Here is a 125,321-nt window from a genome sequence, read left to right as displayed (position 1 = left end):
AAGAACATCTCACTGGATCGCACATTGAGAGGCAGACGCATGAGCAGGGTCGCTCCAGGATCATGGAAGTATGAACACCATCAGCTTCAACAGAACCCACAATCAGGCCCTAATCGTTTGACTCTGATCGTTAAAGTGCGTAATTAACCCTCAGATGTCCCGACACGCCCAGTCCAGTTTGACGAGTAGGCGGCTGTGGTCTGGCGGGAGCTAACAAGCTAGCGTTAGCTCGCCATCTCCGAATGCTCAAGTCTTGTTTTAGCGGGAGTGCGTTAAGTCTGGTCCCGTAACGACTGCGAAGCCTGCTGCCATTTTACCACGGCGGCGCCTACAGAGGCTCCTGCTGCTGGCGACGCTGATGGAATCAGTGCTCCAGGTGTTTTAGGGATTTGTTGGACGTAAAGGAGACTCCTCAACGAACACTTCAGCGTTTGCATCCATGCAGACATGCCAGTGACAGCCAGAAGGCTAGTTTTCACCAAACGCTCCATAAAACAACAGGTCCTTCCACATCATGACCCGTCGCTCTGAAGGTCTGAGCCAGGAGGAAACATGGCACAGTACAAAACCAGACAGTAATGCGAAATCTATTAGCAAATGAAATATGTAGCAGGATAATGTGAGTATGAGGCGCTAGCTCATGCAGCAAGGCTCTCTGTGACGCATTCACGTGCTCTTTTCTGCGTAGTACAGGTTTAGCTAGTTTGGATGTGAAGTTGCCTTTAAATTTCATCCTAAATGGATGAAACTGAACTTGATGAACATCCAGAGTTGAACGTGTGAAATGGGAGGGACGGTGGATGGATGGATGGATGGATGGATGGATGGAGTGACGACAGCGCTCTCTCTCCTTGTCCCCACGTGTGGCTCCAGGAACCATCGGCGACTGGAAGAATCACTTCACTGTGGCCCAGAATGAGACGTTTGACAAGGTCTTCCAGACGGAGATGAAGGACTTTCCTCTGTCCTTTATCTGGGACTGAGACCATCCCGTGATCAGCAGTCCGTCTCATGACCACAAAAAAGAAGGAGCTACACAAAGAAGAACACACATACACACACGTACATATCAATGTATATATGTGTGTGTGTGTGTGTGTGTGTGTGTGTGTGTGTGTGTGTGGCTGGAGCTTCTCAAACACTTTGCTATACTGAAAATATATGATGTTCTTGGCCAAACACAATATTTGTATGTTTTAATGTCTCACTTCATGAAACTAGAATTGTCCAAAGCAGCTTTCTGCAGATTTTTAGGCCTTGCAGGCATCTTTGGCTTCCAGTCGTTTCACTTTATTATTTCTATTCTTGTCTATGCAAAGCTGCCCAGAGATCCTGCTTCTGGTTTTGCAAGGAAGTATGTTAGCATCTTGACGTAGCTGTAAGGATCCTCCTTTTCTTCTCATTTAGTCTCTTTCAGCGTTCATGTCAGACGTAACTGTAGCCCAGGCTCCACCGGTTTTCGCAACATTTCGTGTTCTTCACCTCCGGGTGGACTCAGTCAGCCGCCGACCCTCATCGGAGAGGCTGCTTGCTGAACAGGGACCTTCTGGGTGGAGGCCTTCAGGTTGAGGCTCCACATGCCGTACACAAGCCTTGGAACAGAAAAGGTCTCTCTCTGTTTTCTGTTGTCTGGCAAAGGTATTTTTCTTTCTGCCACCTCACCAAACGCTTTGATGAAATGTATTGTCAGCAAATCTCTACATTTGTCACTTATTTCCCCACATATTCATTCGATTTATGACAGTGAAGAACAATGACACTCGTTTGACTGCAAATGACCAAAATGATGCCTGTGGAGGTCAGATCAGTGATGCTGGGACTTCCTGGAGGGACATGAAAAGCTTCTGTTTATGATGTCCATGTTTTCGCTCTCATCAACCCTCCAGACTCACCACGTGTGCTTAGTGAGAGCGTGTTGTCGGCGTCAAACTGCAGAGGGACACACCTCCGCTGTTGACGTGAGATCACGTCCACTCCTCAGCCGAACTCCAACTGGGACTTATGATTCCTCTCACACTTGGACAGAGCCGAGGCCAAAGATTCAGTTCTGTTTTCAGACACGTGTGCTGCCATTTAACCCCTCGTTTGACAACCAGTACACTGGGAATCAGTCAGCCAGTCACGTCAGGAGGCAGGAGTGAAGGGAGGGTTCCAGAGCGGAACAGCAGACAGGAGAACCTCGCATTATCGCACTGTGGGCCACAAAACGATGACAAATGATTGTAACAGTGACCTGCAAAACAAACACCTCTGCAAATGATGGTTTTCAGCATTAGAATTCCTCTGGACGTGTATTAACACTGTGTATTCATGTGTATTGATCAGTAGAGACGATCACTTGCGTATATTCATGTGAGCACATCTGTTTGGATCAGGTGTTCCAGCTGTTGGGAAATGGAAGTGAGTGTGAGGGGGAACTGATCTCCCTGTGACACAGCAGTTGGGAGGTTGTGCTGTCAGCCGCCGATGTGGGCTCTCATTCTGGTGTGATCACATGTTGTCTGATGTCATTTACATTTTTATATTAAACTTGATTTTATCCTGGAAATGTTTCTGTTTGTGTGTTTGTGTTGAAGGAGCACGGCAACTTTTCAGGAAAGTCTCTGTCCATCGTCTCCAGAACCAGACAAGACGGGTCAGATAGACTTTTCTCTCCAACCTTCTTTCCTCCATTGATGTAACCGTGTGTGTGCGTGTGTGTGTGTGAGAGAGTGTGTGTGTGTGTGTGTGTGCGTGAGTAAACATCAGCACGAGCTACTTGGAGTGATCCTCCTCGTCCTGTCTGACCGTGTCGGCCGGGATTTGTGGCGTCGGTCGGTTTTCGTTGAGCGGCGTGTTGAGTTGCTGAGTCACTGCTCCCAGTCAGGAAAGGAGCTCTGGCTAAAATAACAATGTCTCTGCATTTGACGTTGTTACATTAAAAACAGCAGAAGAAGAAGAACTCTTGCTACATGAATGCAGGAACAGACCATTGTGGAGAAAAGTGCTGATGTTTTTGACTGAGCTATGCTAACACTTACCACCCGCTACCATGCATTATGCTAAGCTAACTAGCGGTGGGGCTATCGTCTCGTCTGGCTCTGGGGACGACGGACAATGAATGGCTTTCCCAAAAATTCGCCCTGCTCCTCTAAGATATAAATGGTATGGCTCTCTCTCCTGGGGGGTTTTCATGCATGCACAAACATCCACTGGGACGCCAGGATGACCTGAATAGATTTTGGAGGTCAAAGGTCAAAGACCACCTCACATGAACACACCATTAACTGACTGTCAACTCTTCCCAGTGTAGTACTCAGACCCCTGAATCCCATCATAAAGGTGAGTACAGACTCAGCGTTGCAGTTCTGACATCATCAGATCCTGATCAGTTCCATAGTTTAGCGCTTTAGCGTCTATCAATCTACTTCATCCCATCAACACCCACCCTGATTGGTGACACTGCTTATCAAACTTACTGACACGTTCCTTGTGTTGAGATTGGATTTAGCTGCTAAACTGATGAAAGCAGGTCTGAATAGTTTCCAGGTACTTGTACTTTAGTATTTTCACGTTGTCGAACTGAACTGCATTGTCTGGCAGCTACAGTTACCAGTCACTTTGCAGTTTCTTTCAACAGTGAAACACACCGACTCTTAGTCGACGTTTTCAGCGCCGAGCAGCTTCCCGCTAAACGCCAGTGACACTCCCACCACAGACACGCTGAGACTGGTGCTTCTCTACATGAGGCTTTAATCTGGTTCACTGAATCATTCTGGATGCAGCAAGTCTCACCTGTGATGGAATACATGTGAGTGTGTGTGGCGCTTCTCCTCCACCGGCCTTCCTTGACATCACACTGCCCCCTTCTGGACAGCTAACGTGCCTACGACTGGGAGCGTTCATTCATGTCCAGCAGCAACAGAGCCAATCGCACGTTTATTTGATCAATTCCTCCGATCGGACGTTGACCTGATCACTTAGAGTTGTCATGTTTTACTAATGTGGTTCCCTCTCAATCAATGTCCTTAAAAAATAAACGCAGCTCTTCTCAGGTTATGGTAATCCAGACGGCTGCCGGTGGTCCCGTCAGCGCTCAACAGTCCTCCGTCCTCCTGCTGCTTTAGTCCTCATCGCTACCCATCTCTAAAGGGTCAAAGTCCGGGTCGTCATCCTCCAGATCCAAGTCCTCGATGTCCTGGAACAACGATTCATCCACTTCAACATTGTTGCCAGCTGCAGGGACAGAAGGATTACAATCAGTCAGACTCTCATCCTCCAAAGTCAAGACTTCAGCTCTCTTCTTTGCTACTCCGACAAGCATCCAGCCGCCGCAACGTAGCGCTCAGCTGACCACGCAGGAAGGTTCTCGGAGCACCGGCGGCCGATCCTCCATCACTGGAGAACAAATGTGTCTGTTTGAGATCCTACTTGTTCTGTTGCACTGGGACTGCAGCACATTAAAGGGACAGTTTGGTTATTTTGACGGTGGGTTGTATGCGACGCTGATGTCCAGTCAGAGCCTCACCCGCCGTCGATGATGTCAGCTGGTCTCTGTCTGGAGGATCAGAGCGACCCAGCAGCAGGAAGCAGAGGAAGCTGCTGCTGTGGTACCGGTACCAGCACACACGTCTTTCAGCCACCAACACATCCACCCACCTAAACCACACCTCTTCCTTTACCTGCTCGCCACACTTTTAATGTGTTCGGTGCTCCGCATCCCCATCAGACAGCCGCTGTCTTTGGGGACGACGTTCCTCAACCACACAGCATCATCACACCTGTATCTTCCAGGCATTCCATCACTGCTGTCATGGCTCCCATAACACAGACACACAATACACAATTTAACTGTGCACTACACACGCACGCGCTACAACACGGACGACACAAACCATGAGACGACGACCAAATCAGCAGAACCTCCACAAGTGAACAAAACCAGACGGGAAAAATGTGCCACAGCTGGCAGGCCTGCTGGAGCTCGCTGGAGATTCAGGGTAACTGCCATGACTCTTGTCCCTGCTGTTTATACACGAGGGTGAGGAGGTTGAGGGTGAGGTTGAGGAGGAGGAGGGTGAGGTTGAGGAGGAGGAGGGTGAGGAGGAGGGTGAGGTTGAGGAGGAAGAGGGTGAGGAGGAGGAGGTTGAGGACGGTGAGGTTGAGGAGGAGGAGGGTGAGGTTGAGGAGGAGGAGGAGGGTGAGGTTGAGGAGGAGGAGGAGGAGGGTGAGGAGGAGGGTGAGGTTGAGGAGGAGGAGGAGGAGGGTGAGGAGGAGGGTGAGGGGAGGAGGAGGACTTCCATGACAGCTTCTAGTTATTGCTGAGCAGACGTGCTCCAGTCAACCCGGGACTCAGACATCTTCCCTATTCTGGCTGACTGGAGGGAAAATGTCCTCCGCTCGCCTCTGCATCCGAACGAGGAAGTAAAGAGGTTGATGAAGCCGCGATAACGAGGCAGCGAATCCTTACCATCTTCCAGGAACTGGATGTCTGACGTGTCCAGGTTGTGGTCTCTCTCAAACAGCTGTTTGCCTGTTGGGAAACATCCCACACGCTTGAGTCAGACGTGAGTCCAGCTGCTGAGAGGAGGTTAGTCTGGTTCATGCTGGAGTTGGTCTGGCTCTGGCGCTGCCACACGCTACGCTAAGCTCTCCACTAACTTATTAACTAACTGTCTGTATAACAGAGACTTGTTCGAGCGCTGGAGTCGCCATACTGGCACACTTTGCTCTGATTCAGACAACAGGAGAGTTCACCAGTGAGCTTGGTTTTCCCTGATTGCTCCTCCTCCTTCTGTTTCTTCCTCCTCAGCTCAGCCACCTCCACGTCAAAGGTGGCTTTCCACGACAGGAAGTTCTCGATGGTGACCACTGTGCCCTGGAACGCCACCTGGCAGACACACACACACACACATATTTATATCAATACACACGAGAGCCTCATGAACTAAAGCTGCTCTCACGTCGAGAGCAGTCGAAGGCGTCTGTGAGGACCTCTGTTCCACAGCTGCTTGAGGCTGCAGCAGCTGAATGATGAGGTCATGCTACGCAGGACATGGCCACATGGACCCTGAGGAACAGCACAACAGGAAGCTGCAACTGGCTGGAGGAAGTCCAGGGCCCGGACGTGATGTGGTCCTGATGACATCATCGGCCTGTGGCCTTCAGCTCTCACTGGATCGGTTCACGGCCAAGTGTGAAGCTGCTGGGTTCAGGATCAGAACCTCTAAATCTGAGATTGTGGTTCTCAGCAGGAATCCGACAGATTGTCCACCTCAGGGAGGGAAAGAGTCCTGATGCCCAAAACATCTTAGAGACACCCTATCTAATGAGACAGGTACCCTGGAAGGTATCACCTTGGCCCCCAGCACGACCGTAAGGAACCTAGGAGTTCCCTTTGACCAGGACCCTTTAACTCCCACATTCAACAAATCTCCAGGACGCCTTCCTCCATCTACGTAACATCGCTAAGATCAGACACATCCTGGCTCAAGAAGATGCAGAAAAACCAGTCCCTGCTTTTGTCACTTCCAGGCTGGATTACTGCACCTCCCTCCTACCAGGCTGGACTAATAAGTCCCTAAAGACTCTCCAGCTGGTCCAGAACGCTGCTGCCCGCGTGTTGACTAGAACTGGTAGCAGAGACCAGGTCTCTCCTGGACTGCTTCTCTGCATGGCTCCCTGTCAAATTCAGAACAGAATTTAAAATTCTTCTTCTACCATCAAAGTCCTCAACAGTCAGGCTCCTTCATCCTGACAGAGCTCCTAGTCCCCTATGATCCAGCTAGAACCCTTCACTCCCAGGATGCAGGGTTCCTGCTGGTTCCTAGAGTTCTAACAGTAGAATGGAGCCAGAACCTTCAGCTATCAGGCTCCCCTCCTGTGGAACCGTCTCCCAGTTTCAGTCCAGGACCCAGACCCCCTCTCTAGGTTTAAGAGCAGACTTCAGACCTCCTTGTTGATCAGGCTTATAGTCAGGACTGCTTAGGCTGGCCCTTAGATCTGCTGCTATAGGCTCAGACTGCTGGGATCTCCCATGATGCACTGGGCTTCTCTGTCCTCCTCCTGTCCTCATACGTGTTACTAACTCCTCTTCCCCTCCCCTCATCCCAGATCCTGGTGCTGCTGGAGGAGGCTCCAGACCTGAAGAGGCTCCAGCTGCCACCCGTAGCTCCACCTGCTCACGTCCCTGTCTGTCCATCAGTCTGTCCTCCTTTCTCTCTCTCTTTATCTCTGTCCCTCTCTTTCCTTCTGTCTCTCTGTCTTCCTCCATTCTCTGTCTTTGTCTCTGTCCATCAGTCTCTCCTCCTTTCTCTCTCTTTATCTCTGTCCCTCTCTTTCCTTCTGTCTCTCTGTCCTCCTCCATTCTCTGTCTTTGTCTCTGTCCATCAGTCTCTCCTCCTTTCTCTCTCTTTATCTCTGTCCCTCTTTCCTTCTCTCTCTCTGTCTTCATCCATTCTCTGTCTTTGTCTCTGTCCATCAGTCTCTCCTCCTTTCTCTCTCTCTTTATCTCTGTCCCTCTCTTTCCTTCTGTCTCTCTGTCCTCCTCCATTCTCTGTCTTTGTCTCTGTCCATCAGTCTCTCCTCCTTTCTCTCTCTCTTTATCTCTGTCCCTCTCTCTCCTTCTGTCTCTGTCCTCCTCCATTCTCTGTCTTTGTCTCTGTCCTGCTCTCCTGCTCTCTCTCCGTCCCCACTGATCCTGGATCTGCTCCACCTTCCTGCTGGTAAAGGAAGGTTCTGGTGGCTGCTGTTGCAGGATGTGCTGCTGATGGAGAATTGTTGGGTGGAGGTTCATTGAAGGAGGGAGGTGCTGGACCTGCTCTACTTGGACAGAGTCAGGACAGAACTTTGGTTGGGGTTTGGTGCTGCACAAATAAACCTGACTTGACTTGATGCCAGGTGAAGGAGTTCAAGTATCTGGGGTCCTGTTCTCCAGTGAGGGAACTATGGAGCGTGAGATGGGCCAAAGAATCACAGCCCTGGGACTCAGTCTTCCTCCCTGCTCTCACCTGGTCATGAAATCTGGGACGTGGCCAAGAGAACGAAATCGAGAACTGGGGCTGGGGTCTCCCTCAGGGATCAGAGTGGAGGAGAGGAACCAGTTGAGGAGGTTCACCTCGTCAGGATGTCCCCAAAGGAGGTGTGATGTGGGAGGAGGCACAGGGGCAGACCCAGGATCAGCTGAAAAGGCAATATAGCCGCGCTGGCCTGGGACGCCTCAGCCCCCCCCCCCCCCCCCCCCAAGCCAGAGCTGGTCCATGTTGCCATGTAAAGGCAAGTTTGAGGTTCCCCGTTGGAGCTGCTACCTCCACCACACAACTTCAGATATGCAGTCGAGGATGGATGGATGACATCATGACAAACGACTGGAGAACGTGGAGAACAGAGCCCTGTTCCTACCTGCTCTGCCTCCTCCGCCTCCCTCTCCTTCCGCTCTTTCTCCTCCTCTCGTCTGGTCTTGATCTGATCCACCATTTCGTTGAGTTTCTCCTGCACGGCCGTCACCAGAGTGAAAATCATCACCATGCCCAAGTTTTCTTCTGCCTGCAGGACAAACACAGACACACACTGATGATGAGAGAAGCCTGATATCAGGTGATCGGGGGAGCACCGACGGCCTCCCCCCTTCACACGACCATGGAACGGCTCTGAGAACCTGACCTGCTGCTGAAGCAAGGTGAGGATGTTCTCCACGTCACTGTCCTCCAGGTTCTCCTGCGAGTGGATCTCCCACAGCGGAGGCTCATCTGGGTATTTCTCTACATACGTGAACTTCAGCGTTGCTTCCACAGCTGTAAGAGAAACGCCACATATTACCACAGTCCACTCCACGCCGCCTCTGACGGGACGCCGTTAAAGCATCGCCGACATATCTCACCAGCAACAAAGGTTCTGATCAATCACCCAACAGTGGCCAGTACTCACTTTCCCCATCCTCCCCTGCGTCGGACGTGACAGTGATGCTGAAGCTGATGGGATCCTCTGACAGCACTGCACACGCGCGCGCACACACACACGCACACACACACACACACACACACACACGTGTGTCAGTGACGTCACTTCAACCTCTTTATATGTGATGATGTGACACTTAATACATCTAGCAGCCTGGAGCAACACGGTACCCGGATACCATCATCAAATCTACCGCAATAGTCCAATAATAGCATATATGAGAGAGAGAGAGAGAGAGAGAGAGAGAGAGAGAGAGAGAGAGAACTCGACCCCGGGGAAATCCAACATGGATTCAATGACAACAACTTTATCTTTAATCGGAATACAAAGAGAGAATTAAACTACATCACATTTCCGCTCGTGCCCGTACCTCTACGTAACGGCCGTACCTGTCGGCTAGCTAAGGTTAGCCTCTACGTGCTAGCCGGCGCCGTGGCTGTGTTTATTCGAGTGAGTCGCACCTGTGAAGGAGTCCGGGTAAATGGACTCTATAGCCTCCAGCTCGTTCCTCTGCTCCTCGGCGTAGTCGGTCATGTCTAAAGCTGCAGGTTACCTGGAGGTGAGGCAGCTCATCCCCGCTGTGTTGAAGCTAACGCTAACCAACGGCTGCTGCCTGCGGCTGCGTGGTCCAACAGCGATGGTGATCGATGCCATCGTCGTTCTCACTGTCTGGTCTGATCGTTCAGCACCTTCACGTGCTCACGGTCGTGCTGCTGTCTGAACTTTGGAACACTTTTTATTTCAGCACCTGAACTCTACATTTTTCCGGCGAATGCTTGGGTTCACCTTGTTTTCAGGGTGATAATGTGGGTGTCGCTTCTCTGCTATCCATTATGCAGGCCTGAAAACCCACAGAGCAAGGATTTTTTTTCTCTTGGGGCAACTTTATTGATGTAATCTGATCTATTCAGTAACAGCAAGAAGGCTGGTGATGAAGGTCTGAACACGTTCTACATCTGAGCTGATTCATGGGCTGAAGGGATCAAATAAATCATGAAAAGCATTGATAGGAAGAAGAAGATGATCATGATTCAACCCTTTGAAATACCTGTCTGCTTATCTGACGCGACCACTTTACCGCCATATTCACCAGCATGAAACATAAACTCAGAAAATGTATAAACAAATCTAAATAGTTTTATTACAGGGCTGACGGACCAGGACGTCCAGGGTGGTGCTGATCCAGCAGGACTTCATCTGCAGCAGGAAGGTGGAGCAAAAGCTGAAGGAGAACGACATGAGGGAGGTCTGGGAGGGCGTCAAGACCATCACCGGCCACAAAGCCAGGACCAGCACGGAGGGGGGAGGGGTGGAGAGAGCAAATGACCTGAACAAGTTCTTCAACAGGTTCAGCCAGTCCACCTCACACCCCCCTCCAACGCCCCCCTCCCCCTCTGCAACAGCTGAGCAGCCTCCTTCCTACTCCATGGCCCACCGCCCCTCCCTCCTCCACCCCCCCCCCCCTTCTTACAATCTCCACAACCCCCTCCTTGCTTCACAGCTGACCAGGTGAGAGGAGAACTGAGGAAGCTTCGGCCCCGAAAGGCAGCGGCCCCCCTGCACTACAGGACGAGCTCCTACAAATGCCAGTGGACCCCGGCCTGATTGCTTGGATCTCCAGTGACCTCACCGACAGGCCACAGTTCGTCAGGCTGAAGGACATCACGTCTGACACTGTGGTCAGCAGCATCGGTGCTCCACAGGGGACTGGACTGTCCCCTGTCCTCTTCACCCTGAACACCGCGGACTTCTGCTACAACTCTGAACTGTGTCACATCCAGAGGTTCGCAGATGACACAGCCATCGTGGGGTGTATCAGGGACAGTGAAGAGGAGGAGTACAGGTGCCGGGTGAGGAACTTTGTTGCCTGGTGCCACAACAACAGCCTGCAGCTCAACACCTCCAAAACTAATGAGCTGAGAACAGGGACAGACCCAGACCTAGACCAGTTCTGATAGGAACGGAGGAGGTCGAGGTCGTACAGACCTATAAATATCTTGGGCTGTGGCTGGACAACAGGCTGGACTGGACGAGCAACACGAGGCAGCTGTACAAGAAGGCTCAGAGCAGGATGGACTTCCTGGGGAGGCTGAGAGCCTTCAACATCTGCAGGAGGCTCCTCTCTGTGGCTGCTGAGGAAACATCTGGCTGTAGATTATTTGTCCATCATTTGAGAGAATGAAATGAGGCGTCCCAGGCCAGCGCGGCTATATTGCCCTTCAAGCTGATCCTGGGTCTGCCCCTGTGCCTCCTCCCACATCACACCTCCCTTGGGGACATCCTGACGAGGTGAACCTCCTCAACTGGTTCCTCTCCTCCACTCTGATCCCTGAGGGAGACCCCAGCCTCCCTCCTGATGGACCCGCTTGTGTTCTCGATATCGTTCTTTTGGCCACGTCCCAGATTTCATGACCAGGTGAGAGCAGGGAGGAAGACTTGAGTCCTGGAAGATACAGGTGTGATGATGCTGTGTGGTTGAGGAACGTCGTCCCCAAAGACAGCGGCTGTCTGATGGGGATGCGGAGCACCGAACACATTAAAAGTGTGGCGAGCAGGTAAAGGAAGAGGTGTGGTTTAGGTGGGTGGATGTGTTGGTGGCTGAAAGACGTGTGTGCTGGTACCGGTACCACAGCAGCAGCTTCCTCTGCTTCCTGCTGCTGGGTCGCTCTGATCCTCCAGACAGAGACCAGCTGACATCATCGACGGCGGGTGAGGCTCTGACTGGACATCAGCGTCGCATACAACCCACCGTCAAAATAACCAAACTGTCCCTTTAATGTGCTGCAGTCCCAGTGCAACAGAACAAGTAGGATCTCAAACAGACACATTTGTTCTCCAGTGATGGAGGATCGGCCGCCGGTGCTCCGAGAACCTTCCTGCGTGGTCAGCTGAGCGCTACGTTGCGGCGGCTGGATGCTTGTCGGAGTAGCAAAGAAGAGAGCTGAAGTCTTGACTTTGGAGGATGAGAGTCTGACTGATTGTAATCCTTCTGTCCCTGCAGCTGGCAACAATGTTGAAGTGGATGAATCGTTGTTCCAGGACATCGAGGACTTGGATCTGGAGGATGACGACCCGGACTTTGACCCTTTAGAGATGGGTAGCGATGAGGACTAAAGCAGCAGGAGGACGGAGGACTGTTGAGCGCTGACGGGACCACCGGCAGCCGTCTGGATTACCATAACCTGAGAAGAGCTGCGTTTATTTTTTAAGGACATTGATTGAGAGGGAACCACATTAGTAAAACATGACAACTCTAAGTGATCAGGTCAACGTCCGATCGGAGGAATTGATCAAATAAACGTGCGATTGGCTCTGTTGCTGCTGGACATGAATGAACGCTCCCAGTCGTAGGCACGTTAGCTGTCCAGAAGGGGGCAGTGTGATGTCAAGGAAGGCCGGTGGAGGAGAAGCGCCACACACACTCACATGTATTCCATCACAGGTGAGACTTGCTGCATCCAGAATGATTCAGTGAACCAGATTAAAGCCTCATGTAGAGAAGCACCAGTCTCAGCGTGTCTGTGGTGGGAGTGTCACTGGCGTTTAGCGGGAAGCTGCTCGGCGCTGAAAACGTCGACTAAGAGTCGGTGTGTTTCACTGTTGAAAGAAACTGCAAAGTGACTGGTAACTGTAGCTGCCAGACAATGCAGTTCAGTTCGACAACGTGAAAATACTAAAGTACAAGTACCTGGAAACTATTCAGACCTGCTTTCATCAGTTTAGCAGCTAAATCCAATCTCAACACAAGGAACGTGTCAGTAAGTTTGATAAGCAGTGTCACCAATCAGGGTGGGTGTTGATGGGATGAAGTAGATTGATAGACGCTAAAGCGCTAAACTATGGAACTGATCAGGATCTGATGATGTCAGAACTGCAACGCTGAGTCTGTACTCACCTTTATGATGGGATTCAGGGGTCTGAGTACTACACTGGGAAGAGTTGACAGTCAGTTAATGGTGTGTTCATGTGAGGTGGTCTTTGACCTTTGACCTCCAAAATCTATTCAGGTCATCCTGGCGTCCCAGTGGATGTTTGTGCATGCATGAAAACCCCCCAGGAGAGAGAGCCATACCATTTATATCTTAGAGGAGCAGGGCGAATTTTTGGGAAAGCCATTCATTGTCCGTCGTCCCCAGAGCCAGACGAGACGATAGCCCCACCGCTAGTTAGCTTAGCATAATGCATGGTAGCGGGTGGTAAGTGTTAGCATAGCTCAGTCAAAAACATCAGCACTTTTCTCCACAATGGTCTGTTCCTGCATTCATGTAGCAAGAGTTCTTCTTCTTCTGCTGTTTTTAATGTAACAACGTCAAATGCAGAGACATTGTTATTTTAGCCAGAGCTCCTTTCCTGACTGGGAGCAGTGACTCAGCAACTCAACACGCCGCTCAACGAAAACCGACCGACGCCACAAATCCCGGCCGACACGGTCAGACAGGACGAGGAGGATCACTCCAAGTAGCTCGTGCTGATGTTTACTCACGCACACACACACACACACACACTCTCTCACACACACACACGCACACACACGGTTACATCAATGGAGGAAAGAAGGTTGGAGAGAAAAGTCTATCTGACCCGTCTTGTCTGGTTCTGGAGACGATGGACAGAGACTTTCCTGAAAAGTTGCCGTGCTCCTTCAACACAAACACACAAACAGAAACATTTCCAGGATAAAATCAAGTTTAATATAAAAATGTAAATGACATCAGACAACATGTGATCACACCAGAATGAGAGCCCACATCGGCGGCTGACAGCACAACCTCCCAACTGCTGTGTCACAGGGAGATCAGTTCCCCCTCACACTCACTTCCATTTCCCAACAGCTGGAACACCTGATCCAAACAGATGTGCTCACATGAATATACGCAAGTGATCGTCTCTACTGATCAATACACATGAATACACAGTGTTAATACACGTCCAGAGGAATTCTAATGCTGAAAACCATCATTTGCAGAGGTGTTTGTTTTGCAGGTCACTGTTACAATCATTTGTCATCGTTTTGTGGCCCACAGTGCGATAATGCGAGGTTCTCCTGTCTGCTGTTCCGCTCTGGAACCCTCCCTTCACTCCTGCCTCCTGACGTGACTGGCTGACTGATTCCCAGTGTACTGGTTGTCAAACGAGGGGTTAAATGGCAGCACACGTGTCTGAAAACAGAACTGAATCTTTGGCCTCGGCTCTGTCCAAGTGTGAGAGGAATCATAAGTCCCGGTTGGAGTTCGGCTGAGGAGTGGACGTGATCTCACGTCAACAGCGGAGGTGTGTCCCTCTGCAGTTTGACGCCGACAACACGCTCTCACTAAGCACACGTGGTGAGTCTGGAGGGTTGATGAGAGCGAAAACATGGACATCATAAACAGAAGCTTTTCATGTCCCTCCAGGAAGTCCCAGCATCACTGATCTGACCTCCACAGGCATCATTTTGGTCATTTGCAGTCAAACGAGTGTCATTGTTCTTCACTGTCATAAATCGAATGAATATGTGGGGAAATAAGTGACAAATGTAGAGATTTGCTGACAATACATTTCATCAAAGCGTTTGGTGAGGTGGCAGAAAGAAAAATACCTTTGCCAGACAACAGAAAACAGAGAGAGACCTTTTCTGTTCCAAGGCTTGTGTACGGCATGTGGAGCCTCAACCTGAAGGCCTCCACCCAGAAGGTCCCTGTTCAGCAAGCAGCCTCTCCGATGAGGGTCGGCGGCTGACTGAGTCCACCCGGAGGTGAAGAACACGAAATGTTGCGAAAACCGGTGGAGCCTGGGCTACAGTTACGTCTGACATGAACGCTGAAAGAGACTAAATGAGAAGAAAAGGAGGATCCTTACAGCTACGTCAAGATGCTAACATACTTCCTTGCAAAACCAGAAGCAGGATCTCTGGGCAGCTTTGCATAGACAAGAATAGAAATAATAAAGTGAAACGACTGGAAGCCAAAGATGCCTGCAAGGCCTAAAAATCTGCAGAAAGCTGCTTTGGACAATTCTAGTTTCATGAAGTGAGACATTAAAACATACAAATATTGTGTTTGGCCAAGAACATCATATATTTTCAGTATAGCAAAGTGTTTGAGAAGCTCCAGCCACACACACACACACACACACACACACACACACATATACATTGATATGTACGTGTGTGTATGTGTGTTCTTCTTTGTGTAGCTCCTTCTTTTTTGTGGTCATGAGACGGACTGCTGATCACGGGATGGTCTCAGTCCCAGATAAAGGACAGAGGAAAGTCCTTCATCTCCGTCTGGAAGACCTTGTCAAACGTCTCATTCTGGGCCACAGTGAAGTGATTCTTCCAGTCGCCGATGGTTCCTGGAGCCACACGTGGGGACAAGGAGAGAGAGCGCTGTCGTCACTCCATCCATCCATCCATCCATCCATCCATCCACCCTCCCTCCCATTTCACACGTTCAACTCTGGATGTTCATCAAGTTCAGTTTCATCCATTTAGGATGAAATTTAAAGGCAACTTCACATCCAAACTAGCTAAACCTGTACTACGCAGAAAAGAGCACGTGAATGCGTCACAGAGAGCCTTGCTGCATGAGCTAGCGCCTCATACTCACATTATCCTGCTACATATTTCATTTGCTAATAGATTTCGCATTACTGTCTGGTTTTGTACTGTGCCATGTTTCCTCCTGGCTCAGACCTTCAGAGCGACGGGTCATGATGTGGAAGGACCTGTTGTTTTATGGAGCGTTTGGTGAAAACTAGCCTTCTGGCTGTCACTGGCCTGTCTGCATGGATGCAAACGCTGAAGTGTTCGTTGAGGAGTCTCCTTTACGTCCAACAAATCCCTAAAACACCTGGAGCACTGATTCCATCAGCGTCGCCAGCAGCAGGAGCCTCTGTAGGCGCCGCCGTGGTAAAATGGCAGCAGGCTTCGCAGTCGTTACGGGACCAGACTTAACGCACTCCCGCTAAAACAAGACTTGAGCATTCGGAGATGGCGAGCTAACGCTAGCTTGTTAGCTCCCGCCAGACCACAGCCGCCTACTCGTCAAACTGGACTGGGCGTGTCGGGACATCTGAGGGTTAATTACGCACTTTAACGATCAGAGTCAAACGATTAGGGCCTGATTGTGGGTTCTGTTGAAGCTGATGGTGTTCATACTTCCATGATCCTGGAGCGACCCTGCTCATGCGTCTGCCTCTCAATGTGCGATCCAGTGAGATGTTCTTGTATCCAAGTGCTGATCGTCAGCCAAACAACGGCGAGCAGAGCGATCTACAGATGTGTTATTGTCCTAATATTTGGGGCTGCGCTGTCTCTGTGTCAAACGAGGGAGCAGAGCCAGACATGTAAGCTAGCCGCCTGCTATTTTTAGCCAAATCTAATGGGTTTTTCCCAGAGTCACGACAAATCACTTTCCGGGAAAATAACATGTTTTTTTTGCGCCATCCTGTCGACAGTTAGACGGTGGAACTGAGAAATAAAACTAAGCGTGTCCTTGAGAGGTGGAGCGAGTTCAGGTTTCAGATGGAGCAGGAACTGAGCTACAGAGAGGAGGCGAGACTGCTGAGACACGCTGGAGTTCAAACAGCAAAAGTTTGTAATCCCACATTTCACCCCATGTGGTTGCCAGACTTTGGTCATCCTGGCGCAGAATGCAGAGCTGAGCGCTGAGAAACGTTTAACAGCTAAAGCGTGGATCTGATTTCCTCTTTGAGACGGGGATTTGAAGCAGCTCCAAATTTGGGGTTAAATGCTCTAATTAACCGTCGGGGGGGGGGGGGGTCAGAACCACAGTCTTATCAGCGCAGAGCAGGAAATCCACATCATTAAGATTTTCAGGATTAAATGTGACACAACTGGATGTCATCTGTGTATCAAATGCAGGCCCTGGTGTTGAAGTAGTGACCCAGAAACAGCAGATACAAACGGAATAAAAGATCACATGACACACATTAATTCATCAACCGCGGCTTTGAACAGTTGTGAAACCTTACAGCCAAATGTGAGGAGTCACACTCAGCTCTGGGAAGAGGAGGCAGAGCTTCCAGAGTCGTTTGCTGGACGAGGCAGGGGTGTTCCTGCCAGACAGCAGACGAAAAATGTCAAATACACACTCACAGATGTACCGTGTATGTAAGGTTGTCATCCACGCTCAAGTGAGGCTAACAGGAAGTTGGTTTCATCCGCCGCCAGGTGGACCGTTAAGTCTTCATCTGTTGATACAACATTGCTTCACTGTCACATTTGATCCATGTGTCCGATATAACTGGAAGGTCTCAGAGAGCCATGGGATTTATTTACTTCTCTACATTCACAGCAGCAGAGGGCTAGCAGGAAGTAGCCTGCGCTGCTGATGGAGCATTCTCAGTGCGGCTCCTGCCACCCACCAAAGCTGAGGCTGGGGGTGTGAGTGCCTGCGTGTGCATGGATGCCACACCATGAAACCGATTCATTCACGGTTAATAAAAGGCCTCCTGCACTGATTTAATCTCAAGATGGACGCCAGTTTGCTGTCTGACCTCTGAATCACTGCTGCAGGGAAGCAAAGAGAGGCTGCGATGGCTGGGAATCGAACTCAGGTCAACTGCTTGGAAGGCAGCTATGCTCACCACTATACCACCATCGCAACGGAGCAGTGAGGCTGTTGATTCCTGCCAGTGACTGATGAATATCTGGAGGCTCCAGACTGACTTTGAAAGACATTGAGTGTCTTTATTAGCAGGACACTGGAGGCTGCGGTGGGACATGAAAAGATGTCATTGTTTAGCTTCAAGGTTTCTTCCATCAGTTTTAATGATCTGGATGCAGACGTGAGAATGAAAAATGCCCTTTTGAATGAAAAAGGTTGAAAACAAAGTGGACCAGAGCCTCACCAGGCTCCTTACATGTAGATGACCTCGAGGGTGGCAAGCGCTGCGTTCTCTAAACTGAATGTGATCCAGGCCCGGCTCAGGAGCAGATTTGGGTTTTGATGAGAAGATGGACGCCAGTTTGCTGTCTGACCTCTGAATCACTGCTGCAGGGTAGCAAAGAGAGGCTGCGATGGCTGGGAATCGAACCCAGGTCAACTGCTTGGAAGGCAGCTATGCTCACCACTATACCACCATCGCAACGGAGCAGTGAGGCTGTTGATTCCTGCCACTGACTGATGAATATCTGGAGGCTCCAGACGCTCAAGGACTCAGTTTGTGTTTAGGATCCTATGTGTGCACATGCCTGCATACCAGTATAAATATGAGGTTTTTCCATTCAGATCTGATGTGTTTTAGAAGCGTACCTGTAGTTCTTTAGAGCGGTGCAGCTGTCAACCAGAGACAAATACTTCTGAAGGATCCCTTCCAAGTTCAATACTCAGAAAATGAAGTATGACCTCCGGGGGACGTTACAAAGCCTGCAGACATAAAAGTCACCTGTGCTGGTGTGTCATGGCTGCCTCCCCTCTCCCTCCTACCCTGCAGAGAAGGGAGAGGTGGTGGAGCGGTGCAGAGACACACAACACACCAGGAACCATGAACTACTTCCCTTCCAGTTTATTGAAGGTCGGGATGGTTTGTGGAATCAGAAAAGGATTGTACTGATGGTCAAGTGGGCGTGAAGATGTCAGTGACCTCGTCAGTTGGGACGTTCCTCTCAGTGCAGAACCGTCTCCCACATCTGGTCCTGAGCCTGGTCTTGATCTGCTTCAGTGTAAGGAATGAAATGGTTGCCACTACAGTCTTGCCTATATTTGGGCCTTGAAAAACCTTAACCTTGAAGCTAAACAATGACATCTTTTCATGTCCCACCACAGCCTCCAGTGTCCTGCTAATAAAGACACTCAATGTCTTTCAAAGTCAGTCTGGAGCCACCAGATATTCATCAGTCAGTGGCAGGAATCAACAGCCTCACTGTTCCGTTGCGATGGTGGTATAGTGGTGAGCATAGCTGCCTTCCAAGCAGTTGACCTGGGTTCGATTCCCAGCCATCGCAGCCTCTCTTTGCTTCCCTGCAGCAGTGATTCAGAGGTCAGACAGCAAACTGGCGTCCATCTTGAGATTAAATCAGTGCAGGAGGCCTTTTATTAACCGTGAATGAATCGGTTTCATGGTTCAGCTCAAGCTGTGGAATGGAATCTGACATTCAGACAATCAGATTTAAAAAGTTCCCAGAGGTCCGACATGCTGCCTGTAACATTGCTCAGCATGACACCTTGGAGGTGGGTCAGTCACGGTCTGGGGAGGCACGTCCATAGAGGGACGCTAAGAAAACTACTAGACAATGGCACCGCGTCTGCCGTAAGGTATCAGGATGAAACCCTGGGACCCACTGTCAGACCCTACGCTGGTGCAATGGGTCCTGGGTTCGTCCTGGTGTGCGACAATGCCTGGCCTCCAGTGGAGGGAGTATGCAGGCAGGTCCTCCAGGGTGGAGGATCTGATACCACTGACTGGCCCCCACACTCACCTGAGCTACAGCCAACAGAACACCTCTGGGACATTATGCTTCGGTCCATCCGACGCCACCAGGTTGCACCTCAGACTGTCCAGGAGCTCAGTGATGCCCTGGTCCACATCTGGACACCAGTCAGATACCCAACTGGTGTCGATCTTCTTACTAAAACTGTGTATGAATCAGTTTCGTGGTTCAGCAGAAACTGTGGAATGGAATCTGATCATCGTGGCTCAATACTGATTGAATCCGTGCATGAAGGAAGCTCCTGGTGAGACGTCGTCTGATATCCGTCTCTAGAAAACCAGTGTTGATCTCTGGCATTCACACAGGAAACTTTTAAAATGTCCAGATTAATAAATGCAGTCTGGCGTGTTTGTTAAAGCAACTGCGCTGAAGCCGGGGTCATCATGAACTGGATCAGGAACCGTTCATCAGTGGAGGTGGGGCTCCGGTCCTGTAATGAACAACTCCATGAACGGATCTTTTGAAGGAATCAACAAAGTGATTCTCGTGATTTGAAATATTGAAAAGAACAGACCAACACGACCTGGTCAAACCAGCTGGATCTGCTGGGAGGAGTGGACACTCGACTGGGAGAGAGGGAAACCCAGAGCTCCACAGTGTGAGGCTTCCTGTGCACTTCATCAGGCTCAGGAAAACTGCATCCCCATTACCAGCTTTAATGGGCCTCTTAGACCTTCTGAGACCATGAAAGAGGGAACAAAGCACTCGTCTCCCTGCTCCGGGCCTGGTGGGCTCACTGGCCAGCAGGTAGAGGAGCTGGGGCAGGCAGCAGGGCCCTCCAGGAGGACCCTTGAGCTGCAAGTTTAACAAGGAAAAACTGAACTGCAAGTCCCCTTTCGTTCATGTCATTTATTTTACTCACGTTGACTCGATCAGATTCTGATTCCATGCTCAGAATGTTCTCCCTATACGATTTCCCCTGTCATCATCCTGACTTCTGGTTTGAATCACTCAGGCATCTTCTCCTTTTTGTCATTGCTTTCTTTTCCTCTTCCTTCACTCCATCCTCCAGTGTGGCTTTTATTTGCTGCCTCAACCGTCTTCGTGTTGTGTGGCCCAGAAGTGGGATGGTTTGTGTTTGTGCTGCCCTTTGTGTTGCATCGTATGTTGTTGCTGCACAGATAAAGTTGGATTTACAGGCTCCATAGAAAACTGTTTGGGACGAACATTTAAATGTGCAGCTGCATTTTCAGGAAATAAGAACTGGTTCATTCAACCTTTTTATTCAAAAGGGCATTTTTCATTCTCACGTCTGCATCCAGATCATTACAATTGATGGAAGAAACCTTGAAGCTAAACAATGAAATCTTCTCATGTCCCACCTCAGCCTCCAGTGTCCTGCTAATAAAGACACTCACTGACCGCTTCTCCTCCTCCTGGTTCTCCAGACCAACACAGACAGAGTCGGTTCTCACAGGATGAAGAGGACTCCTGGAGGATGATCCCACAGCACAAACTGAGGACTTCCTCAGGTCGTGTTTTCATTTCACTGCTAGCTTGACAGCGGAGACGTCAATATTGCAAGGAACCACTGGTCGTCTTGCTTCACCTGATGAATGAACACAAACTAGCGTCCTTGATTATCCGGTTCCCTCGTCTCAGAGTCAGTGGGGTTGTGTTTCTTGAGTCTGAAATCAGGTCTGGGGTTGACATGAGCTCAGGATGTTTAAGCGTTTTGCTCTAAAATCCATCAGTAAATAGCAAACATGTCAAAGTGTCTGAGTCTTAAAAACGTGTGCTGCTAACATGTCTAAAGGCTGAGCACTGCTAACCGTTGCATTCAGGCTTCACGCATCGATAAAGTGGTTCAACAGTGAAGATGACCTTGACAAATGAAACTGGAAGAAGTTCGACATTTTCACTCTGCAATCATGAAGAAAAATAACATTCACTTTAGACGGAGGGAGCCATGGAGATGCTAACATCCTGTTGGACTACAAAAATATCTCATCAGTGACATGCTAACTTCCTGCTGGCCTACAAGCACACCTCATCCCTGTGGAGCTGACCAGGTGGAGGGAGAAGGGGAGCTGTGGGTGTAAAGCTCAGAGGTGGATTCTGATGCTGCCTCAGACTGAAGCAGGTGCATGTTGGGCGGCTTCACCTTCACTTCCTCTCTGCCCGTCTCTTCATACATTGAAGGCGTGGCACGTGAAGTCCAACAGGGCAAACGGCGGTTCGGTGATTTTCAAATCAGGCTGTGGGCAGATTTTGGTTTTTAGCCGACTCAGACATGAGCGGTGTAACGCTGTCTGTCTGGGCGATGGGCGCTCAGCCGCCTCAGAGTCCCATTGTTCTTCTCGCTATAACAAAGGGACAAATCAAAGGTTACTGTTCCTCTGGGTCAGACCAGCACGAGGGGGGTCTTAGACGAGCTGTCACCTCCCACAGTCCAGGTCCTTCACCCTGCTCATCAAGGCTAACGCCTGCTGGGGTTCAAGGCGATCTCGTTTCCTAGGTGATAGCACGTCCGTCATTCAGGTGAAGATGTTGAGGTTCCTTGTTCATGGTGATGGATGCACGTCTGCTGCTTGATCTGTGGAGTTGTGAGTGGTGTAGATGTCCTCCTCGTCCGTCCAGCGTGTCTCTGATGATGAAGGACGCTCTATAATGATCTCTTGGTCAGTTTCTTGCCTTTCTTGAGGGAAAGCTTGTTCTTGATGTATCCCCGCTTCCTCTTGGCTGTCTGCAGATACGAGACAAAACACAGTCAAACTTTAGGGTCAGTTTGACCTGAATCAGACTTTTTTTTCAACAACACTCCTCAATCATGTTGCCGCTCTCGTTCATTACACTGTTTTAAAACACATCTCTTTGGAGGGGTGTCTCCCTGAGGGATGAGGTGAGGAGCTCCTCATTGGTGAAACCGCTAGTTCAGAGCCAGTTGAGGTGGTTCAGGCATCTTGTGAGGACGCCACCAGAGCGCTTCCCTAGGGAGGAGTTCCAGGTACGTCCAGCAGGGAGGAGGTGGCGGGGCAGACCCAGGACCAGGGGGAGGGACTACATCTCCACAGGATCCCCCAGTCAAAGTTGGTCAACGTGGTCAGCGAACAGGGACTTTGGGTTCACTGCTGGAACCTCCACAACCTGACCCTGGATCAGCGGTTGAAGATGACACGAGTGTAGAATCTTCAAACAAGTAACGCAAGTATGAACGAAAAAAAAAGAAAAGTGCTCTGGGTGGAATTCACAGATCAGAATCTCTATGAGACACGGAGGTGAGACACAGGTGAGACACAGAGGTGAGACACAGCTGAGAGATGGAGGTGAGACACAGGTGAGGGATGGAGGTGAGACAGAGAGGTGAGACACAGGTGAGGGATGAAGGTGAGACACAGCTGAGAGATGGAGGTGAGACACAGAGGTGAGACACAGGTGAGGGATGGAGGTGAGACACAGAGGTGAGACACAGGTGAGACACAGAGGTGAGACACAGGTGAGACACAGAGGTGAGACACAGGTGAGGGATGGAGGTGAGACACAGCTGAGAGATGGAGGTGAGACACAGAGGTGAGACACAGGTGAGACACAGAGGTGAGACACAGAGGTGAGACACAGAGGTGAGACACAGAGGTGAGACACAGAGGTGAGAGATGGAGTTGAGAAACAGGTGAGAGATGGAGGTAAGAAACAGGTGAGAGATGGAGGTGAGACACAGGTGAGAGATGGAGGTGAGACACAGAGGTGAGACTGAGTCCGCCCCTCAGAGAAGATGATTCTCATTTGTCACGTGACATTATGGGACAGTTTGATGTCCTGCGATCAGTCCAGACTCCCTCAGCTTCACTGAGTGCAGTTCTGGTTCAGGCGGGCGTCCCTACATGTGCTGCTGGGAATGCTTCAGAGTGAGCCTCTGTGAGTGGGACGTGCGATGCTCTCACTCCTTGAGACGGTCAAACTGGCTGAAGTGACATTTCTTTTCTGAGAAGCCTGAAATCCCTTGAGCGGCTTCCCTCTGTGGAACCAGAGGAACGTCGGTATGGATCTTCTTCATCAGCCGCGTGCACCAGCAGCTGCTCAGCAGCGAGGTGGGATTACACACAGGCTGCCCCCCCGCTGACAAGAGTGAACGAACACCTGGACGTTGTCTGGGCCGTGAGGAGGAGCACGTCTTACCTTTTTGGACGTGTACTTCTGCTTGACCGTGTCTGTGCTTCTCAGTTTGTGTTCCACGCGGTCCCTGTTCTCCTGCTTCTTGACCTTGTAGATCCGGACCAGCCAGTGCTCCGAGGTGAAGGCTTCCTCCAGGTGCTTCAGTTTGATGTCCTTGTTGCCAATCTCAGCGTTACGTGTCCGGTCAAAGCCTGGTGGCGTCCGGAAGTCGAGCTGAGCAGAGAGGAAAAAGGATGAAGACGTGAGGTGTTTTGTGTTGCCAGGCAGCCGGAGGGGGAGGGACACGGTCACGGCGTTTACCTGCATCTCTCCAAAGCGATAGTAAGACATTTTATACATAAGGCAGTTGAGCAGGGTGGGCGAGCCAGCCTTGTCCACCCGGAACTCTCCCTGCGGCGTAAAGTAGTCGCTTTCCTGCATTGACACATTTGACAGGAGGCCATGAGAGGAACACGTCACCTGACGAACACGAATCAATAACAACTGAGTGCGTGAGTGACGGCTCTCTCACCCTGATGTCTCTGGGGTGCTCGCCCTCTGCTATCCGCACCATCCAGAGGAACTTGTTGATGTCATCTCCTGAGTAGCCAATCACCCCACCGAAGATGATCAGGACGTAGTCCACATCCAGCGATCGCATGATCTCATAGGCTGCAGTCTCATTGGAGGACATGGCTTTACCCACCTGCAGCAACAAAAACATGGCTTCCACTCAACACAAGTCAGGTAGGAGATGACCTGACACCCCACAGGAGCCAAGTCCCGCCCTGGAAGCACTCATCAGGGCTTCTCTCTCTGGACAGCCACAGAATCGAGGGCGCGTATCTGCATTTAAAGGCTTCAAATCGAACGTGGACGGTGGACTGAGTCGGCGGTGGCGCTCACCAGTGCTATGTGACTGTTGTTCCAGGTGTTGTTGTCCACCAGCGTCGTTCTGTTAGCCATGCCTGCTATCTGGTAGCCATAATCCCACCATGACATCACTCTGGCGTGCTCGTCCGTGTTCTGCCTCAACCAATAGTAGGCCTCTCTGAAGTCATCCAGGATGTTACGGGAGCTGGCAGGGAAAGACGTTAAGTCATGAGGCGGTTCAGTATGCATGCTAGCACTCCTGTTTCATAGAAAAACACTGGAACGTCTCAGTGAACCCAGAGTCAGTTCACACACACCAATCAAACGTTTTCATTATGACGACTGGCCCGTGCAGATAGTTTCACTCCTGGATTATTCCCTGAAATAATGACCCTTCTGTGCCAGGAAAGACTGACCTCTGACCTCTGAGTTAAGATGCCAATCTCCCACCTGGAGACACGTTTACACAGAGATTCCTCAGAGCTGTAACATGACATCACCATTCAGACACTTTGCTTATTTACACAGAATCAAACAAAGGGACTTTACAGTTTCGCCTGCATGTGACTTAATTTAAGTGTTGTGAACTCGACTGCGTGACCGTGACGCTTCAGGAGTCATTCACCAAACAAACCCATCGTGCGACCACTCACACGCAGGGCATTCATCAGTGTGGAGGCTAAGTGGCTACGATCAAACTCACGGGTTCAACTCGGTGTGACCTGACGGTGCAGCATCGTCGATCAGTGTAACGCTGCTTTTAGGAGTAGCTGTGGCTCCTCGAGGCGAGACATGGAACCCCAAACGTCCTCATTGCTGTGTGAATGTGTGAGTGTGTGTTCGCTGCACGGCTGCCAACAATTCCCAGCTGTGAGCCTGAGAGGCTCTGAGCTGTCAGTGTGAGTGCAGTCACTCATCGTCTGCTACATCCGGACAGCTGCCATACTGCTGGATTGTTGCTAAGTACTTTTTGCCGCTTCAAGCTGGACAGACTCAACTCTACTGGGCAGCAGCAGATATTCAAAAGAGAAGAGGAAAAGAATGGATCTCAACTGACCGCCTTGTTAACAGCGGCTAAACTCACCCGTCGTGGTTGTAGGATGCCAGCACGACACTGGGGCTGGAGTAGGCGTTGCTGGTCACCCAGGTACAGTGGACCGCAAACATCATGAGCAGCATCAACATCAGCATGGTGACAATAGACTTGATGTTAGGACCCAGACCCTCCTCAGCCTTCTCCTGCTCAGATACGTGTTTACGCACTTTACCGGCCTGCAGGGGGCGCAAGCAGACACAGCAGTGTTAGCAGAACCTCCAGAGGCCCATTCTCCATGTTAACGTAGCATCCTGCGACGTTTGACTGCTGTTGCTGGTTTTATAGTGTTTCATTCCTCATGTCTTTGCAGAGACCTGTGACTGGTTAGTAAAACTGCCTCGAGAAAGCAGTGGACATCCGTCCCATGTGGCGAGGAGCGTCCTGAGCTTACAGCCTGAGTTCACACACACCAGCAGATCCGATGACTTGAAAATGTTCCTCGTGACAATGTGACAGAACAAGAAACCCATTTTAAGAGCAGGTTTTAGATCCACCGATGGGTTTTGTACTGAGCGCGAAGCCACCAGCAACAATCTCTCTTCAGTGGGTCGAGCCTGAATGTCGGATGAAAGAATGCTTTTCTTCTCCTTCCATCTGATTGTTGTCGCTTGTCCCGAGGGAGCAACCCTACGTCTTCAGTCCGTGTAGAGAAGTCAAGTGAAAGTTAATTTACATTCGTTCTTTTTTGTTTGCAGAACAAGTGAGATTGTTGCGGCTGATGTGTTCAGATGTGACTTCCTCGTAATATCAGAAGTATCGTATTGACTGTGTGAGGCACAACACACCCTAACAGCCCTATGACCTCTGACCTTGTCATAGAGGTTAGCGGCGTTCTTCCTGTCGTCCTCGTCACTGCTGTCATCGGCTGGCGGGCTCTGACGCTTCATGTCATCACCCAGGTAGTGTTCAAAGACGATGGAGAAGGCCACGGCCGAGAGCATACACACCACTGGAGTGAGAGTCAGCATCAAACGCACCATCACGCCGGCAAAGTACACGGCGCTGATGGCGTAGAGAGCCACTGGTGACAGAAGCAGGCAGACGGACAGGTACGTGTTACAGGTGATCAAAGATGAACAACTACGATTCGATACTGAGTCTAACTCAGTGGGAGCAAACAGGAGAGAATTAGAGGGACGCACGCACGCACTCTAGACTGACGACTGTGTTGTACTCTACAACTACTTTGCCAGGTTTTTCGTTTCCGTCTGACACAGCGTGTTCTCGCTTACCAAAGACTCGCTCGTCGTTGATGTTCTTGATGCAGAACCAGAGGCCTGCAGGGAAGGTACACACCAGGATGTGAAGGTCAAAGAAGAAGGACACCCAGGTGGTGGGCTGGTGCTCCGACACCGACGCTATGATGGGTATGTGGATCTTTGCATAGCTGTGGATGACATGGAGGACAGGCGGAGGTGAAACATCCCAGAGGAGCCTGGGATATCTGATTATTGGTTAGTAGCACAGATCCAAGAGGCGGTGGGTTATCAGGGGTCGAGGAGAAAAGCAGCATTATCTACGTAGGCTGAGTGACGGCTGACTCACCCTGTATCCCAGAGGGAGTAGAAGCGCCCACTCCACGGAGCGATGTAGCCTGACAGTGAGCAAGACACACAAGGAATCAGCCAAACAGCGCTGGTAGAGAATGTTGAGACAAACATGAGCTGCGGGGGAACGTTACTGGTGTGTGTGTGTGTGTGTGTGTGTGTGTGTGTGATGTCAGGCATCAGTGTCAGGTGTAACTGGATGGCAGGATTTCTCTGGTATGTACTGATCATGTGATTGCTCCCTACAGAGCTTGAGTGGTTGTGACGGGGGGCTGCAGTGAGGTGTGGCTGGGCTCCGCCAACGCAGACGCACAACCGCACCAGCCACTCTGAAATAATTACACACTGTACACATGCCCCTATCTTTCCATACAGGTCCAAGTAATGCTTCTGGTTCCATTGCTGATAATTTTCCATATTGGGAATTGAATGAAAATGGTGAAGTGTTTGTTATCCTGCTAACGATCTACAAGCAGAGACATGAGGAGCTCCTTGTGCTCTTCTCATGTCTCTGCAGTCGATGGGTTGTGGATTCTAATCTTGAGTAAAAAATGAAGAGCTGTTCTAACAAGGAAACTTTTTCAATTGCTTTTTTTAACCATACCATAAAGTATTCAGGGGTCTGGGGTGGAAAGATTCCAGACACCCTGTGCCAGTACACACACAAACACTTAGGGGCTCCGTCTGGAATATTCAAAATAAAAACTTCCTTAAAAATAAAGTGGGCCAACCCGTGTAAGTCAGATAGATGACGGAGAGGAAAACCACCCCAGCAGCCAGAGAGACCCCCAGGAAGAAGAGAGTCTGGAACTCCTGCCGGGTCAGTCGGTCCTTCAGGTACTGCAGGAAGGCGTAGACCTGCAGGAGCACAAACACACCTGCCGAGATATGGCACAGACAAGACCAGTGTTAAGATCTGTGCTGAGTGGAGAACACAACCAAGTCAAGATGTCTGTGTAGGTTCTCATTCATCCAGGTCATCGTAGATCGAAGCCAAGTAAAATCTGGTCAACTGAACGTAAGTTTATCTTGAAGACGTTTCACCTCTCATCCGAGAGGCTTCTTCAGTTCTAGTGAAGAGTGTGGAAACTCCAGCTTATAAACCTATGTGGGAGTGGTCAGTGCTATTGTGGTGGAAACGACCCTCCCGAGACTCACCTGGCCTCCCCAAACGACAGTCGTTCCACACTCTTCACTAGAACTGAAGAAGCCTCTCGGATGAGAGGTGAAACGTCTTCAAGATACACTTACGTCCAGTTGACCAGATTTTACTTCGCTTGGAACAACCAAGTCAAGAGAGTCGGCTTAGAGCCATGTGATGGAGCTGAACGGGAAGTTGGAAAATCTCAACTTGTTTTTCTACATCGAGCGATTTGACATTCATCAGGTTTGCAAATGTGATTTAAAGGTGTGACACACAACTGTTTGAAGAAAACATAGTTTTTCAAAAATAATTCATCCACGCAACTTTAGAAAAGGTACAGAATGAAAGTCTAAGTTTACCTGAATGAAACATCAGAGGTGAAATAATTGTTTCAAAAATGCAGTTGGGAAAATGTGCTGATTAACCAGAGGAACGTCAGAAACGCGAGGCTTGGTTCCGTTAGCGTCTCTAACACTGTGGGACCAACAAAGCAGCAAGACGAGGGTCAGGACTGGGTCAGCAGCTCTGGGCTGGTCTGGGCTGGAGGACCGGAGGAGCTGAACAGCCATGCTGAGGGGGCTGCTTTCTGATGGAAAGCTAATGGTTGCTAATGAATAATAGCAACAGCTCAATGCAACTGTAGCCTCTGACAGGTTCAGACAGCACATTGTTCAGATCATCCTCACCCATGAACACCACTCTGATAGTAACTGAAGTACAAATACAATGGTTAGCAATAGAAAGAGCACAACGCTAACATTAGGCGTGAACTGCGAGGAAATGATCGTACGGCCTCCGTGCTGGCAGCATGTCGGGAGGCTCTTCTCTGTATTTGACATCTATTTCAGAATTTAGCCTCCTGTCTGATCAAGAACATCGAAGTCATGCCAGTAATCAGCTGAGGTTCAGTCGGTGACCATTCAGCTGGCAATGATTGATAGTGACGTGTGCAGTGCCTCAAGGAGGCTGTAGTTTCTTTTGATATTAAAGTAGGCTTGTGCCGCTGCCTTTTTAAAAAAAACAAACTATTTTCACGTTATCTTTTTACTCCAAATCAAATACTTCATGGTTTCGGTTCATCTGCTTGCTGGTTGGCTCCTCAGCCGCAGCTTTACAACTTTTGATGGAAGGAAACATGAGCAGAGGAAGAGAAGCGCCTGGAGCCCTTCAAAGGCAGGCAGTGCGACATCAGGACAACAATGGTCGCTGTAGCACGACACAGGCCTGCAGAAAAGGCTTTCTTTGTGTTCTATTGGATTCTTTCAATCCAGAATCCCTGGTGGCTGGTTACTGACCTGCTGCAGCCATGTGCTCACTGGTCCTGATCGGCTGGAAGCCCACAAAAGGGATCTGCATGGACAGAATCAGCCCTATGATGTAGAAGGTGCTGTAGGCTGGAGGGAGAAATCACACCGTTACAAACCCACCTGGATGTGAGCACGTTCAGCTCTCACCCAGCATCCCTCTGGTAAAAGTCTCTGTTCTGCTGAACGAGCTGCCACCTCAGAGGCCTGGAGGCCCGAGCTGAGCAACAGCAGCTGGGGCTGCTAATCAGAAGGGAGGAGGCTCTAATCGGACGACTCCTCCTGCCATCCTGTGGTCAGCAGGGGAAGTGTAACCCTGGTATCCGTCACATCATCAGCTGCTAAGGAGCAGTGTTTCCTGCTGCTCGTCCTGGATGACACTGACAAACGTCAACTGAGCCCAATCACAAACCTCCAAATCATGAGCTCATGACCTTCAACTAATGCAAACATGGGTAATGTAGGACTGTTGTTGTGTACGTGTGTGTGAGTGTGTGTGTGCTGCTTCTCACCTATGTAGACTCTCCTGCTGAAGCGCTGCATGAGCAGCAGGACAAACACGTGAAGAGGAATGAGGTTGATGATGAAGACGTAACCCCCCCACGCCGAAACCTGTGGAGCACATAGCTGACTTCATTTCCTTTGTAAATCAAAGATGCAGAAATGACATTCAACCTCTGCACGGGGGGACGCGTGCATCACTGACTGCCGACTTCAGCAAACGTGCTTGTTGAGACCCTGCAGACCACAGACCTGCATTCAGCAGCAGTCGGCCCATTTCAGAGCTGTCACATGCCAGGGGGGTGGCGTGGTGCGTTCAGGGCGGATTCAGCCTCACTCACTTTGCTATTTCAAGGGTTCGTAACCAGAGCGCTCAGCACGTCACGAGAGCCCTGGTAGGTGCGTTTCAGGTGTGTTTTTGATCTGATTTGCTTTCCACGTACTTCTGTGGAGTCTCTGTTGTTTTAGCCGTGTGTGAACATAAGTAACCACACCGGCCCGGTGGTTGGTGGAGCAGCCCCATTGATTAGAATGGACCCCCTGATCATGGCTGCTGTAGTCCAGCCGTATCACATGACTGTTTGTGCGCACCGGGCACACGTGTGCCAGCGCACACAGGAAACAGGCGGTTGTGCGGCTGGGAAGCTGATGCTGGAACAGGGTCAACGGCATTTTCATAGTTTCCTTTTTAAGAGTTAAAAAATGCAAAATTCTAGTCAATGCCAGGCAGGAATGCATCAAAGATGATGATGATCATCAAATCAATCAAGACCCAGCCAGTTCCTGCCCGACCAACAGCCCCGACAGCGGCCACAGCAGCAGAAATCCAACACGCTGTTGTTGTCTCACCATGTAGAAATAGCAGAGGCAGCATCCGATGGTCCAGGAGACCGAGCCGGTCTTCACAGCCTTCACCTGCAGGTCATACAGGGAGGCATTAACACACACACACACACACACACACACACAACACTGCAGACAGCGTCTAGACTCCTACCCAGAGGTAGTAGGTGAATTGCAGGGCGAAGATGGCGATGCCTTCGTTGTCAAAGGAGCCGGCTACAGAGCGGGAGATGTAGCCTGGGACAATGGCGATGAAGCAGGCTGCCAGCAGCCCCGCCCCCTGGTTCCACAGTTCCCTCGTCAGCAGGAAGGTGGAGATGGAGGTCAGGCCACTGAACACCGGTGCCAGGAACACACACACATCCCGGATATGGACAGTGATGTGCAGCAGGTTGAGCACAAAGTGGATGAGTCCCGCCGTGACCATCAGACCTGGGTACACCTGAGGAGGGCGGCAGACAGGAGAGGAGCTGAGTCACTCAGACAGACGACACAAACCAGAGTCTCTGCTTGACTGGACTGGTCAGTCTGTGCAGCCAAAAGAGAACGAAGAAAGCTACAAATCTTTGACACTGGGTTGCATGTCTCTGCACCCCCCCAACACACCAAACAAGAACTACTTACAGTGCCACCTACTATCCTACCCAGAGGGTACCAGGCTCTTTCATCAAACCAGTTGAGGAACTCGTAGAAACCGTTAGTGGTGAGATGGCGAGTTGACCTGTAATTGAACCTGCAACAGAAATAAAGGGGGCGGGGCTGTTAGAGCTGGTGCACCTCCACGTTAGCATCTCAAACCTCAGGCAAGCTCAGGAGCAGTGGGACATTCCGCCGCCACGATCAGATTCGGCTAAATGTCACAAACACAGGACGTCTTTACAACAGAGAGAAACGTTAAAGTGTTTGCTCCACTTATGTTGGTGTCTGCCCCGGACCAAACCACTTGAGCAACAGGGGTGTCAGGATGCGCTGCCACATCAAAAGATCTTTTTTTTTTTCACCACAATTCGAAGTAACAGACTCCAACAGGACTACGAAAGCGTTACATGCAGTCAGTTAGAGCAACGTTAAAAAGCTGGTCGCTGATGTCACCTGACTGTAACTGCACGCAAGTCACATGCTGTCACATGATCCCTGTGGACAGGGGCCCTGGTTTCTGGTCGTATTGTGAAACAGGCTGAATGACTCTGGTGGTTGTGTCTCATATCCTCCTCATTCTGTTTCTGCACTTGGTGACAAAGCCCAGAACACATCTGACGGGTGCTGCTCAGAGTTGAGAGAAAATCTGCATCATTATCATTATTATTATTATTATTATTATTATTATTATTACTGTAGCAGCAACAAAGACAACTGTCTTAAAACGTTGCTGCACTATGATCTCATGGTGAGAGGGAGAGCGAGAGAAATTAAAAACTGTGGAGAGGAAAGCATGTGAACTCCCCCTCCAGGTATCATAATGAAACAGTCAGCCTGGCAGCAGCAGCCTGGCAGCAGCAGCCTGGCAGCAGCAGCCTGGCAGCAGCAGCCTGGCAGCAGCAGCCTGGCAGCAGCAGCCTGGCAGCAGCAGCAGCCTGACGCAGCGATGAAGGAGTGCATGTGAACGTGCCACTCCACTCCATGTCAGGCCTCCACCCGGTGACACAATGACACTGTGGGATAATCGGCCCTCTTCTCCCCAGCCTGCTGACACCAGGCTGGCAGGTTCGCTCCACCCTGCTGGTCCCAGAACAACCATTAACTGCTTCTCTGATGCGATGCCGGCTCGGCCAGCCAGAAGGACTTCAGACAGAACAATGGCAGAATGTTTGGCAGCCGGTGTGCTGCTGGTGCAGGTTTCAAATCAAACAAATGATGTGATGGCGAGAGCAGAAGTGCCTCCACTCGGTTCGTCACCGCCAGCCTGTTTAGTCTGTTTCATCTGGGGAACTTCACAAACTCAAATCTGGAGTTTGAACTTGATGAGCATGCAGGTCCGCTTTGTTCAATAAAGCTTTGGAGTTAAAATAAAACTGCAAGTGTAATTCATCAGCTCACCGAAACACTGACCAACCCAACACAGAGAAAGGCCACGTTCTCAGCCGGGGTGTGCGGCGGGAACCCTTCCAGGCTGACATGACAGCTGTCTCAGTGCGGCTGGACAAACGCTGCTGAGCGAGGGGGACGGAGGAGGAGCCCACGCTGATGCATGTGCGTACATGAAATCCAGCACGCTACCGGAGCAGTCAGACGTCAGGAAGCAGGCTGACCATGTTAGCATGAGCCAAACCTCAGCAAACGCGCTCCTTTAGCCCCGAATACACCAGTAAGATGAAGGGACTCCAGGGGAAACTCCCAACACAAAAGTGAACCATGAAGGACACGAACCCCTCAACACACAAACCAGGATCCAACACCCACATGAACTGAAGTGTTTTGGTACCTCAAGGGAGCAAAAGTTCTATGAGGTCGTGTGTACACACCAGCTGTGGAGCACACATGGAGTACTGGTTAGTACGAGTACAAGCGGCCATAAGTGACTCAACACAGCAGCGAGAATTGACTTCCTGATCTGGACCTTAGGCAGGAAGTGACCCTCATCTTTGTTTTGTGACACGTCTGTTTAGACGCCGTCAAGCCCCTCATATGGGGGTCCACCTGGTTCTCATTTTCGGTCCGCTGAGAGGTTCAAGGTATCATCATCATTGTAGCCAGAATCATAAACCATAAAAAACCATGACACACAATATCAGCATCAGCAGACACAACGAATGGAAGGACCTGGAACAAAAGAAGCGGGATGAGATCATGCCGCGTAACGAGTCTCACGATTTGTCTACTGATCCTGGTCACCTGATCCAGGTGATGATGCTACAGGTGATGGAGGTGCAGGTGATGGTGCTACCGGTGATGGTGCTGCAGTTGATGGTGCTACAGGTGATGTGGTGCAGGTGATGGTGCTGCAGTTGATGGTGCTACAGGTGATGATGCTACAGGTGATGGAGGTGCAGGTGATGGTGCTGCATTTGATGAGGTGTAGGTGATGGTGCTACCGGTGATGTTGCTGCAGTTGATGGTGCTACTGGTGATGGTGCTGCAGTTGATGGTGCTACAGGTGATGTGGTGCAGGTGATGGTGCTACAGGTGATGTGGTGCAGGTGATGTTGCTGCAGTTGATGGTGCTACCGGTGATGGTGCTACAGGTGATGTGGTGCAGGTGATGTTGCTGCAGTTGATGGTGCTACCGGTGATGGTGCTGCAGTTGATGGTGCTACCGGTGATGTTGCTGCAGTTGATGGTGCTACAGGTGATGTGGTGTCGGTGATGGTGCTGCAGTTGATGGTGCTACAGGTGATGTGGTGCAGGTGATGGTGCTGCAGTTGATGGTGCTACAGGTGATGTGGCGCAGGTGATGGAGGTACAGGTGATGGTGCTACAAGTGATGGAGGTGCAGGTGATGGTGCTACCGGTGATGTGGTGTAGGTGATGGTGCTACAGGTGATGTGGTGCAGGTGATGGTGCTGCAGTTGATGGTGCTACAGGTGATGTGGTGCAGGTGAGGTAGCGCAGGTGATGTGGTGCAAGTGATGTGGTGCAGGTGATGGTGCTGCAGTTGATGGAGGTGCATGTGATGGTGCTACAGGTGATGTAGTGCAGGTGATGGTGCTACAGGTGATGTAGTGCAGGTGATGGTGCTGCAGTTGATGGTGCTACAGGTGATGTGGCACAGGTGATGGAGGTACAGGTGATGGTGCTACAAGTGATGGAGGTGCAGGTGATGGTGCTACAAGTGATGGAGGTGCAGGTGATGGTGCTACAAGTGATGGAGGTGCAGGTTATGGTGCTATAGGTGATGGAGGTGCAGGTGATGGTGCTATAGGTGATGGAGGTGCAGGTGATGGTGCTACCGGTGATGTGGTGTAGGTGATGGTGCTACAGGTGATGTGGTGCAGGTGATGGTGCTGCAGTTGATGGTGCTACAGGTGATGTAACGCAGGTGATGGTGCTACAGGTGATGGAGTTGCAGGTGATGGGGCTATACAGTAGGTGATGTGGTGCAGGTGATGGTGCTGCAGTTGATGGAGGTGCAGGTGATGGTACCGCAGGTGATGGAGGTGCAGGTGATGGTGCTATAGGTGATGTGGTGCAGGTGATGGTGCTATAGGTGATGTGGTGCAGTTGATGGTGCTACAGGTGATGGTGCTACAGGTGATGTGGTGCAAGTGATGGTGCTACAGGTGATGTAGCGCAGGTGATGGTGCTACAGGTGATGTAGCGCAGGTGATGGTGCTACAGGTGATGTAGCGCAGGTGATGGTGCTATAGGTGATGGAGGTGCAGGTGATTGTGCTATAGGTGATGGAGGTGCAGGTGATTGTGCTGCAGTTGATGGTGCTACAGGTGATGTGGTGCAGGTGATGTAGCGTAGGTGATGGTGCTACAGGTGATGGAGTCGCAGATGATGGTGCTATAGGTGATGGAGGTGCAGGTGATGGTGCTACAGGTGATGGAGGTGCAGGTGATGGTGCTACAGGTGATGGAGGTGCAGGTGGGGCCGTGCCTTCTCATGTCTACGTGTTCGTTCTGGGTGATTCGCACTGATGCACCAGTACCCCGGATGCTGCCGCGCTCACCGCCCGGTAGCCGCGCCTGCTGAGCGCGAGGTTGTGTGAGCTGGTGTCGCTTCCAGCATCACGCGCCGCCATGTGTTCTCGCTCCTTCCTGGTTCGGCTTCCTGCCCTGCTCTAGTCCGCCTGACTCTCCCTCCTCCAGCTGACGTCAGCTCTGTCAAACGACGTCTCCTATATCGCGGTTACCCTGACAGCCGTGGTTTGGTGCATGTTTGCCCCTGCTGGACCTCCCGCTGCTCCCGAGGAGCGTCCCAGTCCGTGTGTGTAAGCAGCAGCATACCGAACAGAAGACGGCGGCTCCAACTCACCAGGGGTCGAACTCGTGGATGATGCTCTCGAAGCGAATGACAGCGAACAGCCTGGAGCTGAAGCCGGCCAGCCAGGCCAGGAAGAGGATGGTGAAGGACAGCAGGGACTGCCATCCGGCCGGCTGCGACAGGCCCCCGGATAAACCTCCGCCTCCTGCCCCGGCGTCGCTGCCTCTCTCCGCGGCTGCCGAACCGCTCCGCCCGTTCCCCGAGTACGACGCTCCGGAGTTCAGGGACGATTTGAGTTTGCTGTCGACACCCGGCTGATGCTCAGTCATATTCGCCATATTACACGTCGGTCCGGAGGAGGAAATCAAGCGAGGTGAGCTAGGCGGTGTCACGCAGGAGACAAACAGCCCCCGTTCCTATCTCCGTCTCGCTCCGGTCCCGGGAACCTTCCTGGTGCACCCGCCAAACCTCCGAACCTTCCCGCCGCGAACAGAAACTAGCTGGAGTCGCCCAGAGAGTCACATAGCAGCGGGGCTCGGTAGCATTCTGGAGGAAACCATGCGCCTCCGCTCCAGATTTCCTCCTTCCTCGGCTGAATGGAGAGCGGGAGCAACGCGGAGCAGGAAGACAGGCGGCCAATCACCGTGAGACAGGTGCCGGCAGCTCCGGGGGAGGCCCAACCCCCGGCCCGAGGGCACGTGACGGACAGCAACGGCGACCAATGACAACACAGCAGAACGACCGGGGAGGACCCAGGGACAGGCGGAGCTGCAGATCCAAGACCGCTTCCTTAGGACCGGGTTCATTTGTTGTTTTTTTCCAGACACCGCCACCTAGCGGAGCGGAGGCCGGCGACAGTCCTCAAGGGAGGGGACAAGCGGGACGCTGATGAGCACAGGAGGCTAAAAAAAACCATCTCGTTAACTCAATATTCGATGTCTTTGTATCTAAAAATAATTATTTATTTAACATGAATTTCATGACATTCTTAGGTTTCGTAAGTATTTTTGTCCCGCTGTTCTGACTCTGACTCTAAGACCTTGGAAGGCAGAAGAATGAGGAGAGGAAGGTTGTGGAGGCGGAGCTTAACGTTAAAGCCCTCAGCTTGCTGACTGGAAAATAATTTCAACATTATGTCTGAATATGTGGGAAAAACGAATGAATACTGGGAATCCCAGAAATATCTTTAATAACAGATTTACAATATTTTACATGACATTCTGTATATAAGGCAATGAAAAAGATCTTTGGCATTTCCCTCCGTTTGATACAGACAAGGAACGTGTAAATGCAAACATCTCTGAAGTCAATCTTTGTACTCAAAGACAAGTAGAAGGATTACTTTCCCTTTTTGGATGATTGAGCGCTTGTGTAAAGTTACTGACTGTACATTGTGCTTGTTTATTTGGAAATTTGAAAGAATAGCTGGGCAAGACACACACACACACACACACACACACACACACACACACACACACACACACACACACACACACACACTTCTTTGGTGTCCTGCTGGTGTGTGAACATCGTCTTTAGTGTTAAGATCAAAGCACCACTCTGAGCTCTCCTGAATGCAAACATTTCAAATACATGAGAACATACATGTACATATAACATGACACACATCTGAAGGTCCTTAAGCGTCCAACACGTTCTCATGACAGCAGATCCTCCCAACTCAGAACGGACGTGGGTTCTCCCTCCCGCGCAGCCTCACAGCGACACGCGAGGCCCCTCTGCTACTGCAGCCTCGCCCGCCAAGGGGTCTGTCTGATCCAGAGCTACAACCCGGCCTGAGGGGAGGCTGCAGTCGCCAGAGAAACGTCTCCACTGCAGCCTTTCAGCCCTGCTATCAGGGACCATCAACAACATTTGCCTCTAACATTTTTAATACTTTTTAAAAACCACGTAACGATGCTAGAACCGGCCCAGCACGTTAGCAACCTGAGCAACCGCATAGTGAATCATTGGCTGGACTGACTGATCGTCTGAGCTGGCGACCCCACATACCTATGACTGCTACCGGTTGTTGCTAATGCAATGCTAACTAGACAGAAGGAAGGGGGGGGGGGCAACTTGTCATCGATCACAGCAAACAGTGGGGGAGGACAGGAACCAGAACCAGCTCACGTGATGGAATCTCTCCAGATGTTTTCAACTGGAAGTCTGCTGGTGACACGGTGAAAGGTCAGGCACTTTAGAGATGAGCTGCACAGCTGATTGGACGAGGCATTTACCACCGTCTGACTTCAGCCAATCAGAACAACAGATCGACGTAGAAGTCAAAGCCAGTCGGTAGACGAGTGAAACATCTTTCCCATGAAGACAAACCTTCTCTCCCTCCAGGTCTGATGCCATAGCAGCACCACGCTAACCTGTTCAGGAGCCGCCAGCGTTGCTCTGACCGCTGTTGGTGAGGGCACACGCACATACATGAAGCCAGTGAGGTGGATTCAGGTGTGATCAACTGAATCCAGTTAGCTCAGAAGGTTCACTGGGGATCAAATTTGAGAAAAGATTTTACAGCAATTTATGTTGTGAAAGATCCCAACATCTGACTGGATGTGACATCACAAACTAGCCTCGCCTGCTTAAAGCCTGGTGGCTGGGGCTCAGGAGAGGTCATGGTTGGGGGGCACACACACTTCTGCCCCCTGCAGCGTCTTACAGCTACCTGGAGGCTGCAGACGGGAGTTAGTCGACAGCCCGCGTGTCTCGGAGGGAAGCCTCGAGTCCGCGTCACATGGTAAAGTGCGCGTTGACTGTGTAGCGTTTACTGCCCTGCTTGTGTCTCCTGAAGAGAGCGACCTGTTACTGAGAGAGATGCCCGTTTTCGGCCAAATTTGTCTTCTAGCTCGGTGCGTCTTTGGAAGCTTCCAGTTTACTTTGGCTTGTTGGCTCTTTAGCTTTTCAACAGTTAAGGCAGAATTGTTACACTTTCGAAGCGGTGAAGCCCAGAAACATCACAAAGAGTTTGTTCTAAAAGGCCTCCGTGCTGAGCAAGAATTAGGTGCGACACTGTGACCCAGTCTGGCTCAAAGTCCTGTAATACGGGAGCTCAGCTCCTCATCCTCACTGTCCATCACTGTCACTCACCATCACAGTAAAGGAAGTGCTCGCGTTAGAAAAACTTCCCTCAGAGTCCATGATGATTTTGAGCTTCCTCTCATTTCTTGTCGCTCTCCGAGCAGTCCACAGCTATGATGTTCTCTATTTCTGAGATTTTGACCTCCTCCCCGGGGAGCTCCACCTCCACCATCGGGATCTTCAGCTCGTCTGGGATCTTCTCTGCTGAGGAGCTGCGGCTGGACAGTTTGTCCATCTCGTCCTCCACCCCAGAGATGCGCTCAGCGACACAGTGAGCAGTGAGACGAGCCTCGGGGTCGTGGTCCCAGCACTCCATGATGGTGGCACAGAACACGGCAACACCCTGGGGAAGGAGACATGCAGACACACATGTAACCAGACCGGACAGCTTTTAGGTTTCTGCGTCACTGACATCATCACCAGCAACGACCTCCCCGTCTGTTAACATCCTATCACAGCCAGAGGCTCCCTCTGGGTCAGGTCACGTGACAAATATATAACAGGATGTATTGGCAGTCAGAGTTAAATGTTGTTGTCATGAATTTTTCATTTCCATATTCACAGTGATTCCATAGCTGAGGTCACCAAACGACACTTCCCTCCGTCCACTTCTGCCGTGAGACTCGGCGCTGTGGCTCTTTAAGAATGCAAAACAATGACCTAAGGGAGCGTTTATTCATGTACACAAAAATAAAACACTAAAATAAAACCTCGGTCTTAATGACTGAGGTGAAGAAAAGAGGAACAAGCTCATCATAAACCTGACACACATTGCTTCCTTCGTGCGTACACACGGCGCCCCTGGAGAACCGGAGCGAGCTCGTCTCACTCAGTTCCAGCTGAAAGCTGACGCTTCTGTGTGTGTGTTGAATGAATCATTTATTCCGCTGACATCATAATACAGTCACACCGAGTTTCTGCTTGTTTGTCTGTTCAAATATCTGAGCCACAACTTCCACCAAGGCAAAAAGTGTTGAAGACAGCCTTGTGAGGCCCACCAGAGGGCGCTGTCTCCATTCAGACTGGACTCTGGCGCTGATTCTGGCTCCCTCCTGTGATGGAGAGTGATGTCAGCTGAAGACCTCACAAATACAAAAGTGGACTCCTGGCGTTTGCTGTTTTTAACCAAAAGTGGACGTCCTGCTCCACTAAGTGTCGGTTGTGAGGCAGCAAGTTTGATCAAGTCCCGCCTTGCGAGCGCCGGCGTGTTCAAGGACACAACATCCTGAGACATTTTCCCTCCAGTCATGATAGATACGCCTGAATCTTGTCATCAGGGGAGAAAAAACACTGAAACTGTCTTCTAACTTGCAGGTTTTCTCAGAACTACTGGTTCAACATCGTCATCCAGTCTGGAGCACCAGGACAGCGACTTCTCAGGGTTTGAATCTTCATGCCAATGATTCTGCTCAAAACTGCTGTTTCCTTCATGCAAGCAACACGGAGCACAACACAAGCGTTACAAGGTCTCTACACAATGGAAGAACAATGAGGAAATGAACAACAGCCAGGAAGAAGAGCAGCAGCGAGTCAGAGTTTCCTCCCCTGTACTGTTCATTCTGCGTGGACTCTGTCTTCCTGCCTACTGTCCAACCGTATCCCAACAACAAACATACGCTACAAAAGCATGACAGACTGCACTGATAGAAAGAGAGCAGCTTTTAAACCTGGAGGTAAAGCAGGAGCCTGAGCTGCACAAGAAGACCTCCATACACAAATGAAAGCAGCTCGGCAGCGACACAGGGAGGGGGCAGACCAGGATCTGTCACGATCCAACATGAAGATCACCAAGAAGAAGCCCCGCACAACCAAACAGCGAGGGGCAATGAACGGAATGACTTTTGCATGCGTTTTAATAGTGACAACATCAATGAACGTGCTGCGGTGCCAGAGAACGGAATTGTGATGTGAAGCGGGACAACTGTCAAAACCAAACTCTGTAGCGAGGGTCCGTAGGAGCCCAGAGGAACAAAGCCACTGGCCCTGACAAGCTGTCTGCCTTTTTCCTAAAAGCCTTTGCCAAAGAACTCTCTCCTGTCTGGCATCAATAATTTCAGCAGTCAACAGACACACACACGGTACCGACACTTTGGACAGAGTCAGTTAGAATTCCAGTAGCCAAAGTGGCATTTCCCCAGGAGGACAATGACTATTGTCCAGTGGTTAGCACCTAACCCTAGCCCTAGCCCGACTCCGTACAGAAGTAGAACCCATGTTAGATAAACATCAGTATGCATACAAAACAAACGAAGCACAAGTGACGCCATATCGACAATAACGCACTTCACTCTTCAGCATCTGGAAAACCCTGTGGCGTACGCCAGACTGCTTTTGTTGATTTCAGGTCTGCTTTGAATCGAATCCAGCCAGACATCCTTCTTATTAGTTCAGCTAGAGGTAAACCCCTGCCTGGTTAGGTGGTCACAGCAGGTGAAATCCAACTCTGCACTGTCAAATTCTGCAGTCTGTGGCACTGGCGCCCCCTACAGGTGCGTCAGCTCACCTTTTTCTTTTGCTTTGTAGACCTAAGATTGCGTCAGTTCTGAACCTAACCAACACACAGTCAAGTTCTCTGGCGACACTGTCATTCTCCGTCTCCTCACTAAAAACACCAACACTGTCCCCCAGGCAGCAGTGGACGAGTTTGGCTCCTGGTAGATGGACACCAACTTTGCATTCACGCAACGAAGGCCCTAGAAATGCTGGTGGATCCTGGATCAGTGGGAAATGAAAGCCCTGTCCCCATCCACGGTTCTCACATCAAGCAGGTGACCTGCTTTAAATATCTAGCAGTCTACATCGCTAGTGGTGTGAGTTAGCACACCAACACGCTTGAACTCATCAACGCCGCCACTTTTTTGCGAGGACTAAGAGTGCTTGGGGTTTGTAAACCATCATGCTTCTCTTCTACAGGGCAACAATAGAGTTTATTCCTGGTTGTGGTGTTAGTGTTGGTTTGGGAGCCAAACAGACATCAAGGTTAAGACAGGAGGCGAAATTATGGGAAGACCAACACTCCTCAACCCCCAGGAGCTCTTTGATCCTTCAGTCTGACTTCTTGCTTGTGTTGTACGTCGCTTTAGACAAAAGCGTCTGCTAAATGAAATTGTAGAATTGTAGGGTTCAAGAAGACAGGCGGAGACTCTTTTGTCTGACTAACCACTGATGAACTCAGGAAGGAGGTACAGGTTCCACTGTGCAACACAACAGGTACCAACATTCATTACCTCATCAATGAGAAACGGGGAAGACGTGGATGACAGCAGGAAGGTGTGACTGGCTGAACGCGTGGGTCTGAATGAAGACATGCATGCACCGTCTACTGAGGACTGAACGTGATGCTGAATGATGAAGGGATGCGTGTCTGAATGTAGCTAGGAAGGAATGTACTGCTGTGGGTGAAGGTGGGTGTGGGAATGAACGGAGTTATGAATGTGCGTTTATCAGGACTGACTGCATCCTGCATTGGTGGTGGACGAGCGGTCGGACAGTCTTGACTGGTGCATGGATGTTTTATGAAAGGTATGAAGGAATTTTGGAACGTATGCAAATGTTGAATGTATGCTGGGTATGAAAGGAGCTATGAATGTATATTTCTTCAGGAGTGAATGCACTTGTAGAAGTGGACGGATAAATAATTGGACATATCTGACTTGCATGGATGTTTTTATAAAGGCAGGACTGAATTTTTTGGAATCCAGACGAGGTTGCATGCCTCTCGTTCAGGACGGCTCTTTCTGAGCACCCTGTATTCTTGCTGTCCTTTTCTACACATACAGTCTGTGTTGGTTGTTGCTTCCTGTTCCGGAAAAACTACAGTGTTGCTGCAGGGACAACATGGTGAAGCATTCTGACTGTCTTGACTAAATGTTGAGACAAGAACTCATCCCTCTGAGACGCTGACACGGTCCTGACCTCGGTATTTATAGAGATAAAGGACTTTGAGCAAGTTACAGGAATTTGCAGGTCAACGACTGCATTTTGCTGTTTCTACAAGATGTTTTGAGAAATGCGCTCGCTGTTTAGCAAAGTTTCTGAAGTTCTCAACTCTGGAAGAACCTGATGCGTTATGTGTTCAGCAGCTGCATCCTGCACGACTCACCGGGTGTGTGAGCCAGGAGTTGGGGATCTCAGGTCTCCCTCTGTCTCGCAGCACGTTGTCCTTCATGCTCTCCACACAGGGGTGCTCTCGCACTTTGGAACCGTACGCAGGCTCGTAGTCCTTCACCTCTGCAAGCACAAACATCCCACCTGAGTGGCACTGGCATCTGTCCGTCATTTGCAACAATTCATGTCAAGTAATGTTCAGAGGAAGGTAGAGAGGCACGAACTGAGGATGTTCTTCATTGCATCTGCATGCGGTGGCAGAGGGAGACATCACACGTGAGTCAGAGTGAAAACACATCGGTGCGTGTAACAGGTGGCTTGGGAGCGTGTCAAAGCCTCCGTATGAGATCGTTCTAGCACTTTCCACATAAGTAGCACTGTTGGTGGTTTCAGGGTAAATGGACTCAATTTTATAGAGCGCTTTTCTACCTTAGCAGCACTCAAAGCTCTTTACAGTGTCGTCTCTTTCACCCGTTCACTCACTGATGGTGAGGCTGCCATGCAAGGCGCCAACCTGCTCATCAGGAGCAATTATGGGTCCAGTATCTTGCTCAAGGACACTTGGACATGGTCACCGGGGTCCAGGAGCACTCTATCCCTGAGCCCAGGGTGTCTCAGTAGGCGCGGAAACCCCAACTTCCATTTAATGACTGTTTGAAAAATCATCTGGTTGGCTTCCTTTAACAAGGGATTTATCACAACCACAGACGAAACAACAAACCCAGATTCCGAAGAAGACGAGCTAAAGCGCAAAGCCATGAAAAAGGAAACGAAAGGATTAGGTCCAGAACCTTCATAACCGTCAGTCCAGATCTCACGGTTGCTATGAAGTCCCACGCACGTCGTCCCACTGGAGTGACATCAAGTTCTCTTTAGCTGCATTTTCTGGAGTGGGACTCGCCCTGACTGCTCCGTTGGGTGTGTCATGTTTGGCAGCACCTCAGATTTTCTTCAACGTGTTCTCTTACAGTTCTGTAATATTCACAGACACGCTGGAAGGCGACTGCACTAGCGTGGGGCTTCAGTCTGACATGGGACTCACAAATGTACCTGTGAACATGGAATGACGAAGCCTGCTGAGTTTTGCTCCAATCAAAACAAACTTCCACAAGCAGCCCACAAAACGAAGGTCTACGGTCACAGATGAAACCACATGATCTCTCTGGAGCGTTTGATCATATCACATGACCTTCACTTGTCAGGGTGCTGCACGTACTGAACGCCTCCGTCCTTTATCTGACACATGAACCATCAGCTGGTGAGAGTGCCAGAGACAAGCAGCCACAGGGCGGCATCCCGTTCAGCCATCAGGGATGATGCACACGCTCCAATGGTCAGTGTCATTTTGTTGCTTATTCAACGCCAACACATCCACCTCTTCTTTTTATTTGAAATATCATACTAAACATCGTACTGTGACCTTTGAATATCATGACATCCCCAACAACCATCATGTTTAAGAGGTTCACCTGTCCAAGCCGATCAGCTGCAGATGTTTTCCATCAGCTAGCGTTTCATTAGCTGGCCGCTAAAACAACCTGGTTTCAGCTCCAGTCGAGATTAAATCCTCCTCCTGGTGTTGCTTTAGTTTCGTTTAAGTCAGTTTATTGGTCTATTTGTCAAGGACCATGAATAACAAATTACTGAACTCGACTTAGCGATTAACTAGTTTACATCTGTTAATCAGCAGGTCCTCCCAGAAGAGGGAGATGGGTCGTAAATGCCAGCGCTGGAACTGACGCATGTGGACAAGCCACAGGCTGGTGTCTGCACCAGGCCAGCCAGGGGAGAAACTCCCTGTCACTCATTACTGGCTTCTCACTTTTGTCAAAACAATGCTCGTTTTCACCAAACCAGGATCTTCTCCTGAACCTGAAGTGTTCCAGCCCAAACCCAGACTGTTGCCGTCCCTCCAGATTTCTCTGGGAGAGCCCCAGTTTTCATGGCTGGTTCCCAGTTCACGTTTATGACACCATTTTGTTATCACACCCAGTTTCTGGGTGTCTGGGACTTTTTCCATCTGGACCATAATCCCACTTCATGTGAGTAAAGCATGGAGAGCAAATTCAAGGTGCACTAACATCTGCAGTGGACCGGCGCGGCAAACAAGACCCGAAGCTGCTGTGACTCGGTGCTCACGACTGTGGCGTGAAGAACTCCAACCATCCAGAGTCCGGACTGAGATGCTCCTGAGCAGCACCTGAAACTGGTGTTACTGGTGTGAACTACTCAGGAACTTCTTATGTACTGAGTATAAAGTATATCTATAAGTTGACTTGAAGTATAATTCAAAGAGTACTTCAATGAATTGAAAGGTTGTGTTGCGCTCTATCACCTGCAAACTCGCTGTGGACTCAGAACTTGTAATGTTCTTCACAGTGTATCTACACTTTCGTCGAAGTGTAAAATGGACCGATTTAGTTCCAAGAAGTAGTACATTTAAAGTAAACTACAGTTGGATTGATACTAGCATGTTGGACATTATGATGCTTGGGAAAAATACTTCAGTGTTGAATCTAATTAATGGACTTAACCTGAAGTTTTCGAACTTGTTAGCGTAAACTTTACAGGATTCTGATTCTGCATCTACAAATACCAATTTAAATAGATGAAAGCGTTAATTAGCGTTAGGTTGATATGAGTCAGTACAGGAAAAACTGCAGTACTTTGATGTAACGTCCAGGTCCCTGTGATCACCAGAGGTGGCGTTGAAACAACCCCTGAAAGGAAGCTGGAGGGCTGGGATTAGCTCCGCAGGCCTACACTTCCTGTTTTTGACATGTGGAACTTCCCAATGTTTTTGAGTGTGTGTGTGTGTGTGTGTGTGGGGGGGGGTTGTATTTTCAAACAGGATTCAGCCGGGCATGCCTCAGGAGGTCCTTCTGCCAGGCCTGGTATTGTCTCAGTTTCGTTCTTTGCTCTTTAGATCTCCTGTGATGGAGAAGGTTATGGGAATACTGCACGTCCTCCAGGACTCGCAGGCTCGCCTGAAGAGGTGGAGCTGTTTCCAAACCAACACAGGGCTGGAGGAGGACTGTCACACGTGCAGAGTGTGAGAGACGTGTGCTTCTCTAAGGAATTCTGGACGTTTGGACACTGTCATCGGTGGTTTAAGAACTGATTTCACTGTAACCAGAGCCAGTCTCACTCCCCCCCTCTCTCTGAGGCCGCGTGTTAAAACCCCGGTGCACCTGAGCTGCAGAGGTGATGGCAGGTTTTTCTGTTCTTGATAATCTGTGTGAAACTGTGGTGGCCTGGAAGCTCATGGGGAGCTACCAGTCTGACCTCTGACCTCTAGACAATAACACAACTCCAGGCCTGCAGTCACAGGTGTGTAACGTACCACACTGGTGCACCACAGACCAGCGGTACGAAGGCGCCCGTACCACCTCCAATGAACCAACACTGACTGTGCGGTCCGTTCTGACATGACAACCGTCACGAATGAACTTGGGTCTTTCACAAAGCAACGATGCAGATCTCTTCTCACACCGAAGAAGCCAGCCAGTGTAAGCGTCCCCGTCCAGTTGGCCGTCCCCCTTCATGACCACAAGCCTTTTGCCTGACCCAGCGCCAGCTCTTCGACTCACTCCAATCCCCAGTGTAACCCTCCACTCAGGCAGAACACGCGAGCCCTGCCACGCCCTGCAGGCTAATTTAGGACCGTACTATAACTGACCACAACAACAATGCTGAATGTCTCTGCCTACCAGGTCGTCCCCTGCTGCTGAGTCTGAGCCACTCAAACTGGGCTAGATCGTCTCTCCGCCTCTGTCTCTCTGTACGTCTACACACACACACAAATGTTGGAATGTGACGGTCTAGTTCGAAATGTCTCAGACTGTCTTGAGAAACCCACGAGGTGGAGGAGGGAGAGGGCAGAGCCGAGAGACTCCTTCTCTGGTCTCAAGGGAGATCATCGCAGGAAACAGAGTACTCTGTGTGTGTGTGTGTGTGTGTGTGTGTGTGTGTGTGTGTGTGTGTCTGTGTGTGTATGTGTGAGAGAGACTTAAGCCAATTTTCGGGGACACTTAATTCCCCCAATGATAAAATGGTGATTTTTGGGTCATAAGTCATGTTTAGGTTTAGCCCAGCTCTAGTTTATATCCAAATACCCCAAAATGACTTAAATGTGTGTGTGCATGCGTGCGTGCACGCGCCTGTGTGTATGTGTGTGTGTGTGTGCGTGTGTGTGCGTGTGTGTGCGCGTGCGTGTGTGTGTGTGTGTGTACTTCTGTCCTAGAACACTTTTAGAAAGTAGGGATATATATCCAGGCCAAAGGGTTGTTTGAGGGTCAGGACATGAAACGTTTGGAAATGTTTGGACTTTTTGCTAGACAACCTAAATACACCTCTCTCTCAGCCACACACACACACACACACACACACACACACACACACACACACACACACACACACACACACACCACAACATCATTCCTGACATCTTTACTGACAGTGACATGTTTCCATCGTGGCATGTAAACAATGTCACTGATGCCAACTTTGTAGTGGCTCTGACACACACACACACACACACACACACACACACACACACACACACACACACACACACACACACACACACACACAGGTACAGTATCCACTCCAGCCTTCCCTGATTTCCTGCCTGAAGAAGGGCGACACCACAGATCATTGTCTCCCTCACATATCAGACATACCTCAGATTCCTGCTGCAGACCTGGAGCTGAGCTTGAGGAGCAGACAAGCCCACCAGCCTGCACACTGACGCACGAGCCCCCCCCCCCCCCCCACACACACACACACATAACAGGAAACTGTAGGCCTGAGCTGAGCCTGCTGACTGCACGATGTAGGTCAGACCTACAAGCTGCTGTTACTGAGCCCCACTCAAATACATGGAGAATGAACCTCAGACAGGTGCAAGTTTGTCATGAACATTACATATATGTCTACATCTATCTATCTATCATCCATCCATCTATCAATCTATCCATCTATCTATCTATCTATCATCCATCCATCTATCAATCTATCTATCTATCTATCTATCTATCATCCATCTATCATCTATCTATCTATCTATCATCTATCCATCCATCTATCTATCATCTATCTATCTATCATCCATCCATCTATCAATCTATCTATCTATCTATCTATCTATCCATCCATCATCTATCTATCATCTATCTATCTATCTATCATCCATCCATCTATCATCTATCTATCATCCATCTATCTATCTATCATCCATCTATCTATCTATCTATCTATCTATCTATCATCTATCCATCCATCTATCTATCATCTATCTATCTATCATCCATCCATCTATCAATATATACATATATATATATAGAGATAGATATACATTTATGTATATCTATCTCTCTCTATATATATATAGAGAGAGAGATAGATGGATATAGACTGAAGATGTCATAATTAATGTACCACAACAACCAAACCTCCACAGATGTGTGGACACTGTATCAAGCCTCAGGGTCACGAGGGTCATCAGTCAGCAGAGTTCATCAGCAGGTCTTCCTGGACGAGTCCACGCAGTCCAGCGTGACCACGGTGCACGACGGAAGACTTCTTTGGAAAATGTGATTGAGGTCACATAATAGCAGATGCAGAAGGACTCAGATCTGACATCATTTTCTGATATTCGCCAGCGTCTGACTCTTAGTCAGCTGGTGAACTGGTTACCTCCCAGTGCTCTAGTGGGATCCATATGTCTAAAATAACAACAATCGGTGTGAGAGCATCCTTGAGTGACATCATTCATCTTACAGCTTATCAAAGATAGTAAAGACTGATTTGTGTGAGTGTGTGTGTGTGTGTGTGTGTGTGTGTGTGTGTGTGTGCGTGCGTGTGTGTGTGTGCGCGCCTGCACCAACCTCCAATGGCTTCACACCTTGACGTCATCTCCCAAAGCACCAGGGCCATGGAGTAGATGTCAGTCTGCTTGAAGGACTCCATGTTCTCCAGGTTGAGTCGGGCCTCCAGCACCTCTGGAGCCATGTAACGGGCCGTACCCACCTGCAGCAGCAGAGGACAGCCGGTGGAATAACACTGAAGTGCACACACACACACACGCACGCACACACACACACACACACACACACACACACACACACACACACACACACAGTCTCCACTCCACCATCTCTGATGGGATTATTGTTCTGACTGCTTCCTGTCACCTCCTCTCACTCACCCACTTCAGTCAAAATGTTTATGCAAAGGCTCAGGTTTGATTGGCTGAGTGGAGCCACATGGCACGAAGCATGCGATTGATCTGTGAGTTTCCTGGCAGCTAAACCAGTACGCAAATGTTTGAAAAGCTGTGCCAGTTAAAATTAAAGGGCATCATCCAAATGCAGTATTTATAAGTACTTTATTGGCCAAAGGTTGCGATCCAGGTAGGATGGCATCTAAGTCTGATCACGGTCCTCTGGTCCAGCCCTTCTCCTCACCTTAATCGTCACCACTGCAGAAACACAAACCCGCAACCCAAAACTGACTCACTCTCCTTCAACATGAAAACCACATCCAACCACTGAGGCCTCACAAAGTTCCTCAGGCCCCACAAGTATAGTGAGTTCCAGGTTTCAGATCCCTTAAACACTTAAGTTGAATGAGAAGACTTGAACGCACGCACACACATGCACAGGCACACACACACACACACACACACACACACACACACACACACACACACACACACACACACGAGTATAACTGATGAATAGTTGCCGTGTTTGTACAAACTGAAGTGAGTTGTATTGTGTTGGCCAATGTTCTCTCTGCTTGGCTGCAATAATTAGTAGTCGTCTACTTCCACGGGCCTGCTCTAAACTAAGAACCTTGTGGGTTTTATATGTTTTGTAATCACATGTTGCCTTCTGCCTCCAACTTGAAGAGGATGTCAAGTCATACAAGTCAAATTGAGCTGCGGGTCTTTTCTGTTGAGGGTTTGACCCTCCCTCACTGGTGGATTCTGACAGTTCGGTACAAAGTACTAATGGTGTCTGCAGCTGCTCAGGCATGCGTCTGCTAGGGGAGTGTAATCTAGCTTCAAGTCCACAACTGAAAATAACAGTCCAGACCAGACAGTAACAACAGGAACAAATGAGTAATATCTTATGGACCAGGAAAAAACACATGGTTCCGCTCTGTTTGTAGATTCTTTATGTGAACATGTGTGCATATTTGTGTTGAGGGGTCACGAGTATATGTTTACACCCCCTCACCTGTCACTGCTGCATTTCTGTTCGGTGAATCATAAATCATGAACGAGAGAAAAGAGGTCACAGTGACTGAGCGGAGGAGTTTGCCTCCAGGAGTTTGCATGTCACAACAAATCCTCTCCCTTTATCCCCTGATTCTCTGTCAGTCTCCAGGTTCCTTATGTCAGCAAACAAAGTGCATCCCATCAAAACACACTCACAACCACAGGCAGCTCGTATCTCACCAAGAAACATACCAAAGCTGTTAGAATAACACAGAGATTAGATCACAAAGAGTTATTAGAACAGCAGCGAAGGCTTAGAGCAGCAAATCACACGGGACAACAGTGGCGCAGGAGGGGAGGGAGCCTGTCAGTGGGTCACTTTCACATCCGTGGGTTTTTGGTTAAATACATTAAACCAAGTCTGTGGTTAACATGAGCAGAAGTTACTTTAAGGTTCAGGTCTACATCAGATCCACCAGTAAACACCAGACTGGTGGATGTTGGAGGTTCAGGTCTACATCAGATCCACCAGTAAACACCAGACTGGTGGATGGTGGAGGTTCAGTTCTACATCAGATCCACCAGTAAACACCAGACCGGTGAATGGTGGAGGTTCAGTTCTACATCAGATCCACCAGTAACACCAGACTGGTGGATGTTGGAGGTTCAGTTCTACATCAGATCCACCAGTAAACACCAGACTGGTGGATGGTGGAGGTTCAGTTCTACATCAGATCCACCAGTAAACACCAGACTGGTGGATGGTGGAGGTTCAGTTCTACATCAGATCCACCAGTAAACACCAGACCGGTGGATGGTGGAGGTTCAGTTCTACATCAGATCCACCAGTAAACACCAGACCGGTGAATGGTGGAGGTTCAGTTCTACATCAGATCCACCAGTAACACCAGACTGGTGGATGTTGGAGGTTCAGTTCTACATCAGATCCACCAGTAAACACCAGACTGGTGGATGGTGGAGGTTCAGGTCTACATCAGATCCACCAGTAAACACTAGACCGGTGGATGTTGGAGGTTCAGTTCTACATCAGATCCACCAGTAAACACCAGACTGTTGGATGTTGGAGGTTCAGTTCTACATCAGATCCACCAGTAAACACCAGACCGGTGGATGTTGGAGGTTCAGGTCTACATCAGATCCTCCAGTAAACACCAGACCAGTGGATGTTGGAGGTTCAGGTCTACATCAGATCCTCCAGTAAACACCAGACCGGTGGATGTTGGAGGTTCAGGTCTACATCAGATCCTCCAGTAAACACCAGACCAGTGGATGGTGGAGGTTCAGGAGATGACCACTTCCTGTTGGAATGTTGGATACACACCTGTCCGCTGTTGGCCAGGTCATCCACAGACAGGCTGCTGTCCAGACGAAGTCCGAGCCCAAAGTCACAGAGGCAGCACGTCAGATCAGTCTTCACCAGCACGTTGGAGCTCTTCAGGTCTCGGTGGACGATGGGCACCTTCATGCATAGTGTGGAGGTGAACGTGCTCATTAAATACAAAATCAAACGTGTGGACATGAAAGATGCATTTGCAAATAAAAGTAAACACATTTTTGCTGAACAATTTGATCTGACAGAACACAAACTGATGAGCTGGGATTTGCTGTGGATATTTATGACCTGCTGCACTCCACAACTCCAAATACAAATCAGTCTGAAAAAGGGAACTTGTGCTGCCACAATATTTCTCAGGAGGGTGGAACGTTTGTCCACACTTGTAGCGCTGCCCTCAGTCTCAGCGGTTAACTTGATCCTGACAATGACAACTGGAGGCTGGATTTCTATGAAGGTTGTTGTGGATATTCATTCCGATCCCTTTACCAGCTGCTCCTTTTGGCATCTCTGTGACATTTTCTGCAGCAGCCCTGTCTGGGCCAGAATATCTGCTTTGCAGACAACATATTTTATCATTCATCCAGCTCAAGACCATGTGATTTCCTGAGTATGTTCTTTCCTCCAGTGCCATCCTTGGGAAAAACTAGATTTTCAGGATTTTTACTATCATATTTACAATTTCACCCAGTTTGACATCTGAATTTGAACAGTTTAAGAGTGCATAGTCTCAGTGCAATGCCTCTTACAGAAATCTATTCATGCGTTTTTGGGTGCCAGTCTTTTGAGAGGAAGTATTGCAACATACTGAGGTATCGATATTTCACACTGAGGCATGAGGCATAGCAATGAACGGTAACACACGGATGGACAGACGGTCATCGACACACTGCACACACGGTCCCACCTTTGGGCGTCCACATGGTAGATGGTCACTGTGGAGGTGGGCGACGCCCTTGGCCAGAGAGCTGCCCAACAGCTGCAGCTCCTCCCAGCTGATCACATGGCATGTCAGGTACTCCTGGAGGACACGGGGTCCATGGAAGAGGTAGCGTTTTGAAAATGTAACGTAAAACTTTGAAAAAACCTCAAGGTGACGTGGTGTCCAAGGCTGAGTGTGTGTCCGTGTCATCTCACCTGCAGGTTTCCTCTCGGGTGGAAGGCAGTGATGAGCCAGTACTGCCTCTCCACCTTCCTCTCCTCAGCTGTCAGGAAGTGCAGGATGTTCTCGTGCCGGAGGTCTGTATCAGAGAAGATGTCCTTCTCGTTCTTCCAGGAAGCGTACTCCTCATAGGAGAAGATCTTCACAGCCACCGTTTCAAACTGGTCTGAGCTGGTCTGCTTCAGCTTCGCCTTGTACACCTGCGCAAATCGGCCCTTTCCCACCTGTGATAGCAGCAAAGGGTCTTGTCAGGACAGAGGAGAACAGAACAGCCTGAACAAACACCCCCACTGAAGGTTTCCATACCAGCAGATCCAACTCGATCGGCAGCGGCTCAGTGTTGTGGTTCAGGCTGTTGGCGTGCGTGGAGCTGCTGTCTGACCTATCATCGTCTAGCATGATGGCACAGGCGTCACTGCAGTCAAGCCCTTTAGGCTTGCGCTTCTTAATGTTGCTCTCCCACTCCTGGTCAAGCATGCGCTGGCGATAGGCTCTGTACCAGTAGAGCATGCCCACCACCACGATGGCCACCACCAGGAGGGGCAGCAGGCTCAACAGGATCATTGACACCAATGGATCATCTGGAGCTGGATCCACAGCTGGAAGGACAGACATTGATATCAGTGAGACATGTCAGACCCAGGAGGACCAGTCAAAGGACGGATGGATGGAACACTCATCGCCACGACGATTTTGGTTCAAGTGGCTCCACGCTGACTCACTGTCAAATGAATCATAGAGTCCAGCATGAGGAGTTTTCAAGTACTGATGGTGGCGTCGAGCACCACAACCTCAGCCACTTGAGCTCGCTCTTATGACATTTATTGTGTTGGCAGCAGAGACGGAGACTCGTGTCTGAGTCACACGAAGGCCACACGACTTGGAACTTAACTTGGATTTTCCACTAAAGACTCAAGGTTTGACTCGGGCTCCCTCCTGTCGTGTGTATCCTCACACATCTATCTTGTGGGCGTGGCCACAGAAATACTGCAGCAGCTCAACCATGGCGAGCGTCACATTTTATTATAATTGTCATCATGTTTGGTAACAAAATCTTCACAAGAAACACAAACAAGAGCTGCTGAATGAAGCATGCATGACGTCAGAATCAAGGATGTTGGATTGACCACACCAAACTTCATCCGGCACCTGAGGACACGTGTGAACAGGATGAGCGTTGAGGTTAGCAAACATGTTGAGCTTCACCTCAACATTAGCTCACGTTCACTTACGCGGATTGATGTTTGCTCTGCTGGTTTTGCCATGATGACTAAAATCCACCCCCCTTGCCATGCTGCCACCTGCTGGTTAACAGGGGACTTATACAGGCCGACAAATACTGACAGAAGCAACACATGAGTACACGTGAGGGAAGTGAACTTCAAAATAAAACAGGAACTGACAAGTAACACAAGAAAACAAGTACCAAAACAACACAAGAGTGATCATTTTCACACTGGGGCAAAAGTAGCGTCCAGACGGGACCGTGACAGCAGCCCCGTCATGGGGGATCAAGCAGTGCCGGAGGTAAGGTGACACGGAGGCTGCTGCAGAAGAGTGAGCAGCCAACAGTGAAGTTAATATCAGAGGGACAAAGGGCCGTTGTTGGATTACATGCATGCAGCGGTGCATGTGAGACCCTTCTGAGTGTGGTGGCTATTTGAGCCCCGTACGTGAAAAGCAGACCCTGCCAGCACTGAAACAGTCCAGCAATGTAGAGGCTGGTCTGTGGAGGTCACATCGCCTGCTTTTGTGTTCTGTGTTCTGCATGTAGCAGCAGCTCCCTTGCATTTCATCAACGGTCATTCTAGAAGCTTGTGCTATGAAAACAAGATGGCCTGAGCCCAACAGAGAGCTGTACATTTTGTCCTTTCCATCCCAACGATTGTCAGTCGTCGAGGCTGCAGCCAACAGCGTGAGTGGGCTCTGCAGCTCCAGCAGATACAGCACTGAGGGCTCCTGGGCTGCCAGCCTGCACTGAGCAGCAGCCAGCAAGTCCAGCAGCGGGGAGAAAACAGATGAGAGCCTGTCTGCTTCTGCTTGGCCCGGCCCGTCCTGGTCTACTCCTCCTGGGCAACCTTTCAAGTAATGTCTCACTTGGTTTCTGAGGGGAACATACCACTTGTCTGAGCAAAGCTGCCCTATTGGCAGGCTGGTGCAGCTCAGACCAAGGGCTGGCCATCGAAGACATCTTACCACCCTGTTTAAGTTTAAAATGAGTACTTTGGGAGTTTCCACATGCATGTGTGACTATATGAAGTAACAAAAAGTACAAGTGAAAAATAAGCATCTACTGCTTCAGACGTCAGCTCACCAAACATAGGCAACTTCCTGCAAGAGCCAGGAGTAGCGGAGAGGGAGTGATACAGTGAGCTTAGGAGGCCCGGAGGAGCTCCGACCCTCCATCCTGAGCTCAGGTCTTACACCGGCTCTGACATATCACACAATCAATAACGCATCAATCGCGCAATCAATAACGCATCAATTGCACAATCAATAACGCATCAATCAATAACGCATCAATCCCACAATCAATAACGCATCAATCCCACAATCAATAACGCATCAATCAATAACGCATCAATCAATAACGCATCAATCCCACAATCAATAACGCATCAATCAATAACACATCAATCCCACAATCAATAACGCATCAATCCCACAGTCAATAACGCATCAATCGCACAATCAATAACGCATCAATCGCACAGTCAATAACGCATCAATCGCACAATCAATAACGCATCAATCGCACAATCAATAACGCATCAATAGCACTATCAATAACGCATCAATCAATAACGCATCAATCAATAACGCATCAATCAATAACGCATCAATAGCACTATCAATAACGCATCAATCGCACAATCAATAACGCATCAATCAATAACGCATCAATCAATAACGCATCACAGTCAATAACGCATCAATCACACAATCAATAACGCATCACACAGTCAATAACGCATCAATCGCACAATCAATAACGCATCAATCGCACAATCAATAACGCATCAATCAATAACGCATCAATCCCACAATCAATAACGCATCAATCAATAACGCATCAATCCCACAATCAATAACGCATCAATCAATAACGCATCAATCACAGTCAATAACGCATCAATCACACAATCAATAACGCATCACACAGTCAATAACGCATCAATCGCACAATCAATAACGCATCAATCACACAATCAATAACGCATCAATAACGCATCAATCAATAACGCATCAATCAATAACGCATCAATCAATAACGCATCAATCAATAACGCATCAATCAATAACGCATCAATCCCACAATCAATAACGCATCAATCCCACAGTCGATAACGCATCAATCCCACAATCAATAACGCATCAATCACACAGTCAATAACGCATCAATCCCACAATCAGTAACGCATCAATCCCACAATCAATAACGCATCAATCACACAGTCAATAACGCATCAATCCCACAATCAATAACGCATCAATCCCACAATCAATAACGCATCAATCACACAGTCAATAACGCATCAATCGCACAATCAATAATGCATCAATCACACAATCAATAACGCATCAATCAATAACGCATCAATCCCACAATCAATAACGCATCAATCAATAACGCATCAATCACAGTCAATAACGCATCAATCACACAATCAATAACGCATCACACAGTCAATAACGCATCAATCGCACAATCAATAACGCATCAATCACACAATCAATAACGCATCAATCGCACAATCAATAACGCATCAATCAATAACGCATCAATCCCACAATCAATAACGCATCAATCCCACAGTCGATAACGCATCAATCCCACAATCAATAACGCATCAATCACACAGTCAATAACGCATCAATCCCACAATCAGTAACGCATCAATCCCACAATCAATAACGCATCAATCACACAGTCAATAACGCATCAATCCCACAATCAATAACGCATCAATCCCACAATCAATAACGCATCAATCACACAGTCAATAACGCATCAATCCCACAATCAATAACGCATCAATCCCACAATCAAAAACTAATTTGCAAGGCTCAGCAAATTACCGGATTAATCTCTGATCAGTTTGCATGTTTAAGGGATAGAGTTTTGTGTGTGTGTGTGTGTGTGTGTTATTCAAACAAATTTAATTGGTAAATGTCTACGTTTTTCAGGAACAGTACGGACTGACAGGTGGAGGTGATCGGACTCCGTCGGTTCTGGGAGCTGAGGACGGACCTCTCCTTCCTCCACTCAAACCCAGACGAGCACTCCTCCTCTCAAAGGCTCGTGAGGGAGGGAGGTTCCGTCGTATTTTCCTTGGCGGTGGCTTCTCTCCCAGACGCTCCTCCAGGGCTCTTCTGAGTGTGTTGAGGCGGTGCAGCTGCCAACTGTACTTCTGCGTACATCAGGGGCCGACATCCATCTGTGTCTGTGCTGCCGCTGAATATCCAGCTTGGTCATGGAGGGGCGAGCGTGCACACTTCCTGCTGCAGTACGCTCGCCAACGCAGGTGGAAAAAGTACATACATTCTTTACTTAAGTAGAACTACAGATATTTATGTAAAAAAAGAGGTAAAAGCAGAAGTACTGATTCAAGTAAAAAAACTGATAAAAGTGCAAAAAAAACAAAAACAAATAATTAAAAGTACATAAAAGGTACAAGTAGATTTAATAAAGTTGATGCTGGGAACCTGAAATCCTTTAATGATCAATTATTGATGCATGTCAGCGACTTAAAACACACTTTTGTCACAAAGGGTTCATAGAGTTTGTGTTTAATTACTCATATTAATGAAGCAAAAGGCTGCCATCAGCAGCGACAGTTGTCCTTTCCATGGCGGTCAATTAGAGTCACCAAGGCTCACCGGGCCACCAACACCGATATGTAAATGAGGACAGCCAGACGGCCAATCAGAGGCTGCCGGGGCAACTCAGCCCTCGTTGCCTCCAGATTGTGATGACACGCAGTGAAGGGTGTGAGTGTAAGAGGAAGTCTTTAAGGCTCTGACTCACACCCTTAATGTTCTCACCAGTCACTAATAACCTGGATCCTCTCGCAGCTCTGTGAATAACAAAGCTGTGAGTTGGATATTAAAGGGGAACAAATTTCCTTGGAAAATAGCAGATCCAGACATGATTTCATATTTGAACCAGGTGATGGATAGATGGAAGCCATTACAAACAGCCAGGGGCCCGAGCCAGACTCCCCACAGGCACAGACCAGGCCACTTGGTGTTCGCACCGGCAAAATATTCCCAGTCTTCCAGGTCACAGTGTTAAAGGAAGACAACCGTCCGTATTCAAGATTTATGCGAGTATTAAAGTACCAGTTTGCATCGAGAATACAAGGGTGCCTGCATGTCTACTACTGAATACTTACAACTGTGGTACAAGAACTGTAAACGGCCCGTTCAAGAGAGATATGAGTGGACAACAGGAGGCCTGAGGTCACATGACAGCAGCTCTTCCCTGGTAAGATCCACTCACACGCAGAACACAACAACAGCACTGAGGGCCACACTGTCCTCATATGAAATACTGTTCTGAAAATACTATCTCTCTCTCTCTCACACACACACACACACACACACACACACACACACACACACACACACACACACACACTGTTCAGTTGCTCTCTCCTAGGACAGCAACACTGGGAAGCCCAGCGTTTGTCTCTGGGATTTCTGTACGTGTGATCATCTGACCATCTCCTCTTCCTGGCAGACTCTCTCTTTCCCATCCTTGTGCAAGTCAAGTATTCCCATTTTCATGGAAAATTAGCTCAGGATCAGATCACGAACCGTTAGGCAGACCAAGTTTAATTACATCAGACAGGCTGGTCTCCTCCGGGGTGAGTCTGGTCAAATCTAAGCTTGGCTGCCAGCGACTGACTGACAACTTAGAGACAGACAAGCTGCACCCAAGAGTCCGGAGGGGCTGCGCCTGTCCTCTCCTTCCCTGTTCCCATCAGGAGCCACAGAGGAAGACTCATTATTTGCACCCCAATACGACCCGCCGGCAGAGCAAAAGATTTTCTCGTGTTATGAGGAGAAATTAATTCATGAGGACTGAAGGCAAAAACAACCCATGAAACGAGTCAGGCAGCGCATGAGTCAAGGAATCCATGTCAGACATGAATTTGTGTTCCCCACAAACATTCCTCTGTTCTTATGTAACCTGTGTTGTGTAACTGCTGTCCACAACTGGACTCCAAGCCTGAACCGTCCACATGGGAGGCAGACGTGCTGCCAAGGAGGCTGCATCCTCCGGTCACTAGCATCTGTCGCCACAGCACGTCTCCCAACAGCCCAGAACCACCGCTGGACTCCATCAGAACCATGGTGCCGATTCACGTATCGGACCACATTCTGTTCCACCGTTTGAACTGGACCATGAAACCACCGTAACATGAAGAGGTGCCGGCGGTCGCCTACAGCCTCGTGATGTAGCGCCAGCAGCAACAACGATAGAGAATCAGGAGCTCTGGTGTTGGAGTCGGTACCGGTATCAGCAGATGTGTGTCAGAATCGGATCAGAACCGCTATGGTCTGTTTGTGGCATGAACCTGATCTCACAAACGTGATCTGCACCAACTACCAGGTGAACCGTAAATGTGACTGAGCGTATTTATTTCTTCTTTCTTGATACGACAGAGAATGAGAACTGTTGCATCATCCAATAATAATTCCTGCAAAAAACAACGTGCGTAGCAGAAACCTGCCTCTACCAGCGCGCCCCCTACTGGTTCCACCACCGCTGCTCCACCTGGATTTTACTGTCTGAGGACGAACCAAGAGGGACGGACCTTCTTCAAAAATAGGTGAAGAGCGGAAGAATTAAATTGAAGAAAATGACTTAAAAAAGAGTGCATAGAGACAGAGCCAAGTGAGTCCATCTCCTACTGGCCACTGACGGGACCAGCTGCTGTGTTCGTGCTGGCTCATCTCGCCGACGCCGTCAAACCGCACAATATCCCCCTCTGATAGGCCTTTGTGGCGCCGCCCATCAAAACACAACAAGCTGCTGAGGGCTCACAACCTCCGATGCCTCAGAGGGACATTTGTGTCCCATGTCTTTTGTACTGCACTTTTACAGGAACGTCATAAGAATGAGAAACAATGCAGTGAATCTGCAGAGGAACAACTGATGGCTGTGACCCCACAAACAAACCAGGACTTCCTGCTGCCTGTGTCCTCAATAGGAGGAAGGAACCACAACCCAAAGCCTCAGGACTAAGTGTGTGTGCGTGTGTGTGCGTGCGTGTTTCAGAGATACAGGCTGACAAACACAAAGATGGAGCACATCCTTGAAGTAGCTGCTGAAGTTCCCCAAGTAACCCCCCCGCCTCCTGGTCCCACTGTCTCGTCCCTGGACAGTCTTGCCTGATGCTGGTGTGGTTGGATCTCGCTTGGCCGGAGAACAGAACCAGACTGAGGAGCTGTGTTCCTGCATGCTCTGCGGTTTTCTTTGGCTTGCAGCCTAAAGAGGAGAATTCAGTGGCTGCTTTCATTACTGTAAGACATAATTAAAGGGTGCAGAGAGGTATTTCTGATCAGGATTACTGGCTGTTGTTTTAGGTGTATAATCAAGTATACAGCAGGCTGTCATGTCTATTGTACTTAAGACATCAGAACAACATAAATGCTGAGGAGATGGGGTCCCAGGACGGGCCCACCGGTTTAATCTGGCCATGATGTGGTTCCAGATACGTCATCGTGCTCAGTACCACTCCGGTAGTCTCCTAGCGCCACACACATCATGAAACCAGGTACAAAAGTTGGCTGGCAGGAGAGGAGTGGAGTCTGCTTGAGCCGCGTGGTCGCGCGGACTCACTGGTGCTGTATCTTTACACGCAGAATTCACAGAAAACAAACAGGAATCCATGTTTGGGAGGGACACAGAAGTCACTGATAAGAGAAGCTCTTCACAGCGATCCAGTGAGCTACGCTTGTATTTGTGCTCTTCAGTCCACCGCCATTACTGATAGCATCAGCTGTTCTGCCAGGGAGGTCATGTGATCATGCGTTTGGGCTGAACTCTGAACTGTTGATAGATTTTGATGAGTTTGGCCCAGAGAGATTTCTTGACTTGCAGTATGAAAGAAAATTAACAGGCTGCCCTGAGCTCTACATATGGGCACAGGCATGTTGACCTCAAGTGACCCCTTCAACAGCGATCCCACCCAGCAGTCTGGGGTTCCCAGTGCTGTTTCAGACAGGAAACCTGCAGTTGCACCAGCAGCCTTGTGCTCTAATGTGAGTGAATACATTAGCCAGCAACACGAGCGGCGGCCGTCGGCGGAGGTGTTCTGAGTCCCCGGGCCTGCGCACCATGTGGAGATGTTTCTGATCCGAGTTAAACACAGACAGGAAACCATATGTCTGAGCTCTCCTGTGTGACTAGCCGACACACACACACACACACACACACACACACACACACACACTTTCAGAGTTTCAGACAGACACCCAGTTTTCCTCTCAGCTCGATGCAGCAGTGACTGAGGATCCCCTGAAGAACGTAAGCCTGTGATGGAAACTGTCATTTCCTCTTCCTGTTTATGAAGGCTGAAGTGACTGTAATGAGACTCAAAAACCGCCAATGAGGTTTGAAATGCAAACAGCAAAGCAACGACCAAAGACCAGAGTTACGAAGAAAAATGGAGACAGCAAAGCAGATCAGACGTTCAAGCTGTGAAGCACAAAGAGTTCAGCACAGAGGGAAGACAACACCTGAGGTCACCTGAGGTCACCTGGTTACTCAACTGGAAGATGAGGTCATATTCATACTACTAGTATTCCAGATAAATTGTACTCCTACTTCCTACAGCCAACTGCCAACTAATACTACAAAAAGACTCAAACCAAAAATGAACCAATCCCACTACCTAAGTGTGTGTGTGTGTCTCTTGTATCGCAAGAGCTCTATTGTTGTTCAAAAACCATTACTTACACAATCAGTAGTAGCAGCACTTAGTGACATGTTCCCTCATTACCCTGAACACACACGCACACACACACACAGCCTAATGATAAGTATGTACATGCTAATCTACAAATGGAAGTAATCCCAAAGAAACAACTGGAAACCTTCAGCTTTGAGGCCGAGCAGCAGGACCGGGCAGGACAGCCCGAGTTCATCGCCTCATCGATGATCGTTCAGTTATTGGAGGAACGAATATACAACATCATCATTGTTTTTAAACCGTTAGCTCAGTACCGACTCGTTCGAATCAGCTGCTTATGGCATGCATGTCGAATCATACTTGCTTGAACAAATTCATACAAAAAGACACAGTAAAAAAACAACAAATGCTTCTTTCCAGATGCTCTACGGGCTGCACCGCCCAGGCGCAATCGACACACTGAGGTTTGCAAGCAAGTGTGCTTAGGGCGCCAGTTCTGACTTACACCTTCACAACACAACCAGCAGAGGGCCACAGGACCGCCTCTGCACTCCCCATCCACAAACAGAGAGGAGCTAGCTGCACTTGTACCACGACGGCTCAACTTGTAGTTTTAATTCTACTTTCTGTCTTCTTCTTCTTCAAATGCAAGTTCCCCCTCTTACTGACTTCTATCAAAGGCTGTTCATGCGAGTGACATCAAAGGTGAGCACATCGCTGAGTTTCAGGGTCCGAGGGGCCAGAGTCTAAGATGAAAGAGCTTTAGAGATGACAGGCAGAGCTGACAGAAAGGATTCTGAATATCTTTGATGTCGGTCTGAATGGACGAGGTAATCAAAGCAGTCAGAGATCAAAGGTGACAGGATGAAAGAGAAATGACTGACATCAAAGTGAGAATCAATTCATCTATCGTGAAAATGAAAATGGATGAATTGTATCGACAACTGTACTGCAAATCTCATTAGTTTATGTACTCACAGGGCGAGAATGTGATTTGGTCGTTACACTCCTCCTCCTCACTACAGGAGCAGAAGTGCGCCATCCCATTTGTTGTGTTCTTCTCCTTCATCACACAGGTGGAGCTGTTGTAGTCATCCAGCAAAACGCCATAGAGCGGGATGGACGGGTCGTGACAGAGAGTTTCCAAGGAGAAGCTGCTCTCGTTTCTCCTCCTGAGACGCAGACAGAGTGACTCAACACTGTGACGCCACAGAGCTTTGCAGAAAGTCACTCCTCGGCGAGCAGGTACCTACCAGATAGTGACACAGACCTCGCTGCTGTTCATGCAGATGGCCGTGATGGAGCAGTTGGTCATGCAGGTGCCCGTTCCGTTACAGGAGGACAGCTCCAGGTCGCAGAACTTACACAGCTGATTCATACGATAGAGCAGCATCATACCTGCAGAGCACACACACACACACACACACACACACACACACAGAATTCATTAACTGATTGTGCAGCTATGACACACGGTTTCCTGAGAGCAGACCGTCACAGTGGAGACGAGGGTGACCGTGTCTGTCTTTGGGTCACAGCAACTCCTCATCAGATTATCGTGGATTTTGCTGGAGATTCACGGTCCTCAGAGGAGGAGCCTCTCGTCTGATCCTTCCACCAGAACCACGACGGGGCCACCGATGCAAATCGAACAGGCACATTGACGTAAACCTGCTGAGCACATTCTGGCCTCAGGGCTTTTCTCATGTGTCACATTTGGTATTTTTTTGAGCAAATGTGAAGTTTTGCAGGAGGATCTTTGGATCTCAGTATGTTTTCACACTGAAAAGGCGTGCAGTCAGAGCAGTGGCTGACTACGTCTGAGCTCTTGCTCTACGCAGCGGAAACTAGTCTGATCTTACAATGGCTTATCCACATGTTGATAGTATGACAGTATAAACAGGTCAATGCTTCTTCATGTTCCCATGAACTCCTAACATCAGCTTTAGCACAGTACCAGCCAGTCTGCATCCATGAAGCACGTCTCTTGTAAAAATGAATCCACTTGAAACATTAAAGAAAGAAAATGGTTTCGACTAACTGAGCCGCCAATGACAGAAGCAGCAGTTCAGGTTTTGAGTCCCAATCAAAGACGGATTGAGCAACCAAACCCCAGTGACACCATCAGTCATTTGTTCTGACCCTAATACGACGTCTGTATGGCTCATGAGCGCGTTTCCGTTCTGGTCCTGTTACAAATCAAGATTTAAGTGTGATTCATTTAGTTTAGGCACCAAAACCCTTGGTTGGGGTGAAGGAGCGAACTTTGTTTGGGTTGAAATAAGCACTTAAGCTCAGGTTCACGTCTCTGACTCACGGCTATAAACAGGAAACTAACAATCGTCAAACAGCAGCTTCCACTTGCTGCTGGCAAGAGGGATCAAACCCAAATAAACCAAGCAAGTAAACTGTGATCGAGTCCCGGACCGAGTGCTAGAGCTCCAACACATTCAGAACTAGACCTGGTCAGTTGGACCCTCAAATGTAACAGCACAAACCCATCAAGGCGCGTAGGAGATATTCAAGAGTGCTAAACTGCAAGCCTGCCTCAGGGAGCTGGAAACAGCTCTAATGACAGGGACCCAGCGTGGAACACAGGGACAACATGTTAAGTGTCCTGTTTTTCAGATTATGACCAGAATCAAAATTTGTGGTTGTGCTGTCTGTCACTCGCAGGGATCTGTGTGTTAGTGACGAGCGGATCAGTCCTGGGGCGCGGCTCCAGATATGATCCCCCGCAGGTTGGAGGCTGTTTCATGCGGTACAGCCAGTTTTGTGCTGCTTAATCATTCGAATCAGATTCTTGCCGTTCTCCTTGGCGTACACAAAGTTTCTGTCCACTCATGTTCAGGCACGCCTCTGGTGCTGAGCCTCGGCTCAGCCTGACGGGAGTTCACGGAGCTGTTAGCGACGTGTCTGACTCCAAAGAATCGCTCTCCATGTTTGTTAGAATAACACATCTGACTAGCAGGGTAGTGTAGAAGCTCCGACACACTGTTGGATGCAAGTGATGTGGTGAGCAGGGGAGGGTTAGGGCTGTGGGAAGCCTCCTTCAGCTGGGACGCTACGTCACAGAGCTCCAGTGAGCTTGAGCTCGTGTCAGGCTTCCGTCTGCTTCAGGGTGGGATGCTCCCGGCCAGGGTTCCCCTCGACACCCCACACACAACCAACTGCTGGTTACTGACTTCTGTTACTGTATAATCCCAGTCTCCATCCCCTCATCAATTCATCTCTAAACACACTCACTCACTGAGCCTCTCTCTCTTGACTTGAATGGACAGACACGGCCAACCGTGACTCCATCTGTGGTCGTGACTCCAAACAGTGCCTCTGTGTTACGCTGTCACCAGAAATAGCCTGAGCCAAGCATGTGCCAGAGTCTGAACTTGAGTATGACTGTCTCATGTTACTGTTCTCCATCAAGTAACTAACAATACACCTGCTCGTAGGAACGGTGGACTAAAGCACGACCACACAGGCGCTAAATTCTAACCCAACGGAGGCTAAATGAAACATAAACTAACGAGCCAAGTTATTCACCCTTCGTCAAATGTGTAGTTTTCACATGCAAGTGTGTGGGAAGCTGCCGTGCTGACGATGTTTTCATGATGCGGACGGTGCAGTGACTTGCTCTGGGCCTATAATCAGCGGGTGTTCCAAGGTAATAAAGATGTAGTAATAAACCCTGATGAGTTAATAAAATCAGGAACCATCTTGATGGATTGGGTTTTTTTCCTGTTATACTGAAGGGTGTTAAGTTTTTTATTTCTTATATTTTTGCCATTCGATAGGAGACGTCTGTCCCCGTTCCTCAGTCACACCCAAAAGAGACTCAGGAATGGGTTTTGGGGGGATGGAGAGTCACATGACCTCCACTGCTAACACACCTCTGAGTCCTGGAAAAATGTCCCATGAAGAGCCATGAAAGAGCTCGTTTGGGCTTCTGTCCAATGAAGGCTCATTTCTGCAGTGGCAGAAGCCAGAACCTGATTGTCAGAACCTCGCCTGGGTCTTCTTCTGTCGCCAGGTTGCTCCCGGCCCGTCCAGTCACCAACATTCCTTGTCTCAGTGGTTGACTTTAGGAAGGGGACAGTGGAAGTGATTGTGTCCTGGTGCTGGACTCTCACCAGGAGCATCGACTGGGCTGTCGCTGCATAACAGGGTCTGGTTCTTCTCTGCCGTTGTTGACACTGTTGACATCAAAGGTGCGGCCCAGAGAAGTGACACGGGACTTCAGATACGAGGAGAAAGCGATTATTGATGAGGTAGCTTTTGACTATCGTGTATTGAGGAGTTATCAGGTTCAGTGTGTGATGTCAGTCTGCTGTCTGGTGAGTTGTTTGTGCCAAGAGTCCAAGTGTTCGTTTTTTTTCGTGGCATATAAAGTTCTCAATCTTCCCGCCTGTTGTTGTTGTCTGCATCTGCGTCCACTTGCTTTGACCCCTTCAAACAGCAACAGCCTGACAGTAAAGCCTGGGTTGCTGAGCGCTGAGATCTTTGAGGAGATGGTTGAAAAACGCCCCACTGGTAAACAACAGCTCTGACACGCCTGAACCCACAATACAGACAAAACACCAGCATGCAGAGCAGCCAGGGTCCAAAGGTAAACCCCTGTCAGAGGACGCCTGATGATGACTCTGATTACTCTCCTGATGTCATCCACAGATGTTCCTGTTAGACGTCAGCATCCATGATACAGGCTGTGTGCCGATGAGATACCTGATCATAGTCTAAGTCCTTCATTCGTCAGGAAGACCAGTTAATTTACTTTCAAGACAAATTCCTTCACACTAGTTTGGGGCATGAAACAGTGAACACCCACACGCAACCTCCGAGAGCAGAACCTGGCCATCGGCTGCAGGAGCCACCAGGACGGAAAGAATAGTAGAGAAGAAGTAGAGAGTGGAAGAGTTTAACCAGTGAGCTCAGTCAGGCTGAGCCATCACCACTGGACTATATTGACTGGTGTGTGATGCGGTGAACGCTTAGTACCAAACCATCAGGTCTCTCTTTCTGAATCAGAGTTCACTGTGTTTAAACAGAGGCACAGCTTAAGAAAGACCAACAGTTGTGTACGTGTGTCTTTGTTCCTGCTGCCAAAGTTCTTTTACTTTCAGTTTTATGACAGCACAATGTTTCCTGCTGAAAGTCCATGTGCAGGAATTATAGTATGAAGTGCCTCAGACGAAAGAAGAGAAGGAGGAAGGGGTGTGGTCTTGATGGCTGCTATCAGCGAAGCTCTTTGTGCTCCTGGTTCTGCTGGAGGGAAACTGAACGCCTGTGCTTCAGCCTGTCGGTCAGACCAGTGACAACGTCGATTGTTGCAACTCAGTCTAGGTTTGCTATCCTTCCAAGCTATGACATCAAACATCATCAGGGTGAAAACACAAGACGCCTAAAGCTAAGTGGTGACCTTGAGGTCCTGGTGTAGTTCCTTCATAGGCTAACGTTAGCTTAGCACTGCTAACGTAGCATCCAGGCTTCCAGCATCATCAGAGGGTTTGTTAGTGAAGATGATCTTGATGAACTAAACCTGGAAGATCATCAACTTTTGTTCACCAGAGCTGATTTACTGGTTCAATCACCACAATCACATGGAGCGATCCTATTGGCTGCTGGGGGAGGAACCAGGAGATGATCACTTCCTGTTGGGGGAGGAACCAGGAGATGACCACTTCCTGGTGTTGGAGGAACCAGGAGATGACAACTTCCTGGTGTTGGAGGAGCCAGGAGATGACCACTTCCTGTTGGTGGAGGAACCAGGAGATGACCACTTCCTGTTGGTGGAGGAACCAGGAGATGACCACTTCCTGTTTGTGGAGGAACCAGGAGATGACCACTTCCTGGTGTTGGAGGAACCAGGAGATGACCACTTCCTGTTTGTGGAGGAACCAGGAGATGACCACTTCCTGGTGTTGGAGGAACCAGGAGATGACAACTTACTTTTGAACTACAAACATACCTCATTCCTGACACGTTCTGTTCCTGTTGCACAACAAACATACCTCATCCCTGACATTGCTAACTTTCTGTTGGACTACAAACCTATTTCATCCCTGATAAGATCACTTCCTGTTGCACTACAAACATACCTTATCCATGATATACTAACTTCCTGTTGCACAACAAGCATAGCTCATCCCTGGCATGCTAACTTCCTGTTGGACTACAAACATACCTCATCCCTGACATGCTAACTTCCTGTTGGACTACAAACATCCCTCATCCCAAACACAGATACTTCTCATCAGCAGCTTGAATTGAAAAGACTCGATTGGTCAAAGATTAAAAGTTACTGTCACCTCACATGAACGCTATTTCTCTGGAAGGCCTTTCAGAGAATTCCTCCAAATATAGCACAAACATCCACTGGGACTCAGTTTGGAGGTCAAAGGTCAAAACGCCATGAGAGGCACACATCCAGGGGGCATCCAACCATGATGTAGTACACCTGGTTCATGTATTTCAGGGTTTAGCTGGGGGATCTCATACGGGTTAGTCAGCATTCTTATCTTCTTGAAATAATTATTTTGTTTGTTGTCTTGGCACTGGTTGTCCCTGATGTTGTTTTCGACAGCGGTAGACAATAAAACATATCTGGTTTGGTTTGGGTTAGGGGGTGGCGACCTCCTCTGGACCCCCTGCTCTACCAGCCAGCTGCTTACCTCCCAGTCAGCTCACGTGTGATACGGTGCAAATGCACACAGGCTGCTGGGACTTCAGGTCTGCTCGTGAAATGGCCTTTCAGGCGTCACACACGCGGTTTACTGAGACGCGGTGGCACGTTCAACTTCAAGCATTACAGGATAGCCCTCTTCTCTTCTGTCACCAAAATGAGGCGAGACAACTGGCATGAGACCGTGCAGGGCTACATAACTGCCCCAGTGGGAGGCCCGGTTCACTTCTCCTGCTCCTGAAAGTCATCCTCCCACCTACCGAACTCCCTCTTAATCCTGCTCTCCCAACTTGGCCGGAGACCTTTTCTCCCCTCTTCTCTTCTCATCTCCTCTCTTCACTTCAGTAAAGGAAGTGTAAGCACAGTAGGAATCTTTTTCACGGCCCACACACAAAGCACGGCATCAGGTGGAGAAACGGCTCTCCAAAAGGAAACATGCATCAGGTGTGTTTTCATCAACTGGTTCGGAGCAAACAAAGCACAACACCAGCGCTGTCAGTCGATGGTGGCAGAGGCAGGTTAGGCATGGCTGTGGCGGAGAAAAAACAAAGTTGAAAGAGACAAGTTGCAGCAGCCAAAAAGGGAGCGGTCTTCAGGAATTATCGTCAGATGAGCAAGTGGGAACTGATGCCAGCCGGTGTCCGGTTCACCAGCAGCAGGATTACGTCTCCTCCTGGTACAAGGATCTCACCACTAAACTCCCAACTGCCATGAGCCAGGAATCAGGCCAGCAGAATGATCGCTTCCCTACGAGGGAGCACGGCTCGGTCCAGACTCAGGCTGCTCTTGAACCAACAGACATGAACCGTGAACATAAATGTCAGCCATGTCTGAACATGTTTACCAACATGTTTACCAACATGTTTACATGAGAACAGCCACCGGCCAAGTTAGGAGTGAGAACAGGATGCTGACGGAACATTCAAAGCTAGACCTTCCATCTCTGGCCACCGACTGTTTCCCTTCTCCTTGTTCCTGAGTGGCAGCTTCCAAGCAGATTGTGGCTCAGACTTTGTGTTGACAGAGAACAAGGAAGGGGAAGCTCATGTGACCTCTGATACGAGGGTCGTTCCCTGGACAGGAAGGAAGACGGACCCTTCCTAAGATAGCTTCCATCAGCTGAGGGCCAGCAAGGAAGAGCGCAGCCTGCTGTTGTGATAACTGCGATGTCACGCTGCTCCGACACAGGGAGGCGCTTCCTTCTCTCCCGGGGTGTGTGTGTGTGTGTGTGTGTGTGTGTGTGTGTGTGTGTGTGTGTGTGTCACATAAAACAAATCAGGGCCAATCAGTCCTTTCAGTATGTGTGATTTCCAGGATGTAAATAGGAGAGCAGGAGAGGAAGACTGAAGTCTGATGATGATGATGATGATGATGATGATGATGATGCACATTTTAAAAATAACTGCGCCATCAGTTTTTTCTCATCTCCATTCCATCCGCCCACCTGCTCACATGCTCGGGGAAGTTTGTGTGGTTTCTCACAGTGGGGGTTGCAGCCATGACACGCGGAAACGTGTTCAATCACTCCTCGACTTAAAGTGCAGGGGAGGGACACCAAAACACACTCACGTGTTCTCTTCACGTCAATCATGTCAAATCCTCACTCCACCACAGCAGAAGGACCTGCTGCCTCGCGCCACAAACTTTACCAAGCAAACAAATGTGTCAATGAATCTGAGTTAAATGTGTGTACAAATACACACAAGTACTACCTCCATGTGCTGGACAGCAAACAAGGGTGTGTAGCACCTGGACGGGTGTCACGCCGGTGTGCTGCCGCTGGCGCTCCAACACGTTGATCACCAATCGGTTGAGACGATCGATAACAACACGAACGACATGGCAGCTGATCGCATTCATGGATAGTTTCAATAAAGGTTGACTTGATAAACTGTTGAAAAGTGTTTTAGGGAGATTCGCGCCCGCTTGGGGGGGGGGGGGGGGTCTTCCACCTGTTGCGCTCGCTTGGCCCCCCTGGACCGGGAAGTCCCGGCGGAAAGGAACCGTTCCCGGGTCCATTAGCTGAGTCCCAAAGGGGCAGAAGTGAAAGGAGCGAACTGAGCAGCGCTGCAAGACTGGAAAACCAGCCGTCACTCACCGGCCGCCCCGGACTCCAGCACGACCGTCGCGAGGAACAACGACAAAACTCCGCGCGACGATCCACAACAGCGCCGTCGGTCCATGTTCGGGTGTCCCGCGTCTGTCTCAGTCCTGGTCCTCCGCCTCTGGCCCTCTCATTCAGGTCCAAACGAGCCGGAGTCCAGCGGAGGAATGAGCGAGCGTGTCACTGCGCTTCCCTCTTCTCTTCAATGCTGCTGACACACACACACACACACCCACCCACACACACACACACACACACACACACACACACAGCGCGCAGGAAACAGAGGGAGGACCACTTACCTACTGAAAGTCAGAACAGTAAACATGTCTTACTCATTTACATGAACTCATGGGGCTCATGTAAACACACACGCACACACACACAGTGCTCACTGGGTCAACACAACAACTAGTGAGTGTCGACAGTGCTAACAGCCTTACATTAGCCGATCTACCTGCTATTAAATCAGTACATAGTATGATTGTGCTTACTGGACACAGTGTGAGTGGTTCTGAGCTGTAATTAATGCAGTGTACTACTGAGCTCCACTGCAGTTTTCCAGGGTGTTGACTTCATTTGTAATGTTAACCCTCAGGCACCAGGAGAGACAGTGGGGCGGAACAAAGCAGGGAAGCTCCTCCCCCAGTTTCTCTCGCTGGGGGAGGAGCTTCCCTGCTTTGTTCCGCCCCAGCTGGTCGAGGCAGATGGCCGCTGGAATGGAGTCCAGGTCTGCTGGCCAGTTCTGGGTGTTAGAACTCCTCCCGACGTTGGGTCTCTTTCAACTGAGTGTGGAGGTGAAGTTTGAGAACTCCAGTTATGATTTGCATCCACATCCATCGAGAACACCTGCACAGCAACACACACCTGTTTGGAGGACGGCTTCATGGGTCCTACTAATGGGATGAAGAACCACCCACCCATCCATCCATCATCCATCCATCCATCCATTCATCTATCCATCAATCATCCATCATCCATCCATTCATCCATCCATCCATTCATCCATCCATCCATCCATCATCCATCCATTCATCCCTCCATCCACCCATCCATCCATCCATTCATCCATCCATCCATCCATCCATCATCATCCATCATCCCTCCATCCATCATCCATCCCTCCATGTTCTCCCTCTCCTCATGTTCAGGGTGGTGGGGGTGGAGCCTATCCCAGCAGCCTTCCCCCTGGACAGGTCACCAGTCCATGGCAGGGCCAACACATAGAGACAGACAACCATTGGCTCTCCCAGCCACGCCTACGGTCAATTTAGAGTCTGGATTAACCTGGTCCCTCTTGATGTCTTTGGACTGTGGAGGAAGCTGGAGTACCAGAGAGAACCCAGCAGGAACAGGGAGAACATGGAGACTCACCCAGGAAGACCCCGTGCTGCAGCCGGGGCTCCACCCACAACCTTCTTGCTGGGGGGCCACTGTGAGGACCACTGCTCCACCCACAACCTTCTTGCTGGGGGGCCACCGTGAGGACCACTGCTCCACCGGGCCGCAAGGATGAAGAACCTTCACATTAACTTTGCTTTGCTAGAATCAGTCAAACCAGGGAGGTGGCGGGTCAAGCCGTGGACCAGGCCTAAGAACGCCCCGGATCCCCCTGTCAGCTCACTGATGTGGCCAGGAAGAGGGAACTTCTGGGTTCCCTTTTGGAGCCGCAACCTCAATGACCTGACCCTGGATAAGCAGATGAGGATCATTTGATTGTGTAAGTGTGTGATTGTGTGTGCGCGTGCGTGCGCTGCAGCTGCCAGATCCTAGCGCCCTACCTGTTGTATCAGTCCACCTTCAGGTAATTGTCTGAGTATGGATGCTGGTGCCTCCCAGCCTCTGCCTGTTGGCCCTGACCTCCAGAAACCACCTATGTTGAAGGTTCCTCCTACAGCTCTTGGACCTGAAACCACTGAGAGGCGAGTTTGTTACACTGGCTGATGCACGTGTCACACACGCCGGCAGGACGTCCCAGCGTGATCATGTTCACGTCTACAACAGACTTCAGGACTTCCACTAAGATCAGAATCCTCCACCTGTCTTAAGGGTTGGTTTCAGACTAGATCTTAATCAGGTCCTTGATGATGCCGTTACATGGAAGTGGGTCATCCAGAGTTCTGTCCTGGTTGTGTTTATATGGGAATGTTGCCATCTGTGTAGCCGCAGCCAATCGGCTCCATCTGACTGTAAATAGTCCAGTGGCAGGATGGTAGTGGGTCGGCGGTTAGCGACCGGTCCTTGACCAACCCTGGAACCGAGCCACACACCCTCCAGTCTCACAGCCTCCCTCAACCCCTCCCCCCAGCCAGACCTCTGGAGCCGTCCTCCTTCAGCTCGGCTCAGGGCCCAGCGGGACGGAGCCTTGTTTGTTTTTGTGTCCCAAATGACAGCTGTAGTGTTTTATCGCCCCGGGGCCAGATGCATAAAACTGTGTTTAGACGACTCAAACCGTGTACGCACGAGGACAGAAACACAGACGCATCCTTATCATCAGATTAATGAACCCCGCGTAGACTCGGCTGTGTTTTCTTAATCCGGTGGTTTAACCTGATGGAGAAGTTGCACGTAGAAACCATTTAGAAAAGGACCAACACGTAACAGCTGGCAGGTGATTGGTGAACCGTCCGTCCATCACAGGTTAACTTCAACCAATCAGACCAATGAACTGACACGACCCAGTCAGGAGAAAACAACTCTTCAGTAGCGTTCTTTGTTCTTCCTCCACTGAAAGAAATCTCCTCCACTTCTGATGTGCCTGATGTTGCAGCAGCATCTCCACTGACACCTTCATCAGACTCTGTAGCTGATGGGACCCCACAGGGGCCTCCTGCTATTCCACACCCAAACCACCCAAACCACCTAAACCTGCATCTAGAGAAGCGACCCGTCGCTGGTGGATTCACTCCGGACCAGGCCTGGATCTCCTCTGATTCTACTCAAAAGCTCCCAGCTACAACTGTGCCAGGATACACTGCAGCTGAGCTGTCAGACAGAATTTCATGAGCTGCTGTGAAACCTCCTACATGGACTTTGGGTTCCTGTGTGTGTGTGAATGCAGTGTGTTGGTGGTGGCATTGGACTTGTTATTGTGTGTGTGATGGATTCAGCTGTTCACTCCAGTCTAGACTCCCAAACCATGAGGATGAAAAGTGTGAAACGTTCCAAATGGTGTTCTATCAGTGCTTGAAGCAGTAAATAATACAGAAGAAATCTTTGTGACTGCAGACTTGAATTTGATTGACGATGGTCGTGTTGGAGGGGCGTGGCCAGGGCTGCTGCAACCTTCACCCAACCCAGTTGGAGCCTGAGCGCGGGAGGACGTGGGCCGGACTCGCTCATGTGTGTACGACGTGTGTGAAATGTTGTTACTGCTGTCGTCACCGCACAATCAATCAGTCGTACAACTGGCTGTGTGCGGTGGTCAGATTTAATGTTCTCAGGACAGTTTGGCAAAGATGGCACCTTAGACCCTGATTGGCTGGAACACCAAACACTGTGCTTTCATTTTAGTTCAGATGGACTTTAAAAGTATGTTTTGTTGGCCCCGAGCAACGACTGGCAGGAGACCAGCTCAGCCCTGCTGCTGATTAGCAAGGGTGGCTCGCTCATGCCACCCCCCCGCTCTCTTTGCCTGCTGGATTTTGTTTTACCCAAAGCAAAGCAGAGGCCCCAGCAGACATGTCTGCTCATTAATCACACTGGGACGTCCTGCCGGCGTGTGTGACACGTACATCAGTCACACGGGGGATCCAGCCAGTGTTACAAATTCGCCCCTCAATGGTTTCAGGTGCAACTGTGGGAGGAAATTTCAACGTAGGTGGGTTCAGCTCCCCTCAGCCTGTCAGGCACGTCTGAGGGTGGTGGGGGTGGAGCCTATCCCAGCAGCCTTCCCCCTGGACAGGTCACCAGTCCATGGCAGGGCCAACACATAGAGACAGACAACCATTGGCTCTCCCAGCCACGCCTACGGTCAATTTAGAGTCTGGATTAACCTGGTCCCTCTTGATGTCTTTGGACTGTGGAGGAAGCTGGAGTACCAGAGAGAACCCAGCAGGAACAGGGAGAACATGGAGACTCACCCAGAAAGACCCCGTGCTGCAGCGGGGCTCCACCCACAACCTTCTTGCTGGGGGGCCACCGTGAGGACCACTGCTCCACTGATAAACATGTTTTTTTAAATCATTTCGAGCTGCCAAGGTGATCTGACATCATCGGATCTGATTAACTCAAAAATCTCTAGGATCAGGATGACATCATAACCACAAAACGTTGGAGGGTCAAGCCCGTTCAGTCTCAGCACAGCAGAGTCACAAGGCAGACACACACACGGTTCCTCTGTGTGCTCTTTGACGGAATGTTGGGAGGTTAGAAGGTCTTCAGTTTTCTGTCTTCCTGCAGGAGCCTTTGAGCAGAACAGTCACATTTGTTCCAACTAGACCAAGAGAATGAAAGGACAGACCCGCGATGAAAGAAGCGTGTCACGTGACAAATGTCGGTCAGTGTGGCGGCTGCAGTTGACTACGGTCGTTATGGAATCCCACAATCACCACTAACACTGATCGACCCGGCTGACCTGCCTGGCCCCCCCTTCACACCCTGGTACAGAGTGGCATCACGCTGCTGAAGTGGATGAGGGCAGCCTAACATGTGAACGACTGAAATCATCCGTGCTGTAATGAAAATGCTGTGTGAGTGACGATCATGAGGCGTTCAGCAGGCTCACCTGCTGAGTCAAAACGTCAGGGCTCCTCACCTCAGGTGTCGGCGGCTGCGTTCCGGTCCAAGTACCTCGTGGCGAGCATCTGCTGAGCTCAGCTGAGGGGATTTCCCCATGAATCAGTGAAATGGAAACAGTGCTTATTGTAATGAAGATCAAGCTGATTGGCCTCATGACTCACGGTGCACGCTTGTTTCTCCTCAGCCTGCCTACGCTTCAGGAGACAGGAACCACAACAGAGGACACACTCTTCTCACTGCCACTCTCCTACCTGCGTGCTTTTTTTCTGACCACAGTTTGTCTGCTGATTTCAACAAATGTGTGTGTGTGTGTGTGTGTGTGTGTGTGTGTGTGTGTGTGTTGGGTGGAGGGGGGACTGAACGTATCCACTTATTCTTCCTGACAGTGGGCACGAACCAACACACACACACACATTCAAATACACACACAAACACACATATACACAAACACACACACACATACACGTATTCAGGTCAAGTGTATGGTCGTGTTGAGTGACCAGTCCCTGATTCACCTCTCGTGTGTGTTTGTCCATTCAGGGCGGCTGTGTTGAGTCGGACCGTGGCTTTGCCGTGGCGGTGACAGAAGCTCGAGGAATGCAGGCGAGCTGACAGAGGAGCAGCCAGCAGCTCTGAATCACCTCAGCGTCTTTGTGAGGGGTGACAGATGTGTGTGTTTGTGTGTGCGTGTGTGTGTGTGTGTGTGTGTGTGTGTATGAATGAGGTCCAGCTCCTAGGAAGACCACGTTCTCCAGTCCAGCTGTGGATATGGCTGAAAGAATTTACACACAAACCTCACCTCATGACATTATTACACACACACACACACACACACACACACACACACACATGCACACACGTGATTTTAAAACATTTCACTCCTGATGTGGTCACTTGTGGGTGTTGGTGGATTCAGTGCACCAGTACAAGATGCTTGAAATAGAAGTGTTTGTATGTGAGCTGCAGATGTTGACAGATGTTTAACATATTTGCCTTTGCTAAGTTTCCTTCTCTCTGCCCACAATACAGGCTCACACGGACATCTGGACCGTCTGGTGGGTAGGTGGCAGCAGCTTGACCACAGGTGAACTCAGCACAGGTGCACTAGCAGGCCATGCTAAGGTAGATTAGCTGATCTGCTGCTCGCCACAAACTGCAGGGAAAAGAAGAACATCAGAGACCAGAACCATCATAAATAACCTCGCTGCTCACTGGAGGGAAAGAAGGCCTCAAACGCCCAGGTGCAGCCACTCAAGGTGGGCTGGAACGTAAAAGCCAACACAGAACGTACACAACCAAGAAGCTGCTAGAACGCCGTCCCTCCTCATAGAAGATTCCATCTGCAGTAACCGAGCAGCTTTGACAGAAGTTCATGTTCTTTTCCCCACTTTGACACAACATTTTCTAGGTTCTATCAGTCCTTAAGGAACACAAACACATGACTCCTGCCATTGTAACATGTACTGAGTCTCGTCAGTCCTCCTCCGTGGTGCTGCCCACTCCAACCGTCTCCAGATGTTTAGGCTCCAGCACTGCCGCCACTGGGGTCAACACACCAAACAGGTCTGCTGCTTCCTTCTGTGACAGGTGAGGAAGATTTGGAGCCAGCAGCAGAACATGGTGAGGGGTTCCAGTTGATGGTTTTCCAGGGTGAGCTCATGGTAGAGGTGAACCAGCTGGAGAGCGTGTGCGTGCCTGCGTGTGTGCGCGGCTGTGTGAGTCTGTGTGTGAGGGATCGGCTGGACAGGGGTCAGCAGAACTGGATGTGAATCTGGCCGCAAAGAAACAACAACATTAGATGAGACATGAGGAGGAACCTGGAGCTGTGAGAGTCTGGCTGGGACGAGAGCGGAGGAGAGCCAACACACACTTGTCAGCTGTAATCCACACATGCGGAGGTGATTAGTGTGACACATCTGGGTGTGTAGGATATATTTGCACATGGCCCATATTTACACCATTAAAGAGGCTGATTGAAGTGTGGTGAAAGGCATGCAGTGTGTTTGTGCCTGTGCATCTGTTGCCTTGAGGATTGTGTAACGTTCTGTTGTAGCTGATGGCTCCGGGAGGATAGACAGACGGGAAGAACTGCAGCGGGAATGACGTGGTTGGGGCTGCGGCTCAGACACAACCGGACCCTCTACCATGGTCAGTCTAATCACTCCAGCAGCGGTGGTGAGGGGACGATGACGATGAGGAGCCAGACTTGATGCACTGGAGCAGAGACTGACCTATCAGGAGAGGCAGACCAGCGCCACGCTCTCTCTCTCCACTCTCCCGCTCTCTCTCTCTCTCTCTCGCTCTCTCACACATACAAACACACACACACACACGCATGCACACCCAAGTAGACACAACCAGGGGGGACGGAGGGGAGGGGGCTGACACCGAGGTCCACCCTCTAGTTGTTGTCATTCCTCTGTGTGGAAAATGAGGTCTGAAATGTGCTCAGAAAACAAAGATGTCTGATTTTCTCTTTAATAGAAAGTGTAGATTTTCTTAATTGTGAGAGCGACTGTCCCACTGAACCACTGACTCTGTTCAAGATTCATCCCAACATGCCATGTGTTTGCGTGCTACAGAGCAACCGGGCCACACCTGGGCCGCATCTGAACAGCACCTGAGCCGGATCACTGCTGACCCTTGGGGTTTGTCACTTCTTTCATAGAAGGTAGCAATCAATTAGTGCAGCTTTGATACCATTGACCACCATATCCTTCTACAGAGACTGGAACCTGTCACTGGTATTAAAGGAACTGCACTAAACTGGTTCAGGTCATATTTATTAGGTCATCTCAGTTTGTACTCACTAATGATAAACCCTCCGAAACCACTACAGTCAGTTCTGGTGTTCCACTAGGCTCTGTGCTGGGACCAGTCCTCTTCACCCTTTATCTGCTTCCTCTAGGTCACATGATCAGGAAATACTCCATTAATGTTCACTGCTATGCAGACGACACACAGCTGAACTCATCAATGATCCACATGGAACAAACCAGCTGACTGAACTGGAGGCCTGTCTGAAGGAGATAAAAACTTGGATGACCTTTAATTTCCTTTTATTAAACTCCAATAAAACTGAAGTCATTGTCCTGAGCCCAAAACATCTTAAAGACACCCTATCTAATGAGACAGGTACCCTGGAAGGTATCACCTTGGCCCCCAGCACGACCGTAAGGAACCTAGGAGTTCTCTTTGACCAGGACCCTTTAACTCCCACATTCAACAAACCTCCAGGATGCCTTCTTCCATCTACGTAACATCGCTAGGATCAGACACATCCTGGCTCAAGAAGATGCAGAAAAACTAGTCCCTGCTTTTGTCACTTCCAGGCTGGATTACTGCACCTCCCTCCTACCAAGCTGGACTAATAAATCCCTAAAGACTCTCCAGCTGATCCAGAACGCTGCTGCCGTGTGTTGACTAGAACTGGTAGCAGAGACCAGGTCTCTCCTGGACTGCTTCTCTGCATGGCTCCCTGTCAGATTCAGAACAGAATTGTTGTACTGTATTCTTCTTCTACCATCAAAGTCCTCAACAATCAGGCTCCTTCATCCCTGACAGAGCTCCTAGTCCCCTATGATCCAGCTAGAACCCTTCACTCCCAGGATGCAGGGTTCCTGCTGGTTCCTAGAGTTCTAACAGTAGAATGGAGCCAGAACCTTCAGCTATCAGGCTCCTTCATCCCTGACAGAGCTCCTAGTCCCCTATGATCCAGCTAGAACCCTTCACTCCCAGGATGCAGGGTTCCTGCTGGTTCCTAGAGTTCTACCAGTAGAATGGAGCCAGAACCTTCAGCTATCAGGCTCCTTCATCCCTGACAGAGCTCCTAGTCCCCTATGATCCAGCTAGAACCCTTCACTCCCAGGATGCAGGGTTCCTGCTGGTTCCTAGAGTTCTAACACTAGAATGGAGCCAGAACCTTCAGCTATCAGGCTCCTTCATCCCTGACAGAGCTCCTAGTCCCCTATGATCCAGCTAGAACCCTTCACTCCCAGGATGCAGGGTTCCTGCTGGTTCCTAGAGTTCTAACAGTAGAATGGAGCCAGAGCCTTCAGCTATCAGGCTCCCCTCCTGTGGAACCGTCTCCCAGTTTCAGTCCAGGACCCAGACCCCCTCTCTCGGTTTAAGAGCAGACTTAAGACCTCCTTGTTGATCAGGCTTATAGTCAGGACTGCTTAGGCTGGCCCTTAGATCTGCTGCTATAGGCTCAGACTGCTGGGATCTCCCATGATGCACTGGGCTTCTCTGTCCTCCTCCTGTCCTCATACGTGTTACTAACTCCTCTTCTTCTCCCCTCATCCCAGATCCTGGTGCTGCTGGAGGAGGCTCCAGACCTGGAGAGGCTCCAGCTGCCACCCGTAGCTCCACCTGCTCACGTCCCCGTCTGTCCATCAGTCTCTCCTCCTTTCTCTCTCTCTTTATCTCTGTCCCTCTCTTTCCTTCTGTCTCTCTGTCTTCCTCCATTCTCTGTCTTTGTCTCTGTCCATCAGTCTCTCCTCCTTTCTCTCTCTCTTTCTCTCTGTCCCTCTCTTTCCTTCTGTCTCTCTGTCCTCCTCCATTCTCTGTCTTTGTCTCTGTCCTGCTCTCCTGCTCTCTCTCCGTCCCCACTGATCCTGCATCTGCTCCACCTTCCTGCTGGTAAAGGAAGGTTCTGGTGGCTGCTGTTGCAGGATGTGCTGCTGATGGAGAATTGTTGGGTGGAGGTTCATTGAAGGAGGGAGGTGCTGGACCTGCTCTACTTGGACAGAGTCAGGAGAGAACTTTGTTGTGGTTTGGTGCTATAGAAATAAAATTGACTTGACTTGACTTTCACCTCTGCACCAGTTTTAATGGGTTTAAAGTATCAAGTCTCTGAAAAACGTGTTGCCAAAAAATGATCCCCAGAAAAAGTGTTCACGTAGACTCATACTTTGTGTCAGTTTGTATCAGTTTGGCATTCAAGACCACCAAAAGAAGGCCAAGACTGAGAGAGGGCGAGACCAAGACCGGCTGGTCTCACATCATCACGAGGGGTCAAAAGGAAACATGAAAAACTTCTCCAGAACTACAAACAGATTCACGATCAAAGACCCTGTTCAGTACCCGTGGGATTCTGACGGGAGCCCCGATGTTCACGTGATCATCAGAATTCAGCTGTCAATCATCCTCATTTCCAGCTTGAGTGTCACAGATTGTGGAGCTGCTCATTATTGTTTTTCCTGTAATTATAGTTTATTTATCTGTTTCTCTTCCACTCCTGATGAACCTGTTCAGGTTTTATATCATGTGACATCATGTTTTAATGTGTTGTGATCTCACAAATAGAAAAATGATACAAACTTATAAAATCAAGAGATGAAAGGTAGGAAGACTCAGGGTAGGAGGATGCGGCTGCTAGGAACGGTACTGCAGCCGGACTGGGAGGAGGGATCTTGTAATAACATGGATGTGATGCAGTGCAGACACGTTGGAACCTCCTGAGTAGTGACGGGTTCAGGTTTGGAGCGTCGTCATGGCAGAAATGCAGAAGTGTGTGTGGTGTTTCTGGTTGTGTCTCTGCATCAGGAGGAGAAGCTTTGTTTCTCCCGCTTACTAAGCTCATCAGAGGTGTTTGGGACGGGAAGGTAGGAGCTGCATCGCCATGGGTTCATCCTGCAGCAGTGGGACGTGAGGTGGGACGCGGGAAGGATCTCTCTCATGTAATTCAAATTGTGGGTTCGTTTTCTCTCGGTTGAGCTCCGTCTCTGTCTTGGTCCGTTTTCATGTCTCGCTGCAAAGTCTCGGAGGGTTAACCACGGCTGGACATTTACATGTTGCGTGTTCTTACTCCTGTCGTCAGGAGCCGATGTTTCCATGATGTCAGAGAAAAGCTGAATTATTGTGTTGTCTGACTGGAATGAGACATGACATGCGTCAGTCAGCCAAACAGGAGCAATGAGGATAAACGCACCGAGCGGAGGAGGAAGCAAGTTAGGAGCGTCCGCGCCAGCTGGATCAGACAGAAGCTGCCTTTACATGCAGACGTCCGGTGAGGGAGGAAGTTGAGAGAATACCAGAGTCACGGTCGCATGGTAGCAGTGATGCATCGTCTGGAGGCAGTGGAGGAAGTGGAGGTATGAGTGTATCTGTCGGTGCCGCGTGATCCTGCTGCTCCACACAGCGGGCCGAGGCCAGAGGCCCAAACACGCTCCCTGCACCGTTAACATGAAAATGCAGTACAGAACTTTTAAATTTGTGCATCTAAAGTACGAGTATGATCATCAGGCCCAGGCCAGCACACTGATCCTGACGCTGGTTGGGAGGAATCCAGGTTCAACACTCTCTCTTCCAAAAACAATCTTCATCCTGTTTGCTTTATTTCTAGGCTGAGACAAACAGCATTTAATCCTCCTTCACACTGTGACCTGCCGCGCCGCTCAGGAGAAGCTGTTTATCCAAGCAGCAACCCTCATCTGCAGGGGGAAGTCTCGCTTTGCCCTATGGAATGTTGCTGACGGGAAGGGCAGGACCTGCAGCCAAGAAACGCTGGAGAGGAGGATGGAGACAACAAACAAGTCAACGACACATTAAGACGTGATTTAGGTTAGCACATAAAACATGTGGCTAACGGACATCTGGCCGTGTTCTGGGCTCCAGCGAGCCGGGTGGCACCAGACACCCACTTCGGGCTCTGGGGTAGAACAGCTGTTCGGTTGTAGTTGAGGAGAAAAACTCAGTTGATGTCAGTGATTACTGACATTTTAGCTCCAACAATGGACTTAAAACTAACCAACCGTCATCTCCATGTTGTGTGCACATCAACATCCTGACTCTCAGGAGCGACTGGGCCAAAAGCAAGATCCACTTGGACTCGCGCTCAAGGGGTGCAGACCTGAACCACCTGTTGTGTAGAACCTGGACTCACATGGTCAGACCTGTGATGAGAGTCCTGAAGACATGGACAGGCTAAGTTGAACTCATAGCGCCACCCAGTGGTGACAGGAAATGAGGTTTGTGCAATGTGCTCCTTAATACAACATCCAGTGGTGGGATGTGAGAGGGTGGCAGGGGCAGGGCGGTCGGCGTGAGCTGACGCTACTCACGTTTATCAAGGCAAAGACAAGACCTGGACCCAGACGATCTGACACAGACTGAGACGGGCGAGGACGAGGACCAGGACACGGACAGAAGAACTTACCAGACATGCTGGATCACACAGAATAGGAGGGCAGCCTAAGACAGGAGGTGAGGTGAGAAGAGACACATGGGGGACATTTTCAAAACCATACAGGAAACTACAAGGCAGAGTTTGTTGAGTCCAAAACTTTAAGATCAACCCAGTCTACACGGGTTCCGTCCCAGCCAGAACCTGAGGCATGGGATTCCGTCTGGATCTTAACCTGACATTCTCACCTTGTGTTTGCTGTATAAAGAATTTACTCCTCAGTCATGTGACCCCGCGTTGTTGTGTGTGTCCCTTAATGATTAATAGGGGCTTGTGTGGGACCAATCGTCTCTCAGCAGCAGATTCATCCGAGTATGGGAAGAAATAACAGCTGACAGGACTTGGCAGTGGAGCCTGTGGAGTGTTTGTGTGTGTGTGTGTGTGTGTGTGTGCGCGCACATGTGCTCGCAGTCATGTGTGTGGGAGTGTCCTCAGAAAAGGGGAGCATTTGTTCATGCAGGGGTTGTCCGGCACGTCCAAGAATGGAATCTGTCTCCATTTGCTGTCCCGCCTAGCGCACACCACCGACCCACACCTTCACACACACTGGCATGTTTCTGCTGCAGAGTTCATCACCAACAGCAACTTAATTTACAGGTCATGCTTGCAGACAAATAAATAATCTTTAATCCTCCACTTGCATCCAGACAACAGCGAAATGAAAGTAAACCCGAGAGTGAGGAGGAAAAGCTTTCAACATAATTTCTTTTCAGTTCTTCCTGCATTTCCTCTTCTACTTCATCACTTATCTCAGTTTTCCTGGCATGGACGCAGGAAAGACAGACGTCAGCAACACAATGCAAGGCATTGTTGGGACAGGCTGTGAGCAGGGCTGGGCCCTCTGGATAAAGACAGATTCATTCTGGGCCAAACGCTATACAGTCTCCATATAGACGAGAGGGACGCCAGCTTGATGCAAAGTGAAAGACTGTTGTCATTAAGTTTAATGGATCGCCGCAAAATCCCTCCAAAACTACATGAATGAACTTGAATGTCCAAACAGTTTCCTCTCTGAGTGGATGACTAGAGGGGACGAGGGGGACGGGAGGGGACAGGAGGGGACGGGGGGACAGGAGGGGACAGGAGGGGACAAGAGACGAGGGATGGGGGGAGGAAGACGAGGAGCCCGACGAGGGCGTTCCAGTACATCAGGACAGAGTCAGAGTGCTGCGCTCGGGAGTTCCATGTCATCGCCCCGACTGAATGTGGCTGAAATCTTGATTTGTGGTTCTCAGGTCACCGACATCGTCCATGACCTGCTGGTTGCACTCCAGAGAAGCTTCCAAGTGAAAGAGCAGGTTGGACTGAGACATGTAGAATCCAGGGATTACACCCGTATTCCTTCCTGCTCAATGACACTTCAACCCGGTCTTTGGAGGAAGTGGGCATTGAACCAGCGACCCTTCTGGAGTGGGACGGCCCTCTGCAGGTTCACTGCCACTGCTGATGCAGTTGAAAGTTTGTAAATTGACTTCAAAGACAGTTTGCTGTTAGCCGTCGGGCGCCATTAGCTTCAAGCTAAAAATACACGTGTGGCTGGGGGGGGGGGGGTGACACTTGACAGTGAGTCACTGAAGTTACACCATTTGCAATGAGTAACATATTAATACATCTCTGAAAGCAAAAATTTCCAAACATGCTTTTTTTGGAGGAAAGTTCAGAAAAGCTGGAGTGCACAAATGTGAGGAGAGACCGTAGACGCCGCGTCAACGCCCTTCAAGGCTTCTCTCTGATAAGCAGCGCACACAGGCGCTCCACACTGACGCACTCTCATCTTAAACCTGGATCGTTTCACTTCGTCAACATGTTTCTTAACGGTGGCACAGCCGAAGCCAGCCGGTGTAGCCTGGACTGACGGGGAGCTCTGTTGCACTCACATTCTTGTTGCTCGCTGGAACAGCTGAACTTTTCTGGCCCACACAAATTCACATGCGGTGCAGCTGGAAAGTACCAACTCAATAATCCTGCTAAGAATGTATAGCAGAAAGTTTGGGTGGGGTTTCTGGATGAGAACTCTAGACGGATAACAGTGGCGCTACGCTCGTAAACCTGAGCCTGGACTTCTTCTCTGACTCCGCCCACTGAAACCTCGCCCACCATGGTTGGGTTGCTGTTGGGCTCCCTCTCACCGCCTCCTCCTGCTTCCTGGTGGAATCCGTGTGAATGTGCATCTGTGGTGGACCTCAGGTATCAGATGTCAGCTCCGCTTTCCTTTAAGAGGTTTGACCTTTGACCTCCACCTCTGACTGGAAGCAAAGAACATGTCCTCTGTGTTTTGTTTTTTTTCAGGTTGATTCATGGACCTGACCTGCATACACTTGACACGCATCCATCATCAGTGACATCATACTCACTGGAACACTCACAGGTTTCCTCACCCAAGTGGTTTTGGTCCTGAGAAGCCGGCGCATCGTGCCTCTCAACCGTGAAGTGCCTGTAACCCGCCTGAGCATTTTGCAGACGCAGCCTCCTCCTCTTCTATCGTACCGTGTAACAAGACCACCAGAGATGTGAGAGGCTGAATGCTAACAGCTGTTGGTTAAAGGTAGTTACAAATGATCAAACCTCCAGATACGGACTGACGCCCGGATTTGTTCTGTTCAGGATCATCAGTCACTGGCCTGCAGGAATTGATGAAATTATAATAGTTTGTCAGATTTCCTAAATCTAAAGACGTTGCACCCTGGAACACTCATGACATCGTCCAACATTTTAGCCTCTCATCACGTCAGAGGAACACGGGAACACGGGCGGCCGTGTCCCTCTCGTTAAAAGTATTTATTCTGCTCCTACAGCTCATTTCTGCCGCCGTCGTTTACTGGTCGTACCACCAGTCACTCCGATTACCTCTGAACTACTGATGAATTCAACTGCTTCGTCCAGAAAGCGTTCACGGTGTCGCTCTAAATAGGGAGTGTGGGACCTCGTGACGACAGTAAAAAGACTTGAGAGTCAGGTTCTGATTGACAACCCTGAACCACGTCTCCATCAAAGCTGGCTGACATCATGTTTGAAGCTTCTGGCTCAAGTTTGCTTGAAAAAAATATGTTAACGGTGCAACTTGTGAAATGTTTCTTTCAATTCTCAAGTTAGCAGTAATTACATAAACACACACACACACACTGAGGAAAATGTCTTGTCTGATTCACTGTAAAATGAGAGAAACGGCTCTTGGGGTGCAGATCTGAGGTGGGGCAGAGTAACAGAGGACACATCTTTTTTCTTCATGGTATAACGGACAGATGTGGAGGGAATGTGCCGGTTCTGCATGTTGCACAGCTTTTTACGCTCCAGAGACATCGGCAGAGCGGTGGGGGAGTGGGGGCTTGTTAGTCAGGGGAACATGATCTGTGTGTGGTGCCGCCCTGTGATTTTGCCGCCGCCACCGCTGCCGCTGCCGCTGCGTGAATCTGCTTCCTAAACTCTGCACTTGTGCTTGAGCAGCCAGAGCAACATCCAGGACAGGAAGGGGAGGGAGGAGGGAAGGTGAGCTCTGACACTGCCTTCAATATCTGGCCATCTTTATATAAATCTTTAACAAGTGTTGGAATTTACTCTTCACACCCAAACAGTCAACCAGGAGATGAGTGAGATCTCTCAGTTTGTATCAGAAATATCTCACATCCATTTCTTCAATTAAACATCACAACTGGTCTGGTCTGGAGGCGGAGCTACTGCAGGTGAGCGTAAAGTACACTGAAGTACAGTAAGTGAGCCAGTACAGCACGAGTACGGTGTAGATGTGAGTCGAGGGAAGAAAAGGTGACACCACGGGAACTGAGAGCAACTTTGCTCGCTGGTACTCTCTTGCTGATGCTACCTGAGCTTTGCAGAGCTTGAGAATCCCAGAGCAACAAAGCAGGAAGTTTGCGGGAAGATGTGATGAGTAATAATTTAAACCCTGGCTTAACCAGTGACCTTGAAATAGAGAAAAATTAACTTGTAACCATGGCAACTGGACAAAGCAAAGATGGCAACATCAGGCTTTGTTGTTTTTAAGTCATAAACGTTAAAACAACGTGCCAAAAACTCGGATACACACATACATAAAACTGAGTCTAAAACCAAATCTAAGCCAGATGCTGAGCTCACCAGCGTCTCAGCCGCTCCTCAGCCTGGCGAGCTGGAACCCGCAGGTACGACCTGAGCAGAGCCGCGTCCTCGACACCAAGCGCGCACGTGCGCGTGCTTGTTGGGCTGTAAACAAAGCCGGTCTGTAGCAGATGTGAGCTGCTGTCTCGACCGTGTGAACACACGCCTCGTAAACCTCAGCTCCATGGTAATTTTGCATAAACATCGTTGTAAATTACAGACTCGACCAAAGAGGGACAATAAACACATTTAGAAAGAACAGTATTTTTTGTCCCACATATATCACTCCTCCAAACCAACCGCAGTATGCAGTTTGATTTCCACAGAACATTTATAGCACTCAGTTTGGTCGTCCTCCCTCAAAGGTGCTTTCCAAGGACACGGCGTGTCCAGGACGCGGTCCGACCGGGAGCTTCCATCCCTGGCAGTGAGCCGTGACAGTGGTCAGCGGCTTAGCGGAGATCAAACGCTCACTTTAACCAGAGAAGACAAAGCAAAGCTCAATTAGCCCAGTGGACAGAGGCATCAGCTGACTGGGATCACATAAGAGTGTCAGCAGAGTCAAATCCAGCCAGACGGCATAAACACCCCCCCCCCCCCCCCCCCCCATAACAATCACACACTCCCATTAATCAGGACTTTGGAGGTGCGGAGCCCGACTGAGGGAGTATCTGTGCTGGTGCAGAGCCGGAGACACAACTGGGATTACTACATCACCATAGAGAGCAACACGTGAGTTCTAAACATGCTCCACCTCAGACCATCCAGCTTCTCCCAGACCAGGCCAGCGTGGAGATGTGGTCCCTCCTACTGGTCCTGGTCTGCCTCCTCCCAGCTGGATGTACCTGGAACCTCAAAGAGGTGCCCAGGTGGTCCTGACGAGATGCTAAATCCTCCTCAGCTGGAGTCGCTGCTCTCCTTCTCCCTCACGGAGACGCCAGCCTCCCTCCTGAGGAACGCGGATCTGCTGCTTGTATTTGCGGTCTTGTTCCTCAGTCTTGACCCAGATTTCATGAGCAGGTGGGAGCAGGAACGAAGACTGACTTGTGTATCAAGAGCTTTGTCTCTGTCTCAGCTCTGTTCCCCACAACCACATGGAAGAGCAAACGCAAACTCTCGTTCCCACTGAGGCCGATGATCCACACACCTGAACCTGGTGAGAACCCCTGAACTCTGGGTTTTTCCCACCAGTGAGTTGTTTTTAATCTGAATCCTGGATGTGAAAGGGCAGCGTTGTTAGCCTCTGTGAGTGGAAGCATTTTTCTCTGCTCTCGTCCTGGACAGAAGTCAGATTCTCATGAAAACGTGGTTCATGAGAATGTTGTCTCTTATTATACACAGCTTATTACATTTGTTCTTGGTACTTATATCAATAAAACAATGGTAACAGGAGGGACTGGTTAGTGGTGAAGTTGTGGAAGGGAAACTGAACGCCCTTTTACAAGCTTTCAGACGCATCGTAACAATCCACAAATGCTTGGAGATGCAGTGAACTGCTGCATTTCATTTCTTTTGAGCTGGAATCAAAGTGTTTGTGGATTACTGAGCGTGCAGCTGAGTCCAGAGGACTCGGATCGCGCATGAAACCTTGTAAACGTTTTGGACAATTTCCCTTTCGTCTGTCTACGTGAGCTTCAGGCTAGTAATGTGTGGCTGCTGTGTCTGCGTTCTGGAGGTGCTGTTCTTCATGAGTCCGATCCAAACTGTGACTGCTTGGAGGGCAAATAAAGCTTTGGATGATGTAAGACGGCAAGAGCAAGATGGACCTTACATGGTCAAACCTTCTCTCTCTCTGAAGACAGTTTTCTCTCCTGGTTCACTGCAGGTTTTAAGGTTGACACTCAAACAGCGTGGAGGACATGAACTAGAGCTCCAGCACTGTTTAATCTTGTATAACGCTGATTCCTTCCATGCTGTGGACAGTTTGCTACATGCTGATGGATTCCAGTTTCCTCTGCACACCAACATTAGTCACTAAGTTGCGCAAAGCCGGGCCTGCGATCCATTACAAGCAGAGCCACAACAACACACATCCTGGGGAAAGCTTGCTGGAACAGAGCAGGAGCACGAAGATGAGAACGGTCCCTGCTGGACGTCACGTCAGCACGGAGCAGTGATTTAAGTGTTACGGCTGCTCAGGGACTGGAGGATGGTGGAGCTGCTGGGTGGCCCAGGAGCAGTCATGGTTGGGACCTAATGTGAGTGTGGCGGCTGCGCTGTTGCGTCATCACGATGCTGGGTTACAGATGAGGTGGCACGTTTCCCAAGAATCCTTCTGGATGGAGGGCTGGAATCCACTCACTGGTCAGACTTACTTGGGGCAAGGCAGATGGATGTTTTATTATGACTTGTGTGTGTGTGTGTGTGTGTAATGTAGAATGAGGGGGAGGTGATATTTGATATAATATTTAGATTGTACATGAAGGAGCAGGCAAATGCTGCCTCCACACTAGAAGGTGCTGGAGAGCACACACTTCCTGTGTGTGATGCATCTGCTCATCAGGTGAGGACAACACAGTCATGTGATGTTTGTTCCATCAGACTAACTTCCTGTAACCGCTGTGACTTCAGCCTGTAGTCCAGTTTCCTGTTCTGTGGTCAGATATCAAACATGGCTGCCTCCACGCCATGTAAACCCACAGTGCCCACCACCAAGGTCAGAAGCTGGTTCTGACTAGATTTTAAATTATCGGGTCGATCCACTCAGAGGATGTCAAAGTGTGAGGATCATTTATTTTCATCTTTCCACCAGGTGGCGCTACGATTTATTAGAACCTTTTCACTTCCATAGGTGAGGGGGGGGGGGGGGGGTGCTGCTCCCGTAGAGAGGGAGACCCAGAATTGGTGTTGGTTCCTTGGAGGAACGTGAGGAACCCCTGCTGCAGTTTCCTCATCAGAACCAACATGTAAGCACTTCACTCTGATTCATGTGAGCCAGCTGTGGCCTGATGTGACCCTCCCCGTGTTGAGTGCAGCCACAAATACGCCATTATTAGAGTTTTCACTCTAATTGAGGTTTTCTGCTGCCTGTTTGCAGGTTAGTCCACCTCCAGCAGGGGTATCAGGATGGTGCTGCTCACCATGGCAACCGCAGACGTCTGACAACACACTGCAGCAGGGGAAGCCTCCATGCCGGGGTTGAGCAAGCGAACGTGAAGTGGACTCTCGTGGACTTGGGGCGCCCGGAGGGACATGGGTGGCTCTGGAGCTGTGCAGCTGCTGCACCTGTGAACCAACTCCTGCAGTTTTTTTCCAGATATTTATACTCTGGAGGTTTGTTTGAAAGTATAGCTCAGGTCCGTGTCAGCTGGTGTCCTGCTCCTCTGCGTCACGGTGCTAAGAACGTGGTCAGGCACCAGCGCAGCGGAGCGGCGCTCTAATGACATCTTTGTTCAGCCAGACTCGTCACTCAGGGGTGACTTTGATGGGGACCTCCCCTTCGCGGTTGCCCCCCGGCTCTGCCCTCTCACCTCTGTTCTCCGTCCAACGTTCCCTCCTCCGTTCTCCTCCTCACATCTCTGTTTACGTCTGTTGTTAGGTCTGTAACCATGGCGACCAACTGGGCCCTCAGACCAAAGTCTGGGCTCACAAACATGTCTGGGGAGGAAGAGTGGAAACAAAGAGGGAAGTGAGGAGACCGGATCCAAGACGCTCTCGACACATGGCAGCGAGGAATACACACGCAGTAACAATCAGGAAATACAAATACTTCAAATAATCTGTCATCAGAGGGAGATCAGACTCCTGCACCCCAGCCAGAAAACCACAAAACTGTGAATGCAGCTCCAGCGGACGGGGCAGAGACGGGAGGAACAAGGTACAAATACTATGACATCGTCCTTTACGAGGTTTTTATCCTTGCGTATCTGCACATGACTCAACATTTACTTTGTGACAACCTTTAAACTTTATTCCTCCATTTCACACAAATACGTGTTTCCTTCGTCTCACAGTAACAACAGACCCGTCGCTGTAGTTTGATGCACAACAAACTGAAACTACAGAAAGACAGAATAAGAGAAACAGACTCGTTTATTAGGGCAGAACGCTGCTCAGTCTCCAACACAGGTGGCGCTAGTGCACACAAATGTAGGTTTCCAGGGCCTGAAGTGTAGAAGGAGGCGTCCTGAGAGGACGAGGCGGATCAACGTGAACCGGCAGGCGGAGCAGAAAACGACCTCTTTACTCTGAGTAGGGTTACAAAGGCAGGCAGGAGGGTGTTTTCATCTGTGCCGCTTGGATGTACTGAGCACATTGAAATTACATGACACCCAAACTTTTGCTTCAATGTGCTGACACACAAGTTTGATCTACAGTCGTGAAAACAAAACATCAGTCAAAGTGTGTGTGTGCGTGTGTGTGGGGGGGTGTCTACACTCGCTCATCTTAATATCCCCTCTGCTAGCTGGAGATGAGACATCAGACGTGAACGTGCTGTGCAGAGCTGCATCTGTTTGCCAGAGCGGCTGAGCCCTCCACCCTGGACCGGACCAGACCAGACCAGCACTGAGATCATTGTTGTTCCACCGCGAGGAGCTGCGCTGTGGTGGGTCCTCGCTAGGACTTAACAGTATTTTCCTAAGTCTTTGCAGCGCTGTGACATAACACGCTGAGGAGTTTGATCCTGTGCACCAGGAGATAGAAACAAGACAATGCAGGCAAATTCCAAACATCTCTGCATCCAGATGTGTCGCCGGGCCGGCTGTGCCCCCCAGGTCCCCGAGAGCATGTGGATCACGTGAGCGCTGTCTTTGCATGCAGGTAAACGGAGGCCTGGACGCTGGGACGTGCAACAAATACACAACAGAATTAATACTTCATTCGTGTATCTAAACATGGAGGTGTCCTGCACCGCCTGCCACCCCGGCAGTGGTGTCACCCCTCGTCTGTCCAGGTTCTCAAGGGTACTAGAAGAGAGCAGCTACTGGTGCTACTGGTCCCCGTTATACTGGAGCCCTGTCAGTCTGACTGAGAGAGCGACGTTGACTGAAAGACCCTGTTGTTATTGTTACGTTGAGTTACTGAGTTTTCTTGATCAGTGCGTTTGTGTCTGGTCTGAGAGTTTGACAGCTTCCACAGAGCAGAGCGCTGACTGCGTCCCAGCCGCTGAGGCGTCGAGGCCACTCCCAGCGCCAGAGACTCACTCACAAGACTGCTGTGGAGTCCTCGTGCATGGACGGTGTGTTGCTGTCTGACTGGACAACGTTCAACCCCTCCGTTTCAGGACAGTGATGCGGCTCACGGTCCTGAACACCACTGTCAGGGGTGGCGTTGGTGATGGTCCCACTGGTTCGGACGTAGGTCCAGAAGGATTATTAACTCTTTCCCCAACATTGATGAGATTCTTCAGAAATTCATGCTTCCAGTGCTAGAATCAAAAGAGGAAAGGGACCTCCAGTAAATCACATTCATAGTGTCAGTGGTCAACATTCTCCTTTGCTCAGATTTTGTCTGAAACTGCTGACACAGTGGTAGCAGAGGGGACACTACAACTAGAGGTCCAGCTGAAGGACTTCCAGGGAAACTCAAAGCCTGGACGTAGCAGCATGCAGTCTGGCTCCTTCAACTCCTCCAGGTAGCACGGACAGTGGAGGCGAGGACGACCTTCCCCTGGGATCATTGCCTTGTACGGGCATTCCACCAAGCTGCGGCTCCCCATCACGGCGCAGTGGAGGAATTCACCCAAGCCTGGAAGGTGATGAGGTTCCACCATTCCTCTGATGTATGTTCGAGTCGCTGGAGCGGGAACAACAGCACACACAAGCAGGCACGCACGCACGCGCGCTCACACACGCACGCATGCATGCACATACACACACACACACACACACACACACTTTGTAAGCCATATTTTTCTGTTTCTGTGGAGAACTCACTTCCTTTGCTGGGAGGAAACTTGTTTTTGTTCTGCTTAAAGTGACAAAAACACTCTTTTGAGGCGATGAGACTTATCGGGTTGTGGTACTTCGAGGCTCCCACATGTACCTCTCCCAATGATACCAAGCAATCAAATTTAGGAACACATCTCAAAAACTACATGCAGGGAGGATGTTATAGTCTTCAAATAAAAGAAGTTGTCTCTGTGGCTGCTCCAGGAGTCACAATAAATAAAGGACTACATAAGAGCATAGGCGAGGGGCCTGCTCCCAGTCAGCCTGGCCCCTGTGCAGCTGGGTAGATCCACTATGAGGGGATCTGCTCGCACTTCTTTGGAAATGTGTTTTCAAAGCCAGCGGATGAATCTCATATACTGGATCCCTAATAGCATCCAGCCCTGTAAGACTGTAGGTTGGCCTCCATAGGGACAGGACAGTGCTCCTGGGGACCTGGTCGTCCCCCAGCGAGCGTCCCTGCTGCAGACCAAGACTCATGACGATAGCATGAATGAGGGTCCAGTTTGCCGGTCTGGGTGCATACTGGTTCTGAGGTCCAGCAGTGTCAAGTGCTGCTAGGACACAGAGTTCTGGATGTATGGCAGTGAAGTATCTGCTGTGGTTTGGAAATACCCTGCCGTCCTCTTCCAGAGAGGCTGCAGTGAACAGAATGGAATCATTCCTGACAAGTGAGCACACAACGTAGCGTGCATGCGTGCACACGCTGGACCCGACGGACAAAAATCCCTCCTTATACCATCGCTGCACACAGAGCGTCTTTTTAGTGGCTCTTCTATTCAGCTGAAATGTCAGCATGAGCCGTAGGAGTCGCATGGCCGGCGAGGTCACGGCGAGCGTGAGCGAGGTTAAAAGTCCGCAGAACCCGATGAAGCAGCTGATTGTCCAGAGTGACGGTGGGAGGGACCGAGTAGGCTGAGGGGTCAGTGACCAGATGAGGACGGTCACTGAAGACTTGAAGACACACTCTTCACATTTCTCTGCTTCTCACACACACACACGCACACACACACACAAACACATGCGCGCGCACACACACACACACACACACACACACACAGATTCACCAACATCTGCGTTCATGTTTTTACGCGCTTGTGCTGCATGGCCAGGAGCTTTGCCACATTTCTGTATTTAAATCCATTTTGATCTGAATCCAGCATGGAGGTGCTGCTGGGTTCTTGTTCTCATGTCCAACAGTTTTCCTTCTACTGGGTTCTCCGGCCCAGGGTTCATCACTGCTCAGTTAGTAAATAACAAACTAGATCATATCAACTGGTTTCACCAAGTTTCTCATTTTGCAGATCACAAACCAACATCGCCACCTACAGGTGGAGGTTCATCAGCACACAGGAGCTGCAGTGGAGCTGGAGAGAGGGAGAGAGAGGGAGGGAGAGAAGGAGAGGCAGAGAGGAAGAGAGAGAGGGGGAGTCAGAGGGAGAGAGAGAGTTATGGGGGGGAGAGAGAGCAACAGGCTGTCTCAAGTTTTTAATATTTTACATAAAAACCTGAACTCCTCCTCTGATTTTCAAAAAACAGGAACAGACAGGAATTTTGTTTTAAATATATATAATGTGTATACATATACGTACATATATGTGTAAATACACATATATGTACGTATATGTAGACCTGTCAGTCGATTAAAAACTTAAATCTGATTAATCACAAGGTTGTCCATAGTTAACTCACGATTAATCACATATTCTTTATCTGCTCTAAATCTACCTGAAACTGACATTTGTCAATTTTTTAATCAACCATATCAACATGGGAGGAGGCAACTGGTTGGTGTTGGAGCAACGAACTGTCCAGGGGTTCAAACAAAACAAAAGATCCCTCCATCCGTCCATCCATCCATCCATCCATCCCTCCATCATGCACCCATCCATCCATCCATCCATCCATCCATCATCCATCCATCCATCCATCCATCATGCACCCATCCATCCATCCATCCATCCATCCATCATCCATCCATCCCTCCATCATGCACCCATCCATCCATCCATCCATCCATCATCCATCCATCCCTCCATCATGCACCCATCCATCCATCCATCCATCCATCATGCACCCATCCATCCATCCATCATCCATACATCCATCCATCCCTCCATCATGCACCCATCCATCCATCCATCCATCATCCATCCATGCAGCCGGGGCTCCACCCACAACCTTCTTGCCGCCCCTAAACAAAAGATGCACAGGGTAAAAAAATACATCATAAACTCAAGCCCAACAAATATAATAGTAATGATAGTTATCAGTTATTAGAGGAATTCTTCGTCTCATTTCAGGGTTGTAGTTTTACTCGCTCCTCGCTGTCCTCCTGCTGGACTCTGTCGTCGCCTCAGCTCATGTCCCTGCTGTCCTCTCCTCCTCAGCGGGGATTCGATGTCCAGTGATGATGTCACAGCGTCTTGGCAGGCAGCGTTCATTCTTCAACATATCAGTCTGATGAGCAACCCCCCCCCCCCCGCGCCATTTATAATCCAACCATGATGAGAAAACGATGCAGTACATGTATGAGTTAAAAATGACTTCATTAAATATTTGGTGATAAAAAACATTTAGTTTCATAACATTTCTGTTTTTAACTGAAACCTGGTTAGAACAAGACAACAGCGCAACCGTTCTTATTGAGTCGACCCCCCAGCTGCAGTTTTATGAGTGAATCGAGGAACCACAAACAAGGAGGGGGAGCAGCTCTGCTTTGCAATGTAAGCGGATGTATGATGGTAGTTTTGCGGCCCTTCAGCTGAACTCTGCTATCAAAGCAATATTCCTTCACGTCTACAGACCTCCTCAATACTGTGTGAACTTGACTTTACTGAACTGCTGTCTCTGATCGGTATTGACTTTGACTGTGTCGTGATTGTTGGTGATTGAACATTCATGTTGACGATCCCCAGGACAGAGGCACGAAAGAATTGTGCCCCGTCCTTGATAACTATGGTTTGACCCAACATGAGAGCCCACACATAACAGAGGTCACACTCCAGACTCAATTATTTCCAAGGGCCTGAACATTCCTAAAGTGATGGTGACTGATGGTGCCATCTCTGGTCACTCCTGTGTGTTTGTGAGAGTGCTACTGGTCACACCACTCAGCACACAGAGGTGATTACCAAGCGGCTTATCACTGACAACACCAGTGGAGTTTTTAAGAAGAATTTTACTCCTCTGCCTGCTCTCTCACGGCTCTTGGTCAATGGGCTTGTAGAACATTTTAGTTCTAGAATTCCAAATGTGATGGATGCCATTGCGCCCCCCAAGGTGAAGATGGTCTCTGGTAAGAAAAGATCTCCATGGAGAAATGCCACGCTGGTCAGAGTTGAAAAAAGAGAGTGTCGGAAAGCCGAACGCAGGTGGCGAAAGACACGTCTTCAGGTTCGCTATCAGATCTATAAAGAGAGACTTCCTATCTTTAACCTAGAACTGAGAAACGCAAGGCGATCCCTCTTCTCTGACATCATCACCAAAAACAAAAATAATGCGCGTGCCTTATTTGCTACAGTCGAGAGGCTGACAAACCCTCCAGTATCAACAGCCTCTGAACAGTCAGTGCCTCAATATCCGGTACAGGTTACATGTTGTCCCTGCGGACTCACCCCAGTAGCATGATACAGTTCAATCCAATCAACATTAAAACCCTGGAGGACATCGTACTAAATCTGAACCCCTCCACCTGCTGCCTTGATATTCTGCCAACAGGCTTCTTGACAAGTTTCTAGTTGCTTGGCCCCAGATCTTCTGCAGATTGTCAACATGTCACATCTCTTAGGTGTCTTTCCACGCGCCCTGAAAACTGCCGTCATAACACTGCTCTTAAAAAAGAGCAATCTAGACACCTCAGTAATGAACAATTAAAGGCCTTTATCAAACCTCCCGTTTTTAAGCAAAATCATTGAAAAAGCAGTTTTTCAACAGCTTAACAACTTCTTAGCTCTAAACAACTGTTTTGATGTTTTCCAGTCAGGGTTTCGACCGCGCCACAGCACCGAGGCTGCTCTTGTCAAAGTCTTTAACAACTCTTGTCAAAGTCTTTAACGACATCGACTTAAACTCAGACGATGGCAAAATTCCAGTCCCAGTATTGCTGGATCTCAGTGCTGCTTTCGACACGGTGGACCACAGCATTCTACTAGATCGACTGGAAAACTGGGTGGGACTTTCTGGAACAGTACTAAACTGGTTTGAATCCTACTTAAAGGGCAGAGACTACTTTGTGTCTCTAGGTAATTACACATCAGACAAAAATGACGTGGGGTTCCCCAAGGCTCCATTCTGGGGCCGCTCCTATTCAACATCTACATGCTCCGTCTGACTCAAATCATAGAAAACAACAAGATATCTTACCATAATTATGCAGACGACACACAGATGTACATAACCATACCACCAGGAGACTACAACCCAATACAAACACTAAGGAAGTGCGTTGAACAAATCAATGACTGGATGAGCCAGAATCTTCTTCAACTGAACAAAGATAAAACTGAAGTCATTGTTTTTGGAGTCGAAGAAGAGCGATTAAAAGTCTGCGCTCAGCTTTAATCGGTTATGTTAAAAAGCACAAACCAAACCAGAAGTCTTGGTGTAGTCATGGAGACCTGAATCTAAACAGCCACACAAAGACAGTGACAAAGTCAGCCTCCTATCACCTGAAGAACACATCAAGGGTTAAAGGACTGATGTCCCAGCAGGATTTGGAAAAGCTTGTCCATGCGTTTATCTTCAGTAGACTGGACGACTGTCACGGTGTCTTCACAGGTCTCCCTAAAAAATCCATCAGATTTTAAAATCCTGCTGCTGGTTTATAAAGCACTGAATGGTTTAGGACCAAAATACATTCCTGATCTGCTGGGACGTTACGAACCATCCAGACCTCTCAGGTCTTCAGGACCAGGTCTGCTCTCTGTCCCCAGAGTCAGAACCAAACGTGGAGAAGCAGCTTTTAGTTTCTATGCTCCACATTTCTGGAACGAACTCCCAGAAAATTGTAGGTCTGCTGAAACTCTCAGTTCTTTTAAATCACAGCTGAAAACCCTTGTGTTTGCCGTGGCCTCTTCAATCAAACCTGAGCCTCTGATCAGCGTCTCACTGCACTGTAGCGTCTGTCTGCCTGTTCAGCTTCTATCTCTAACTTGACTTGAGCTGCAATGGGACTCTTCTAATTGTGTTGAATGTCTTTCTATGCTTGTTTGATGTAAAGGGCTTTGAATCGCCCTGTTGCTGAAATGTGCTGTACAAATAAACTTGCCTTGCCTTTTCCAACTCACGGTACTCAAGTACCGTCAAGTACTCACGGTACTCAAGTACAGTCAAGTACTCACGGTACTCAAGTACGACAAAGAGGACATCCACGTCATCTTCCGCTTATTCCTACATTAAGGGTCACGGGGGGGGGGGGGCTGGAGCCTATCCCAGCATCAACGGGCGAGAGGCGGGGTTCACCCTGGACAGGTTGCCAGTCCATCGCAGGGCCAACACACAGAGACTAACAACCATTCACATTCACATTCATACCTACGGTCAATTTAGAGTCTGGATTAACCTGGCCCCTCTTGATGTCTTTGGACTGTGGAGGAAGCTGGAGTACCAGAGAGAACCCACGCAGGAACAGGGAGAACATGCAAACTCCACACAGAAAGATCCCGTGCCCGAGCCGGGACTCGAACCCGGAACCTTCTTGCTGTGAGGCCACAGTGCTGACCAGTGCACCACCGTGCAGCCCCATGTTGGATGTCGTAGTTTGTCTTTTCATTTTCTTTTAATTTGGATGTCGTAGTTTGTCTTTTTATTTTCTTTTATTTTGGATGTCGTAGTTTGTCTTTTCATTTTCTTTTAATTTGGATGTCGTAGTTTGTCTTTTTATTTTCTTTTATTTTGGATGTTGTAGTTTGTCTTTTCATTTTCTTTTATTTTGGATGTCGTAGTTTGTCTTTTTATTTTCTTTTATTTTGGATGTCGTAGTTTGTCTTTTCATTTTCTTTTATGTTGGATGTAGTTTGTCTTTTTATTTTCTTTTAATTTGGATGTCGTAGTTTGTCTTTTTATTTTCTTTTATTTTGGATGTTGTAGTTTGTCTTTTCATTTTCTTTTATTTTGGATGTCGTAGTTTGTCTTTTTATTTTCTTTTATTTTGGATGTCGTAGTTTGTCTTTTCATTTTCTTTTATTTTGGATGTCGTAGTTTGTCTTTTCATTTTATTTTATGTTGGATGTCGTTTGTCTTTTTATTTTATTTTATGTTGGATGTCGTAGTTTGTCTTTTTATTTTCTTTTATTTTGGATGTTGTAGTTTGTCTTTTCATTTTCTTTTATTTTGGATGTCGTAGTTTGTCTTTTTATTTTCTTTTATTTTGGATGTCGTAGTTTGTCTTTTCATTTTCTTTTATGTTGGATGTAGTTTGTCTTTTTATTTTCTTTTATGTTGGATGTTGTAGTTTGTCTTTTTATTTTCTTTTATGTTGGATGTTGTAGTTTGTCTTTTTATTTTCTTTTATTTTGGATGTCGTAGTTTGTTTTTGTATTTTCTTTTATTTTGGATGTCGTAGTTTGTCCGTCTCCTGGGGGCGGCGTGTGATGCAGGAGTCCTCATCTTCATTTGCTGGCGTCCACGGGCCTGTCTCTCTCCGAGGAGGATGAGCTCCCAGGGAGGGGCCTAAGTGACCGGCCACTCATGTCCTGAGACGTAGCTTCATCACCATGGAATTCAGCTACGTCATCATGGTCAAAGAAACGTGTGGTTCACTTGATGCTCTGCAGACTCACGACAGGAACTCACAACTATTAGGAGGAAAGTCTTGAAGGGAGGACAGGCTCGTGAGGTTCGGGTTGAGGTCGCGTGAGGTCCAAAACCGTCGACAGCTGCAGAACTCTGGCTTCACGTAGCGGGAGAAGGAGACGCAGGTGCGATGACGTCAGCAGGAGATGAAGGTCCTCTCTCTTTCCAGCCGAACCAGCGATGACAAGAATGAAGACTGCTGGTCTTGGTGAACACAAGAGGGCGCCCTAAATCCTCCAGCAGGACCGGTCCAGCACGGAGGACCTGGGGGCAGGACGACCGTCCCCTCTGCTGATCACGTGACCGGGTCCTGGTTTAACAGAAGGGTTCCTCGCGAAAAACTACACTTTAAACTGTCTTAATAATAAAGATACTAAGAATCCTACTACTACTGCTTGCAATACTACTATTCCTAATACTACTACTACTAATAGTAATACTACTTCTAGTACTTCCACTACTACTACTCCTACTACTACTACTAATAATACTCCTTCTACTTCTACTACTAATACTAATAATGATAATATAAGTACTACTACTACTACTACTCATTCTACTTCTACTATTAATAATAATAATATTCCTTCTACTACTACTACTGCTTTCAATACTACTATTCCGACTACTACTGATACTAATAGTAATACTACTTCTAGTACTTCCACTACTACTACTCCTACTACTAATAATAATACTACTCCTTCTACTTCTACTACTAATACTAATAATGATAATATAAGTACTACTACTACTACTACTCCTTCTACTTCTACTACTACTAATAATAATACTCCTTCTACTACTACTACTACTACTACTACAAATGATAATATAAGTACTACTACTAATAATAATACTCCTACTTCTACTACTAATACTAATAATAATGATAATATAACTACTATTACTACTAATACTCCTTCTACTTCTACTACTACTAATAATGATAAGTACTACTACTACTACTACTCCTTCTACTTCTACTACTACTAATAATAAAACTCCTTCTACTACTACTACTAATAATAATGATAATATAAGTACTACTACTACTACTAATACTCCTACTTCTACTACTAATACTAATAATAATGATAATATAACTACTATTACTACTAATACTCCTTCTACTTCTACTACTACTAATAATGATAAGATAAGTACTACTACTACTACTCCTAATAATAATACTCTACTTCTACTACTAATACTACTAATAATGATAATATAAGTACTACTACTACTTCTACTACGACTAATAATAATACTCCTTCTACTACTATTACTACTAATAATGATAATATAAGTACGACTACTAGTACGACTAATAATACTCCTTCTACTTCTACTACTAATACTACTAATAATGATAATATAAGTACTACTACTACTCCTTCTACTACGACATAATAATACTCCTTCTACTACTATTACTACTAATAATGATAATATAAGTACGACTACTACTACTACTACTACTACTACTACTAATACTCCTACTTCTACTACTAATACTAAAAATAATGATAATATAAGTACTACTACTAATGATAAAATAATAATACTCAGGCCAGGATCACGCATTTAGAGACATGGACCCCATGGACATGGACGGCTGGGCTGGACCCTGGGAACAACAGAGCCCACCTTCAGGGGGTTTGGGTGATACATATATACATATATATATACATACACATACATATATATATTTTTATATATATATGTATGTGTATATATATATATACATATTTATATATATATGTATGTATACACACATATTTATATATATGAATATGTATATATATGTATGTATATGTATATATGTATATATATACACATATGTGTGTATATGTATGTATGTACATATATGCATATATATGTACATACATATATAAGTATATATACATATATGTAAGTATATGTATCTATACATACATACAGATACATCTGTATGTATGTATAGATACACAGACATATGTGTGTATCTATACATACATATATACATGTACATGTATATGAAGAGAGACAGAGATGGTACCAGGTACTGACTAGAACCCGTACTTATGAAGTATTCTATGTTAAACATAAGAGCATCAGTACCACAGGTGATCATGAACAGGCTGAGGGATCTGGAGAGGTCAGACAGAGAGGGGATGAGGTCAGCAGAGGTCAGAGGTCAGCAGCAGCCTTTTGGTAACCTCCACACGATGGGAGCAGCTCGACTTTGGTCTGCAGTGCTGTGGTTCTGTGGTTCTGTGGTTCGGGTTCCTCTCTGACTCATAGCGAGCGGGGGGGGGGGGGGGCACTTCTCAAGTTTCACCTCGCTGCTTGGTGAGAGCAGCTCTCCCCGCAGACGCCTGCATGGAGCTGCTGGTCCTCCCACCCCGCAGAATCTTCCCTCCGCCCCAGGCTGCGTTCACAACATCATGCTGCCGGTGCCGGAGCTCCAACTGGGTCTGAACTGGGTCCGCTTGCCCGCGGACAGCTGCTGACTCGAGCTGCTACTGCTCGGCTTCGTGCGGGAGCGGCGGGATGCGCGCGTAACTTACTCCTTTCAAGTGGCTGAAGCGGAGCGCTCTCCACCGGGGATGCGGGCCATGGTAAGACTGACTTCCTCCAGTTGAGCAGTCCGAAGCGTCCGGGCTGAGCGGGCCGGTTCTGATTCGACTGAGCACCCACCGCTAGCAACGTTTGACTCCCCTTAGTGTCTATCAGTGCCAGGACAGATTACTAATCAGCAAGGGAGTGTGTGTGTGTGTGTGTGTGTGTGTGTGTGTGTGTGTGTGCAGCAAAGGTAAAAGCTTGCAGCTTTAGTGGAGAACATTTTCCATGGTTCTGCCTGGTCTCCTGCCAGGCTCAGGGTCTGAGCTCAGAGAGACTGGTGATGGGAACAGGAAGGAACCACAAAACTGATCAACTTGCTGCTGGACTTCAACCCCCAACGCCAGGGTCCAGCCAGTAGGGCTTCATGCTGATGGCAGCACATCATCGCCATGTTCTGAGTGTACAGTTGCAGTATCTGTCGCACGGTCGAGACGTACAAATATACACTTATATTATACTTGAAGATTCCAGCCTTTTTGAGCTGCACAACTCACTTCAATGCTGGCCTAAATCTGACCCAAGGTGGACCTAAATCTGACCCGAGTCTGGCCTAAATCTGACCCAAGGCGGACCTAAATCTGACCCGAGTCTGGCCTAAATCTGACCCAAGGCGGACCTAAATCTGACCTGAGTCTAGCCTAAATCTGACCCAAGGCGGACCTAAATCTGACCTGAGTCTGGCCTAAATCTGACCCAAGGCGGACCTAAATCTGACCTGAGTCTGGTTCAAGTCTGGACTGAGCCTCACTGGGCTCTGTTGCCTTGCTCTGACCTGGGGTCAACAAAGACCTTCTTCCTCCTGATGCTGTTGCGTGGAAAACAGCATCTGAAAGCTTGTCAGTAACGCTCCACGTCACGTCACGTCACGTCACGTCACGTCACGTCACGTCACGTCACAGAAGGCGGGTTGGTTGCTGTGGCAACAGCTTGCAAGCCTGTGTTTTCATCCTCCGCTCAGGAGGAATATGAACGAGAATACGAACGGCGGCTCTTCTATTCTTGTTTTAGGCAGAAAACAAGCGGTGGAGCTTTAACTCAAACAACCCTCAGGAACCAGAACAGCTGGAATGGAACTGCAGGTCTGATCTCCTGCGTTTATTCTCAGCTGCATTTATGGTCGATTGTCGAGGGCTGATATGCGATAATGTGCCTTTCAAGCCGTTCCTACAGTCTCACATTTCAAATTGGTTCCATATGCCGAGACAGGCTCCTGGTTTGAGCTGCCACATGGAAACTATGCAAATGTTCTCTCCTCTCCTCTCCTCTTTTCTTCTCTTTTCTTCTCTGTGTACTTTTTTCTGTCCTGAGTAGAAGGGAGCAAATGTAGATCACGTTAAAGTGGGCGTTTGCAGCAAAGAGGAGGCAGATGTGTGTTCTCCACTCCCTGTTGCCTTTCCACCGTCCTGACTGGGGGAGCATTTCACACACACACACACACACACACACACACACACACACACACACACACACACACACACACCCGGAGTCACAGGCTCCTGCTGGTGTCCTATCAGGATGTCGTGAGTTAAACCAGTGTCATCAGTGCCGACCGGCAGCTGTCAGGTGCTCGTCATGGACATCGACGTTTCCACACTTTTGTCTCTTCCAATGTGAGAAACTGTGAATGTCAGAGTCAAGCAGCGAGTTGTCGTCACGCGTCCTCTGCTAGATTCTGTCCATGTCTGACAGGGACCTTCAACCACCTGTGACCTCTGACCTGCCTAATACTGGCGTCATCACATCAGGAGCAACAAGCCTGAGCGGTTTTGATGAATGGGTTTGGGCCGGGATGAGTCTGAGTCTGAGGGTGAGTGTTTCAGTGCTTCAGAGAAACTACAAGTGACCTGGAGTAGAAGGTGGAAGGTGTGAGTGGCTCTGGGGGCGTGTCCAGTCTGTTCAAATTAGGTGCTGGTGGATATTCTGGGCGGGACAGAATTGACTTCAGTCTGTAAATTAATCAAAGGTGTGTGTTAAGAGGAATGTGACCAATCGCAGTGTCCTCTTCGCCCTGGAAGGCCCAGCAGCACCTGCTCCTCAGCGCCTCAGCTGGGTTCGAGCTGACAAACAAACGCTTCCCTCCGAGGAAGGAAGTCGTTGGGCCCTCGTTCTCAAACGCCGGAGAGGCTCAGTGTTGGAGTCTCCCTCCCCTGGCGAGTTCCTCCGTCCTGCCAGGTCTAAAACTGTAGTTTCTAGGTTTCCTAGTTACATTACTGCTTGTCAGAACTCTTGACACACACACTTGAGGCAGTGATGTCATCATGTTCACATTTGCTGACCAGCTGGTCTGAGAACAGCTCTGCTCGTCTGCCAGGGAGACGATCTGTTCTTTGCTCTGGAGATCGTTTACGCCGCTGCCGCCATTGTTTGCTTTCTCTGTCCGCTTTGTTGACTAATTGTTAATAGTAAGTGTGCATACACACACACACACACACACACACACACACACACACACACACACACACTTGTACTTATATCTTTGTGAGGATTTTCATTGATGTAATACATTCCCTAGCCCCCCACCCTAACCCGAAACCATCGCAAATGACTGCCTGACCCTAACCTTGACCCTAAACTGAACCTGATTCTAACCTTGACCCTAAACCAAGTCTTGATCGTCAAACGGCCCTTTGAAGATGTGAGGACCGGCTAAAATGTCCTCCTACCAGAAAAGGTCTCCATTGGGTGACAAAAACTAGACTCACACACACATAGGAGCGAGCGTTGTCCAAATGTTTGAACGCTCCTCCTGGAAACAAAGACTTCACATCTGTTAGACAAAGAAGGAACATTTGAGGAATTTAAGTAACCAAAACCTGCTGCTTTAAAACACACACACACAGGCAAACACGCATGTACACACACGCATGCACGAAAGCACACGTGCACAGGCGCGTGCACGCACACACAAGCACACGCACTATCAGAGGCTTTCAAGTTCAGTTTGACTGTCGTTGTCCACAAGGGGACTGTAGAGAGGACATAAAGGACATGGCAGGACTGCCTCACATCACAGGGTCCTGGGCTGGAGTCCCGACCGTCCCTGCTCCTTCCTGTGTGGTTCTCCCCACCATCGGGGACATGCAGGCCAGGTTAATGCTCCTGATGGAGGTCCTGACCAAGACTCTGGTCCCTGACAGCTGCACATGGTCCCCTTTTGCTCCAGAGACAAGCGATCGAATGCAGAGGACGCACTTTTCTGCAGATGTGAGCGATGGCAAATATGAAGACTTGTTCTTTATTCTGTGTTCGACAGCCGGGAGCAGGTGTGTGTTCGGCCACGGTCGCGTGTGAGGTCCCGTTCAGGACTGGACTGAAATGCAGAAGTGGCAGAATCACTCAGGACGGAAGCTTGGCCTGACCCACTTGTCTGCACCCGCTCATCCATACCCGCCCCGGTTTGTTTCTCTGAGGCTCCTCCTCGTCCCTCCGCTCCACCCTGGACTGGTGTATCATCATCACTCCCCCCTCTGTCTCCTCGCCCCCCTCCATACACGAATACTCGTCCTGCTGTGTTCTGTGACTGTGGTCTGGGTTGGTGCAGCAGCAAAGATGTTGTACTGTCTCACCTTGTTTTAGCGCACAGACACAAGTGCTGCTGCTTTGGCCTGGTAAACGTACGTGTAAGAACATGGTCGGGAAAAAAGGTCCACTAAAAGACATAGTTAATCTGCATTTGGTTCCATGAGAAAGTCTGAGTCAGTCGATGCGGCTGCAGCGCGTCCCTCGGACGTTCTCTGCTCCTCCCACCTGCCTGCTCGCTGAGCTGTGCTGCAGAGATGGGATCAGGAAGTATGGCAGGTCCCGTATACGGTGTTGTTCTAGGGTTCATCCCGGGATTAGCACGCTAATCATCTTCCACAAACAGGCCGGAGCGTGTTTCCTGCTATGGGAGAATGCTAACAGGTTAATAGAGCGTAGCGGCGGAGCAGTGACAGGCAGCGTCTGGCTGCGTGACGCCCAGACCTCTTAAACCAACTCACACAGCTGAACCACACGCTTCCACGTATCGGCTGAATATCCGGTGAACCATTAAAGGCATGTGTGTCATCACGCTGTCAATCATCCTCTCTGTTAGTCAGAACACTTCTGCTCCGAGTGCAGGAAACTAATGTGACATCATCATTTCACCGGGCGATGTTTGTTCAGTTGTAGGTGACGATGAACGCAGACAAGATGATAGAGGAAACACTTGCTACTGATTCTGCTCCCTGTTGCCACACCTCAGATGAGTCGACGTGCATTGAAGCACCAATCAGAGAGAGCAGAGATTTGTCAGTTGATAAAAAACCAACATGGAAAGAATCATCCTTTCGACTCCTTCTTTGAAACCAGCTCTGCTCCCAGCTTCTCCAGCATCCGTTTTGATCTTGAAGGTTGATGAAGGAACAAATTTCTGATGCAAAACCGAAAGTGGGAACACATTTGGTCTCTCGTCCTTCGGCTGCTTTGATTACTGAGCAGGACACCTGAGCTGTGCGGCCGGGACGCAGAGAGGAACTCCTGTCTTTTCATCTTTCGTGTCTCGTCTTCGTCTTAAAATGGCTTGAGAGTGAAATCTACATCTCGGTACATCAGTTTGCTTTTGTTGCATCGGCCTGCGTGTTGTACATTACTGTGTGTGTGTGTGTGTGTGTGTGTGTGTGTGTGTGTGTGTGTGTGTGTGTGTGTGTGTGTGTGTGTGTGTGAGAAAGTAGAAGAGGGTCTGACTGACTGGTTTCATTAATGTTAGCTCCCAACTGACAGCTTCGGGCACATACCAACACACACACACACACACACACACACACACACACACACACACACACACACACACAGGTAGTAGAGGGATCCAGCTGAGAAGACAACACTTAGCGGCCTGCCAGTGTCCGTCAGATCCCGACCCTCTGCTGGGACCCCCAGGGGTGCGTCTGCCTGAGACTCCTGGTTCAAACCATGCGGTCCACCAGCTGAGTGAGCAGCTCTCAGTACGAGCAGACCAGCGTTCTGATCCTGAACCAGCGATGAGACCTGCAGGCGTGAAGTCGATGGCTGTGGTGGAACTGACTGTTGTTGGAAAATGATGGCGTGCAGCTGGAAGATGCCAGCTGGCCCCTCCCTGGTGACCTGTGACCTCCGTGGTGTTTTGATGCGTCTAATCCGGAAGTGGCTTTTTACCGACCATCAGAAGAAACACCTGTGGCAAAGGTTTTCAGTCTCTGTGCCTGTTCAGCCTGAGCGGCTTCCTTGTTTCCACGATTCTGTAAGATCTTATGGTTTGAAGCAAAATGGGCAAAGAACTCCAACCTGCTGTTGCTTCCTTTGTCTTTGTCCTTGTTGTCAAAGTGTCCCAACTGAGTGAGGAGGTCGCTGCCTCTGTCAGGGCGCCGTGGCGTCCGACCTGCACCAGGCTTCTGCTGCTGCAGTTGTTTTTTTTTTCAGGTGTAACTACAGTTTAGTCTGGAGCAGGTCTGTGTGTCAGCAGGCCGTCAGGGCCGTCGCTCTGTCTCTGCAAACGGCCGAGAAAGGCTGTCATAGATGGGACAGTGTAATGAGCCAGTTCTGCCCCCCCCCCTCCTGAGGCTATCTATCAGGCTTCCACACCTGTTGCGTGTCTCGACCTAATGCTGCATACTTCACCTGCAGCCTCCAGCTGGGAGAGAAGACAAGCAGAGGAAAGGGGAAAAGAAGAGGTGGGAGCTGTCAGAGAGTCAGACAGCGACCTGTCAGCGCCAGCAGGTTATTGGGTTTACAGAGGGAGGAGACAGACTCCAACCTGTCAGCGCGTCAAGCCTGGAGAGATTAGTGTCTGTACGAGAGTGGCTTTCATTGATAGAGGAGAGACCCAGCAGGTGTGAGGTTACACTCAGTTACACCGAGTTGTTGCTGTGTGGATACCTGATGTGAGCTTTTCCATCGCCATCGTGATGTCACATGCACTTGAGGCAGGAGAGTCAAACTGGTCGGTTCAAATCAGGCAGATGTAGGTTTTCTTGTATAGTTCAGGACCAGGAGCTCCAAACCTCCAGCCACATCATGTTCACGATGACATCATTACATCCCCATCGATGACTCACCTGGCTGACACGTATCGTCGTCCGGTACCTACGGAAACCTTCGTGATCTCTGATGTGAACGAAGGCTTGCAGCTGCTTCTTTCAATCTGAAGTCCAGTTGTGTGCAGTAGACAGAAAGTTACCAGCGAGTCGTCACCGTTTGACCAGGACACGCTTTTGTCTCTACTTCCAACTCGCACCGTGGGGAAACGTTCTCCTCTGCTGGGTGATCAGTGCTGCACATGTGCTGACCTCAGAGTCGCACCAGGGACTTCAGCACCAATGCATTCTTTGTTCAGCAAGGTAACTAAATAAGTACATGAACTGACTGACTTCTGCATTGTAAGTTACAACAGAAAAGTGCGCTCATCCATCACCTCGTTACCTCCTCTATATTAACCTTTATTGTTGCGTGTACTCACTCCTCGATGTATAACACAAGTACTCGTGTGACCACTGGAGCCAAGGTGGGCGCAGCTGTAGGTCTGAACACTCAGGATCTTCTGCACTGAGCCATTTCTTGCTCTCCAGGTTTACCTTCACGTGCCTGCCAGTCGCTGGGGATCTGTCCTGCTGAGGAATTCGCCAGAGGCGGTTCACACCCTCAACTTGGTCATGAATTTGTCTTTGGACCAGGTGTGACACCTGAGAGAGTTTGGGGAGGATTAGCAGGTTCTTCTCATCCTCTGGTGTTGAGCATGTAGTTTGTTCATTCTGGGTGGTTTTCTGTTCTGAGTGTCTCTGACAGAAAGCTTTGCTCTCAGTGACTCACAGATGTTTCTGTGTCTTTAGACCTCCATCGGATTCTAAACCTGATGTGTGTTTCTGACCCGCAGGAAACCATCAGGTTGAGCTTCCAGGCAGGTTTTCTCTCTCGAATCTACCAGTTTGATCTTTGCTCTGAGGACTGGAACTGAACTGAACTGGCTTGTTTTATATGAAGAACAAATACTTCACTCATAAATGTATATTTGTGGGTCTTGACATAAAGAAGCCAGGTGCAGGGTAATTTCCCTAATGACCTTATACGACCTTCGTGCACGCACGCGCGCACACACGACTTCTGTTACTCCACCAAAGCAGGCTGCCTCTACAGTGGTAAAACTAGTGTTTGAGTCAGCACATCATCAGGAAATGCACCACTTTCCATTTCAGCGTCCCTGGTGAAGGAAGTCGGTGGCTGTGGTGACTGAGACGGCTGAGTTCAGTCCTCCCTCCCGGAGCAGGACTCTGCAGGTCTCACAGGGACGGAGGTGAAGGTGGCTGGCTGCAGGTCGTTCCCCTCTGTGGCTCTGCTGTGCCCACTGGTCAAAGATGAACCCTTTGAGGGCTGAGACTGGACGTGAAGCATCTTACCATCAGTGCTCTTCTGGTTCAACTGTGATAGCATGTTAGCATGTTAGCAACAGTGTCAGAGAAGGGCAGAGTCCTTCCACCACTCAGGGAGTCCCTGCAGGCGTTGTCAGCATTGCGGTTGAAAGTGACTGTAATTGGATTTTATGAGAAAGCCTCAGTTCTGTACGGCTTTCATTTCTTTTTACTTCCGTCTGATGTAAACAACTTCTATTTTAGTTAAGCGGTTCTCCAAGTCAGCTATTCAGCTGCAGTTTTATTATCTTTTGGGGGATAATTAAGTCTTCAAATAAACTCTATCCAGATGTGGTGAATGCGGCATCATTAAAATCCTGAGGTGTGACCATTATAACCTCCCAGTCTAACCATCACCCAAGCCAGTGGTCGACTCACTGGTCCAACCTTGACTTCTCGGTTCTGTCGTCCATAGAGTGGCGGGTCCAATATGGGCTCAGGAAGTTTTTCCTTCCCCTGATGGAGGGTCTAAGAACAGACGATGTTCAACTGTCTGCAGATCCTAAAGCCTCTCAAGGCAAATTCAGCTTTGTGATTTCAGGCTTTAAACATTCAATTTAGTACATTTTAGCTTGACTGATAACCAACTTTTGCATCAACTTGTGCTTTCAGATCATTTCCTCCTGAGCAGATCTCAGTCACAGCGCATCGGTCCCTGATTGCCTGATCATTGACTAGCAGAGGCTTATTTAGCCGTCACAGGTAGCCGCTACAAACCTCGATGTCTTTGCTAGCATCACTGGAGTTGTTACTCTGAAGGAATAGTGAGAAACCTCTGAAAGTCGCGACCTGCTCTCTTCAGCCACAGCAAAGCCACGTGAAACAACCAACATGAGGGTGTCTGTGGCTGCGAAACAATACTTACAAATTACATCAACGTACCGGAGGGCCGAGTGAACAACCAGGAACGCTGCGGGACTTCCTTGACAAGGTCATCACCAGCTTGTTTCCTGTGGCCTCATCCACCGGTCTGTGTTTCTGTCCACCCTCGTCTGCTCTTGCTGCTGTTGAGTGAGATGAACTTTGACATGGAGCTCAAACTCCTGTGTGGCTGGAGATGGTTTGAGTTTTAAATATTCACTTTTAGATCAAATCTGATTGTTGTGGACGGGGTCTTCTTGTTGCTGACGTCCTCTCTGGTTTACCTTTGGCACCCAAAGGACTCTGTCCAAGGGAGGATGAAAACTTCCATCCATCATCCCTCCCTCCATGTTCCCCCTCTCCTCCTGTTGAGGGTGGTGGGGGTGGAGCCTATCCCAGCAGCCTTCCCCCTGGACAGGTCACCAGTCCATGGCAGGGCCAACACATAGAGACAGACAACCATTGGCTCTCCCAGCCACGCCTACGGTCAATTTAGAGTCTGGATTAACCTGGTCCCTCTTGATGTCTTTGGACTGTGGAGGAAGCTGGAGTACCAGAGAGAACCCAGCAGGAACAGGGAGAACATGGAGACTCACCCAGAAAGACCCCGTGCTGCAGCCGGGGCTCCACCCACAACCTTCTTGCTGGGGGGCCACAGGGAGGACCACTGCACCACTGGGCTGCCTTATGAAAACTTCCATCTTTTGATATTTTAGGACTGGCATCCATGACAACATCCAGAATGCACGAAGCAGTTGTTGTAGGGGAACTTGAACACTGGCAGCACCCGGCCATGTTGCGCTGGTCACAGGTTTGTGCTGATCCTTGTTGAGTCGTCTCTCCACCACCAGTGCAGCCTCAGTGTCTCCTTGCTGCGTCTCCTCAACCACACACTCTGATTCACATAAATATGGTTTGATATCCACATCTGAACTCTCACTCTGCTTTGCTGGTTGAAGCCAAAGAACATCAGGCTCTGGTTCTGGTGCCTCTTTTGAGGCGTTTGCAGTTGTATTCCATTTACCATCAACACTGGCTACAAACAAGTGAAAAGGGGTGAGAAATCCCTTCAAGTCTGACCTGGGAACTCTCCGGTCAGGGTGAATGGCTCCATCTGTGGTTTTGCCAGCAATATTCAGGGCATTCCAGCGCAGCTAAGAATAATGGGATCCTTTCACTGCTGGACTGATCTGGGAATGTTGTTAGCGGCTCAGAGATGAGGAGTAGATCTCAAGGGGCTGAAACATTCCTTAACCATGCATCCACCTAAAGAGGAGAGAGAGAGAGAGAGAGAGAGAGAGAGAGGGCAGTCAGAGGGCAGGCTGAGAAATCCTCCTACAGTAGAGCTGCACCTCTAGGAACAGTTATGATGTCAAATGGGGGCTTTCAGAACCAGGTCTGAGTCAGTCTGGTTATCTGGGAAATGATTCCAGATATGGAAGTTAAAGTTATGAAGAGCTGCAGTTACTGTTTGATGACTTCTTCCAACACGGTCACTAGAATACTCAGTAACACACAACATACAGGTTTTATTTTCTTAGTTTGTACAGTCTTAGTCTCAGACTCTGCAGACAAAAACCTGCCTGGTGGATCTGACAGGCTGTCTTTAAAAAAGAATTTAAAAATAAACCGTTTATCATGTTGTGGGCGGGGACTCTTGGTCATGCAGGTCGTGGTAACTATTCAATGTTGCGTTGCAGGCAACTGGACTGACTCAGTTTTCTGTGCAGAGTTCTCTTTTGTCCAAGAGACCTCTTCAGTTCTAGGCCCTGGGAGGGGGTCACCTGGGTTCTAGAGGGCCAGAGTTTGACCTCTGGGTTTCAGGGTCGTGGAGGTCACATGCCAGTCGTTGACCCAACATTATTTGAGTGGTTTATTGGGGCCAGGTGGATCCAAGTGTGAATGGACAGGACAGGCTACACACACACACACGCACGCACGCACACACACACACACACACACACACGCGCACACACACACACACACACACACACACACAGAGGGTTAACAGCACGGGTGGTGGAAGGTAAATATAGTAGTACTGTAGTACTACACAGTCAGATGCAGTAAACACAGGGCACTCTGAACTCTTACAGCGAAAACCTTTCAGATCCATCAGTGAAAAAACACTGAGCGTTGACCACATTTATGTGAAGTGTAGGTCCTGGCCTCAGCTGTTTACGTCGCTCTTCATTCCTCCGACATCTCAACGCTTTTCATGCACATTTCCATTTTTGGCGTTCGCTTGTCTGCAGTCAGACGCCGTGAGTGGGATACCAGGGGAGTAATTTGCCGGAGCGCATGTTTACCTCCCTTTGTCCTGCAGAGGGAACGATGCCCAGAGTTGTTTTCAACATTTCTGGAGCTCATTGATTTCTGTTTGGCACATCTGGTTAAACCCCCACAGGAATCTGACATCTCCCTGCAGTCTATGGTTACTCAGTTATAATCATGGCTCTCTCAGTCTCCCACTAACATGTGTTTTTGTCTTCTCTTTTCTGTTTCTGCCATTTTTATACGCTCCAGGCTTGGAGAGTGTGGGCAAAACTCTGCTGCGGTCAAAGATGGTTGCTCCTCCTCTCCCCACTGCTTCTCCTCTTTGTCACAATCACTGTGATGACGGTAACGTTCCCGCTCCCGTTACCTCCCTCTGACGTTGACCGGCGATCGTCCCGGGTGCTGAGTTCTGCTGAGAGGCTCAGATCCAGACCAAGAATCAGAGAGTCCCCCCCAGCTGCTTCCATCCAGCAGCCAGTCACTCTGAGCCTCCGTTCCAGCCACAGCGGAGCCTGGACAGGAAACAGTCAACTAAAACCTGCAGTGGTACCTGAACCGGTGGCGTTCACTGCTGGCAATGACACAGGCCGGCTCAAAGAGAGAGGCCAACCTGAGCACCGAAGCAAAGGCATCGCTTCCAAAAGAAAAGACATGGAAGGCACCATCCGGCACCACCATCTCCACCTCCCTGAGATTGCAGCTGGCAACACAGGGCCAAAGCACAGAACCGAGCCTCACAGCCGCCATGCTGCAGTTAAGTCCAGGGCAGAAACCTACACCCGTCCTGAAAGCAGCAAATCCAGAGCAGCGCATGCAGGAGAGCCGTCGCCAGCAGCCAGGTGGGCGGCGGACAGAGGGAAAAACAGCCACTCTATCAGGAATACAGCCACGCAAATTCTCAGCAGCCATGCAAATACAAAACTGGCTGAACATCAGCAGGTCACGGAGGAGCACAGACAGGCTGCAAAGCACCCAGGGAAATCTGAAAAAGTTGGTAAGGAGCAGCAGACTGTGAAAGAGGCCTTCAGAGAACCCAAAAACCATCAACATGTTTCAAAGGGTGAACCGAAGAAAAGTCCTGAGTCACTGGAACATGGACAGGCTTCGATCAAACCCAGAGTAAAGAAGGGTGAGAGCAGCTGGTGCCGGAGCGCTGGAGAGCAGGACTTCCCAGACAGCGACCACAGGAGCATCAGGGTTAGCCCGGGTGTGTGGCCTCTCTCCTGGTTCAGCCAGGATGACATCCAGAAGATGGAGCTGCTGGCTGGGGGGGATGTGGTCAGTAAAGCCAGGGTGCCTGCACATGGACAGGTGCTGCAAGTGGCACTGGATCCACCAACACTACAGGTAAGCCATCAAAGATGGTGGAGACGTGATATGATATGTAGACGGAACTTTCCCAGGAATACGACACACTGTTAGCACGGCCCGCTTAGGGTTAGACACAAAACATGTTTGCTGGTGTTCAGGAAGTTTGGGTTCAAATTAGCATTGTAAACTTTAAGCAATAATCCAACACCGTTAGCGAGTCACCCAATCCTCCACACACAGGGAGTTGGGTTCCTTTTAACCTGAGATGTTCGAGGCTGGTTTTAATGATTCTTCCCCATCTTACTCAGCTCATTCCGTGTTTCCTTCTTTATTTCCTGAAGTCGCTCTGCTGTTCCTCAGAGTCCAGGATGTGTTGCTGGAGGAGTCGTCGAGTTCCCGCTGGTTCACAAGTCATTGCATGTGTGATGCAGCATGTGTGGACGAGTGTGAGCCAGCACAGAACCGCATGTGTTCTAGCTCGTTAGATTTTTCTCAAAGTGTTTGTAGATTACTGAGCGTGTGGCTGGATAAAGAAGACGTGGATTATAACGGCTGATGCTCAGGATGCGTCCTGGATGTCATGTGTGACGGAGACTTAAGTCATTGATGAGGATCAGCATGTGGGGCTTCGCGGCTGAATGTCCCATTATTATTCTGTCATTACATCAACAGCTGCGTTGCTTTTCTGCAGGTTGTTGATCTTAAAATCAAGCTACTTCTTGTCTTTAGCTTAGCTAGCAGGCTGACTGCAGTTAACGTTGAAACAAAAACCCCTTCAAACCCAGCGCAGGGTGGTTTGTCTGATGTTGTCTCATGGATTTTCATGTAGAGCAGCAGTGATAGGGAACTGGTGTTCTCTCCTGGTTGAATGTCAAGTAGGTTATGATTAGTTTAGTCATAGAACTGCTCAAACTGACTGATATGTTCCTTAAATGCAGGCAGCGTGCCTTCGATGCGGTGGAAAAGAAACCTGTGAAGACGATTGAGAGCTAACGGGCTCATATTCTTTGTCGTCGCCAGGCTGTAGCTGGATGTAACTGATGTGCGGTGCTGTTCATTACAAGCTGGGATTTAACTCAAGTGTTTTCATTGTAGGAGTCTTCACCAGTGAGGGGCCCAGCTGAGCGTGGGCCTATCCCAGGACACTCAGCTACCCACAGTGAGCGCTGCCTGGAGGGTCGATGCTCCCTGATCAAGCGCACTGACGACTGGTATGAAGTTTTTGCCTTCCACCTGGACCGGGTGCTTGGACTCAACAGAAGCCTCCCTGCTGTGCTGAGGACTTTCCAAGGTGACATTCTACCCTATCGGTACACCAGTGGCACCCCCCGCCCTGTGATATGGTGGGACCCAGATATTCAACACCTTGCCGACGGCAACAATGACCAGAACTCGGTGGTTCTCAGCTGGGTCCAGTATCAGAGGCTGCTGCAGGTCCACTGTGGGACTGAAACTGGCCTGAGGTCAGGGCCCTGCGTGGGAGTCCACCACTCAGAGTGGAGTCGACTGGCTCTCTTTGACTTCTTACTGCAGGTAGGAGATCACACTTGGCTTCCTTCTGTTGGACAGGAGCGGAACCACACACATGCTGAGTGATGGGAGTGATGGGAGGGCTGAAGAATGGGAGTTTTACTGCTGTTCTTGGATCAGTGTTTCCAAGGACTCATTCAGGGCAGTGGTGTATCCAGGACATTCATACAGGGGCGGCCATGCTGGAGGAGCTTTTATGAACGGCGCACGATCAAAAGGTGTAAATATCACATGGCTTTGCACCAACAGCTACATGCATACGTAATAATTAGGTTCTGAGCCTCCTCCTCCTCAATGAACCTTCTGTTTTGCACATAATGTGATGGCTTTGATTATTTTGCATTTTGAATGAACTACCAATCAGCTCGCGGCGGCGCTTCAGGTCACAGCTGTGTTACCTTAACACACTTCAGACGGGAGAAGAACACAAACAACCTCCAACATCCACCAGTAAACAGAAACCAGGTCCAACCTGGAGACGAGGGAACGCAGGTTCTACAAGACTCAAGTTTCTGGGTTTCAGGGCTCATTTCTGCACCGCTTCGTTCTAGCAGTGCATGTTGGTGTTTCTGTCACTAAGGGGAGTTCGGTTGGGTTCCACTATGATGGGCGTGGCACCGTCACACTCAAGATCTGCACTGTCAAGGCAGGAAACTACTGGGGAACTTGCAGAGTTGAATACATGCGAAAATGTGCAGAGAAGTGCTCCTGCCACCGTTTACCACTGGGATCAATCCCAGATTAAACCACAGATTGAATCCTAGAACACCTGAGGACAGGTGGAGCAGAACATACAAGTCCAGTCTCACTGTGACCTCAGAGCGAATCGTAGTTGTCTCAATTTGTTATTCTCAGGGGAGTGGAGGAGAAGACACAAAGACTAAAAGAGTTTACACACACACACACACACAACACAACACACACACAACACACAGGTTTGTGTAGATATCCTTATTAGGACATTCCACTGACTTCCATTCATGAGGATATCGTAGCCCACACCCTAATCCTAACCCCAACCCCAACCTAACTTCAATTAAGACCTTCGCTCTAACTTTGATCAGAAATTCATAATTCACGTTGTGTGGCATTTGGACCGGTCTTTGGTCCCCCGAGGACTAGAGGTCCTGATAAGGTTTGTGTTTATATCAGAAAAGGTCCCCAAAAGATAATAAAAACTAAATATACACACATTCTCTCTCTCTGTCACACACACACACACACACACACACACACACACACACACACAAAAACCTGTTTTTGCCGTTAACCATTAGGATGCCACCCAGAAAGCGCTCCGCCTCTCAACATGACAGTAAAGCAGCGTGATGCTGAGCAGTGGCGCCCTCTGCTGACGCAACTGGTAAAGTGCAGGAATTACAAGGAGGCGACTGAGACGCTGCTGCTGCTCATAATGGATCCAACAACTGTGACTGTTGTTTTCATGTTCAAAGCAGCTACTAACAGCTAACATTTCACTGAGTAGCTAGCTGTAGATATATACAGGACACACACACACACACACACACACACACACACACACACACACACACACACACGGACAGGTGAGGATGAGATGACAGGTTGGGTGCAGTTCTTGCCTGAGCTCAGCAGGATCAGCTCTTCCTCCCACGGTCCTGCTGGAGTCCCGTTCAGCCTCTGACACGCTGAAGTGGCCTCAGCCCACCATGATCTGCCTCTCACCAAATAATAGACCCGGAGGGGGGAGGGGCTTCCACCAGGCTCCTTTTATATCCATTTATCTTTTATATTTCATTCTAGGTACAACGAATGTTGGTGAAATCCTCACACTTCCCGAGCCATCGGCTGTTTGGTCCATAAGCGACAAACCAAAGCTTTATTTGATACATAGATTGAGTGAAAAACGTCTCGCCGTCTTCTGCTGCTCTCAGCGTGCAGTGGGCGGGGCTTAGACTAGATCATACCAGCGTACTGTCAATGTGTCAGTTGTTGCTTTGTTGTTCAGACTTGAATTGTTGTGGAAGGTCATGTGATGTCATGTTTAGTCATTGAACTTTGGCAGGTGTGTGGCTGATGAGCTTTACTGTGAGGCAGCCAATCAGGGAAGGTGTCCACAGGGTGGTGGGCGGTGGCAGTACACAATTAAACCACAGAAGAAACTGTCCGCCATTTACCAAGCAGCAGACACGGGTGCGTTAGAAATGTAACCTCCTATCTCTTGTTACTTCCCACTTTTCCTTGACCTTGATGGAACGGACATGGGGTCAAGGAAAGCTGGATCGGCGAGGTCATTTGGAGATATTAGGATTTACTGGTGGATCTGATGTAGACCTGAACCTCCGACACCCACCGGTCTGGTGTTTACTGGTGGATCTGATGTAGACCTGAACCTCCAACATCCACCGGTCTGGTGTTTACTGGTGGATCTGATGTAGACCTGAACCTCCAACACCCACCGGTCTGGTGTTTACTGGTGGATCTGATGTAGAACTGAACCTCCAACATCCAACAGTCTGGTGTTTACTGGTGGATCTGATGTTGAACTGAACCTCCACCATCCAGCGGTCTGGTGTTTACTGGTGGATCTGATGTAGACCTGAACCTCCAACATCCACCGGTCTGGTGTTTACTGGTGGATCTGATGTAGAACTGAACCTCCAACATCCACCAGTCTGGTGTTCACTGGTGGATCTGATGTAGAACTGAACCTCCAACATCCACCAGTCTGGTGTTCACTGGTGGATCTGATGTAGAACTGAACCTCCAACATCCTCCAGTCTAGTGTTTACTGGTGGATTTGATGTAGACCTGAACCTCCAACATCCACCAGTCTGGTGTTTACTGGTGGATCTGATGTAGACTTGAACCTCCAACATCCACCAGTAAACAGAAACCAGGTCCAACCTGGAGACGAGGGAACACAGGTTCTACAAGACTCAAGTTTCTGGGTTTCAGGGCTCATTTGAGGGCTCCGTTCTAGCAGTGCATGTTGGTGTTTCTGTCACTAAGGGGAGTTCGGTTGGGTTCCACTATGATGGGCGTGGCACCGTCAGAGTGACTAACGCTGTGTGTTACTGGTGCAGGTCAACGATCGGCTGGACAGGTACTGCTGTGGCTTCACTCCTGATCCAGCAGAGTCCTGTGTGGAGAACCTGCTGCACGCCAAGTGTGGCAACATCAAGGACCTGCTGCTGGTTCACATCCTGGTACAGAACACAAGCAACACGTTCCACCGCCTCCATGTTCAGAACCCTCCAGTGGTGTCTGTGACACTCCGTTGAAGGCAGACAGATGAAAGATTAAAGTGCATTGATAGGAACGTTCAACCGCCTGTGACCTCCGACCTGCTAACACTGGAGGCAGAAGGGTTGACCAGCAGGACACACACAGCACAACAATACTGCATCAACTACACTCAAGTACTTCCTCCTGTGTGTGTCTGTCCTCTGGCAGGGCCTCTGGCTTACCTGTCTGTGTCTGTGTGCAGGTGAGGAAGGCAGACCCATCCAGGCTGGTGTTCATAGACAACGCCGGCAGGCCACAGCAGTCGGCCGACAACCTCAACTTCAGGCTGGTTGAGGGCATCGATGAGTGAGCACACGTTTCCTGTTCATTCCACCATTCCTGATGTGTGTCACAGCTCACACACTCATCCAGGCTCCGAGCTGCCGGGCCGCACGTTCCCCTGCTGAGCTTGTAGAGTTTTGTTACTACGATTCATTCTATATTCAACTAACCAGTGATCCGGTGCACTGAATCAGGCTGATAGAAGTTCCCCTGTTGGGGGAACCAGGAATTGACCACTTCCTGTTGGTGGAGGAACCATGGAGATGACCCCTTCCTCTTTGACTAGAAACACACCTCATCCCTGACTCGATCGCTTCCTGTTGGACTACAGCCCCTCCCCGTCCCTGACTCGATCGCTTCCTGTTGGACTACAACCCCTCCCCGTCCCTGACTCAATCACTTCCTGTTGGACTACAGCCCCTCCCCGTCCCTGACTCGATCGCTTCCTGTTGGACTACAACCCCTCCCCGTCCCTGACTCAATCACTTCCTGTTGGACTACAGCCCCTCCCCGTCCCTGACTCGATCGCTTCCTGTTGGACTACAGCCCCTCCCCGTCCCTGACTCGATCGCTTCCTGTTGGACTACAACCCCTCCCCGTCCCTGACTCAATCACTTCCTGTTGGACTACAGCCCCTCCCCGTCCCTGACTCGATCGCTTCCTGTTGGACTACAGCCCCTCCCCGTCCCTGACTCGATCGCTTCCTGTTGGACTACAACCCCTCCCCGTCCCTGACTCAATCACTTCCTGTTGGACTACAGCCCCTCCCCGTCCCTGACTCGATCGCTTCCTGTTGGACTACAACCCCTCCCCGTCCCTGACTCAATCACTTCCTGTTGGACTACAGCCCCTCCCCGTCCCTGACTCGATCGCTTCCTGTTGGACTACAACCCCTCCCCGTCCCTGACTCGATCACTTCCTGTTGGACTACAGCCCCTCCCCGTCCCTGACTCGATCACTTCCTGTTGGACTACAGCCCCTCCCCGTCCCTACACTAGGCCACTACATAATGAGTTTTTGGTGTAGTCCATCTGTCTGACTGAGAACTTGTCTACCTTTAAACTACTCAGCAGGGCCACAGGCAAAGCCAGTGTAACCCAGTGGGGCTACTTTTATTTGGCTCCATGTACAGTCCTCTACTTCCCTGAATAGTGAGTGGGGGGGGGGGTGTATGACGCAGCTCGTTAGAGTGCTTTATACAGGAATTGAACAATTACAATTGAACACTTTAATTTATACAAAAAAAATCTAAGAAATGTTCTGCTGTTCTTACAGATTTCCACAGAGAGTCGTGTCAGTTCTCCAGTCAGGCTGCCTGGAGAACCTTCTCCTGCGTTCTTTATACACCGACAGGAAGTTCTGGGAAAGCCAAGGTGGAGCCAGGGGGCTCAGACCTCTCATCCGAACCGTGGAGCAGAGAGGGAAGATTCTTCTTCAGCACATCAGGGACAAGAAGGTCCACCTCAAAAGAGACCTGTGACCCAGACTGGAGAACAAGACGGTGTCTCCTTGCGTGCTGAGAGGAGACGACCAGCAAACGTGACCTCTGTGTCATCAAAGGAGATGATGCTGCTGGAAAGATGCTGACCTGAGGAAGCAGAGCGACGCAGATGGACCAGGACTGAGCCAGCAGAGGCAGCAGAAGCCTTCATTATTGTTTCACAAGTTATTCATGTCAGTATCAACAACAAGAGATGAGAGATGTTGACTGAAAAACTGCTTCATGCAAAAGTGTTAATGACTTTTTATCAGTGATGGTGAGACTCGAGCGTTCACGCGCACTAATAAGCCAAGGTTGTTTGTTAAATAAATGCTTTTATAACTGAATCTTGTCTTTAACAGATGAATTTTTAATAAAATTGAGCATTTAAGAGGAAAGAACATGAAGACTGTGTGACATGGTGATTTGATGCACCAAATGCTACATGCTAGTTGCTAAATGCTGACTTCCTGTGGTGGATCTTGGTGAGTGAGTCTGTCCAGCACCTCTTAGATGGGTGTGAGTCGTCGTCTTAGATGGTCCGTGGTTTGGACGGTGTCCTCCTCCATCCCCCCAACGTCACTGACCCGGTTCTGAAGTCCCTGAGAGGAAAAACACAAACATAATATTATATATTATATGAATTTATTGCAGCAGCCCGGTGGAGCAGTGGTCCTCCCTGTGGCCCCCCAGCAAGAAGGTTGTGGGTGGAGCCCCGGCTGCAGCACGGGGTCTTTCTGGGTGAGTCTCCATGTTCTCCCTGTTCCTGCTGGGTTCTCTCTGGTACTCCAGCTTCCTCCACAGTCCAAAGACATCAAGAGGGACCAGGTTAATCCAGACTCTAAATTGACCGTAGGCGTGGCTGGGAGAGCCAATGGTTGTCTGTCTCTATGTGTTGGCCCTGCCATGGACTGGTGACCTGTCCAGGGGGAAGGCTGCTGGGATAGGCTCCACCCCCACCACCCTCAACAGGAGGAGAGGGGGAACATGGAGGGCGGGATGATGGATGGAAGTTTTCATCCTCCCTTGGACAGAGTCCTTTGGGTGCCAAAGGTAAACCAGAGAGGACGTCAGCAACAAGAAGACCCCATCCACAACAATCAGATTTGATCTAAAAGTGAATATTTAAAACTCAAACCATCTCCAGCCACACAGGAGTTTGAGCTCCATGTCAAAGTTCATCTCACTCAACAGCAGCAAGAGCAGACGAGGGTGGACAGAAACACAGACCGGTGGATGAGGCAGAGGAACGAGTGCGACTGTTAGAGTCGTACCAGGTCCGTTGTCTGTGGCCACAGGAAACAAGCTGGTGATGACCTTGTCAAGGAAGTCCCGCAGCGTTCCTGGTTGTTCACTCGGCCCTCCAGTACGTTGATGTAATTTGTAAGTATTGTTTCGCAGCCACAGACACCCTCATGTTGGTTGTTTCACGTGGCTTTGCTGTGGCTGAAGAGAGCAGGTCGCGACTTTCAGAGGTTTCTCACTATTCCTTCAGAGTAACAACTCCAGTGATGCTAGCAAAGACATCGAGGTTTGTAGCGGCTACCTGTGACGGCTAAATAAGCCTCTGCTAGTCAATGATCAGGCAATCAGGGACCGATGCGCTGTGACTGAGATCTGCTCAGGAGGAAATGATCTGAAAGCACAAGTTGATGCAAAAGTTGGTTATCAGTCAAGCTAAAATGTACTAAATTGAATGTTTAAAGCCTGAAATCACAAAGCTGAATTTGCCTTGAGAGGCTTTAGGATCTGCAGACAGTTGAACATCGTCTGTTCTTAGACCCTCCATCAGGGGAAGGAAAAACTTCCTGAGCCCATATTGGACCCGCCACTCTATGGACGACAGAACCGAGAAGTCAAGGTTGGACCAGTGAGTCGACCACTGGCTTGGGTGATGGTTAGACTGGGAGGTTATAATGGTCACACCTCAGGATTTTAATGATGCTGCATTCACCACATCTGGATAGAGTTTATTTGAAGACTTAATTATCCCCCAAAAGATAATAAAACTGCAGCTGAATAGCTGACTTGGAGAACCGCTTAACTAAAATAGAAGTTGTTTACATCAGACGGAAGTAAAAAGAAATGAAAGCCGTACAGAACTGAGGCTTTCTCATAAAATCCAATTACAGTCACTTTCAACCGCAATGCTGACAACGCCTGCAGGGACTCCCTGAGTGGTGGAAGGACTCTGCCCTTCTCTGACACTGTTGCTAACATGCTAACATGCTATCACAGTTGAACCAGAAGAGCACTGATGGTAAGATGCTTCACGTCCAGTCTCAGCCCTCAAAGGGTTCATCTTTGACCAGTGGGCACAGCAGAGCCACAGAGGGGAACGACCTGCAGCCAGCCACCTTCACCTCCGTCCCTGTGAGACCTGCAGAGTCCTGCTCCGGGAGGGAGGACTGAACTCAGCCGTCTCAGTCACCACAGCCACCGACTTCCTTCACCAGGGACGCTGAAATGGAAAGTGGTGCATTTCCTGATGATGTGCTGACTCAAACACTAGTTTTACCACTGTAGAGGCAGCCTGCTTTGGTGGAGTAACAGAAGTCGTGCGTGTGCGCGTGCGTGCACGAAGGTCGTATAAGGTCATTAGGGAAATTACCCTGCACCTGGCTTCTTTATGTCAAGACCCACAAATATACATTTATGAGTGAAGTATTTGTTCTTCATATAAAACAAGCCAGTTCAGTTCAGTTCCAGTCCTCAGAGCAAAGATCAAACTGGTAGATTCGAGAGAGAAAACCTGCCTGGAAGCTCAACCTGATGGTTTCCTGCGGGTCAGAAACACACATCAGGTTTAGAATCCGATGGAGGTCTAAAGACACAGAAACATCTGTGAGTCACTGAGAGCAAAGCTTTCTGTCAGAGACACTCAGAACAGAAAACCACCCAAAATGAACAAACTACATGCTCAACACCAGAGGATGAGAAGAACCTGCTAATCCTCCCCAAACTCTCTCAGGTGTCACACCTGGTCCAAAGACAAATTCATGACCAAGTTGAGGGTGTGAACCGCCTCTGGCGAATTCCTCAGCAGGACAGATCCCCAGCGACTGGCAGGCACGTGAAGGTAAACCTGGAGAGCAAGAAATGGCTCAGTGCAGAAGATCCTGAGTGTTCAGACCTACAGCTGCGCCCACCTTGGCTCCAGTGGTCACACAAGTACTTGTGTTATACATCGAGGAGTGAGTACACGCAACAATAAAGGTTAATATAGAGGAGGTAACGAGGTGATGGATGAGCGCACTTTTCTGTTGTAACTTACAATGCAGAAGTCAGTCAGTTCATGTACTTATTTAGTTACCTTGCTGAACAAAGAATGCATTGGTGCTGAAGTCCCTGGTGCGACTCTGAGGTCAGCACATGTGCAGCACTGATCACCCAGCAGAGGAGAACGTTTCCCCACGGTGCGAGTTGGAAGTAGAGACAAAAGCGTGTCCTGGTCAAACGGTGACGACTCTGGATGGATGGATGATGGATGATGGATGGATGGAGGATAGATGGATGGATGGATGATGGATGATGGATAGATGGATGAAGGATGGATGGATGAAGGATGGATGGATGGATGAAGGATGGATGGATGGAGGATAGATGGATGGATGGATGGATGGATGAAGGATGGATGGATGGATGATGGATGGATGGATGAAGGATGGATGGATGGAGGATAGATGGATGGATGGATGGATGGATGATGGATGGAGGATAGATAGATGGATGGATCGATGGATGGATGATGGATGGAGGATAGATGGATGGATGGATGATGGATGATGGATAGATGGATGGATGGATGGATGATGGATGGATGGAGGGATGGATGGATGATGGATGATGGATGATGGATAGATGGATGGATGGAGGATAGATGGATGGATGGATGGATGGATGATGGATGGATGGATGGAGGATGGATGGATGGAGGGATGTATGCATTTATTGCAAACATGTAAACTTTGTGTCTCAGAAACAACAATGGAAAACCCAGTCAGTGGACACAAGATGTCGTAGAAGTATTTGTTTGAGAAGTATTTTCTCGTTTGAGAAGCGTAGGCGTGCGCTCCCACAGCCCTGGTGACCGTGAGGCCGAGCGGACTTCAAACTGTAATTTATGTATTCAAACTCAAAATGTCTCATTGAGAAATCACTCATGAGAGAGGAGGAGACATGAGAAGACTGGTGGAGGGAGGAGAGGGAGTTCACGCACCTCTCGATTAACCTTTGACCCCTCCTTCCCTTCTGATGGCTCAGTTCATGTACAGGACATTACTGATTGCGGCTGTAAAGAGTACTGATGAGTCCAGTTGTACAAATACTTGGATCAAAAGCACCAGCTGATCAGCTGTTAGTGAAAGGTCATAGGGGTCACGAAACCAAACATCCAGAGATGATGCCAAAACAGAACACCAATGATCTCTACACTGTGAGTGTGTGTGTGTGTGTGTGTGTGTGTGTGTGTGTGTGTGCTTTGATGACCACCACGGTAAGCTGTCACTGCTCCTTTAATACCAAACGCTGCTCACAGGGTGGGCAGGAGTGAATGATACGACAGCACAGACCTGCTCATTACTGAACAGCAACATAAATCTGTCAATTCAACCCCTCTATAAAGGTCAAAGTTCATGAAAAACATGTTAAGAGTGGAGTGACTGATCCAGCGAGAGCTGAGAAACAGGCGATGATGCGTTCACTGTTCTGCTTGTGTAACCACGGCAACCAGATGACGTCTGACAGCTACAAACAAGCAGCACTTAGATAAGTGACACAGGCTTCCCTGGAGCCCTCAGGCTGATGAGTTGCTGGATAATGGACTGTGTGTGAGTGTGTGTGTGAGTGTGTGTGTGTGTGTGTGTGTGTGAGAGAGAGAGAGAGAGAGAGAGAGAGAGATGAAGAAGTTAAACATGGTTGGGTGGCAGGATGGGGGATCTATGGGATGAATAACAGACCGGTTTCCACACCCGACAAGTGTGATGCTGTGAAGGAGATGTTTCTCTTCCTCCTCCCCCTCCCCTCCTCCTCATCATCAGAGATGGAACTCCATAATAACCTCTCTTCCACCCAGCACCAGGGTTGTTAGTGACACAGACCTGAGGTATGAGGAGGTGAGCGTTTCTCCATCAGGGACATTTGAGGACTGGCAGGCTGGAAAAGACCAGCCAGTGAGGACCATCTAAAAGGCCCCACCTTCAACCCCACTGCCGTTGTGCCAGTTTCAGATGGAAACGATGATCCAGTTGAAGAAAGTGAGATGGAGGGTTCCTCATTTTAAACACACCACCAGAGTAAAGTGTGCAGAGCCAAGGCAGCACC

At 49.2% G+C, this 125,321-nt stretch overlaps 5 protein-coding genes, 1 long non-coding RNA gene and 3 other non-coding genes across 14 annotated transcripts in view; 3 read left to right on the top strand and 6 right to left on the bottom strand.

The window, feature by feature from the left end:
* LOC147253913 (amine sulfotransferase-like) overlaps nt 1–2,548 on the top strand; it is an 11,318-nt gene extending 8,770 nt beyond the window's left edge. For all 5 annotated transcript variants that reach the window (XM_086219268.1, XM_086219265.1, XM_086219267.1 and 2 more), the window contains one exon: nt 874–2,548. In XM_086219268.1, coding sequence (XP_086075394.1) covers nt 874–983 — 110 coding nt within the window. In that variant the 3' untranslated portion in view covers nt 984–2,548. The remainder of the gene's footprint in view (nt 1–873) is intronic.
* A 1,171-nt stretch (nt 2,549–3,719) lies between these two features.
* rwdd1 (RWD domain containing 1) lies at nt 3,720–9,585 on the bottom strand. The gene is made up of 7 exons (XM_086219263.1): nt 9,399–9,585; nt 8,905–8,970; nt 8,641–8,771; nt 8,380–8,523; nt 5,737–5,869; nt 5,450–5,512; nt 3,720–4,215 (listed from the first exon to the last, which is right to left on the bottom strand). The coding sequence occupies exons 1-7, from the start codon at nt 9,469–9,471 to the stop codon at nt 4,103–4,105; spliced, it is 723 nt and encodes a 240-aa protein (XP_086075389.1). The 5' UTR covers nt 9,472–9,585; the 3' UTR covers nt 3,720–4,102.
* Nucleotides 9,586–13,605: 4,020 nt separating this feature from the next.
* LOC147253911 (uncharacterized) lies at nt 13,606–17,045 on the bottom strand. Its single transcript, XR_015118450.1, has 2 exons — nt 16,912–17,045; nt 13,606–15,270 (listed from the first exon to the last, which is right to left on the bottom strand). It is a non-coding gene; the product is annotated as an uncharacterized LOC147253911 (long non-coding RNA).
* Nucleotides 17,046–17,471: 426 nt separating this feature from the next.
* trnag-ucc (transfer RNA glycine (anticodon UCC)) lies at nt 17,472–17,543 on the bottom strand. The gene has a single exon. It is a non-coding gene; the product is annotated as a tRNA-Gly (tRNA).
* Nucleotides 17,544–17,955: 412 nt separating this feature from the next.
* Nucleotides 17,956–18,027, bottom strand: trnag-ucc (transfer RNA glycine (anticodon UCC)). Its single transcript has one exon. It is a non-coding gene; the product is annotated as a tRNA-Gly (tRNA).
* Nucleotides 18,028–18,814: 787 nt separating this feature from the next.
* On the top strand, nt 18,815–18,886 carry trnag-ucc (transfer RNA glycine (anticodon UCC)). The gene has a single exon. It is a non-coding gene; the product is annotated as a tRNA-Gly (tRNA).
* Nucleotides 18,887–20,271: 1,385 nt separating this feature from the next.
* On the bottom strand, nt 20,272–36,270 carry LOC147253907 (dolichyl-diphosphooligosaccharide--protein glycosyltransferase subunit STT3B-like). Its single transcript, XM_086219262.1, has 16 exons — nt 35,690–36,270; nt 31,397–31,505; nt 30,927–31,214; nt 30,779–30,844; nt 29,941–30,040; nt 29,420–29,518; nt 27,712–27,858; nt 26,979–27,027; nt 26,666–26,820; nt 26,243–26,454; nt 25,422–25,609; nt 24,371–24,542; nt 23,997–24,170; nt 23,786–23,899; nt 23,489–23,698; nt 20,272–22,058 (listed from the first exon to the last, which is right to left on the bottom strand). The coding sequence occupies exons 1-16, from the start codon at nt 35,974–35,976 to the stop codon at nt 21,978–21,980; spliced, it is 2,451 nt and encodes an 816-aa protein (XP_086075388.1). The 5' UTR covers nt 35,977–36,270; the 3' UTR covers nt 20,272–21,977.
* A 540-nt stretch (nt 36,271–36,810) lies between these two features.
* LOC147253906 (TGF-beta receptor type-2-like) lies at nt 36,811–70,500 on the bottom strand. 2 transcript variants are annotated; one of them, XM_086219260.1, is made up of 10 exons: nt 70,275–70,500; nt 62,754–62,898; nt 62,479–62,672; nt 52,883–53,175; nt 52,552–52,800; nt 52,322–52,489; nt 51,403–51,540; nt 48,724–48,865; nt 42,831–42,958; nt 36,811–39,071 (listed from the first exon to the last, which is right to left on the bottom strand). In XM_086219260.1, exons 1-10 carry the CDS (start codon nt 70,357–70,359, stop codon nt 38,808–38,810), a joined length of 1,806 nt encoding a protein of 601 aa, XP_086075386.1. In that variant the 5' UTR covers nt 70,360–70,500; the 3' UTR covers nt 36,811–38,807. The 2 variants fall into 2 exon arrangements, with proteins under 2 accessions (XP_086075386.1, XP_086075387.1); XM_086219261.1 differs by having other exon boundaries at nt 52,322–52,435; nt 70,275–70,498.
* Nucleotides 70,501–101,368: 30,868 nt separating this feature from the next.
* On the top strand, nt 101,369–120,391 carry gask1a (golgi associated kinase 1A). Its single transcript, XM_086217428.1, has 6 exons — nt 101,369–101,587; nt 112,379–113,476; nt 114,536–114,973; nt 118,036–118,158; nt 118,440–118,543; nt 119,795–120,391. The coding sequence occupies exons 1-6, from the start codon at nt 101,576–101,578 to the stop codon at nt 119,997–119,999; spliced, it is 1,980 nt and encodes a 659-aa protein (XP_086073554.1). The 5' UTR covers nt 101,369–101,575; the 3' UTR covers nt 120,000–120,391.
* The last annotated feature ends 4,930 nt before the right edge of the window (nt 120,392–125,321 follow it).

Source organism: Aulostomus chinensis, chromosome 11, assembly GCF_037954235.1.
Source record: "Aulostomus chinensis isolate RoL2024-O1b breed Wild chromosome 11, RoL_Achi_v1.0, whole genome shotgun sequence".
NCBI classification, from domain to species: domain Eukaryota; kingdom Metazoa; phylum Chordata; class Actinopteri; order Syngnathiformes; family Aulostomidae; genus Aulostomus; species Aulostomus chinensis.
This window is presented reverse-complemented; position numbering and strand designations above follow the sequence as displayed.

Excerpts from the sequence above, each read along its gene's own strand:
- rwdd1 (XM_086219263.1), bottom strand. The coding sequence starts at position 9,471 with ATGACCGACTACGCCGAGGAGCAGAGGAACGAGCTGGAGGCTATAGAG. Across the intron at positions 8,971-9,398 it reads TTACCCGGACTCCTTCACAG|TGCTGTCAGAGGATCCCATC; the intron begins GTGCGACTCACT and ends GCGCGTGTGCAG. Across the intron at positions 5,513-5,736 it reads AGGGAAAACCAAGCTCACTG|GCAAACAGCTGTTTGAGAGA; the intron begins GTGAACTCTCCT and ends GTTTCCCAACAG.
- LOC147253907 (XM_086219262.1), bottom strand. The coding sequence starts at position 35,976 with ATGGCGAATATGACTGAGCATCAGCCGGGTGTCGACAGCAAACTCAAA. Across the intron at positions 31,506-35,689 it reads ATCCACGAGTTCGACCCCTG|GTTCAATTACAGGTCAACTC; the intron begins GTGAGTTGGAGC and ends TTTCTGTTGCAG. Across the intron at positions 30,041-30,778 it reads GCCTCTGCTATTTCTACATG|GTTTCGGCGTGGGGGGGTTA; the intron begins GTGAGACAACAA and ends TGTGCTCCACAG.
- LOC147253906 (XM_086219260.1), bottom strand. The coding sequence starts at position 70,359 with ATGGACCGACGGCGCTGTTGTGGATCGTCGCGCGGAGTTTTGTCGTTG. Across the intron at positions 62,899-70,274 it reads GCTGGAGTCCGGGGCGGCCG|GTATGATGCTGCTCTATCGT; the intron begins GTGAGTGACGGC and ends TGTGCTCTGCAG. Across the intron at positions 52,801-52,882 it reads CGATCGAGTTGGATCTGCTG|GTGGGAAAGGGCCGATTTGC; the intron begins GTATGGAAACCT and ends CTGCTATCACAG.
- gask1a (XM_086217428.1), top strand. Across the intron at positions 118,159-118,439 it reads TGCTGCTGGTTCACATCCTG|GTGAGGAAGGCAGACCCATC; the intron begins GTACAGAACACA and ends GTCTGTGTGCAG. Across the intron at positions 118,544-119,794 it reads CTGGTTGAGGGCATCGATGA|ATTTCCACAGAGAGTCGTGT; the intron begins GTGAGCACACGT and ends CTGTTCTTACAG.